Source organism: Phodopus roborovskii, unplaced genomic scaffold (assembly GCF_943737965.1).
Source record: "Phodopus roborovskii unplaced genomic scaffold, PHOROB, whole genome shotgun sequence".
Classification (NCBI taxonomy): domain Eukaryota; kingdom Metazoa; phylum Chordata; class Mammalia; order Rodentia; family Cricetidae; genus Phodopus; species Phodopus roborovskii.
In genome coordinates, this window is record NW_026126517.1 from 313,579 (window position 1) to 425,702 (window position 112,124).

The 112,124-nt window shown below is 46.8% G+C and overlaps 2 protein-coding genes across 3 annotated transcripts; one reads left to right on the top strand and one right to left on the bottom strand.

Moving 5' to 3' along the window:
* Positions 1–10,196: 10,196 nt before the first annotated feature.
* Positions 10,197–23,433, top strand: Pin1 (peptidylprolyl cis/trans isomerase, NIMA-interacting 1). The gene is made up of 4 exons (XM_051196969.1): positions 10,197–10,355; positions 13,989–14,207; positions 21,989–22,099; positions 22,893–23,433. Exons 1-4 carry the CDS (start codon positions 10,298–10,300, stop codon positions 23,000–23,002), a joined length of 498 nt encoding a protein of 165 aa, XP_051052926.1. The 5' UTR covers positions 10,197–10,297; the 3' UTR covers positions 23,003–23,433.
* A 3,449-nt stretch (positions 23,434–26,882) lies between these two features.
* On the bottom strand, positions 26,883–94,026 carry Olfm2 (olfactomedin 2). Of its 2 annotated transcripts, none has more exons than XM_051196889.1 (6): positions 75,520–75,745; positions 33,928–34,077; positions 31,771–31,917; positions 31,305–31,524; positions 30,866–30,972; positions 26,883–27,780 (listed from the first exon to the last, which is right to left on the bottom strand). In XM_051196889.1, the coding sequence occupies exons 1-6, from the start codon at positions 75,652–75,654 to the stop codon at positions 27,103–27,105; spliced, it is 1,437 nt and encodes a 478-aa protein (XP_051052846.1). In that variant the 5' UTR covers positions 75,655–75,745; the 3' UTR covers positions 26,883–27,102. The 2 variants fall into 2 exon arrangements, with proteins under 2 accessions (XP_051052846.1, XP_051052847.1); XM_051196890.1 differs by lacking the exon at positions 75,520–75,745 and adding an exon at positions 93,837–94,026 and having other exon boundaries at positions 26,884–27,780.
* Positions 94,027–112,124: the final 18,098 nt, after the last annotated feature.

Below are 112,124 nucleotides of genomic sequence, written 5' to 3' on the forward strand. Positions count from 1 at the left end.
GGAAGCACCTAAGGGCGGATGTTTCCGTTATATCACTTCCGCTTCCTGCTACTAGCCCTAAATCGGGTAAAGGCTCAGCGTTCGAGCTATAAGTTGTGTCGTCGATAAATTCGAGGGAATTAGAGGTGAGGGAGCTACACTGAGAGGCCCGAAGTCACGGGAAGCAGCTGAGACTCGGGAATCCAGAGATTTGAGGGAAGCGAAGCCGGGTTCCGGGGCTGGGTCTGTGGGAGTTAAGGGGCGGAGACGCGACTGTCTGGGGTCCCCGCCATTGACACCCTGGACTGGGGCTGCCTGGGATTTGTGTTCGGGTAGTGTGAACAAAGAACTCAACTCGGGAAAGAACTTTGGGCGCCGGAGCGACCCCCAAAGTTCTAACTCTGCTGCCTTCCATCCTCTCCCTCCACTCAGTGTAGCTCCAGCCACAATGATTGAGGTTGTTTGCAACGACCGTCTAGGAAAGAAAGTCCGCGTCAAGTGCAAGTATCCACCGAGGGGTGACTGGCAGTGGTCTCTGGGGCAGTTGGTGGTGTTGGGCAAATTGTAGTTAAATGACGTAGCTGGGGAGACCTAAAGTCGTCTTCCTCGTTCTACCTCTTCCATTTACCTTAACTCCTTCGTGCGCCAGCACCGATGACACCATCGGGGACTTGAAGAAACTGATAGCGGCCCAAACTGGCACCCGTTGGAATAAGATCGTCCTTAAAAAATGGTAAGTGTGGGCTGGTCTGGATTAGGCTAGAAGGTTTCAGTTGGAGGAGCGCCTCAGGCAACCCCAATGAGGGCTCAGCTTGCTTTAAAAAGTCCACCCCCACCCCGCCAAATAAGCTTCTCTCTGAAAGATATCTGTCCCATAGGTACACGATTTTTAAGGACCACGTGTCGCTGGGAGATTGTATCCTTTTTCTGACTTTTGTGAAAGGATTCATATACTTGAGTTCTGGCTCTATACTGAAACCTGTAGGGATGTTTAACTTGGAATGTGGCCTATAGGGACACCTGAGAAAATGGGAAGTATGGAATTATTTTGTTGGTGAGGAGGGTGGCGGAATAGTTTAAATTGGTTTAGAAGGATTTTGATGTTCAGGTTCAAAATATTTATGATAGCGCCACATGGATGCTGGACAGAAAGTGAAGGTGTAGTATAACTCAGATGTGACTAGTTGACAAACCAGTATGATTTTTTTTTTTTTTAAATGGGGCAGGGAGTCTGGGTCTTCTGCCTGAAATTATGTCTGTGTACCACATGCATGCCTGTTGCTGACTTAGGCCAGAAGGAAGCCTCAGATTCCCGGAACTGCCCTGTGAGTGCTGGGATTGAACCCAGTTCCTCTGCAAGAGCAGCAATGAGTGCCCTTCAACTGCTGAACTATCTCTTCAGTCTGATTATGAACATTTAAGAAAATGTGTTCATCATTGCCTTGTGTGATGGACTGTGGGTGTGGGCCACTTGAGAATCTGATTCTAAACCAGGCTTTGATGGCAAACAACTTTGCCTTCTCAGTGGTCTTGAGGGCCACGACCACTGTATAGCTTGAGTTCTTAGATCAAAATGCACATTCCAAAATTGCTTCCTTTTCCAGGATTTGGTATTGACCCACAAGGATCCAACTGTGAGTAGGTAAATGGTAGAGTCAGCCCTCAGTGAAAATTCCTTAATAGCTGTCTTCAGATGAAATCCATGATGGGATGAACCTGGAGCTTTATTACCAATAGACCGTGATTCCTTCTCCTTGACTACCCTGCCTTCCTCTCCCATCCTCATTTGACACTGATATAGATGCACATTTTTAACAGTTCACATGAATAAAGACTTTGATGCTGCTTTGTTCTCATACTTATTTGGAAGTTGTATCTGGAGGGGAGAGCTGGTGTCTGGTGGGTACAGTTTGGTATACTGCACCTTGAGGAAGAGCTCAAGATTGACTGGAGGTTGGGCCTGGTACTGCATACCTAACATTTCAGCACTTGGGAGATGGAGGCCAAAGGATCATATGTGAAGTCATGAGGGAGGAGTAGCCTAGTAGAATGGAACCCAGAGCTGTGCTGTGCTTTGGGTCTGATGGGCAGAGATCCTGTGAGTATTGCCGTTCTCATAAACCATTAACCTGCGCAGGGAGAATAGATGTACTAGGTGTAACAGGGTCTGGCTTCACAAGACTGGATAGGACACCTGCCCCACAGCTGAATGGCTCTGGGCAAGTTTCTTAACCTCCTAAGTCTGTACAATGGTTTCAATATCTCCAACAAACTAGGATAAAACATAGTCTCCATTGTGAGGTATTGAAAGGTGGGTCCTTTATTACATGTGATAATTAACCTTCATTGTCAATAGCATTTTGAATCACCCAGGATGCATACCTTTGAACATAATTCAGGAGCTTTTTCCAAAGAAGTTTAACTAAGAGATGATGAATCCTGAATCCATGAATAGTACCATTCTGGTCAGGACTGAACAAAAAGAATGAGTTGAGCCTGGTGGTGGTGGCATTTGCCTTTAATCCTAGCTCTGGGGAGGCAGAAGCAGGCTGACCTCTGTGAGTTCAAGGCCAGCCTGACCTTCAGAGTGAATTCCAGAACAGGCTTCAAAGCTTCAGAGAAACCCTGTCTTAGGGGGAAAAAATGAGTTGAGCACCAACATTAATCAGTCTGCTTCCTATCCATTCAGCTACTCAGTTTCTTGCCAACATTCCTTCCTGCCACAAAGGACTCTCCCTATTAAATTATAAGGCAAAACAAATGCTTTCCTTAATCTGCCTTAAAATTTTTTATTTATTTTGTATGTGGACAGGGGTGCTATGAGTTCAGAGAAAAAGTTTGTCAGTTCTCTCCTGTTATGTGGGTTCCAGAGATAAAACTCAGGTCATCAGGTTTGGGGCAGGCAACTAATACAAGAAATGATGAGAACTCTGCTTATTGATGCCTGGGTTATCAAAGAGTGCAAAGAGTGGGCCTGTTAGTTGGCAGTTGGCTTTTTTTTTTTTTTTTTCACCCTGTCTCTCTGATTCTGTAGAATCCCCACTAGCAAAGAACTGAACAGATTTGTTCTGTAAACAGTAGATTGACAAACAGTAGAACTGAGCTAAATAAAAGTCTGTCGAGAGTCCTGTAAGCAAGTTAACCCCAAACTTAATGTGCAGCAATGATCTGGAACCCATGCCTCCACCTCCCAAGTGCTGAGATTAAAGGGCAAGCACCACCATGCCCAATTTAGTATGGTCTCATCTTTGTTTTTTTTTTTAAATATTTATTATATATACTGTGTTTTTCCAGCATGCTAGAAGAGGGCTTAAGGTCTCATTATAGATAGTTGTGGTTTCTGGGAATTGAACTCAGGACCTCTGGAAGAGCAGTCAGTGCTCTTAACCTCTGAGGCATCTGCCCAGCCCCTCTTATTTTTGCTTTAAAGAAATTGCCAGAAAATGCTGCCTATACATGTGTTATCTTCATCTACTCTTTACAGTGTGGTGAAAATTTGGAAAGTAAAGCTGTTTCCTGCAGTTTTGCTAAATACCAGAAACTCAGTAATTTGTGAAGAATGTTTTTGGGTTTTGCTTTGTTTTTACTTTTCAAGACAGGGTTTCCCTGTAGCTTTTGGAGTCTTCCCTGGAATGTCTTGTTCTGTAGACCAGGCTGGCCTCTAACTCACAGAGATCCACCTGTCTCTGCCTCCCATGTGCTAGGATTAAAGGTGTGCACCAGTACTTCCCAGTGGTTTGGGTTTTTTTTTAGTTCTGAAATAGGTAAAATGCATGTCCTACAAGCATGAGGACCCGAGTCTGATCTCCAGAATCCATGTAAAAAATGTGTGTACACCTTTTTAATCCATACAGGTGAACACTTTTAATCTTAGCATTGAACAGCTAGAGACAGGAAGATCTCTGGGGCTTGCTAGCTAGCCAGTCTAGCTTATTTGGTGCACTTTAGGCCAATGACTGTAGATTGTGTTCCTAAAATGACACTCAAGATTGTCCTCTACCCTCCACCCTCCACAGTTAGGCTCACACAGAAACACAGACACACATACTTGTAAAAACAAAGCTACTTGGGTGGCCAAGGTAGGACCAATCTAAGCAAGAGTTGGTATCTGAAAAAGTGGAAAGCAACCAGGTATGTATTTAGTTGATAAATTGCTTTTATTGGATATTTTGTTAACAGAAGGAAGAAAAGTAACAATGGGCTACATAGTGAGATCCTATTTTCTAAAAAAAAAAAAAAAAAAAAAAAAATCACTGTATTAGGGTTTTGTAGAGAAACGACTAATACAATGAAGCTATGTATATAAACAGGGTTTGTTAGAGTGGCTTATGGTTATGGTCTAACTATTCCATGAGTGGTCATCTCTAAGTGGAAAGTTCAAGAATCCAGTATTTGTTCATTCAGTCCATGAGACTGGATTTCTCAGCTGGTCTTCATTCAGTGTACGCCAGAATTCTGAAGAAGTAGGCTCTAATGGCAGTGAAGGAATGGACTTGGCCAGTGAGAGTGTGAGTAAGCAGGCAAAGAGTAAGATACAGCCCAGATAAAAGGTGGATTTTCCCACCTCAAAATATTTAGATTTAGGATGGTCTTCCACCTCAAATGATTCAATTAAGGAAGAAAATCCCTCACAGGTGTACTGACTTAACAACTGAGAATAGCCATTACACCCACATATATAAATAAGGACATACTTGCATATATACTATTTGGATCTAAATTTTTATTCTTACATATGTGTGTGTGTGTATGGTGGGGGGTAGGCAGACATCCAAATACCATGGCGTGAATGTGAAGTCAAGGGACAACTTGTAGGAGTCAGTTCTCCCCTTCTACTTTGTAGGTCCTAGGGTTGGAATTCAAGTCATCAGGCTTGGCAGCAACACCCTTACCCAATGAGCTATCTTATTGGCCTTGTATTTGGGATAGATGGATAGATAAATAGATGGATGGATGGATAGATAGATAGATATTTTCTTGTTTTTGTTTTTCTTTTCAGTACTGAGATCAAACCCAGAGCCTTGCACAGTCTAAGTTGGTTGTACCACTGAGCTGGCATGGTTATAGTTTATCTTGATGTGTATATTTGAGTTTATGTGTGTACCTGTGCTATGGCATGCCTATGGAGGTCAGAGGAAAATATTGGCTGTCAGTTCTAACCTTCTTTCTTGTTTTAGACCTGGTGTCTTTGTTTCTCACTGCTTGTACTTGGACTAGCTGATTTGGGAATTACATTAATCAAGTCCTCTAAAGGAACAGAATTGATAGAAAAGACAAATATATGCATATGTATGAGATTTTTTTTTTTTTTTTAGAGTGCTTACAGCTTTGATCTGAGTAATCCAACAATGGCCATCTCCTGAGGGAAAGGTCAAGGATCTAGAAGCTGTTCAGTTCACTGGATGTCTCAGCAGTCCCAGTTTGGTGCTAGAGTCCCAGGGAAGTCCTAGAAAGCTGCCAGTTGCCAGTCTGTGTTGGAAGTGGGCACTAAAACCAGCAAAGTATTGCTTCAAGAATAGGACAGATGGACTTGCTAGTGAAAGTGAGGACAAGTAATTTAAAAGCAACAGCTTCCTTTTTCCATGTTCTTTTATATGGGCTGCCACCAGAAGGTATAGCCCAGATTAAGTGTGGGTTTCTGCCCTCAAATGACCTGGATTTAGGGTGAGTCTCCTACCTCAAATAATCCAACTGCCTTAGGGTTTCTATTGCTGTGAAGAGACACCTTGACTATGACAGCTCTCATAAAGGAAAACATTTACTTGGGGTGGCTCACTTACAGTTTCAGAGGCTTAGCCCATTATCATTATGGCAGAAGCAAGGCAGCATGCATGCAGACATAGTGCTGGAGAAGGAACTGGAAATTCTTACATCTTGACCTTTAGGCAACAGGAAGTGGTTTGATATACTGGGTGTGACTTGAGCATATATGAGACCTCAAAGCCTGCCTCCATGGTGATACATTTCCTCCAACAACGCCACAACCTCCCAATAGTACCATGCCTTATGACCTTATGGAGGCCAATTACATTCAAACTACCACGCCATCCAAGAAAACCCCTCACAGGTGTGCCCACTGCTTTCTTTTTAGTTGATTCCAGATGTAGTTGAGTTGACAATCAAGATTAGCTATCACAGGAGCTTTGAGGACTTCTGCTGTCACTGTCTCCTCCTGGATCTAGAAATATGGTTACTGTAGCTTGCTTGTTACTACTGCTTCCAGCTTTATGTGAGTTCTTCAGATTTAGACTCAGAACTTCACAGTTGTGTATCAAACACTTTACCCATGGAGCCATCTCACTAACCTGCATAGTGTTTTGTTTTGTTTTAAGAAAAGACCAGTAGGATAGCTGGACTGGCAAAGGTATTTCTACTTTAGCCTGGTGAACTAAGTCCAGCCTTGGAATTCATGGAAAGGTGGAGAGAAAGAACCAACTACGTAGAGCTTGTAACTGGGTAAAGGTTTCTCCATTTCATCTCAATTGAAGCCATCTTTAGTTTCTACCTTCAGCCCTGAAAAGTTCCATGGAAAAGCACCCAGCCCTGATCTAGAAATTCAGGGTTGTAATGCCCCAGCAAACTGCATGCTTTTGGCTCTTGTTAAACTGCTTGCTTGCTTCCTCTGCATCTGCCAACCAGGATGTAGTTTTTCTATGTTCTTTGTCTTTAAAACTTCCTTGTAATGTGCATTCAGAGCTGTTCTGTGAAAAGGGTTTCTCTCCAGGCAGTCTCAAGCCATCTTAATACAGACTCTCCATTTGAACTTTGGTCATGCTGCGATCTCTGGGTTTTTAACTCCATAACAGAGCTACCCCCTGGCCATACATGCACCAGGCCATACACTCACGTTAGTAATAAACATTATTTGGTTTGAGGTGAGGTTTTTGTTGTTTGTTTTTTCATGAGACAGGTTATTGGTATCTTGGTATGTAGCTCTGGCCAATTTGGAATTTGTAAATAGATCTGGCTGGCATTAAACCCAGATATCTACTTGCCCCTACCTCCAGAGTTCTGAGAATAAAGGCATGCACACCACATCCTACATATACCAAACAGTTTTATTGGAACTTTATGTAAGTGCATTGAGTAGATCTGGCTGGGAAGAATGTAGTGAGTCCTCTTATCTGGCCTATATACTTCTGCACTGGCTTGAAATAAGGAAGTAACATTATTAAATTTGTCATGTAATTATGTAATTCCTTCATTACTGGAATTTGAACTCACTCTGGACTATTCTTTTTTTATTTTACTTATTTGTTTTGAGACTGTGGCTGTCTGTGCTTACTATATTGACCAAACTAGCTTCAAACTCATAGTCTTTTGTGTCAAACCATAAGGCTTGTTAGCAAATCCTGTTACCCATTCTTTGGCCCATGCTTTCATACTGTAATTCCTATGTATCTTGTGCTTTGCTTTTTTTTCACCCAGCAAGTTTTTTTTTTTTTTTTCTGGTTAACTCCTACCTGTCCTGAGGACTTTATTTTATTTTGGTTTTTTGAGACAGGTTTTCTCTGTGCAGTTTTGGCTGTCCTAAAACACTCTGTAGACCACACTGACCTCCAACTCACAGTGATCTGCCTGGCTCTATCTCCCCAGGGCTGGGATTAAAGGTGTGTGTCACCAACACCTGGCTTCCTGAGGACTTTATATAGGGATAAGTCATTTGATCGGCAAGATGTATTATCAGTTATCTACATTTTGCAGCGGGAGAGACTGAATCATTGAGGCTAAACAGTTCACAGCCAGTGGTAGAGCCAAGCTTTGAACCCAAGCACCACATTTTACTTTTAACCCCCTTTCATGAGTTCACATCACTAAGCATCATCCTTTTGAGGTCACATAGGGTCCACACTATTGATGAACTGGAATTGAATCTTCCCCCATTGGTGTCTTTGAAAATCACTAAGTATCCAGGGCCAGCAAAATGAGTAAAAGCACTTGCTACCAAGCCTGACAACTTTAGTTTGACCTGTGGAACCCCATGGTGGAAGGAGAGAAGAAATTGCCATAAATTGCCCTCTAACTACATAGTTATCATGGCATCCTCTCTTATGAAATATAATAGTTTTTTAAAAAAGATTTCTTTATTTTTCCAGGCATTGGTAGCACTCTGGAGGTAGAGGCAAGCAGATCTCCGTGAGTTTGAGGCCAGCCAGGTCTACAGAGGGAGTTGCAGGGCAGGCTCCAAAGCAATACAAAGAAACTCTGCCTCAGAAAAAACAAAACAAAAGATTTGTTTACTTTATTATATATACAGTTGAAAGATTTTAGTTTGCAGAGCAAGGATGTGGGAAAGGGGCAAGAGAATAATTCTTGCAAGTGGAATATAGAAAATCATAAAGAATGGACGTTGACATGGGAGGAAAAGACAGAAATTATGAGAACAAGAAAGGTTACTGTGGTGATGGGGGCTAATGGTTATATGCTAGACTGATCTTGTTAAATAGGGCTAGTTAGTAAATCATCAAACGTTTGTGGAATAACTGAAGGCTCTAGATGTACAGCCAAGAGAAAGCCAGAGTATGAAAAAAAGTTTCTCACAGGTCTTGGCCCACAACAAGGAAATAGGCCCCCAACCCTGGAACAAATGGTTCCAGATGAACAGCCCTGTCTGGATCATTCCTGGCCAATGGACAGTCTGGGGACTTTCCAAGTCATTCTTTCCAAGTCATCCCTTGAATAAGAACAGGTCATACCTGGGAGATCTCTCAAACATGCGATCATAATTTTTAATCAATTACTTTGTGTCCCATGCATGTATGCTGATTGTGGTCTTCTCTATAAAAAGAACCTGGACCCTTTGGGGGACGTGCAGCTTTCCCCGAGATTGCTGTCACCCGAGTGCACTTGTTCAATAAACACCTCTTGCTTGTTGCATCTCCTGGTTTTGGTGTTTGTGTCGCCCATCAGGCCCATCAGGACCCCAGAATTAGGGTCCAACACTGTATTCTGTATGCATCCCTGCAGGCCAAAAGAGGACAGCAGATCTCATAAAGATGGTTGTGAGCCACCATGTGGTTGCTGGGAATTGAACTTCATGAGCGCATGCTCTTAACCATTGAGTCATCTCCCCAGACCCAGTGTAATAGTTTTTTAAAGTAATTTCTTGGTTTTTAGAGACAGAGTTTCTATGTGTAACTCTGGCTGTCCTGGAATTCCCTCTGTAGACTGGGCTGACTTCAAGTTCAGAGATCCTATCGCCTCTGCCTCCCAAGTGCTAGGATTAAAGGTGTGTGCTGCTATCACTGGCATAAAGTAATATTTTTAATATGTTATGCTTTGCCTGCATGTATACATGAATGTGCACCATGTGCACATCTGGGGAATTGAAAAGGTCCATGGAAGAGCAGTCCATGCTTTTAATCACTGAGCTATCTCTTTAACTCTCCACAGACATTTTTTCCTTCTCTTTTTTTTTGGGGGGGGGGTTATTACTTTTGTTTTGTTTTGTTTGAGATAGGCTCTCTCTGTGTGGCCCTTGCTGTCCTGGAACTCATTTCATAGACCAGGCTGGCCTCGAACTCAGAAATCGTCTTGCCTCTGTCTCCTGAGTGCTGGGAATGCACCACCATGTCAGTTTCCTCTATAGACTGTCAATTGACTTACACCTGTCGTCGGAGCCGATCACCCTCACCTCCCTTTCTTCATCCTAGTGACCCAGCCCAGGAAGCTAGGAAGGAGTCACGTGGAGAAGGAATAAATTGAAGTAGGTTCTAAAGACGACTTGGAGTGAGTAGACCAGTTGAAATGGTTAGCCTTGAAAAAAACAAAAAGGACTGGCTTCGCTTTGGAGGAAACAGGTGGGAAGAGGGAGAACTAAAAAGCCAAATTTAGGCTTTGGGCACTTGGCTTCTTGTCACCAAGGCAACTGCATTGCTATGGCAACAGCAAGATACAGTGAAAGTACCAAATGCCTCCTCACGAGCGAGCTGCGTCCGCGTGGAGGCTGGCCAACCACCGAGAACGGCTCAATAAGGCGGGATTGGTTGCTGCAGGACCCAATCACTAAGCTCTACTCTGGGGCTAGACCCACCAAGAAGGTTGCAGAGACCTTTTGACTCTTAAAGGAATCCTGAGCGTTCAATGGACGTCGCTTCCAGATGAGCCAATCAGCAGTGGTGTCGGGACGAGGGGCGGAGAGTGTTGTAGGGGGGCGGTCCAGGAAACCGCGAGTGAGTCCAATAAAATGCTAGAGCCCTAGCGGTGCCGAGGGGCCGTCCAACGGGCGTCTCTACTGGACGAGCCAATCGACATTGGCGCAGGGTTGGCGCGGGGTCAGAGCTGCGGAGGCGGAGCGGGCTCTGCGGCAGGAGGGAAGATGGCGGACGAGGAGAAGCTGCCGCCGGGCTGGGAGAAGCGCATGAGTCGCAGCTCAGGTACGTCTTGGGGGTCGGTCTGGGGCCCGGCCGGGGCCTCGCGAGATTGCAGAAGTTGGGCTCGAGCTCACGGGGACAGGCGGGCCGCATCGCCGCCCTGCCTTAGGCGTGAAGGTCTGGGCTCCGCGGCTTAACGGGCCCGGAGAGCCAGAAACTGAGGCAAGAGATGGTGCACGCCCGTTCCGTCGCTCATCACTAGGCCCGGATGTCCTTAGGAGACTAGGCTGCACCTCGCGGCTCCTTTGGGAGGAAGAGACCCCGACCCGGTGCCTCTAGAGGGTGTGGGCCGCCCTGATTTGAGTTCTCGGACAGCATCTGTAACACGTGCCCGCTCCTCTGCAGCACGGGATCCTGCGACAGTGATGACTTAAAGGAGCTCAGGTTCCTTCACAAGTCTGTACGTCCGTGTGGTTTCTTTCTCCCCTATCCCTTACCCTCCCTAGATTCCTCCATCTCTGCCCCCTCCTTCCTCTCTCCCTTTTTCCTTGGCTCATTCTCCTCCTCTCCCCACTCTCTGTTGTGCCTATCTTTCAAGGAGAAATTGCTCTCATTTTGCTAGCGAGGAAACTGAGGCCAGGACACAGAGGATACTCACCAAATGATGCAGTGAGTTCCTGTCCCCAGAGTCCCCTTGCCAGTGTCAGTGGCAACGCCCAGAGGAGCAGATAGGCATTTCGGGTAGAGCCAGGGTCCTGCTGCCTATAGAACTCACTTATAATTCTTACTGAGCATCAGGGTGCTGTACACTGTATTAGCTCTCTCTGAATTAACGCGGCTAGGTTTAATGTGTCTTTCACCCTTTTGTGGGGGAGGAGGGGGGTGGAAGGGTGTTAGACTGGATCTCATATGGACAGGTTGCTCGATTCTCCTGCTTTAGCCCCAAATGCTGGGATTAAGCCGGGCATTGGTGGCTCACTTTAATCCCAGCACTGGTTGAGGCAGAGGCAGATCTCTGAGCTTCAGGCCAGTCTGGTTTACAGTGCTAGATCCAGGGCAGGCTCCAAAGTAATACAGAGAAACCCTGACTCGAAAAACAAACAAAACAAAACAAAAATGCTGGGATTACAAGCATGCACCATCTTACCCAATTTACTTATTGAGACAGAATCTTTATTAATAATAGTAGTAGTGGTATATTTATTGTGTATGCCTGTGGAGATCAGACAATAACTTGCAGGAGTTTTTTTCTTTCCACCATGAGAGTACTTGAAATCAAACTCACATCTTCACACTTGGCTGCAAGCACATTTACCCACAGAGCTATTTTTTTTTTCTTTTTAAAATGTGTGTGTGTGTGTGAGAGAGAGAGAGAGAGAGAGAGAGAGAGAGAGAGAGAGAGAGAGAGAGAGAGAGTGCGCAAGAGAGCGAGAGAGAATGCACTCGAGCAGACTAGTCTTGAACTTGCTGCCAATCCTAGGATAGATAACGTTGAACCTCTGGTTGTCCTCCCTCACCTCTCGGAGTGCTGGATAGATTATCATCACACACTAAGATAAAAGTCTTGCTGTTTAACCCAAGCTGGCTTCCAACTCATGGTCTTTCTGTTTCATCTTCTCAAGCACTGAGGCTGCACTCATGTGCCACTGCACCTAGTTCTGATGTCCTTATTCTCTTATCCCAGTTATTCAGATGAGAAAGCTGAGGTTCAGGGAGATGGCCTATCACTAAAGTTTTAGTTGGATTTAGCCCGTGAGTCCTTGCTCCTATCCAGGCTGCTTCATTCCTGGCCTAAGCATAAACATACTTGTAGGTGGATGTGGTAGCACATAGATATATTTCCAGCACCTAAGAGGCAGAAGCAGGAGATTCTCCAGTTCATAGTTAACCTGGGCTACATAAGCTTTTTTTAAAATGTGGTTGGGTATTATGCTTGCATTGTGTCACCATGTGTATGTAGTGCCCACAGAGAAGCCTAAAGATGGTGCTAGATGTCCTGAGACTGGAATTACAGATAGTTGTGAGCCTCCATGTGGGTGCTGAAAATTGAACCCCTGTTCCCAAGAAGAGCAGTTTGTGCTCTTAATCTCTGAACCATCTCTCTAGTCCTCATAGTGAGACTCTTAAAAAGCAAAATAAACAAAAAATCCTGTCCCTCTACTTAGCAGTGGACCAATTCTTGCCATTTATTCTGTGGGACTATGATAGCCTTCTTTCGTGAATATCCAGCCCTTTTTTTTTTTTTTTCCTGGTCTTTTAAGACAGGGTTTCTCTGTGTAACCCTGGCTGTCCTGGAACTGTAGACCAGGCTGTCTTAGAACTTACTTTATAGACCAGGCTGGTCTTGAACTCACAGATATCTACCTGCCTCTGCCTCCTGAGTGTTAGGATTAAAGGCTAGGATTTAGCCAGGCAATAAAAATGTGTAGCCCAGGCTAGCCTGGAATTTGTGATCTTCCTGCTTCTACCTCCTTCAGCAAATCTTACCTGTGTATACCACCACAGCCAGGTCTCCTTTGCTCTTTGGAGACCCAGACAGGCTTCAAACAGCAGACACCCATCCTCTTGCCTCATCCTAGTGCTAGACTGTGTCCCATCAAGCCAGGCTTTTCCCTCAAGTTTTTCATTGACTGTCTCCTTTATGCTTCTCACTGTCTCTTAGATGGCACCAGGCCCTCCAATAATACTGCTTCCTTGCTGTTCAATTTAGGCCACCAGGGTAGAGATTAAGAATAAAGCTTTGGGCCCGGCAGTGGTAGCACATACTTTTAATCCTAGCATTCAGGAGGCAGAGGCAGGGGGATCTCCATAAGTTTGAGGCCAGCCTAGACTACAGAGTGAGTCTCAGGACAGCTAGAGAGAGCTACACAGAGAAACCCAGTCTTAAAACACCCCCATAGATCTTTGAGGTATCTTGTACACAAGATATAATTGCTGCTGCTGTGAGCAGAGATGGAGGGGGTGATGCCTGGGTTTTGTTTGCAATGGAGTGAGGGATAGAAACAGTCATATTTACCTTTTTGGTGAATGTATGATACTGAACTTGAACCTAGAACTTCACAAATGCCTGGCAAGCACTGTATCGTTAAGCTAGGTGCCCAGCCCCATAGTATTTGTTTTTGTTTTTGTTTGGGTTTTGTAGACAGGGTTTCTTTTTGTGGCTTTGGAGCCTGTCCTGGAACTCTATGTAGGCCAGGCTGGTCTTGAACTCAGAGATCTACCTGCCTTTGCCTACTGAGTGCTAGAATTAAAAGCATGTGCTACCACTACCTGGCTGTTGTTTGTATATTTTTAAAATTGGATTCCTTGTAGCCAACATTGCTCTCAAACTCTATAGCTGAGAGTGTTCTTGAACTTTTGATCTTATTTATTTTGGAGGTTGGCTTGTTTACATGTCAGAGGACACCTGGGGGTGGGTGGGTTCTCCTTCCACTAGGCAGTTCCTAAAGTTCAAACTGAAGTTATCAGACTCTGGCATGTTCCTTTCCCTGCTGAGACATTCTGCAGACCTGGAAGCTGTTTTTTTCTGATTTGCTGGCTTAGTGTCTGTCTGTATCCACCTAAAGCATGAGCACAATCCTGTCTGAGACAGGTCCTGGTGGGGACAGCAGCCTCCCAAGCCAGTCCTCACGCTGGCTTTCAGGGTGGAGTCCTCTTTAACCCAGCCTTACCTAAATAGGTGCTGCTCTCCCCCAGGCCGGGTATACTACTTCAACCACATCACCAATGCCAGCCAGTGGGAACGGCCCAGTGGCGGCGGCAGTGTTGGAGGTAGTAGCAAGAATGGCCAGGGCGAGCCTTCCAGGGTGCGCTGCTCGCATCTACTGGTGAAGCACAGCCAGTCTCGGAGGCCCTCATCCTGGCGGCAGGAAAAGATCACTAGGAGCAAGGAAGAGGCATTGGAGCTGATCAATGGTGAGTGGTGGAGATGGGGGATTGTTGGGGTCCTCTGTGGGTGGGGGAGGCTATCTCAGTTCCTTTTCCTGTTTTGTGACAAAATACCCTGATAAGGACCAGCAGCAGGGTTCAGCCAGCAAAGCACTTTCTGCTAACCCTGGAGACTGGAATTCCATTCCCGGTGATGTGTGGTAGAAGGAGAGAGCCTGTTCTGGGAGTTGTCCTCTCACCTGCCAGCCCACCATGACACATGTGCTGCTGTGCTGTCCATCCCACCTTCCCGGTGAATAAATGTAAACTTTTTTAAAAATGATGATCAGCTTAAGGGAGAAAAGTTTGTTTGGGCTCACATCACAGTTCCAGGTTACAGTTCACCACAGGGAAGTCACAGTGGCAAGAATGAGTGGCATCACAACATTGTCGGGAACAAAGAATACTGTCTGTACTAGCGCTCAACTTGCCTTCTCTATTTTTTAGGCTGGGATCCCCTACCCAGGGGGATAGTCCTGCCAGCAAGTAAGATGGGTCACCTCATATCAGCTAGCATAACCACCATAGTTCCCACAGGGTTATTCCAGATTCTGCCACATTGACAATAAGCACTACCCACCATGGGGGCCTTTTAGAAGACCCACCAGGTCCTCCACCAAGTCTGCTTAACTTAACTTCTAGAGAAGTGCTAGTATTGAACTGAGGGTGTAGTTCAGTTGTTAGCATGCTCACCCAGTTTGCAGGGAGCCCTAGCTTCAGTCTCTAGTACCCTGTGCACCTGATACCTATAATCTCAGCATAGAGATAGTCAGAAGGATCAGAAATTCAATCTTGGTGCTGGAAACATGGCTCAGTGGGCAAAGAGCTTGAATTCAGTTCCTGGGACCTACATAGTTGAAGGAAAGAATCAACTTCCTGAAGTTGTCCCTCTGACTTTAGTGAAAACACTGTCACATGAACACAAATAAATGCAGTTTTTTTTTTAAAAGGATTTATTTATGTCAACGGTGCCTGCATGGATGTCTGCACACTAGAAGAGGGCACCAGATCTCGTTATAGATGGCTGTGAGCCACCATGTGGTTGCTGGGAATTGAACTCAGGACCTTTAGAAGAGCAATAAGTGCTCTTAACCTCTGAACCAGCTCTCCAGCCCTTGCAAAATTTTTAAGTTCTAGGTCCTACATATTGAGTTCAAGGCCAGCCTAGGCTACTTGAAGACCTTGAAAAGAAGTGCCTACACTTGGGATGAGCTGGGCCCATGTAGGTCCCTCTCTTCTACTTGCCAACTGGAGTGACCAGTTGCCTGCCTTGGTCTGGAGGGTGCCATCAGTTTCCTTCTGCCCTCAGGAAACAACTGCCTGTTTTGGAAGCGGCACTTCTGCATCCCCGCTTCTGCTCCTTCTGGTTCCTCTATAGCTGCTGGGCAACTGCCAAAAGAAACCTGAGGCCCAGCTGGTGTCATCAGCATGTCCTTGTCTGAGGCAGCCTGGCTGTGTGTGAACAGGCCCTGAGAATTTGGGGAGGTCCAGAATAAGGGCATGCAGCACCCTTCCCAGACTTCAAGGATTAGCTGTCTCCTCTGGCAGAGTGGTGCCCATCCCGCCTGATGGCCTGTGGCTGGGTTTCTGGGCCCTTCCTGCTGGGTCTTGGGTCTTCTGGGATAGCATATCCAATGATGTTACTACCTCTTTCCTGACCTGTCTCTTCCCCTATGGCCACCTGTGATCTGGGAGAGCTTTTGATTCTACAGAATGGACAAGGGAATTGTCTAACACTTTTAGGTGAGGAAACACCCTTTTGGTTAATTCTGTCCCTTAGTTTCTGTAACACAGTGCCACAAGCTCAGTAGCTTAGGTGACAGAAGTTTGTTTTGTCACGGTTCTAGAAAAGTCTGTGCCCCATGCTTTTCCTCTGAATTCACTCTCACCAGCCACCACAGACCTTTGCCTTTCTTACTTTCCCCATCAGGTTCCTGCTGAGATTGCTTTTCTTGTCTTGCTTCTGTGTGTCCTTTGGTGCTCCTTGGCTATCTTTAAGCTTGCCCTGCCTGCCCCCTTTAATCATAGAGCTTATGCAGACCAAACTGACCTTAAACTCCCTGCATAACCAGAGGTAACAGTAAACTAACCTGTTGTAGGTTTGTGCTGCCATCCCTAGTTTGGAGATTGAACTTAGGCCCTGGTGCAGGAAGGTGAGCACTCTGCCAGCTGAACTAAAACCTTAGCCTGGCTGTGTCCCTTTTTATGAACAAGTACTTATCATTTCAGGGTTTACCCTTGTAGACTCCTTATCTCCAAGGAAAATCATACCAGGAACCAGGACTTCTTCATAGCGAACATTAGGACTTTATCATAAAGCCTTTAACAGAGCAATGAACATTTATATCTGGACTTGTACATTAGCCTTGACTATGGCAGTTAGTCATTCATGCCTCAGAATAACCCTCTGAAATAAGAGATCCCATTAACTCATTCTTTTTTTTTTTTTTTTTTTTTTTTTTTCTTTTACTCTCACTAATTTGTATGCATGCAGGCATGCTGCTGCAGGCAAGTTGAGGTTAGAGGAAACCCTGTAGGAGAAGTCGGTTCTCCTGTTCTACTGTGGAGGTCCTGAGGATAGAACTTAGTCAGGGATGGCATAAGCACTTTTACCCACTGGACCATCTCCCTGGCTCTCCAATGCCCCAATTAATAGGCCAGTCATTTTATGAGACTCCCAGAAGCAGAATCACCCCTCCCCTGGGCTACTGGATATTCATAATGCTGGGGAACCACAGAACAGGATTGGATCCCAGCGGCTGAAGTTAGAGCTGGGCCTGACTCACTCCTGGACCTTAGGGACTGCTGAACCCACACATGTCTGCATGTGGACATTAACCTTAACAGGTTAAGGGGGCTCCCTGAACACCTTTGTCTTAGTCATTGTTCTGTTGCTGTGGAGAGACACCATGACCAAGGCAATTCTTACAAAAGAAAGCTTTTAATTGGGGGCTTACTTACCATTTCAGAGGTTAGTCCATTATCATCATAATGGCATTGGCAAAGTAGCTGAGAAAGAACATCCTGATTGGCAGGCAGGCAGGCAGAGAGGCAGAGGCAGGCAGGCAGGTGCAAGAGAGACACTGGACCTGGTGTAGGCTTTTGAAACCCCAAAGCCCATCCCTTGTGATACATTTTCTCCAATAAGGCCACACCTCCTAAGCCTTCTAATCCTTTCACACAGTTCCACTCCTTGGTGACTGAGCATTCAAGTCTATGAGCCTATGGGACTGTTCCTATTCAAACCACCACAACTCCAAAAAGCAAATAGAGGGCCCTCTTCCAGTGCAGGAGCTCTGGAGATGCTGCTCCAAGAGGCAGGATTCTCCTCAGAGTCCTGGCTGTGGTGCTATTGTCCAAATTGGGTTGGTACCCTCTGAGGAGTTGTTTGCTCCTCAGGCTGGAATTTGTCCTGGAGAAAGTCTAGGAAGTCTGTCCTCAGCCTTGAGTACAGAGGTCCAGGTGACAAGAAGCAAGAGATGGCAGTGTCTCTGTCTGAAGAATAGTGATGGGTCCCTGATGAGAGATGTCATTCTGTATATGTTTCTCATACTGGTTAATAATAAAGCACTGTTGGCCAATAGGAAAGGAAGATAGGAGGGACTAGGAGACAAGGAGGAAATAGGAAGTAGTAAGGAGGAGTCAAGATGGAGAGTCTGAAGAAAGCAGTATGCCGCCGGCTCCCCGGTAAGAGAAATACGTAGATCAGCAGAAATGGGTTAATAATTTAGGCAGAGCTAGCCGATAAGAAACAAGTACCTGGCCAACAGTATAATATCAAATACAGAGTCTCTGTGTATTATTTGGGGCTGGCGTGGCATCAGGACAAGACCAGGCGGCGGCGGGCAGAAAAACCGTACTCGTTACAAATGGCGCCCAACGTATCAACAGGAAGTAGTTTGGAAAGAACGACGCCCAAATTCCCAAATATTGTTTATAAATGTTTGTTTTCATTTAAATGGACTTGGTTATAAATGGGTAATGATCACAGCCAATTATTTTTAAAGGTAAAAAGGGAATTATGGTATTGATATGATTACTTTTGGAATGGATTTTCATTTATTGATACAATTTAATGTCAATTTTGTGAGATGTGTATTTCTCCTCTTGTTTAGGTATTGTGTTTATATAGAAATATAATGTAGTACAGATTATAGATAATTACCTATGATAGTCAAAGCTCAGAGTTAAGTTAGTTAGGTTTTTCAAGATACACAGAGATGTATTTGAGATAGATAGGAATTCTTCAAACCTTTCAAAGACCTACAGAATATGGCATTTAAAGTGGTTTAGGGTTTTTGTGACAGTGAGACATAATTGCTCTTGGCAATACCACCTGCACCAGAAAGGAAGATGGACATCGAAGAAATGCATTATGAAGTTTGCTTCCAATATGGCAAGACTAGCCATTTGGACAAGATACTGCTCTTGTCTGGACTGTTTGACTTTGTGATGTATAAACTGGACATGCAGGACCCACAGGAAAGTGACTCCTGATTCAAGATGGACATTGCTACAGAGATCCTGCTTCATGGAAGAGTCTTCGAGACAGTATGCAGGACACGGAGAAAAGTGACTGACAAACTGCCAAAAAAGAAGACAGTTTAAAGTTTTCTGCTTTACTGGAGAGTCTGTCAGACACACTATGGCCTATGGGCTGAAGATGGAAGATTACAGAAGAACTTCGGGTGACTGAAAAGGCAAGTTGTCTCTGTCATTTCTAGAGTTTATATACTATCCTTCTGTGGTCTTTGATGGAGTTGAAGACAAATAGTTATGGTTATAGTTTTCCTTAGTTAGGTTTAAAGATAAGATACATATAGGACTTTAAATTCACAAATATAGGATAGATGATAGAATAGTTTCCTTTAATCTTGCTAAATGTTAATGGACTAAATATTGTTAATTGTGATTCTTATTGGATAACTGTTGTGTTATATATTTTGCTATGTTAAGGTTAAACCCCTTCTTTTTATTTAAACAGAAAAGAGGAGATGATGAGAGATGTCATTCTGTATATGTTTCTCATACTGGTTAATAATAAAGCACTGTTGGCCAATAGGAAAGGAAGATAGGAGGGACTAGGAGACAAGGAGGAAATAGGAAGTAGTAAGGAGGAGTCAAGATGGAGAGTCTGAAGAAAGCAGTATGCCGCCGGCTCCCCGGTAAGAGAAATACGTAGATCAGCAGAAATGGGTTAATAATTTAGGCAGAGCTAGCCGATAAGAAACAAGTACCTGGCCAACAGTATAATATCAAATACAGAGTCTCTGTGTATTATTTGGGGCTGGCGTGGCAGCAGGACAAGACCAGGCGGCGGCGGGCAGAAAAACCGTACTCGTTACAGGTCCCCATCTCCTTCCTCATGGCTAGTCTTTGCTTTACTTATTCATGTATTCCTTGGCCTCTAGAAACCTGTCTTGTGCACAGGTCTAGGTACAGTGGTGGGGAACAGTGGTAAACAAGGGCACCTGGCTAGATTCCCTTTCTTTTTTGAGACAGTATCTTATGTATACAGACTGCCTCAGTGACCTGTGTGCCAGGGTTATAGACATGTACCACCCAGCCCAGTTCTTTCATTATTAAATGGCATTAGCTTCACAGTGTATAAGAAACAATGGAGAGATATCTCAGCTGTTAAGAGCACTGACTGGTCCAGAAGACCCAGGTTTAATTCCCAGCACCCACATAGCAACTATCTATAACTCCAAAGATATGCCACTCTCATACAGACATACATGGAGACAAAACACCAATGTACGTAAAATAAAAATAAATTTTAACAAAGAAAAAAAGAAACCCTGGCTATCCGATCTACAGATCCCTGTGGCTATGGCTATGTCTAGGTGGACATGGACTGGAAGTGGGCAGGGTTCTTGGTAGATCCTTTGCTCTCCACAGAAGAACATGGGGAGTCCAGTGCTGTGAAGGTGGGGCTGAGAACACAGCCAGACATCCAGGGAGAGGAGAGGCAGGAGTTTACCAGGTCAGGGTATTGATATGATTCATTCTGCATAAGGGGACTCAATCCCAGGAGTGGTTTCCAGACATAAGTGTCAAGCCACATGGCCTTGTGTGGCTGTCACAAACTGTAGGCAGTGCTTTGTGTTAACAGCTAGTTCCGACCAAGTCAGAAAGGATAGGTAGAACAGGAGGGAGTTGGGGAGCTCTGATAGACAGGTGTACCCTGGTAGTGCATAGACCAAACACCAAGGAAGCTTGCCCTGCAATGCATTCATAAAGGGGTGGCTACTGGGCTCTCAGTCATACTGCCTGCCCTGTGTGCCAAGCATTGGTACCCTACAGGAGCCTGAGGCCCAGAGCCCTTTGGATGTGGCTAGGTTTCTGGACCTCAAAGCATTGGTTGTAGCAGCTAGTAATGCCTCTCATCAAACAGGCAACAGTGGGGACCTTCAGTGATGTGCACACTGGGCAGCTCACAGGTGTTCAGAAGCCTTTTGAAGATCAGACAGGAAGTGTCAGGCCACCCTCACATCTGCAAAGAATTTGTTGTGGAGCCTAATATAGCAATGCATACCTGTGACCCCACCACTCCAGAAGTTGAGGCAGGAAGGTTGAGGGTCCAAGGATAGCCCAGACTGCACAGGAGGCTCTATTTCAGAAATAAAAGGACAGGGTCCCCTGGGGAGTCTCTGCCAGCCTAGCTGGGAGAGATATGAAGGCTGCTCCGGTCAGGGTAGCTGCCCTGGGAGTCTGTATGATGGCTGTAGGTTGGGCAGGAATAGTGTCTTTTGTGTCACTGGCCTTTTTGCTCATCTCAGGCACTCCTCTCAGGTGCCTAGCAACTCCCAATCTAGCATGTCTTTGTGTGCATAACACAGTTTCACATGCATCCACATGCTTGCACAACCTGCTCCTGAGACATAAGTCATACAAACATGGTGCTGTGTCTCACTTCCCTGAGACTAAGTCCTTTATATTTTGTTTGGGTTGATTTGGTGATTGGCAAGTGTGTTTGAAGATTAGAGGATAACTTACAGGAGTTGGTTCTCTCCTTACACTGTTGTGGGTTCTGGGGATGGAACTCAGTCAGACTTTGTGACATATGACTTTATTGTTATTTTGAGGGTTCCTCCCAGCAGCCCTTACCTCCTGTCCCTGCAGGAGAACTTCAGCCCAGTGGAGATGCTTTAATGCCTCCTGGGCTCTGCCACTACACTTTGGCACCTGTTGTGTGGCTTGCCTGTGGGACAGTTGTACAGGTGCTCACACACATCCCTTACAGCCTCACCTCAGGGTCTCTTCAAAATGTCCTAGTGAGAGCTCTGCTGTGCCTCCCATGTTTCACAGGTGGGGACTCCTGATGCCCACAGCTGAAGATGTCACTAGCTCATGTGCAGAGCTTGGCTGCATGCTAGTCACTTTTGGTCTCCAGAGCCTTTTAGACTGCCCCAGGACTAGGGGTGGGCAGTCATCTGCTATGAGGTTCCAGCTGTTTGTGTCCAGGGCTGAAAAGAGGCCACTGAGTGTGTGTGGGGTCCTTATATTCTTGGGCATCTAGCTGCTGCTAAGGTCATAGTAGGACCATAGGTACATGGGGATGGCTGATAGGTTTGCACCCTGGGGGCATGCGTGTGGGAGGACTATCTTCATGGGTGCACATGATAAGGGCACAGGTGTGATTGCTTGGGCATGCGGGGGTGGGGCCATAGGGAACATGGTGTACAGGCCAGGCCTGGCCCGGCTCCTGGGAGTAGCTTGCTCTCCCTGTGTCTCTGACAAAGGGTTCTCCCCTTGTGTCCCTGCAGGCTATATCCAGAAGATTAAGTCAGGAGAAGAAGACTTTGAATCTCTGGCCTCACAGTTCAGTGATTGCAGCTCTGCCAAAGCCAGGGGAGACCTGGGTGCCTTCAGCAGAGGTAGGCAAGAGTGGGCACCACCCAGCCCTTCCCTATAATGTTGAGGGTGGTTGGGCCCATGAAGAGGGAGAAGCCCTACACTGTGCCTTCCTGATCCACCAGGTGGCAGCATAACCCTCAGGCTTCCTTTCCTGTGTGGTTTCTTGTTTGTTTTGTTTTTTGTTGTTGTTGTTGTTGTTTGTGCTGCAGAAGGGATGTAAAACCTCTCTGGTATCTTCCTTCCAGGGTCATTGTGCCCCCACAGGCCCATCAAGGTGACTCTACTCTGTCATTGGCATCTAGCTATAGGACAGGATCCCTGAGAATCATATTCTTCTCTTTGGCAGGTGGGGGAAATGGCAAGGTCAGGTCCAGTTGTTGACCCAGAGCTTAGAATTGTCTGTCTAGGGCAGAGGAAATCAGGATCCCTTCCTCTTCCCCTCTTTCCTTCATCTCCTTATCGTGGGCTGGGAGTTCTAGGTGTAGGTACCTGCCTGGGAGACGGAGCCTAGCAAGGCCCTCTGCTGTCAGCCCAAGCTACCTGCAGGACAGATGGTGTTGAGCTGGGAACCAGGAGAGGTCATCATGCTGTGTCTAAATGCACAGCACAGCACTGCCTGCCACCCCTCATGCTGTCCTTGGGCTTCCCAGAGCCTCCTTAATGGGCCTGTGGCCCTCACCTGGGCCACAGCTCAGCACTGTAGGGTGGCATGGCCATAAAACCTGTGATGAATACGCTTGAGACTAGGTGCAGGCAGGAGCCCCATCTCTGCAACCTATGCCTGACCCCCACTACCTCTGCTGTTTCACACAGGTCAGATGCAAAAACCATTTGAGGATGCATCGTTTGCTCTACGGACAGGGGAGATGAGTGGGCCAGTGTTCACGGATTCGGGCATCCATATCATCCTGCGCACAGAATGAGGGCAAGCAACTGGCCAGCCTACTCAGGCTGCCAAGGAGTTCATGGATGCCTCTTCCTGCTACTGTCACACAGTATTTATTATTCCTAAAATGGCTGGGAAGGGAGCTCTGAGATAAGGACTCTGAGCTTCCTTTTCCCTGTTTGCCCCCAGTTGGGGCTGTCCTAGCCAGGTTCCTTCTGAAGGAATTTACTTCAGAAGGGCAGTGGGGGTATGGAGGCCCCCAGGCTTAGGGGGTCAGAGGTGACCTGACCCCTCACCTCCCAGGTCCCAGAGGCAGCAGGCAGGAGGGCCTTGTTTCTTATTAGTTTTATGCTCCATTCCTCTGTTCAGTTGCAAAAAGCAGATGTTCCACACCTAGCAATGCAGCAACTCAGCCTCAGGGTGTGATACAGCACCCCATGCGCCTTTCATTAAACCTGGAACCACTGATTGGTGGTACTGTATCTCATTACCTTTCTGAGGGGTGTGGGGTTCCTGTCTCAGGGAAGGAAATGTCACTCACTGTGCCCAAAGCCCAAGTGTCCAAACTGTTCTCCAGCCCTAAAAAGCTGCCTTTTCAAGGATGTGGGGTGCTGGCAAGAAATTTTCCCACTAGCTAGACTCCCAGGGCAGCTGGCCTTACCAGTCCAGACCCAGTTATGCCAAGCCTCTTAGAGACTATTCAAGGATACACAGGATACCCATCCCCACCCCCAATACCCTGCATCCAGGGTTGGTAGGTCTGGAGAGATCCTGGGGGAACCTGGCTCATCACCTGCCTTGACACATCCATCCCCTGCACACACAGAGACCACTTATTGGTGAGAACATATTACATCCAGCATCTGCCACCACTTCGGGATGGTTATTTCTGGGTTCAGCCATCAGACCTAGCCTCTTCCAGATGCTATTTCCATGGCAACAGAGGCCCCTTCCACTGGAGGGGTGGGGGGCTTTGTCAGCTCCTAGAAGAACAGGGATCATGGTAGAGGGATCTGGGGAATGGATGTTGCTTTAAGTAGCTGGTGGGAGAAGGAAGGGGCTCTCCTACCTTGGGTAGGGGGTCAGTATCTAGAGACCATGTCTCCTAAGACACCCCTGAGCCTAGTTTGGCCTAAGGGCTTAGAATTCAATCAGGTTTTTGTCTAACCCACAAGTGATGGGGGTGGCTGCAACCAGTAAGGCTTGGGGACCAGAGCATTATTAAGCCTGGACCCCAAGGGAACCCTCCCTCCACACAGGCCTGAGTCTCATGAACAATCACCTGAGCCTGTTCCCATCTGGCTGCTTTCTACAGCAATCACTCTTTACCAGCTGCCTGCTGGAGCATTTGTCATTTAAGAAGCTTTAATGAGTTTCTTCCCAGCTCAGGCAGGCAGAGGCTGAGCTGAGTTGGCTATACCTCCAACAGAATGTCCCCCAGTGGCCAGTGGGTACTCAAGGCAAGCAGTCACAGCTTTGGGTGGGCGAGGGTGGCAGTGGAACTCTGTAAGGAGAGGACCCCTGTCCTGGCTTGCAAGAACTCTGGATCTCCCTAGGGCTACTGCCACATCTGAACCACTGCCTGCGAGAAGCAGGTATTAATTACCACAGTGGTAATTTGTGCATCCCTGTGTATGGCCATGTGACTTGGTATCTGTGTTCTGTATGATCTGGACCCTCTATGTGGGTTTAACCCTTTGGACCTCAGCCAACCCCTTCCATTTTTCTCTACAGTGGTGAAAACCCAAGACTGAACATTGGTGTTAGATAAATGTGCCCCAGGAGCCCACTCAGTGTCCCGAACATGTATTATTAACTTCCTGTGGTTTCCCTCACCTGCTCCAAGTTCCCATCCCAGGCCTGCTACTGGGAACTGGCTATAGGCCAGACATGGGAGTCTGTTATTGCTGCAGTAGGGAATGGCAGCTTCCTAGCTGTAGCCAAATGCTCATCTATGATTTAGGGAAAGTTGGTTAATTCAACACCACATACATAAAGATTAATGAATCTGGCAGTGAGGGTAGGACTGCTTGTTCATCCATTGTAGTTTGTGTGTATGTGTGTGTACATGTATGTGCATTTCAAGTGTGTGTATGCAGTAAGTGTGCATGTATGTAAGAATGATGCAATGGGTAGATGTTCTGCAAGATGCTCTGGCCCAAATAAACACTCCATGCCCACTCATGACAGACCTGTTCACATCAGACCTGTCCATGCGGGGATATGTCTGTCTATAGACACAAGTGTACTCTGCAAAAGGTAGAACTTACAGATGCAGCCTCATTCTCCATATCTGAGACCATGACCACCTTGAACACAAGTCACAGGCGGGAGACATACAAACTCCTTTTTCTTGTTTGGGATTTTGAGGCAAGGTCTCAACTGGGATGACAAGTGGGTGCCACCTATCAAGCCTTTGATGTTTTTAGTAGCATAAAGTCTTGTCCCAGGACTTTATTCTTTTTTTCCTCCTAGTGTCATGCTTGTTCACTTACATGGGAATTAATTGCTCTTCATGAGAATGCCTTTAGAAATTGGTTTTAAATGAATGCATTAGGCAGCCCCATTCATTATTCATTGGTTTCCTTCCCAATATGGTATCCAAGTCCAAGTTCCCGGAGATGATTTAATCACAGAGGCCATTAATTAGGGACAGCAGCCTCCTGGTGGCCTCAGCAGGGTGGGGTCAGAACCAGGGCTGTTTCTGCTCTGGGTTCAGTGGGCTGACATGGGTGGGGAGGCAGCATGTATCACTACCCCTATTCCAGATGAAAGCCCTTCATGTCACTCACTGCTCTACCAATTCATCCCTTATTTTTAACTAACACCTGGCCTCAGCTTCAACTCTAGCTCAGTGATTCTCAACCTTCCTAACGCTTCTACCCTTTAATACAGTTCCGTCGTGTTGTGGTTACCCCCAACCATAAATTATTTTCATTGCTACTTCACAACTAATTTTGCTCCTGTTATGAATCAAATAATTTTGGAGATAGAGGTTTGGCTAGGGGTTGAGTCTCAGGTTGAGATCCACAGCTCTGGCCTCATCCCACAGGCAGATCTGACTGACATAAAGTCAGCCGTGGCAAAGTTGGCAAAGTATTTGCCTAGCATGAATGAAGTCCTGGGCTTCATCCTCAGCACCTTTTAAGCCAGGCATTGTGGTGGAGGTAGAAGCAGAAGAGTCAAAGCTCAAGGTCATTTTTAGCTTCAAGAAGCAGGGGCCATGCAGCGCAGGCCCCTGCTTCCTAATTAAGCTTCCTCCCTGCCCCCCCAGGATTGTTAGCACCAGGTATCTCTGCCTAGCCCTGTCCTGTCACCATCCCTCTACCTGTTTTAGTTAGTTTGAATCTTGCTGTTAGCTAGCATGGCTTGTGTAGAAACAAATTCTGCAATTACAAAGCAGAGAAGAAATTGGAGGGCCTTAACCCCTCTCAGAAGCAGCCAAATTATTAAGAAGTCATTAGACCACCAGACAGCTCAACAATGTGCCATTGTGAGCCTGCAACCAGGGAATATTCACTTAAGGCCAGTTTTCATCGCCATAATAGAATCCTCTGTTCTGATCCCATTTGCTTTTAAAGGAATTGCTTTTGATTGAAACACCTTTAGTTGGGTGGGCTCCTCCAGGGCTAGCCAGTCTGGAGAAGGGATGTCCCAGGATTCCACCTCAGATCATGCTAAGCACAGAGAATAAAGCGACTCAGAGTTGCCTTTTGTAACCATCACTGGGTACAAAACAACCCAAGCATCAAATGTCAAAGGTCCGGTTTATTCTGGCAACCCAGAAAGAATAAATAATAAATTAGAAAGAAAAAAATCCATGCACTCAGATCCACAGGGAGGGAGGGAGGGAGGGATAAGGAATGTGTGGGAATCTGGGCAGGGAGAAAAGAGGGCAGGGAAAGGAGAGAGGTTCGATCAATAAGGAAGAGAAGCATCCATGAAAAGGCAGACTCAGAAGTGAAGTATCAAAAGCAGAGATCAATGAAGTGGAGGAAACACATGGATAGAGATACAGAAAACTGGGCTGGGAAGGCCGGGAGAGAAGGAATCTAGGAAGGGAAGGGCATGACCAAGAGAAGGCTGAGGGAGTCACAGGCAGTGTGGGAAGGCTCCCCACAGCCTTTGCAGGGGCACCTAGGGGTCCCCAGCAGTGCTGATGACATGGAAAAGTGTGACGTTGTAGAGCACCTGGTGCCCGTTGTTCCAGGTATACAGGGCCCGCTCCCTGGGGTTGTAATCCAGCATGGAGATGTGTGAGTACTGGTTGTGGAAGGGCACATCCGTGTACTCATAGCTGGACGTGTTGGTGAAGTAGGCAAAGTAGACCTTGGCTCCGGCCAGGTGAGAGTTGGTCACATATAGGACGCCGCAGATCATGAAGGCCTCCCCGGCACTGCGCTTGGGGTACCCGGTGTCCCAGGACCTCACGACCTCCAGGGTGTGAGGGTCCAGCCGGCTGACCACGATGTTGCCTGCATTCTGGTTGGTGGTGTACACAGCCCACAGCCCGCTCTCGTCTACCATGAAGTCCATGTCCGAGAAGCCACCCCAGGAATAGGGGAAGGTGTTGTTGTAGCCAGCCCCCGGGAGGCTCCTCTGCACCAACACAGAGCGTGACCGGAAGTGGTACTTGACCACCACATTGCTCTGGTACTTGTTGTAGAACAAAGAGCCATTGTATACCACATGGCCTGTACCTGCCCACGGCTGCGGAAGCAGGTGCTGGATGAAGTTCTGGCCTTTGATGAAGTCTCCCAGAGTACGGAACTCCAACACCCGGCGGCCTTTGTAATAGCCATCCATGTACCAGACCTACAACAGCAGCAGCCAGTCAGTAGAGTCAGTAGATTAACCTGTGACCCTCAGGGACTGGCCAATCAGGAAAGATCAATCTTGGTCATCAGTGATCAGCCATCATGTCACTACTCAGTCACAGTCCTTCCTAAGACCTTTGTGACTGGTTATAGTTTGGTGATTGTGTGCTTTCGTGGGCCTGGGAAGATAGTTCAGAGGGGAAAGTACTTGTTACTCAAGCATGAGGATATGAGTTCGGATCCCCAGCACCCACTTAAGAGCTGGGCATAGTGGTGCACATAGCTATAACCTTAGTGCTGGGGGAGTCAGAGACAGATTTTTGGAGCTCATTGGCCAGCCAGAATAGCCATATTGATGAACTGCAAGTTCTGTTATAAACCTAATGGGGGTGGGGGTGGAAGATGAGCATGAAGATTGAGTTGGAACCCAGAACCCATGTAAAACGCTGGGCAGGGACACATGTGCCTGTAACACCAGTGCCTTTGAGGGCAGAGACAAGAGGATCACTTGGGCTTGCTGATTGCCAACCTAGCTCCAGATTCAGTGAGATAGTCTGTGTCTAGGGACTAAGACTGAGAGTATAGAACAGGGCACCTGATGTCCTCCTCTGGCCTCTGTGAGTACACACACCTGCACACAAATGTGTGCATATCACACACATGCTAAAAAGAAAAGAAACAAAGTGGAGAGCAGTAGAGAAAAGCATCTCTTATGGACTTGGCCTCCACATGCATTGGCACACACCTGCCTGTGCACACACCTTTATGAACAGAACAACAAAAAGACCCTAAATTGGTGTTCCAAAGGATCAGGGAGCATTATGTCCCCAAGAGACTCATGGGGGTCACACACTCACTGGACACTGGGATGAGAGTGCTCACCAAATAATATTATTGGGTGATAAGGGATCACTTTGAGGTTTTGTTTTTAAGATAGGATCTTACAGAGATGAGGGGAAACTTGTAACAAACAATATGAGCATTACAAAGTAAAGGAAATAAAGCCATGAGACAGGAAAAAAAAAAAGATAGGATCTTACTACATAGCCCAGGATGGCCTGGAACTCATTATGTATGTAGATCATGCTAGTCTTGAGCTCACAGAGATCCACCTGCCTCTGCTTTCCAAGTGCTGGGATTAAAAGAGTGTGCTACCACACCTGGTCCACATTCATTGTCGGTGGCTAAATCCCATAAGCACAAGGTTGCCTGGCATGTCATTGAATATGCCAGCAGCACCATTATCAGCTAAAAAGCACTTGTAAATGCCCTCATTATCAAGCTAAGGTCCATTGTTGAAGGACTACATTGAGGATAAGAAAATTAGAGGAATATTAAGGCATCTTCGCAACTGACCCTGGCTAAGAATGGACTAGATAAGTGCAAATCTGATTTCGAACTGACCAATTGGTTGGGCCATCATCACCGTGACACTTGGTGATCACCCTTGTGAAGGTTAGCTATTTAAGGTTTATTTATGTATGTGTTTTATGTAAGAGTGCTTTATCTACATGTGCATCTGCATGCCAGAAGAGGGCATCAGATCTCATTAGAGATGGTTGTGAGGCACCATGTTGTTTCTGGGAATTAAATTCAGGAAGAGCGGCTAGTGCTCTTAACCACTGACCATCTCTCTAGCTTGTGATAGTTAGCTTTAATGTCAGCTTGAAACAACTGAGAATTACCTAGGAAGTGAGTGTCAATGAGGGATTGTCAACATTGAGTTGGCCTGTGGGCATGTCAGTAGGGCATTGTCTTGATTGTTCATTAATGTGGGAAGATACAGCTCATTGTGGGCAACATCATTCTGTATGAGAATGAAGACGTTGAATGAACACAAACAAACAAGAATGCATGCATGCATATCTCTCTGGATTCTGACTGTGGTTGTGATGTGACTAGCTGTTTTAAATTCCTGCCTTGACTTCTCTACAATGATGGTCTTTAACCTGGAGCTGTAAGCTGAACTAAGCCCCTTTCTTTCCTGTTTTGCTTTTTGTATTTTATCAACTACAGAAATGAAGCAGGCAGAGGCCTGAGGAGGACATCAGGTGCCCTGCTGTGTCACTCTTCTTTACCTTATTTCTCTGAGATAGGATCTCTAATTGAACCAGTGCTGGTCCAGTTATGCCCCAGTGAGCCTCCTATCTCTGTCCCCCAGAGCACTAGTGTACATGCCACTCGTGGCTTTTTAATGTGGGTACTGGGGGGGGGGTTGAACTCAGGTCTTCAATTTGTGCAGCAAACATTCTTGTCCACTATGCTATCTTCCTCCCTGACCCCATGCCATCTTTAATCTGTGCAAGTACGCTGATGTCTGATACCTCGACAAGAATGCCTAACCGTGCAGTTCTCAGAACACGTTCCCTGCTGTTAAGGGACACTCATGCGTCCCTTATTCTCTTGTCAGTAGATGTAGACTGACAAGGACAGAAGAATGTCAGTCATGTGGTCACTAAGTAGTCAAGGGAAGGTCCAATGACCCAAGGACCCAGGATGATGGGCTCGAGTGTCCCTGGTGTGTGAGTAAGCTGGGGAGATGGTTCAGAGGGTAAAGGTGCATGCTACCAAGCCTGACAACCTGAGTTCAATCCCTAAGACCCACATAGTGCAAGGAAAGAACTGACTCAGGAAAGTTGTCCTCCAGCCTCTATACATGCTGTGTCACACTTGCACATATACACACTAAATAAATAATAATTTAATAAAAAATAAAATGGTGGCATACACCCTTGAGCCCAGAACTCAAGAGGCAGAGACAGACAGATCTGTGTGTGTGAGTTCAGCCTGGTCTACAGAGGCTTTGTCTCAAAAGAAAACAAAAGTCAACACTTAAGTGTACTTATTTACTTGTTGTTCTTGCAGAGGACCTCAGTTAAATTCTCTGCACTCATATCAGGTGGCCCACAAACACATATAACTCCAGCTCTAGGGACACTCAATGCAATGTTCTGGCCTTCTGTATAACTAGTCACACATGCTACTACCCCTCCCCCATAGACACTAAACAAAAATAAAACCTAAATAAGAGTCACAAGTGTGGTGCAGTTGCTGGCTCTGGCCCCTGAGGATGGATCACTCACCCGGCTGTCTGTACTGGGGGCCATTGTGTCAGTCATCCAGGAGCCGAATCGGGACCCCATGGCCCGAATGGTAATGGGGTTACTGACCCCTGTCAGCTTCCCACAGCCTGGGAGATGGGAACAGTGGGAGTGAGAATGGGATGCAGCAGGAGATCAAGTGAAGCAGGACACTGCTTGCATGGGAAGTGATGGGGTCAAGGGTTGGGGAGGAGACATCCAGGGTGTGATCCCATGATGTCAACATGGGCATAAAGACCTGGAAATCAAGATCCAAAAACCACTTCCAGCTTTGGGGCCTGCTGTTGCCTTAGGTTGAGGAGCCCAAACAGGGAGGTTTAGCAGTTAGATGCCAAACAACGCCTAGCTTTGGAGCACACAGGCAGCATTAGGATTGGGTGTGGAGATAAGGGGCCAAGCTTCAGGAATAAGGCATGCATACCCAGCTTTTGCGCGCAGGCATGGAGTCGTGCCTCCAAGGCCATCACACGCTGTTGCAGGTCTTCATACCCATAGGCACCCATTTCCTCCTGGATGGCAGCCAGGTTGCCAGAAAGGTTCCTCACTTCCTCGCGCAGGCGCACAATGGTCCGTGTGTCTGCCTTGTACTGCTCCAGCACCGAGCTCAGCGGCAGCAGTTCTGCCATCCTGTCCTTCAGTTCCTGCTTACCAGGAGAGAATGGCCGCCGATCCCAACCCCTAACCCTTGGCCCATACCTTCACCCTCATCTCAGATGCAGTGCTCGGTCCTTGCCAAAGGATCCCTTCCTGACCCCAGAGCCTAGGCATCTTCTCATTTCTTCTCAGACATGACCCCATCCTTGGAACTCAGGTCCTCTTGCTTTCACACCTCCCCACGCCTCTCCAACCATTCTCTTGACCTCTGAGCTGAGCTCAGAAGAACCCACCTGGAAGCTCTTGGCTGAGACTGACCCGTCAGCCGCCCTGAGTCTCGCATCCAAGCTCCGCATAAGTGTCTCCATGCTGCGGACATACTGCAGATCGCGGTATGTCCTTAACTCAAGGACCTCCATGGACTGAGACACATTCTGGACCTAGAATGAGAACCATTTAGTAGACAAATTCCTCTTCCTAGCCACTCACAGAAACAGAGGCAAGCAGGACCAACAAAGATGCCTGCCAGCCCCCCTGTCCCCTGATCTCACTAGTAACCTTCCAATATCAGTTTCCATCCAATCCCATCCCTTCACACCTTCACCTCCTCCCTGTCTCTTGGCTTTCACCCTCCTGGCCTGCAGTAAGTTCTCCACACAGCAAGGCAGAAGGTATTTTCCAAAATGAAGATCAGAAGGATGAGAGGTTCAAGGTCATCCTTGTATACATAGTGAGTTCAAGAGCAGCCTAGGCCAGTGGTTCTCAACCTTCCTAATGCTGTGACCCTTTAATACAGTTCCTCATGCTGTGGTGACCACAACCATAAAATTATTTTGTTGCTGCATCATAACTATAATTTTGCTACTGTTATGATTCATAATGTAAATATATGTGTTTTCTGATGGTCTTAGGAGATCCCTGTGAAAGGGTCATTCAACATCCCCCAAAGGCATTGAGACCCACACATTGATAACTACTGGCCTAAGATATACAAGATATACAAAAACCCAGTTTTTTTCAGCCACTATGAACAGTCAAAGGCATGACATGAAAGTCTACAACTTTGGGGAAAAGCAGTTCCTGTAAAGGGGTGGGCAGATCAGGATTCTGGGAGTTAGTGGTGGGGGTTGCAGGTACCCAGGTGCTCCTCTCTGCCAATTCTCAGCTTCCTCCTCTGTTCAATGAGGGAGGTGGTTTCAGGCATCACGGCTGACAAATGGGCAGTGACAGGGACTTAAGTCAGCATCTGTCCTAGGGACAGATGAAGTGGAGGCAGCCAGGGTGAAAGAGAATCGTGTGTGTGTGTGTGTGTGTGTGTGTGTACAAATCTGTATATCCAAGTGAATATATGTGTGTGTGCATACATATCTGTGTGTATGTGTATATATGTATTTGTGTGTGCACATGTATCTGTGTAAGTGTCTATGCATGCATATTTGTGTGTGTGTGTATGCGTACATATCTACATAAGTGTGTCTGGAGACCAGATACTGATGTTGTTTTCCACAATCACCCTCCACCTTATTTTTTGAGACTTAGTCCCCAAACCTGGAGCTCATACTTCAGCCAGGCTGGTTCAGGTTCCCAGTTGTGCCTTTCTCTCTACCTTCCTAGCACTGGGTACAGACATATACTGCCAGAACTAGCTTTTGTGTAGCTGCTAGGTATGCAAACTCAGGTCCATGTTACCCATGTGACCCACTGAACCATATCCCTAGCCTCTTCTCCTTAAAGAATTTTAAAATTACATTTGTTGTTAGATGTGTGTCAGTCAGTGTACACCTTGTGGGAGTTCATTCTCTCTTCTAACCAAGTGGGACCTAGGGATTGAATTCAGGTCATCAGGCTTGGAGGCAACTCCCCACCCCTCCCCACTTCCCACTCAACAGGATCTTCCTATATAGCCAGGCTAAACTCAAATTTGTAGCAGTTGTGGTAATACTTGTGGTATTATAGGTGTGCAATGCCACCCTCAGCTGCAGAATCATTGCATGAGCCTTAACAACACAGGTTAGACCCTTGCCTGAAAAGGGTACCAAGTATCTTCTTAGCAGGGTCAGCTAAGGCTGCATGGAGCACTGGCTGCCAGGTCTAAGTGCACAAGAAGGAACTTGGATGCTGCCCCTTATACTCCCTACCTCCCTAGCACTCCAAGAATTAGAACTTAGGAAGCAGAAGCAATCACATCTCTGAGCAGAAGGCCAATCTGGTCTACAGAGTAAGCACCAGGATAGCCAGAGCTATATAGAGAAACTCTGTCTCAAAAAAATAAATGAATACAAATATGTAATAAATAAGGAAGAAAAACAAGCAAATGAAAAATCTGCATAGACAGGATGGCAGTCATTGGCCACTTTTAAACATTCTACGTGGCTGGATCTTCTGTGGCTCAGCCTAGATCTCAGCTTTCCCTTGACCCACCTCCACCTTGGCTCCTGCCACATCCCTACCTTCTCCATGAGCTGCCGAAGCTCTCTGCTCCGGCCATCTCGGGCACAGGTGCTCTGTGCAGGGATCACAGCTGTGCAGATGCATTTACCATCGGGTGCCTGGGCTGAGGTGTAGAGCTGCCAGCCCTCTTCCGGGCTCTGGAAGAGAGTCTGCAGAGGAAAGAAAAGGTGTAGCCTGAGAATAAGAACCCAAAGAGGGGCTCCCCTCCATCTGGCTGGGAAGGACAGAAGCTCTTTGCTGGGGAAATGGCCTCACATGTATGAGGACCTGAGTTTAGATTTGAAGAGCCCATGAAAAAAGCCAGGGACAGAAACTGGCCGATCCCTGGAAGCTTACTGACCATGCTGGCCAACTAGACAGGTCAGTGAGGCCCTGTCTCACACAGAAGGTGGAAAGGACCTGAGAAACATTAACAGCTGAGGTCTTCCTCTGATCTACAACACACACACACACACACACACATACACACAATCAAAGAGAGGTTTGGGAGATGGCTCAAGGGGTAAATACAACTAGGAGGACCTGAGTTTGCATCCCCCACAACCCACATAAACCAGACACAGCAGAACATGTCTGTAACCCTAACACTACTATATCAAGGCAGGAGGTGCAGACAGGGGTAATCCCTGGAAGCTCTTGGACCTTCTACCTTGCTGTATACAGGGATGAACAAGACACTACCTCAAACAAGGTGAAAAGAAGTATAACAGCACCTCTCCCCTCAACACTCCTGATGTCCTCACCCCCCATGTCCTCATGAGTCATGCCTTCCTGTGCAAGAACTCTTGCTTTGTTTTGTTTTATATGTACAGGTGTTTTGCTTGCATGTATATGTCTTCAATCTCCTGGAGTTGTGAACTGTCATGTAGGTGCTGAGAATCAAACCAGGGCCCTTTAGAAGAACAACAGCCAAGTTAATCCCTGAGCTAAATATCAAGCCCACTGTGGGAGAACTCTATAAACTTTTGTTGTTTTGTTTTGATTTGACTTTGGTTTTTCAAGACAGGGTTTCTCTGTGTAATAGCCTGGAATTTGCTTTGTACAATCAACTGGCCTCAAACTCAGAGAAATCCAACTGCCTCAGCCTCTCCTGCCAGGATTAAAGGTGTGCACCACCATGCACAGCTACCTGTGAGAGAACTCTTGATTTTGTTTTGTTTTGTTTGCTCTGAGAGAGGATTTCATGCAACCCAGGCTGGCCTCAAACACATATGTAGCCAAGGATGACCTGGGTCTGAAACTTCCCTTCTGGAGTTCTGAGATGACAGGTGCCACTGTGGCTGGTGCCCATGGGAAAACTCGTGGCTACTCTAGGATATCTCACAAAGCTGGGAGGGCTGAGCTGCTCATCAACTCTGGGTCCATGAGCTCATTTTTCTGCACCCCACAAGTGCCTCCAGTAAACAAAGCTATTCCACACCAGATTAGTTTCAATGGTGCCTACACACTGCATCCTGTAAAGCTTCCTGTGGTGGCCTGTGCTTTGCCTCCATGCCTGTCTGTGCCTGGAGAGATCAGAAGAGGGCACAGGATCCCATAGAACTGCTGTAGCTGCAAGATGCCATATGGGTACTGGGAATTGAACCCAGGACCTCTGGAAGAGCAGCCGTTGCTCTTAACTGCTGAGCCATCTCTCCAGCCTCTTTTTACTGAGACAGAGTCTCACTAAGTTGCCCAGGCTGGTCCTCTTGTACTCTCCCTATACCCAGGTACTGGTATTACAGGCTTAGTCTACTAGGCTCAGCCAGGAGCCCCACCTAACCCAGGAAAAAAATGGACACAAAAGACTTCCCCTGTTCCCAGAGGAAAGCACCATTGCTTAGTCTCCTTTTGGAACAAACATAATTCTTTCAAAACTGGACAATTAACAGGAGCACGAATGTCTCTGCCATCCTCCTACTGGCTCAGGTCCCCAAGCAATTATGCTAGAACTCCCCCCAAAGATTCTCGTTTATGCAAAACAAAGCAGCCCACCCACATAATTAGCATCTTCAGTCTGTCACTCCAGCATGACCTTGGAAACAAACAAGATTTTACCCAACATATGAAATACTGAATTGTAAAAGAGAAGCATCACAAAGAAGACTTCTGTGGCTTTCCTGAAATAATTGTCTGTGTGGCATGCACCTTGATGGAGTGTTCTCTGCAGCCATGTAATTAAATGCCTGGGGTTGGGCTGCCAGGTCTCAGCACACTAAAATTCTGAGTTTTGCCCTGCAGGTCAAATGTTCAATCGAGTTTACTTCTATAGAAGGTGAGGGAATGTCCTAGAAGGATTGATGTTGAAGAGTCCAAATGCCATTTCTTCAAGGCTGGAGTCTCTACCTTTGTACCTAATTCCTGGAGAGTTCCATTTACAGGAAAGGGCAGACAGATCCTAAATCCCTTGTGCAACCCCAGTGGCTTTTGATTTTACCCTATTCAGTTAATTCCATCTAAGGCATCTCCTGAGCCACCCTATACTCTCAACAAAAGACAAGTTTTTCTGTTGTTTTGATTTTCTTGGTTTTGTTTGTTTGTTTGTGTTTGTTTTGAGTCAGGGTTTTTCTGTTTAACAGTTCTGGCTGTCCTGGGAAACTCACTCTGTAGACCAGACTCACAGAGATCTTCCTGCCTCTGGGATTAAAAGTGTGCACCACCATGCCTGTCAACTTTTGTGGGGGAGGTTTTTATTTTAATTATGTGTATATGTATGTATATGCACACACACACGTGCAGTACCCATAGGGGCCAAAAGAGGACGTTGGAACTGCTGGAGCTTGAGTTAAACACACTTGTTAGCCACCTGTCATGGGTGCTAAGAATTGAACGCCGGTCCTTTGCAAGAGAGAGTCATCTCTCCCGCCTCCCAGGCACTTTTTTTTTTTTTTTTTTTTTTTTTTTTTGCTGAGTTCTGGTTCCCATCTTAATATCCCCGATAATGGGCTCTAAGAGGATAAGCTATGCCCTCAAGTAGCTATTCTTCAAATCACATTTTGTGAGTTGGACCTTTCCAGTACTTTCATTGTTTGTGAACTGGACTTTCATGGAAGTTGCTGCCCCAATTAAGCACAAGGCTCCATAACAGTTTCAGGGTTAAGCCTGAGACATGCAGGGCAACAGTAAAGCTTCTGTCTAGAGTCACCCAATGAGGGGCTGGGCCATGGCTCAGCGGTAGAACCCCTACCTAGAATCCCCCAGTGAGGAGCTGGGGACATAGTTCAGCACTAGCCTTAGTAGCCATGGCAGCCTTGAGTTTTATCCCCAACTCTGCTAAAATGAAGAAAAGAAAAAGGCTTCCTGATACAGAGGGATTGTGACTGAGTCCCCTGGGGGGGCAGCTACTCCTGAACACTGGCTATGGGAGGATTAGCCAACTGGAAGAGAGCAAGCAGCTGCCTCTTAATAAAATGAGGATGGAATCGAATTTGAGACTGGATAATTGAATCAGCAAGCTAAGGTGGCTTGGGGCTTATATATTTATTTGGTCTTTTCCTCCTTCCAGAAAAGCATCTAAGTGGTTTACAAGGATATGTAAAACACCACATGGATCCAATTAAATTTGAGAGTGGGATCAGACATACTGGGAGGGCGGGCTGCCAACCCATAGCCAAGGTGGTCAGATGCCTGTTCTTGCACTTTATCCAGTCAATTTAAGACTGCAAATCCAGCCCACACAAATCATAATGATCATATGGCCAAGTACCGGGCTGCTATAAGGATCTTTTTTTAAAAAAGGTTTTTTTGGTTGGTTTTTTTTTTTTTTTTTGGTTTTGTGAGACATGGTTTCTCTGTATATCTGACAGGATTTCTCTGTGTAGCTTTGGAGCCTGTCCTGGAACTAGCTCTGTAGACCAGGCTGGCCTTGAACTCACAGAGATCCATCTACCTGCCTCTGTCTCCCTAGTGCTGGTATTAAAGGCGTGCACTAACACACCCAGCCCTCCACTTTGATGTTTTTCAGAAAGTGCCCCTCATTGATTTGGAGTTCATCAGTTCAGCTAAGCTGAAGTTCAGGGAGCTTCAGGGTTCTCCTGTTTCTGCCTTGCCAGCACTAGGATTACAATCATGTACCACAACAGGCCTTTTTAAATGTGTATGTTCTGGGGGTGGGACTCCAGGTTCTCCCAATCCAAGTTCAACATCTTTTCCAAACTTCTTTCCTATTTTTAAAAGCTGCATGGGTCGGGGGCAGCTATTGAGGTAGTTTAGTGTCTCAGAGCACTAACTGCTTTTCCAGGGAATCCAGATTGGGTTCCCAGCACCCTCATGGCTGCTACTCACAATTGTCTGTTACTCCAGTTCCAGGGGATCCAACACCTCCTTATGCTCTACATACATGAGGTACACAGTCACACACGTAGGCAAAACACCCACATACAAAAAAGAGTTTTTCATTTAATTCATTTTATTTGTATTTATTTATTCTCTCTCCATCTCCGCCCCCCCGTGTGTGTGTGTGTGTGTGTGTGTGTGTGTGTGTGTGTGTGTGTGTGTGTGTGTAGGTCAGAAGACAACTTGCATGTGTTGGTTCTCGCCATTATATGGGTCCCTGAACTCCATATGGTGTAGTCAGGGTTAGCAGTAAGAGCCTTTGCCTACTGAGCCCTCTCACTACCACCATAGCCATAGCCACCCCCACCTTAGAAAAATGGACATGAATCCTTTTGTAAGGAGATGTGGATGGAACCCAGGACATGCTCATGCTAGCAGGTGACTCACCACCAACCCACACACCAGCCCATCATTCTTTTTAGGACTTATAACCCTTTCACCTTCACACCTTGTTTTGTTTTGTTTGAGACAGGATCCCATGCAGCCCAGGTTGGCCTCCAACTCTGTGGCTGAGGATGACTGTGAACCTAGTGCTAGGATTACAGCACATTTAGTTTTATGCCACTCTGAGGATGGAACCCAGGGCTCCCTACATGATGGACAAGCATCCAACCAACCGAGACCCAGTCCTGCCTCTAAAGCTTGTTTAAAATCATTTTTAAAATAATTTGACAAAATAGTCAGAGAGAAATAAGCAGAAAAGAGACTCAGAAAAACGAATCTGTTAAAATCCGACTCTGACAGCATATGGTTGGGTAAGAATTTGGCTTAGAGTTCCTCATTAGAAAACTCAAAAAGAGAAAACTGGTCACTTCTGCTGTCCCCAGTGTCCTGAAAGCAAAGTACACCAGATGCTCCTGAGAAGCAGCAACTATTTTTGGTGCTGAGAACAGGCAGGGATTTCTCCCACGGCCTCCCAAAAAGGACTCTGTGATGTCACCCACATCTTTCCGTGAAAAATACAAAATCTTTACGGTTAAAATCTCCCCCCCACACACACACACTCTGTCTGACCTTCAATTTTCCTTCCTTCCTTCCTTTCTCACCTCTTCTTTATTTCCTTTCTCTCTTCTCTCCTTCCCTCCCTCCCTCTCCTTTCTTTCTCTTCTCTCCTTCCCCCTCTCTTCAGACAAATTCTCAGTCTGTGGCCCAGGCTGGCTCAAATTCACAGTCTTTTGCCTCCCCCTTCAGAGTGCTGGGACTCCAGGTGTACACCACCACACCTGGCCCATGGATGTCTTTTAGCCCTGTTCCATCAGAGTAGAACCTATTTCACAAGGTCCTGCCAGGAATCATGTACTCGATTGTCAATCTGAGTGCTGTGTAACCCAGGCAAGTTGTTTAACTGATCTGTGCATGTTAACTGCCCCTACCTCACAAGAATTCCTGGGTTGATGGCCAATAGCTTATGCATTTAGAATTAGAACAGTTCTAGGCAGGCAGAGTTACAGAAGTTGGCTACTATCACCATTACACTGCACAATTTTCTTGATCATTTGGAGGATGGGGTCCAGTCAGGCATGCTATCACTGAGCTTTACCCCAGGTCTGAGCTATTATTAAAATTGCCATCTTCATAATACCCAAAGGTCAATTAAGTAACTTTTTGTGTATGTGTTCAAGAGTGTATGTCCAAGCTCATATATGTGCGTGTGTGTGTGTGTGTGTGTGTGTGTGTGTGTGTGTGTGTGTGTGTGTAGGCTGTAGGCTAGAGGACAGCCTTACTTATGATTCCTCGGGAGTCATTTACTTTTTGGGGGAGGGAGGTTGAGGCACAGTTTCTCTGTATTGGTTTGGAGCTTGTCTTAGAACTAGCTATGTAGACCACAGAGATTCACCTGCCTCTGCCTCCTGAGTGCTGGGATTAAAGGTGTGTGCCACCACTGCCTGGTTCATTCACTTCTTTATAAATATTTTTATCACTTTGTGTGTCAGCATGTGGAGGTCATAAGACCACTTTGTGTAGTCCTCTCCTTACATCTTTATGTGGAATCTGGGAATGAAACATGGGTCACCAGGCTTGCACAGTAAGCACCTTTACCCACTGAACCATCTTGCCAGCCTCACCTTATTATCTACACAGAGTCTCTTCATGGCCCGAAGCTCTCAATTCCACCAGATTGGCTGCCAACGATGCCCAAGGCCCCTCCTTTCTCTACTTCCCCAGTACTGGGATTATAAGCATGCACACCAGGCTCATGTTATTTAAAAAATAGAGTCCTCAGCTGGATGTGGTGGTGCACGCCTTTCATCCCAGCTCTCAGGAAACAGAGGCAGGGGGATCTCAGTGAGTTCAAGCCAGAGCTGTTAGAAAGAAAGAAAGAAAGAAAGAAAGAAAGAAAGAAAGGAAGGAAGGAAGGAAGGAAGGAAGGAAGAAAGAAAGAAAGAAAGAAAGAAAGAAAGAAAGAAAGAAAGGAAGAAGAGAAAAGAAAATGCAGGGCAAGAACTGTACCAACTCAACCATCTCCCAACTCTGTATTAGTGTTTTTCAAATTTAATTTAATATTTATTATTATTATTATTTTATGTGCATTTGTGGGAATGTGTGATCACAAACAAGCCATTTAAATGTGGAGGCCATATGACAGCCTTCCGGGGGAAGTGGGGTGGGGGTAGGTCCTTCTTCCAGTCTGTGGGTTCTGGAGCTCAAAGCCACGACTTCAGGTTTGCATGGCAGGTGCTTTAATTCATTGTGCCACCTTGACAGCCACCTAGATTTTTGTTGGTTTGTTTTTCAATCACTATACTGACATATCTGACTTCTTTGGAAGAAAAGAGATTTATCTACCCCACCACTCTCCAGGTCCAAGGACACAGTGCCGTCATCAAGGTGGCTCTAGAGACACATGGAGGATGGTGTCACAGCTCACAACAGAAGTGTAGAAATTCCTCACGATAAGCTAATCATCCACTTGGAAGTGGGTGTGCCTGTGGAGGGTTATTTTGATTACATTAATTGATATGGAAAGACTCATGGTAGTTGTGGGTGGGACCATTCCCAGGTGTGCTGGTTCATTTTTTATACAGTGACCTGGGGAAATGAAACCTTAATTGAGAAAATGCTTCCATCAGATTGACTGATGGTTGATGTGGGAGGACCCAGCACATTGTGGGCAGTGCCACCCCTGGTGTGTATAAGAAAGCAAGCTGAGCAAGCAAGGGGGACCCTCCATGGTATCAGCTGCAGCTCCTGCCTCCAGGTTCCTGCCTTGACTTCCCACCCTGAATCCCCATGCATCTGTCAAAGTGTTACCACAGCAATGCTGAAATCAAACTTGGGTGGGAGAGCTAACAAAAATGGAGACAGTGGGCTGAGCAACAGTGGCCATTACTCTCTTCTGTGACTGTGGAGGCTGCATGACCAGCTGCCGTTGGCTTGACCTCCCCTCCATGATGGACTGGCCCTGAACTGTGAGTCAGAATATGTGTTTGTTTAATTAAAAATCCTCTTTTAAATTTTATTTTATGTTTATGGCTGTTTTTGCCTGCATGTATGTCTAATGGGGGATGTCCTTCTGTATATATGTTTCTCTTATTGGTTGATGAATAAAACACTGCTGGCCGATGGCTAGAGATTCTTATTGGCTAGCTCTGTCTTAATTATTAACCCATTTCTATAAATCTATGTACTTTCACATGGCCTTACTTACCAGAGAACACCTGGTGCATCCTATCTTCCTGGTCTCTACATGGCATCCCTTGTGGCACCTCTTTGCCTGCCTTTCCCAGAATTCTCCTCATCTCCTAGTCCCACCTATCTTTCTGCCTCTATTGGCCAAACAGTGTCTTATTCATCATATACAGAAGGACATCCCCCATCATGTGTCTGTCTATCACACATATGCAGTTCCCACAGTGGCCAGAAGACAGTGTTGGGTTCCCTGGGACTGGAGTTATAGGCAGCTGTGAGATGCAATGTAGTTGCTGGGAACGAACCCAGGTCCTCTCTAAGTGTTCTTAGCCACTGAGTCATCTCTTCAGTCCCATTGCTTGGTTATTATTGTAGGGAGGGACATGTGTGCCACTGCATGCATGTGGAGGTCAGGGGGCAACTCTATGGAGTTGGTTTTCTTTCCACCTTCATGTGGGTTCCAGGGATCAAACTCAGGTCCCAGCCCTTGAGCCTCAAGCCTCTTTACCAGGTGAGCTATCTCACTGGCCCTGTGAACCAGAATAGATCCTCGGTCTCTTAAGATGATTTTTTCAGGGTATTTTTGTCACAGTAACAGGGAAAGATACTATGATCCATCCCCTGGCCAGAAGCAAAGGAAGCTGGGCCCACAGTCCTTCCCAGATATGTTAATAATCTATCAGGCCACACCTCTATTTTGTTTGTTTGAGACAGTTCCTCACTCTGTAGCCCTCACTGGCCTGGAACTTGCTATGTAGACCAGGCTGGCCTTGGACACACAGAGATCCACCTGCCTCTGCCTCCCAAGTGCTGGGATCAAAGGTGCATGCTACCACCCCCAGCTCGGCTCCACCTCTTAAAAGAACACACTGACAAGGACTGGGGGATATACCTCAGTTAATAGAGGCAGACTCTATCCTGGGGTGGGGGTGGAGAAGAGAGAGAGGTTCCGGCACCACAATGACTTGGAACCTGTGATGCCAAGCCCCAGTGATAACTGCATCTTCTGGTGCTCTTAGCATCTGCTAACAGATTTAATCCCCATCAAAAGACTGAGAAGTGCCATTTTTCTCTAGTGCAGAGAGAAGTCAAGACTCTAGGCCTCAGTGGTACAGCCTGTAAGTAGTGGAGCAGGATCCAGATGTGCCCTCCCTTCAAGCTACATGGTCACAGCGACCATGACCTTGCTGCCCCCTCCCATCCTTTTCCTCTAAACCTGGGTCCCCATGGCCATTCAGGCCTCAGGGTGTGACTGAGACAGAACTCTACCCAAGACAGGAAGCAGCATGGGGGCATGGGGATGGGGAGTTTTGTCTATCTTGCAGATGTTTGTTTATTGAATGGCTAAATTGGTGGGCTTGTAAGTTAGAGACCAAAAGTTTTCACACATTCACAGTGAACCCCTCCTCTTGCTCCTCTGTCCCTCTCTCCCAGGAGGGCTGTCTGAGATCAGGCTGACACAGGCTTCCAGCAGGTTCCAAGAGAGTCTTGGAAAAGGGGCTGTGATAAATGAACCAGGGACATGCCTGGCAGCTGCATCTGAACCATGTCAGCAGCCAGCCCTTTGGAGGGCTTGAGATAATAGCCAGCTGCCTTTGGCAGACCTGGAGGTGCTGAGCAAATCCCAACTGAGTGATAAGCTTGTCAGGCCTTTAAAAAGATAACAGCTCACCTGGCCAGGCTGAAGGGCAGGTGAGCTGCCCTTGGGGCCTCCTCAGTTTGAGCCACAGTGCCTCTGCCCAGGAGAGCAGGCAATATTGTTGAGAATGCCCTCCCCCTCACCCATTCACACATTCAGTCATTCACTCACTCATCTATTTATTCTCCATCCATCCATCCATCCATCCATCCATCCATCCATGAGCCATCTAACCATGATCCATCCATATATCCATCTATGGTCTATCCATCCATCCATCCATCCATCCATCTATCCATCCACCCATCCATTTACCTATCCATCATTCATTGATGCATTCATTTATCTATTATCTGTCCATCATTCATGGATTTATTAGTAATCTATATTTCTATTCCTTTGTCCACACATTCAAGCACCCATTCATCTATTGTATTCATCCTTCTGTCCATCTATTAATTTATCTATCCATTACTTCATCTACCCATTCATCTTTTAATATTGCTATTCACCCCCCATCTACCCATCCATCCATTTGTATATTCATTCGTTTATCCATCTACCAATATACTCATTTTATGTGTGTATGTGTATATAGTTTTATATATATATATACATATATATATATATGCTTGTATGTGTGTATGCATGTGTGGAGGCCCAACACAGAGGGTTTTCCTTTATAGATGTCTATCTTATTTTTTTTCTGAAGGTGTCTCTAGCTGAATTCACTGATTCACTAGAATTTCTGGCCAGAGAGCTCCAGGGAGTCTCCTGTCTTTGCCTTTCCAGGGCTGAGGTGACAGGTTCATGCTGCCATATGAAGTTTTTACATGGGTTCTGAGGTTCCAAACTCAAATCTGCTTATTTGCATAGCAAGTGCTTTACTGCCTAAGCCATCTCCCCAACCCCAGTTTTTGTTCATTTTAGAAAGGGTCTCATGTAGTTAGTTCAGGCTGCTCTTGAACTGCTTAACCTCCTGCCTCTATCTCCTGAGTGCTGGAATATCAGAAATGCCTACCATGCCTGTGAGGGAAATAACACAACATGAACAAAGATCTGCAAACAAACAGCAGAGTGGAAGTTCCCTAGCTCTTAGCTGAGCCATGTTAAGGCATGGGTATATATGTGTCTTCTAAAGGCTTGGTCTGGGCTGCGGTTCTCAGAAAAGGCTGATATGTAACAGGTTCCTCCAAGGTTAAAACTTTCCATCTTGAAGGGATTTTTGTTGTTGTTGTTGTGTTGTTTTGTTTTGTTTTTCAAGACAGGGTTTCTCTGTGCTGCTTTGGCTGTCCTGGAACTCACTCTGTAGACTAGAGTAGCCTTGAACTCAGAGATCCTCCTGCCTCTGTCTCCCGACTGCTGGGATTAAAGGTGTGCACCACCACTGCCTATCGAAGGGAAACTTCCTAAGACAGTGTGTAAAAGAAACGAGCAGCAAAAGGATGGCTCAGCGATTAAGAGCACTTGCTGCTATTGCAGAGGACCAGAGTTTGGTTGTAGTCCTGGGGATCCAACGCCCTCTTCAACAGGCAGCAACATACATTCAAGTTAAACATCCAACACACAAGAATAATAAAATGAATAAATCTAAGTTTTTGTTTTGTTTTTTGTTTGCTTAAGAGACTTGAAACAACAGGATATCTTAGGGCAGGATGTTTACAAGGAGGTGACACAACAGGATGTCATAGAGCTATGGATCACCACCTCTTTAGGGGTTGAATGACCCTTTCAAAGGGATCACATACCAGATATCCTGCATATCAGATAAAAAAGTAGCAAAATGACAGTTATGAAGTAGCAACCACAAGATTTCATGGTTGGGGGTCACCATGACTTGAGGAACTGTATTAGGGAGTCATAACATTAGGAAGGTTGAGGGTCACTGTTATAAGGGGTGGAGCTTCAAGGAAGCTCCTTAACACAGGAAGCCAACAACTCAAAATAGCTTCAGGGAGTTCTGGAAACTGACCAGATTCACTAGGCCCCATCCCTGCCCAAGATTACATAGGTCGTAAAGACTCTTGAGAGTCAACTCTCAGACAAGACACGCTGCAAAGAGGACAGACACTAAGACCCAGTGCCTGGGAAAGGACACTCTCCAACCCACTGAGCAGCCTGCAGACTGTGCAGTGTGCTCCAAGTTCCTGGCTTTGTGAGTTGTCATTCATACTGGGTGGGCTTTGTAAGTAACCCCTCACCCATATGCCTGTAAGTGATCCCACTAAAGCACATTGATTCTCCAAGCTGAACTTCTGTTTGTCATCAGTCCCCTATCTATAGATGTTTGTTCACCCCAGGAAATAATTAAAAAGGGGTAAATCTTGCCAGACATGATGGTTCACACCTGCAATCCCAGCACTTGGAGGCTGAGATGGAACATTCATAAGTTCAAGGCCAGTCTGGGGCAACATATGGAAACTGACTCTAAATACAACTGATAGGTAAATAACAGAAGTGAGCCTGCCTCCTGAATAGCCATGACTTTCTGTCATATCATGTGTACCTTCTGTAGTTATTCCCAACATTTTGTTGACATCCATCATGAGCCCCCCACCAGAGGATATTCATAGGGACACACAAGCTTGGTGTCTCAGCCTAGAAACATATCTTCTTTATACATGATCCAGTCCCTGGAATTTTGTTATAGTCAAAATAAATAGAGTAACCCAGCCCTCCTCCCCTGCTTAAATGTTCCCATAGTACTTAGGGTACATACACACACTCACACACATACACATGCATACACTCACATACACATAGTAACAGTGCTATGTGACAACCCTATGCAAGGAATCCTTTAGTAGTACACCCATGGCATCCATACCAATAATTAATAAGCAATAATAGACATTTATTTCACTCCACTGAGTGACACCTTGTGCTAAGTGGTTGTCGACTAATTTCTCATGAAGAACCCAGTAAGATTAAGCCATGATGAATATTCAAGATCCGCTCCTTCCTCTTTCTTGGTAGGCTGCCAAGCACATCACTTGGTCTGTGTCATCTGTAAAGTTGCAATAAAAATTGTCTATCTCACTGCACACATACACACAGTACACATACATACCACACACACATACACACACTCACACGTATAACACACATACATACACATACTCACACAATACATACAAATAAATGAAAATGAAAAAATGAGTGAACAGGGAAGATGCTGGGTGTCATTGAGTTACAGCCTCCACACACACTACAGACACAAGTAAACACACAGCTCCATCATTTCAATAGTGTGTGAACCTGGGGATTGTCTTGTACCATATTTGAGCCAATGTGAGTGTCACAGACATGCTTGGGGATGTCATCAATTACTATCCATGCAGAGCTAATCACAGAGCTGAGCATGTGGTCTACACAGCTCCAAGCTCTTATCACACACAAACCTCGCCAACTTCCAGAACACTAGTGGGTACCCTGTTGACTTCTTTTCTAATAAATATCTTCTTTGAAATAAGTTTAAATTTACAAGAAAATTCCACAAGACAGGCCAGGTAGCACCTGCCTGGTCCTCCCTCCTCCTGCATTGTTAATGCCTTATGTATCCCCAGCACATGGATCACAACTGAACCCCCAACACTAACTGAATTCAGACTTGTCCAGTTTCTCCAGTTTTTCCACCCAAGCCCATTTTTGGGTCCAGAATCCAATCCAAGATCCCACACTGCACTGAGTCACCTCATCGTCTTAACTCTTCTCTGCTCTGGGACAGGGCCTCCACTCTTCCCTGTGACCTTGACAGCTTTGAAAGACACTACTCAAAGATTCTGTAAAATGTCTCACTAGCTGTTTGGTTTTGGAAGCCCATGTTTGCTCAGTTCTTTACGTGGAACCTCATTCCTAGATCCTCCTGCTGGTTCTTATGTTCAGGAACTTCACTGGGCATAGCTAAGGGTAGATCTTCTGTCTAGAATCCCTCAGTGAGGGTCTGGGGGGCGTGGCTCAGTGGTGTGGAGCCTACACAAGTCCCTGGGTCCCAGTACCACCACCAAACCCCGAAAAAGTGAAATAAAAGGGGACCAACACCCATGTCCATATACCCATCTCACCTGTCTGCAGGTTCACCCAGATGCCTGTTGTCTGTCAGCAGTAGCTGCAGATAAATTACTGAATGAGCAAATCTAGGATCCACAGTCATTTAGCTCTCAGCCCACAGTTTGGCTTGTTCTGTAGGCCTCCCTGCCAGAGGCCAGATCTAGAGAAGTTCATAGAGACATAAAAATGCCTGTCTTCTCAGAAAGACTCCGTTTTGATCCTTTTGTGTTGACATCAAGGACTCGTTTCTTTAATACTTAGCGGCTTTTGAACCAAGGATGGGAGCAGCTAACTGCATTTGCATCAGATAGCTGGTTTTCCAGACAAGCTATCGATGCCTCTCTAGTAGCTCTTCCTTGTAACTTCTCCTAACCTGTTATTCACCATCTTTGCTTCTTCCTCCCTGGTTTTCCCTGAGCCTCTCAGTGGTGGGGCAGTGTGACTGAGGGTTCTGGAATTATCCAAGGACTCTGAGGACTTCCTTGCCACATGGCCCAGGGAAGCTAGTAAGAACTACCAAGGGCCCAGGTTGATGCAACCTATTTAAAATGACTGTTTCAATTTCTAAAAAAGATTTATGGTGTGTGTGTGTGTGTGTGTGTGTGTGTGTGTGTGTGTGTGTGTGTGTGTAGGTGCCTTTGGAGGCCAGGAGAGGGCTTTGGATCCTCTGGAGCTGGAGTTACAAGGGATTATCCTGTGCACCCAACTTGGCTGCTGGGAACAGAACTCAGGCTATCTGCAAGAGCAGTATGGGCCCTTAATCTGAGTCATCTTCTTTGTTTTTATAATGAGTATTCATTCATTCATTCATTCATTTGGTGGGGGGGCTGTCATGGTAAATGTTTAAAGGTCAGCAGACAACTTTGGGGAGGTGGTTTTGGCACTCTGACATGTGGGTTCCAGGGATTAAATTCTATCCAGTCCTCATACTTCCTGGCAAGTGACTACCCAGTGAGCCATCTTACATATCCAAATGAGCTGTTTCAAGTTGCATCATTGTGAATGTCTCCATGTTTGCAATGGGGACCAAAAGGCCAGCCTCTGGGTATGAAGAGCAGGTGTCCGTTGGTAGTTGCAACAGGAACCCCTCTTAAGCTTACAGCCTGCAGGTCAGGTTGCTTTCTCAACCCTGGGAGGTAGGGAGTGGAAGATAAATGGTTATTTCTCAGTCTGCAGGGTCCCTGCTGCTGGAAGCCCGACTCTGGTTTAATCTCTCACCTGAAGTTTGTCAGAAGTAAAAATGAGCCCAGATGAGCTTTTTAGACACTTCCCTCGACTTACAGGAATTCAATTTCTGGCCAGGGTATAAATCTGCAGCCCTTGGTGCCCACGGTGGGGGCTGGGCCCGAGCTGCAGCAGGGGCTGGAGTTCGGAAATCAATCCCGCTGTGCGGAGAGGTCGGTGTGGGAGAAATTTATCTTCCGTGGCTGGCGGATGTGTTTGTACAGATAGCCAGGGACACCCGGGCACAAAATGAAACGTTTGCTGCAAGGAGGCTCCCAGGCAGGCTGGAGACAGATGTACACCAGCTGGGGCGTGAAAGGGAGCTACCTACTGTCCAAGGAGGCCCAGGCCAGCTGCATGGGGGTCCTGGAGAGCAGCTGATTTGCCACCCCTTTCCTACCCACCCCTCTTTCCTTTCTTCTTTCCTTTCTTTCTTTCATATTTGGTGCTGTTCACCAAACATAGGGCTTGAGCATGCTAGACCAAAGCTCTGCCACTGAGTCCCAGACCCTCACTGACAGATTCTCTAGGGTTGTTACTTCCTTTGGGTGTCTAGACCATTCATCAATTGGTTGTACCTCTGGGCATACGTTCCAAGATTTCAAACAAATGTCTAAATGCAGTCAGTCTTCTCAGCTAACCCTGGATTCCAGTTTCCTGTGTTCAAACCATAGTTCTGCTGTGTGATGTTGGATTAGTGACTTAACCATTCTGTGCCTCAGTTGCCCAGCTGCAACTAGAGGCTAAGGACAGCACAGATCTCAGGGACTCTGAAGCAGCTGTTTGCTTATTTAAACACTTCACCTCTGACATGGCACGGCACGGTTCAAGACCCGGTCTCCATATAAGCAAGCAAAAGCTTCCCTATGCAGGGTGGCACACAAGGGATGTCATAACTGTTTTCAGAATAAAAATAAATGGATGAGCCTGGCATAGTGGTAATAGTGGTGCATGCCTTTAATCCTGGCACTCAGGAGGCAAAAACAGACAAGGTCTCTATGAGTTGGAGGCCAGCATGGCCTACATAGTGAGTTCCAGGCAGCCAGGGAAACACAGGGAGACCCTGTCTCAACATAAACAAACAAATAAGTATTGCTGGATGGGTGTGACCTAGAGTACAAAAAAAAAGGTTGGGTAACCTGAACTTAATTTTTTCCCCAATTACACTGTATGTATATATGTATGTATTTATGTATGTGCTCATTTTTGTGGAGGTCAGAGGACAATCTGGAATCAGTTCCAGGGAATCAAACATAGGTGGACTAGCTTGGTGGCAAGTGCCTTTACCTATTGAGCCATCCCACAGGCCCCTGAGTTGGCTCTGCAATACTAAAAGTGGGCAAGTTGTTTACCATTTCTGAGCCTAAGGTTCCTCATTTCCCAAACAAGGAAGCAGGTGACAGTACAGTTGATGGTTTGCGGATGCAAGGAGCTAATGTATTCTGAGCACTTGAAGCTCATGGGATGCCTGAGGCTGTTTTTCTCACAAAGGGGGTTAGGACAGCAGCTCCTGAGCTCCCCAAATTCACACACAAGCCAAGAAGAGACAAGCAAGGAAGTGACTGCAAAGAGTATGACAAGTGCCAGGTAAGGAGTGCACTGGGATGAGTGAGCAGGGCCAGCCAGGGCCAGCACCCTGGAAGAGCCGGTAGAATAGCTGGAGGTCTCCAGGTAGGAGGACTGAGCTCTTGGCAGAGGGAACAGCACCAAAGGTCTGGTGGGCACAGGACACCTGCTCATCCCAGGAGCGGTCACTAAGCACCTACTATACACTTGGTACTGTCCTAGGCTCCAGGAATGCAGCCATGAATGAGATCCCTGACTTCCTCAGGGTTCTGCTCTAGCAGAGCAATCCAAAAGTTATTTAATGATGAGCTGAAGATTGAACTAGGGGTGAAGATGGGGGTGAGGTATGGGAAGTGAGCTAGTATGTTCTCCATTTTTTCCTCCAAACCTAATTTCTCCTCTGCTCTATTCTCTGTGCAGGAGGCCTGTGTGCATCAATTTTATTACTGTAACAGAATGCCTGAGGCTGGTTAATTTATAAAGAAAAGACATTGTCTTAATTTTACAGTTGAAGAAGATGAAAGACAAAGACCAGTTGGGTAGTTGGATTAGCCACAAGGTCCCCAGTACCACCCTACTAGCCCTGAACTCATGTAGCCCAGGCTGGTTTTGAACTCATGGTCATCCTCCAGTCTCAGCTTCTCCCAGCACTGGGGTTAGACACACAACACTATACCCAGCACTTTATCAAGTATTTTTGAGCAGCTGTTGGTTGATTGGCTTTGGAGCCTGCATAAGTTTCCTTTCACAGCCCAATCTCCACCCACAGCCACACTGGGTGTTAAGACATGTGTGCTTCTGCAAGGGGGACACTGTCTACCCCATAACTTAATTGAGGCAAAGCAGCCAAAGAAACACAATTCCACACATTCTTTGTTCTTTCCCAGGTCTTCCAAAGCAATTCATGTCCAAGGCAGAAAGCTGTGGCCCAGCATTTGCCTAGCATGCATGAAGCCTTAGGATCTGTCCCCAGGACCCAAAGAGAACTACACAAAGACAGAATGCAGTTGCAAGAGAGTGGGCAGTGATGGCCACCTGGGTCACTCGAGCCCTTTGTTAGTAAGAATGGGCCATTTGAAGGGAAACTCGATCCTGGCAGAGCTAGGGAGCAGCAGCTCCCAGGCAGAGAAGCCCTCTGCCCCTCTGCTCCTTTGCGGATGACAGCCAGGGGGAACTTGTCATTGTTCTGCCAGGTGGCTGAGCCCAGAAGGGCCTTCAATCAGCAGGCGTTGTGGCCAACTGCACCTGTGTCCTGCACGCCCACTGATGGAGCTCTGGCAGGCACCTCCAGGCTCAGCGTTCTAGAGACCAGCTCTGCAAGTGGTAATTGCTTTATCACCCATGTTCCTGCCAGGCACACTGCATGCAAGGCTCAGGCACACAACCTCACCCAGTGTGTGTGGACAAAGGCATAGTGCCTCCTAGCCCTGTGACTTTGGGCAAGCGACTTCAACCTTACTGTGCCTCTATTTCCCTCTTTGTAGGGAAATAGAGCTTGTAGAGCTTTTGGCATGTCTTAGGTGACCAGTCTCCATTGCCAGGGGATGCTAAGGTGTGTCTTAGAAGGAAGATGCAGTGGCAGGAGCTTCTGTGTCCTCCCAGGCAGAGAAGGAATCACCAATGCTAGATGGCCCTCAGGAGGGATTTGAAAATGAGGAGATGGGTGAAGAGTAACTATGGAGGCAGTGAAGATTGGAGACTGTCAGGTGCCACCAGGTGCTGGAGTTGTGGCTTGGCAGTTAACAGCACTTATTGCTCTTGTGGAGGACCTGAGCTCAGTTCTCAGCTCCACATCCAAAGCCTCACACCTGCCTGTAACTGCAGCTCTAGGAATAAAGTGCCCTCTTCTGGCCTCTTAGGGCACTGAACTCACATAACATTCCCACAAACAGACACACACCTACATACACACACACACACACACACACACACACACACACACACACACACACACGTGTTGGCTCCCCAAGGTTGGGCAGGGAAAAGATGATATACTGGCTAGTTGCACCGAACTCACATAACATTCCCACAAACAGACACACACCTACACACACACACACACACACACACACACACACACACACACACACACATGTGTTGGCTCCCCAAGGTTGGGCAGGGAAAAGATGATATACTGGCTAGTTTTATGTCAACTTGACAAAAGCCAAAGTCATCTGAGAGGAGGGAACCTCAATTAGGAAAATGTCCCCATAAGATGTGGCTGCAGGCAAGCCTGTAATACATTTTCTTAATTAGTGATTGATGGGAGAGGGCTCCATCCCATGGTGGCTGGAGCCATCCCTGGGCTTATGGTCCTGGGTTCTAGAAGAAAGCAGGATGAGCAAGTCATGAGGAAAAAGCCAGTGAGCTCATCAGCTCACTGGCTGCAGTTCCTGCCCTGCTTGAGTTTCTGTCCTGAATTCCTGTGATGATGAACAGTGATGTGGAAGCATAAGAAACACTTCCTTCCCAAGTTACTTTGGTCATATTGTTTTGTCACAGCAATAGCAACCCTGACTAAGAGTCCAAAAATTGGAGCCACTGTTCGGGACACTTGGAAGTGGAAGACTGCACTAGAGAGAAAGGGAAGGGCACAACAGCCCTTCCAGGTTCCCCTTTCTCCAGCCTGCAAACTCCCTCTACAACTTTCCATTGCCAGAATCTAGCACAAAGTCAGGGAACAAGGACACTTGGGAAATGTAGTTTTCATGGATCTATCCTACAAAGAATCACAGAAAAGGGTCTGGCATGGACACCATATACACAACCTGTACCTAGAACTGACAGCCCAGATTTCTGCTCTCCACAGTTGTCCAAACTAAACTACCCTCCATAGGACATTCACCTGTGTTCACATCTCCAAAACAAGACTTGGAAAGAAGACAGATAAAGTTCTATATATAAATATATATATATATAAAGTTCTTTTGTTTATTGTTGTCTTTGTTTTTGAGACAGGGTCTTTCTATGTAGTCTTGGCTGTCCTGGAACTCACTATGTAGCCCAGGCTGGCCTCGAACTCCGAGATCTGCCTGCCTCTGCCTCCAGAGTGCTGAGATTAAATTGAACACCCCAAAGTTCAATTTTTTAAAATGTTTATTTTCTTTTTTTAATGGGTATATGTGTGTCTATGTGAATGTATGTCACATGAGTGCATGTGCCTATGAAGGCCAGAAGAGGACACCAGATACATTGGAACTAGAGTTACAGGCAGTTGTGGGTGCTGGAAACCAAACTTGTGTCATTAGATCAGCAAGCAGTCTTAGCTGCTGACCCATCTCTCCAAGCACCATCCTTCTTGCCCATAGTGAAGAATGAGGCTGAAAAACCACCACCTCCAAGAAGCTCTTCTTAATTGCTCCCTGAAAGCAGAACTTTGCAAAAAAACTTATTTTGATTTATTACAATTATTTGTTTGTTGTGTACATGCACATACACACTGTCTATGGTGTCATCACAAGTGACCCAACTTGCTTGTGGAGATCAGAGGGCAACTTTACAGAGCTGGCTCTCTCCTTCTACCTTCTTTGCTGCCCCAGACCTTCTTAGTCTCCTTCTTGCTGACCCTTGTCATGATTAAAACCATATCATCACACTTGGTGAGTGTGGTGGATGAACTGTACTCTAGCTTAGATGTGGCTCTCCCCACAAAAGTTTCTGGGTTCCCAGTATGGCAATATAAGAGGGGGGTTTCTTTAAGAGATGGGGCTAGGAACTGGTCACTTAGTAAGTGGTCACTGATAAGTCACTAGTAAGAGGTCACCACTCAGGAAATTATGGTAATTCTGGGGAGGGGGTTGTTGCAACAAGTGAGCTTAGATGCAGGGGTGCAGTGTAGAAGTAGAGGCCCTCTGCCTTAGAATTCTCCAGCAAGGGGCTCAGAGCAGGGCTCCATGGTGAGATATCTGTGTAGGTGAGTGTTCCCACCACAAAGTCCTCATCTGAGCCTGTCTCATACCAACCCCATGCCTTGAACTTCTTACATGCACATATAGCACATTTTTGCTTTATGAAGTCATTCAACTTCAGGTATTTCATTACAGTCATGGAAGAATAACATAGCTAGTCAGGAGGGAAGCAGTCAAGGACAAGAACATCCTGTCCCCATTACTTTCTCCGCATCTAAAACACCTCCTACCACCTGGTAGAAGATAAATAAATATCTGCACAGTATTTTCAGAGAGAGAGAGAGAAAGAGAGGAGAGGCAGTGCTGTCTGCTTCTATGCCAAAAGGCAGAGCTGGGGTTAGAACACAAGCTGGGGAACTATAGAGTGGTAGGTCTCCATTTGCTGTCCCCCTCTCATCCAGCCTGAAACCCTCCGAATTCACTGAATCCCTCCATGCCACCACCTCCAGGAATACCCTCTGGTTTCCAAGGACACATGAAGGTCACTTTGTGTGTTCACCACCGCATACATTGGCCAGCTGGTTGTGAGCTTCCAGGGACTCTCCTGTCTCTGCCCGACTTCTACATAAGAGCCCTGGGACTGCAGGTGTTTGCTATCACATCGGTCTTTATGTGGGCCCTGGGGATTTAAACTCAGGACCCCATAATTGCACAAACAATCTTACCCACTAAATCACCTCCCTTGCCTTTCCTTCCTGCTTTCTCTCATCCTTCATTCTTTCTCTCTACACTCTTTTATTGCTTCTCCTTTTTCCATCCCTCCTTCCCTCCCTTCCATCCTCCCTCACATGTTGGACAGCTGGCAAGACCACAGGAGCACAAAGAAACTGAAGGAACACCTGTTTTCTAAAGTATTCATGGGACCTTCCCTCCCCTTCCACCTCTCTGTCCTGCTCTGACATCTTGTCCTCTCTCCTCTCAGAGATGACAAGATGCCCCACCCCCATGCTCTTTGAGATAGGGTCTTACTATTTATATAGTTTGGGCTGCCCTTAAACTTTCAGCAATATGCCTACTTCAGCCTCCAGAATATTGGTATTAAAGATATGAATTGCCATGCCCGGTTTTGAATGGATTGTTAGCTCTAAGTTTGTGCAACTTAGAAACACACAAACTCCACAGTCAGCTGACTTGAGTTCAGATCCTGGCTCCTCCACTTTCTAGCTGTGTGACCTTGGGCAAGTGATTTAACCTCTCTGAGCCACACTTTTCCTACATGCAAAGCAAGAGTAGTGGCAATGCTTCCCATTAGGGGTGAAAGAACTGAACGAGCTCTCCACTTGTTCAAGACATATTTTCCTCAAGGCACCCTCTTGAAATTCCCAGGCAGATCAGGGAGGCAGAAGCCGAATCTCCTGCAGTGAGTTAATGAAGCCAAAAAGGGCCCTTAACTGTGTCATGAGATGTTCAGAGCCAAGTTGGCCTGATTTTCAACCCCAGGGAACTGAGAACAGGGACTAGGTCAGGCAACCATGATGGGGTTGCACAAATGCTTAGTGGCCCTGTGACCACCTAAATCCCATGCTGATGAGATATGCTTACGATACAGATACGTCCATATCCATGGTCTTGGCTCGGGGATCATCACACTCTAGAAAAGACTGGAACACACCCCCAACACCAGGGCAGCAGGTGATTGATGACCAGTATGAGTGCCTGCCAATGTTAGCAGCAGTTCTCAGACTTTCTACTGCTGTGACCTGTTAATACAGTTCTTCATGTTGTGGTGATCCCAACCACAAAATTATTTTTGTTGCCATTTCATAACTGTAATTTTACTATTTTATGAATCATTGTGAAATGTCTATGTTTTTCTGGTGGTTTTAGGCAACCCCTTTGAAAAGGTAGTTTCAACCGAAGAGTTGTAACTCACAGGTTGAGAACCATTGATCCAGAGGGTGGGCTCTGTGTTCCATCTGTATTCTAAAGTGCCTCACTCATCCATGTGTGTGTTTGTGTGTGTGTGTGTGTGAGAGAGAGAGAGAGAGAGAGAGAGAGAGCCTGTGCCTATGTACATGTATGTGTGCATGGAGGTCAAAGGCTGACATCAGATGTCTTCCTCAATTGCTTCTCCACCACCTTAGGATCTTTTCTGTTTCAGGCAAGGTCTCTTACTGAACCTGGAGCACACTGATTGAGCTAGGCTGGCTAGCCAGCCATGGGGATCCTCTTGTCTCTGCCTCCCCAGCACTGTCCTAGGAATGCACTGAGTGGGTTCTGGGAGAGTAAACTCACAGCCTCAGAATTTCATGGAAAGCACTATGCCAAGTGAGCCCTCTCCCCAACCATGGACTTTGTTTTATTTTTTATTTTGGAGACAGGATCTCATGCAGCCCAAGCTGACTTCCAACTCTACAAAGCTAAGACTGATCTTAAATGTCTGATCCTCTTTCCTCTGCCTCTCCTGGGATTACAGATATGTACCACCATGCCTGGTGTCTTGTTTTGTTTGTAGTGCTGGGGATGAAACTCAGGACCTTAAGCAAAGTAGGCCAGAGCTCTACCACTGAACCACACCCCAGTCCTTCACTAGGGGATTCTAGGCAGGGGCTCTATGACTGAGCCATGTACAGCTTCTACTGTACATATTTTAAAAATAACAAAGAGGTTATGAGGTAGTTGAGCCAAAGGCTGTTTACTTAACAGGCACAAGGTTCTAGTTTCCACCCCTAGTTATACACACATACACAATCCAGATATCCCCAGTAAGAGATAAGACTCTTAGCATGTCCCCTTTGCAGATGAGAAAACTGAGGCCCAGAGAAGGAATTCTGCATTTGGGTCATGGGTCAGGAAGGTGTTCGTGGGTTGGGGTATGGCCTTTCTACAGTGTGTGCCAGTGTGTGAGTGTGAGTGTGAGTGGCTGATTTTGCCCAAGTGTGAACAGGGGAGATAGCTTAGACAGATTCTGGTCCACTCTGAACAGTTCGGTGTTTTTACATGAGTGTGTTCAAGGGAGGCAGACTCTGGTGGGTGTGAATGCATGTCTCTTTATTCATCTGGATGTGAACATGTGTATGTTATGAACAGAAGAATGCTAAATTGTGTGTCTAAAGGTCAGGGAGAATGATCAGAGGATAAGAGCTTTTGCTATGCAAGCATGAGGACCCCAAAAACCCATGTAGAAATTGGGCATGGGTTCCTGTATGTGCAGTGCTATGGGAGACAGAAACCAGAGGACCTCGGGGTGTGCTGGCTGCCAGCCTACCTCCAGTTGGAGTGAAAGCCCTCATCTCAAGCAGTAAGACAGAGTGACAGTGTTCTTCTCTAGTCTCTTTGTGTACATGGATGTGTGGCTCATATATATATATATATATATATATATATATATATATATATATATATCACATACACATGCATACTCTGTGAAGCTCTGTGTTTGTGCACACATGTGTTCATGGAAGGGCAGCTCTGGGAGGCTCCACTAGACCTGGCACTGAACTTGAAGCCCCCATGGCTCTGTTATTTATAGATGGATCCAGCTTCATAAATTTCAAATGTTTTTTTTTTATCTCTCCCTCACTGCCAGGACCTTATAAATATTCATGAATTTCCTGCCTTGGAATATCTGAGTAGTTGGGAGGAGGGGGAGAAGCTGGCAGAGACAGAGTAAGGAGAGGGTCCCTGGTGGCACCAGGCAGGTGAGCCAGTGGGGAGGAAGAAGGTCCCTTTGGGTTTTGTCTTGTTTTGTTTTTTTTTTTTTTTTTCTGACCTCAAGGCTGTTCTCCCAAGCCACAGCTAGCAAGGAAGACAAAGCTGGCCACCAGGACAGAGATCTTCCAGTGTCTGGCTTTATCCCTCCCTGGTCATTGTGGAAAGCTACCACCCACTCTGGGGCAGAGAAGGTGTCCACATTTTCTCAAATCTAGCTGAAGCTTTGGGTGGGGCTCTTGTTACCCTAGGGTCCCTAGCTGCAGACAAACAAGGGTTCACACAGGGAGATATCTATGACTCCCAGCTTCATCCCAAGGATGGGAAGGAAGGGGGTCATCTACTGGGAACAGGGTCCAGAAACACGGCTCAAGATGGGAAAAGACACCTGTGGCCAAGCCTGACAATGAGAGTTCAATTCATAGAGTCCATGTGGTGGAAGCGGGGAACTTACTCTCCCAAGTTGTTCTCTGACATCCTGGGCCCTGGTATGTGTGTGTGCATGCGTGAAAACACACACACACACACACACACACACACAGAGAGAGAGAGAGAGAGAGAGAGAGAGAGAGACCATGTATGTGCAGAAACACAGAATAAATACATAAAGACTATGAAGAAATAAAGCATGAGTGTGGGTGGTGTATGTTGTGGGTGTGTGTGACATCACTACACATCTATAAGAGACTGTGAAAGACATTAAACTATTGACAAATATCCCAGTCTTGGGCCAGTAAGACGGCTCAGTGGATAAGGGTGCTTGTCACCAAGCCTGACAACCTATCATTTTTGGGTCCACACGAAGAAGGGAGAGAACTGACTCCCACAAGTTTATTCTCTGCCTCCCACATGCAACACCACAGTGTGTATGCCTGCAACATAAGAAGCATAACATTTTCAAAATAAATTCTAATCCTTTTCTTTTGGGTGCCTGATAGGATATACTTCCCCACAGTGGCCATGTGTGCATGCAGAAGTGAGTTGTAGAAGAAAACTTCAAAAGTTGGTGAGTTGTGGCTGAGATGATTCTAGTGGGTAAAGTGTCTGACATGCAAGCATGAGGACCTGAGTTCAAATCCCCAGGACCCACATAAAGCTGGACACAGTGGTGCATATATGTAATCCCAGAGCTTCTACAGTGAGATTGAAAGTAGAGACAGGATCATTCCAGTCAGACTGACATGTGTCATAAACAACAAAAGAGAGACCTCCTCAAACAAGACCTGGTGTCAAACACCTGTCATCCCAGCATTTAGATGGATGCAAGAGGACATGGAGCTCAAGGTCAGCCTAGATAGAGTTTAAAGATAGACTGGGTGATGTCTCAAACAAACAACAGCAGTTTAAAAATTCAGACACTCAACAGTTAACAAGTAGGTAGGGAAAACATGGGCTCCACTAATTTCCCCGAATAAACACATTTTCTGGTTCTATCTATGAGTTCTGTTCTGATCTAGCTTAGGATGTGGGTTAGCCTCATGTTTTAGCTCTCTTTCATTGTCAGTTTGATACAGCCTCCAGCCATCTGAGGGGGGTGGTCTCAATTGGCCTGTAGGAATGTCTATAGGCAACTATCTGATGTATGACTGGTGTAAGATGGGCCATCACTGTGGACAGTGATGTCCCTGGGAAGGTGGGCCTGGGCAGCAGCATCTCCCACAGGATCACAAGCTTGAACCCTTGGTCCCCAGGTAGTAGTGCTGTTTGGCACCTCAATGGAGGAAGTGGGTAACTGAGAACAGGTCTTGAGGTTTTATGTGTGTGTGTGTGTGTGTGTGTGTATGTGTGTGTGTGCGCGCGCGCGCGCGCTCGCGCGCGAGCACTGTAGAAGCCAGAGGTCAACCTCAGGTGTTGTTCTTCAGGAGCCATCTACCTTGATTTTGGGGGACAGCTGTCTTTCATAAAACAGGCTAGGCTGGCTGGTTAGTAAGCCCCAAGGACCCTTCTTGCTTCCCAAGCATGGGAACCAAAAGCACAAACTACCACACCTGACATTTTACATGGGTTGTGGAGACAGAACTCAGATCATCATGTATGAAGGTCTAGACTGAGTGAGCTATCTCCCCAACCCAGACTTCAAGATTTTATAATCAAAGTCTGCTCTCTCTCTTCAGGGATTCAGTGTGACTGGCCACCTCACTCTCCTATAGCCAAGCCATGCTGAGCTCTATCCCCTCAAACTTGGGATGACTAGTGGTAACTGCCAATGACACAATCTAGAATGTTCTGGAGAAAAGGCTCTGAGCATGTCTGCATGGGATTATTTTGTGTAGGGCTATTTCCAGGCTGGGATTCTAGAGTGTGAGTATGGAGAGAGTGAGATAAACGGCAGGCAGCACATATTCCTGCATGATTCTCTGCCTCTTGGCTTTCAGCCCCTGTTGCCATGACTTCTCTGTTATGGTGGACTGTATACAGAAATGTGAGTCAAAAAAAAAAAAAAAAAACAAGAAAACTTTCTTCATTAAGTTGCTTTTGTTAGAACATTTTATCACAGAACAGGAAAAGAAAATAATTTCCCCAAAACTGCTTCTTGTCAGGAATGTGGTTCCAGTAAGATGAAAAGTAATATATGCCCCCAGTGCACCTGAGTAAGGAGATGGATTTGGGGCACAGAGTCAAGATGGTTAAAAATGCAGGTACAGCTGTGCAAGCATGAGGAGCTGAGATCAAATCCCCAGCACTAGTATAAAAGTTACATGTAGAGGTGTGCACTTACAACCTCAGTGATGGCAAGGCAGAGACACGAGGATCCTGGGGCTCACTAGCTTGTCAGTCTAATAAAAAAATAAGCTCTTAGTTTAGTGAGAAACTCTGCCTAAAAAAAAGATGAATTTGGCCGTGGTGGCACACAACTTTTATCTCAGCACTCAAAAGGCAGAAACAGGTGCATTTAAGATCAGCCTGGTCTACATAGTGAGTTCCAGGCCAGCTACATAGCAAACCCTTGTCTAGATGGTAATAATGATGGTGGTGGCGGTGATGTTGATAATGTGATGATATGATGATGATGACATCATGACAATGTTGATGATGTAATGATGATATGGTTGATATATGATATGATAACATAACGATATGATATGATGGTGGTGGTGATGATGATATGATGATGTCATATAATGACATGATGATGTAATGATGATGATAACAGTGTGATGATGGTATTATATAATGATGATGTAAAGACTGGTAGATGAAGACACCTAACATGGACCTCTATAGAAATATGTATGCCCCCTCCCCATATCCTAGCACACACATATAAACTACAGGGCTATGAAGATCCATAGGGATTAGAAGCTCCAGAAATCCAGACCTATGGGCAGGTAACAAAAAAAAAAAAAAAAAAAAAAAAAAAAAAGGCATGAAGATAAGGAACCTAGAGAGGACAGTAAGGGAACAGGCAGTGAGGAGCTACATGGCCTCCAGAGATACCCCTCCAGCCACAGCCATGTCATGGCCAGGGTAATAACAAACTGACCAAATGAACTTGGGGACAAAGTGTTTATTTGGTTTATACTTCCAAATCACAGTCATTGAGAGAGGGTTTCCACACTCTCACACTGGGAAATGACACCTGTAGACACAGTGTCACCTGAACTCTTGGGTTGCTAACTGGCTCATTAGCAGTGCAGTCACTACTGGAATAGCCAAAGAATACACTCAAATGTCAGCACCCTTGACCACATGCCTCAGCAGGAGCTGATCAGTAGACCTGGATACACATCAAGAACTGTTCATGAAGAGGCTCAGCAGTTAAAAGCTCAATAGCAAGTATTAGGATTGGAATTTGGATCCCCAGAATGCACCTACTGCATGGGTTTGGCAGCCCACCTGTAATTCCAACCTTGGAAGTCAGAAACAGGGGATTCTCAAAGCAGGCTGGCTAATGAGATTAGCCATATCAGTGAGCTCTGGGTTTGATTAAGAGACCCCTATACAGTGGAATAGGGATAGAGGGTGATTCCTCATCAACTCAAGGCCTCCTCATGCACTTACTCCCATGTTCACCCCCACGCATGAAAATATACACATGTACACACAAGAAAAATGAAAATCAGGGTTTAAAAAACAATTGCGTATGGTCTCCAAACTACCCAGTTATTGTGCTAACAGCCACATCTGAGGTCTGGGCCCTGTTTGTTATAGTGCTGGCTCAGTGACATCTTTGGTCCTAACATCAAGGCTTGTGTCATCAGCTCTGTCTTAACTGAAGACATAATCATTTCTTTAATCTAATCCCAAGAGCCTTAATGCTGAGTTGGCTATTATTCTAAAGGCTTTATAGCTAGAAATTAAAACCAAGAAGGGATATTTACTCTCTGTTCTGGTAAGTCTTGTGTGTATAGTGCAAAGATACAGGAAGACATTGTGTTGAGAAATTACCTTTAGGGGGTTGGAGAGATGGCACAATGGCTAAGAGCACTGATTGCTTTACCAGAGGACCTTGTTTAATTTCCAGCACACACATGGAAACTCAAAACTGTCTGTAATTCCAGTTCCAGAGGACCTAACACTAATGACAAAACACCAGTGCACATAAAATAAAAGTAAATAAGTTAAATGTAAAAAAGAAGCTACCTAAAGCAGGCCAGCAGGATGGTTCAGTGGGTAAAGGCACTTTCCGTCATGCCTGATACCCTGAGTTCAATCTATATAGTAGGAGAGAGCCTGACTCCTGCAAGCTGTCCTCTGTACTCTACATGTGCACATGTGCATACACACACACACACACACACACACACACACACACACACAAGAACACATGCATGCATATAAATCACACACAAGAAAAAGGAAAAGCAACTGTAGCTTAACTCTCTTGGCCCACAATAAGGGCAGGGAAGGGCATGTGGTATGGTATTTATCCAGTGTGTTTAGTTGACCACCCCCCTACTAGATCTCATGGAAGCTGTAGATGGTGCCTTGTCTCTGCCTGCCCTGTTATGTTTTTGATAGGAAATACTTTACCTACAAGTACAGAAACTTGCAGCAAACTGGTGGTATACCTCAGTAGAGAGAGGATTGGCCTCGCACACCACAGGCCCTGGGTTCCACCCAGTATCACCTAAATGGGAAGATGGGGTACCCAGCCTACCATCCGGTTACTCTAGAGGCAGATGTTGAACTCAAGCTTCTCCTTGATTGCAGCTGCAGACAACCCCCCCCAGGGTTACATGGGACTCACCTCAGAACAACACAAGGAATCCATAGAGCATGGCCCACATCCTCAGGTGGGCTCCCAACACGCAGCTGCATCTCAGCACACTGACATGCCTGGCTCTACATAGACATTCCCCAAATGAGTGGCACACTTAACTTGTATTAGAGTCTCACACATACCATATGACATCATATTTCACTTCTGTATACTCCGGGAGTGAGTGGGTCAGGCACCCTCCCATGGCCACTTTGGTTTTCTATTTTCTGTTTCTGTTTCTATTTTTTACACAGAGCCTCACTGTGTAGCCTTGGCTGCCTTAGAACTCACTATGTAGACCAGGCTGGTCTGAACTTCACTGAGATCACTCTTGCCTCTGCCTCCTGGGTGCAGGATTAAAGGCTGGTGCCTCCATGTCTTTCTGGATGGACTGATGAGGTATCGAGGAGCAAGCTGTGATAAATCAGACATTCAGGCAGTCAGATCTGGACTCTCTGCCAAGCACTCACTGGCTGGTTCCTCTCAGGAGGCTGTGAGGACTGTGGGGTTGGGGATAGGGCAGGCCAAGTGGCTCACTTAATTAATTAGTCCTAATTGAGATATCTCTGAAAATATCCCTCTATTGAAGGTCAGTGGTTCATCAGTTTCCTGGGAAATCGCGGTGTCATGTGTCTGGAGTGCTAGAGTATGTCAGAAATAAGAGAGAGGCAGCCCTGCTTCTGGTAAGGACAGTGGTGTCCAGGGCCAGGCAGGGGCCAGGCTCAGAAATACGCAGAAATACAGGTAGAGAGAGAGGGGTGGCAGCAGGAAGGTGGGAACCATAGGGACAGAGGTGGAGACAGAGTCCTCTTTGAATCACAGAGAGACACAGGAGGGAAGTGCACAATAGGGAGGACCAGAAGTGGGGACAGATGGACTGGCGGGCTGAGCAGACAAATATCCCTCTGCCTTTTTCTGCCTTGCTCGCCTGGCCTCCTCATCTCCCGGGCACACGCCACCCCACCTGCTATCCGCCCTCCCGCACAGGCAGCAGTGACAATCAAGCCTGATTCCTCTTTGGCCCAGTCACCCTCCCCTCCTCTCTCTCTCCTCCCATCACTCCTTGAAATCATCTCTCTTGTTCAAAATGAGCCTCGGAGCCTGGAGCCAGACAGCTGTTCCATCCTGGAGCCAGTGCTGGGCAGCAGCAGGGACAGTGGGAGTCAAGGGTGATGGGCACAGGGTGGGGGAACTGGGGACTCAGCTTCACCATGCTAAGGTACAATTGCCATGGTCCTCGGGGATCCAGATACCCTGAACCCTCTCTAGTCTTGGCTCAGGTCTGGCATAATCTTTCCCAATACCACATCCGGTGGCTGCTTAGGAGGCCTAGAGGGTGTGAGTTCTAATCTAATCTCCACATCCTCCACTGCTATCAAGGCCCTATGGTCCCAGGGAGAGAAGACAGACAGACTGATGTCCACTAAACAGATATAGAGGTGCTAGGAAGGTAGAGACACGTGAATCCCTGGGGCTCACTGGCTGGTCAGGCTAGCCAAATCAACAAGTTCAAGGTAAAACAAAGATGGATCAGTGGATAGAGGCACTTGACACCAAGCTTAAAAGCCTGAGTTTGATCCCTGGTCCCTTATGGTAGAAAGTCTGGTACAAGTTATCCTCTGACTTTCACACATATATTGTAGTATCCATACCCTCAATAAATAAACAAATGTGTTTTTTGTTTCTGTTTGTTTTTTTTTAAAGATACAACCAACTAAAAATGTTATTTTTTTTAAGCAAACATGAATGTTGCTCTGGGGAATGATAGTGGAGGTTGATCTCAGGCCTAACACACACACACACACACACACACACACACACACGAAAAAGACAAATAATATCCAGAGGTAGGAATGAGAGACAGACATGAAGATAGGGCAGAGACACAAACAGGGTACAACAGATTTAGAGACACGGGAAAAGATGACAGATACACATAGATAGATACAAACCCAGAGAGATAATCACTCACAGGCAACAAACATTCACAAAGTGTTTACAATGGTGATGGATATACAATGAAGACAAGGAGAAAGATAATCAAGGAATCAGGCTGGGTAGCAAGTGCAGACAGTCCTACATACTATTTGGGAAGCTGAGGCCGGAGAATTGCTCAAGAGTCTAGGGTCAAGATAAGCAACACACAGACCCCTGGGGATAAAGGTAGGAAAAGAGGGAAAGAGAGACAAGGAAAGAACATGAGTTGTGTAGAAAGTTCAAAAGTGAACAAACAGACAGAAGTGGAGGGGAGCAGTCCCACCACCACAACAAGGTGGGAGGTGGACACAGGGATCCAGGGAGTTCCCAGCTCCCCAGAGTACGAAGAAGCGCAGGAAGCACAAAGCAGACTCTGCCTCATAACAAGGTGGAGGGGAATGTAGAGCTGGTGCAATGTGAAGAACACTGTCACTCTCTGTCTGTCTGTCTGTCTGTCTGTTTGTTTGTTTGTTTTTCTGAGACAGGGTCTCACTGTGTAGTCCTGGCTGGCCCAGAACTCACAGAGGGCCTGCCTCTGTCTCCCAGTACTGGGATTAAATGGTGTGACACCACACCTGGCTGCACTTACTCTTGCAGAGGACCAGGGTTTGGTTCTAATTACCCACACAGTAGCTCACAACCATCTGTAATTCAGTTAGATGCAAGTGCTAGGAAACAAACTTGGGTCCTCTTGGAAGAGCAGTAAGTACTCTTAACCACTGATCCAGCTGTCCAGCCCTGGCTTGCCCTCTCCCTCTCCCTCTCCTCCCTCTCCCTCTCCTTCTTCCAGAGGTCCTGAGTTCAATTCCTAACAACCACATGGTGGCTCACAACCATCTGTAATGAGATCTGGTGCCCTCTTCTGTCATCTAGACCTTCATGCCAGAACATTATATACATAATAAATAAAAGAATATTTCTAAAAAAAAATTAAAAATAAATAAAAAACTTATCCTTTAAAAAGAGGGTGATGGGCAAAGAGAATGGCCTCCTGAAATGTCCTGGAACCACATGTGCACTATCATGAAATGTGTAACCACCCCCCATTTCCCACCTCATACCACCTTTTTCTTTTTCTATTTTATTTTAGAAATGTCCACACAGGTCCCAAAGCCTGCAATTCTCTCAGTGCACACTAGGAAGCAGGTAGCCCCTCACTTCTAAACCTTCTTTCTTGGCTTCACTCAGATAATTTCTTCCATATTTTAAGTCTCAGTTTATGGGCTGTAGATATGGTCCAAGGTGCTGGATGCACAAGCCTGAGGACATGAGTTCAAATCCCCAGAATACACATAAACCTGGATATAGTAGTGTCTATTTGTTTTGCTCTCCCTCTCTCTCTCTCTCTCTCTCTCTCTCTCTCTCTCTCTGTGTGTGTGTGTGTGTGTGTTTTCCTGTGTGTTTTTTGTTTGTTTGTTTTGTTTTGTTGAGACAGGGTTTCTCTGTGTAACCCTGGCTGTCCTGAAACTCACTCTGTAGATCAGGCTGGCCTCCAATTCACAGAGAACTGCCTGCCTCTGCTTCCTGAGTGCTGGAGTTAAAAGTGTGCACCTCTACCACCCAGGGGCAGTGTCCATTTGTAATCTGGTGCTTTGATGCAATGGAAGGAAAAGATGGAATAATCAAACAGGCGTTGGTAGCACACGTCTTTAATCTCAGCACTCAGGAGGCAGAGGCAGGTGGATCTCTGTGAGTTTGAGACCAGCATGATCTACAGAGCAAGTTCCACAACAGACTCCAAAGCTACAGAGAAACCCTGTCTCAAAACAAAACAAGAAAGAGAGAAAGAAAAGAAAAGAAGGAAAAATGGAAAAATCCCCAGAAGCCTGTGGGGCTGCTGTTCTAGAATATTCAGTGGCAAACAATGAGATGCTCCCTCAAACAAAATGGAAGGCAAGGTCTAACACTTGAGACTGCCCTTTCACCTCCACAGTGTGTTGTATTGTGGCATGAGTGAACATGTACACTACACATGCACACACACGCACACACAAGCACATATGCGCGCACACACGCGCGCATACACACGCACACACATGCACACCTCCACAGTGTGTTGTATTGTGGCATGAGTGAACATGTACACTACACACGCACGCACATGCACACACACACACATGCACACACGCGTGCACACGCACACACACACACACACACTTGCTTGGGGGCTGAAGCTGGAACTCCACGGTGTAGCATTTGCCCAGCATGGAAGCCAGTGAGAACAAGAAAAACTTAATTTAACCAGGCAGTGGCACATGCCTTTAATCCCAGCACTCAGGAGGCAGAGGCAGGCAGATTTCTTGAGTTCAAGGCCAGCCTGGTCTACAGAGTGGTTCCAGGACAGCCAGGGCTGTTTCAGAGAACCCTGTCTCGAAAACAAACCAACCAACCAACCAAACAAACAAAACCGTTACTTAGGCATTGCCACCTCCAGAATAGCCCTGTCACACCAGGGATGGTGTCATTACTTCTTCTCTGCTACCACAACATTCCAGAAATAGCTGTCACCACGCATGCCTTGTCATGTCATGAGAAATGCAGATCTAATTGACAGTGAAAATTCTGGAGAATGTACAGGCCTGCCTTCCCCTCCCCCACCTTTCCTTCCTTTGCTCCTTCCTTCCCTCCTTCCTTCCTCTCTTGAGACAGGGTCTTGCTGTGTAGCCAGGCTGGGTTTAAACTTATTGCACTCCACCCTCAGCTTCTCAAGGGCTAGGATTACAGAGGTGCATCATCATATGCTCATCACGTGACATACATTTTTTTTAATTAATTTATTTATTTATTTTATTTTGACAGTATTGGGAATGGAACCCAGGGCCTCCAGCATCCTGTTCCTATGCTCTGCTTCAGAGCAAGACCTCAGTCCCTTACTGGGTGTGGTGTTTTGAATAACAAAGCCCCCAATAGGCTCATACGTTTGAATAATTGGTCCCTAGTTTCTGGAACTAGTTTGGGAAGGATTAGGAGGCCTTGTTCTCTCTGCCTGCAACTTGTGGATCAGATGTGAGCTATTGCTCTAGTGTCACACCTGCCTGCCTGTCACCATGCCTCTCATAATGACGACCATGGACTAACTCTCTGGAACTGTAATCAAGCCCCCAATTAAATGTTTTTTCTTATAGGTTGCCCTGGTTATGGTGTCTCTTCACAGAATAGTATATTGAGTAAGACACAGGAGACTCTAGTCAGGGGCTCTCCCCAGCTCCTCACTGAGGGAATTGAGGCAGGACTCCATCACTGAGCCATGCTCCTTGCTCTTACTCATCTCCTCTCTGGTATTCACAGCCCTTTCTGCAAAGCAGCTGAGACCCTCATACTCTCTCAAATCTCAGGTATCTGAGCAGAATCAACCAGCCCAGAACTAACCTATGCTTAAAGTAGATCAGCTCCACAATCTCCTTGTCTCTTCACTTCTTTGGTGTTTACATGGGCCCAGCTCCCATTATCCTCCACTTGCACAGTATAATTCCCTTTGTGTCCACAAAAGCCTGGGGAGGACACCACTAACACCAAGTAAAGTCTCATTCCTCCCCTGCTCAGAACCCTCCTCAGCCTCCCATTCGGTCACCCATGTAGTCTTCTATCAAGTAAGTGTTTACTGAACACTTACTATGTACTACTAGGCTTGTGTTGGGGCTACATAGTCAACAAAAATTCATTTAAATGCCAAGAGGATTCAGCAGCTAAAGGCAATTGCCACCAAACCTGAAAACTTGAGTTTAATCCTCAGGACCCACATGGTAGAAGGAGACATCCAACTCTATAGGCAAATTGAGGCACACACATATACTCATACACAATAAATACAAGGTTTAAGAGATGTGATGTAGTTTCTGTCACACCCCCACGCTCACTTCCTCTTACTCTTCCTGCCACCCACTTGGCTCCAGTCACATTGGCCTGCTCAGTGTATTTCCCACATTTTAAGCGTATTCCTGCCTCAGGACTGAGATTCTTGGTGGTCCTTCTCCCTTAACACTTTTTCTCTCAATATCCTGCCTCAATCCCTTCAGATTTCTGCACAAATATCATCTAATTGGAGAGGCTCCTCAAACCAAAAGTAATATTTGCATGTCATAGTGCTCCTGTAGAGGTCAAAGGACAACTTATAGGAAAAAGTTCCCTACTCCTACATGAGGTCCTGGGGGTTGGACTCAGGTCATCAGGCTTGGTGACAAACACCTTTACCATTGAGCCATCTCATTTGGGCATGTTCTATGTTTCTTTATATAACATCTCCAACCACCTACCATAGAGTTACCAGTGTATCTTTTACCATTCTGTTTACAGTATCTGGCACAGGAAAAATACAAAGTTGTATGTGAAGTGTGTGTGTGTGTGTGTGTGTGTGTGTGTGTGTGTGTGTGTGTTGTACTGGGGATGAAACCAGGGGTTTTGTACTTGTTAAACACATGCTCTACCATTGAGCCACATCCTCGACCCAAAAATTGAGTGAATAAGTGGAGAATTTCTCCCTCCACCCTCCATCCTCCTTCCTGAGACAGAAATACTCAAAACTACAGCACCAGGCTTCTCTTGCAGCAACACTCCTCTCTACTTTCCTCCTTCCTCATCCCTTCCTTATTTCCTTCCCTCCTTTTAAACAGGGTCTCGTGTAGCCCAGGCCAGCCTTAAACTTGCTATACAGTCAAGGATGATCTTGAATATCTGATCCTCCTGCCTCTACCTCTGGGTACTGGGATTTGTGCAGGTGAGGCAAGGTCCAAATGCAGCCCTTATTCCTAAGTACTCTCATTTTGGTTGAGAAGAGGGTTTTGCAATGAGGCAGCAGACAAACCTGGATTCCACTTTGCTTCTCCCAGTCATGAGACTTGCGACTCTCTTGAACCAAGGGACTGTGAGCAATAGCAATCTATGCCATATCAAGGCATAGCTTTGGGGGCTGTGCGGGTCTTGCTGTGCCCCCTCCTCTGAGTCCTGCTTCCATGGTGGTGTGACTGGAGAGCCTCCATCATTTTGGGTTCCAGGAGACCACCTGGGACAGAGCCCTCCCATCACAGTCAGCATAGAATAGGGACATCTCAGAAGCAAGAAATAAACCTGGACTGAGCTCAGAGGCTGAGCACTGAGGATGCTGGTTACCATGGCATTGCAGGACCTCTCTAGACTGGGTTTTGGGACTTCCTCCTCCTGTGAAACTGCCAAGAAAAACCATAGCTGCCAGATATCAGATATCTTCAGTACTCAAAGAGCCTTCTGCTGGCCCCTGTTCCGACCCACGCCCATTCTTCATAGGGGCAAAGGGTCCTCATCGAATGGAACTCTTTCATTGATATCCCCTTTTGTCCTTCAGCTCTTCACAAGAATGGGACCAGTGAAATGGCTTCATGAATAACTCTTGCCAGGCAAGTCTGACAATCTGAGTTCAATGCTTAGGAGCCACATGGTAAAGGAGAGAACTGACTCCTGCAAGCTGTCCTGTGACCTCACACCATTAACATAGACAACACAAACGATAAAAATAAAACACAATGAGGTGGGTTGTGCCTGAGAAATAACATCTGAGGGTGACTGCTGCCTTACATACACACACATACACAAATACACACATGCATGCCCACACACACTCACACATGCATGCATGTACATATGCACACACCCACATACTCACATGTATGCACACATGCACATTCTCATACACATGCATGCACACGTGAACACACAGGGATGGCAGGCTAGAGCAGAATATAAAAGATGCAGGTAGTTCACTCCAGATCCTCTGTGATGGCAGCCATTGACAACAAGGATGTCAGCTTTTAGCCTGAGTCCAGATTTATAGTCCCTAGGTGAGGAGCCATTCGGCTCAAGGCTCCCATCTCCCAGGGATGGTTCGTGGCTGGAAGCCAGTCAAAGGAAGGAGGGGAGGCAGCTTCCCTTCACTCCCTCACAGAGATGGTTTGTGAATACAAGGCTATGCTACATCTGTACATCATGGTGGGTGGGGGTGGTAGACTCGGACAATCCCATCCCACATCAGGGCTCATTGCCACACCACTGAGGCTGTTCATTAAGTCAGGCACAGCACCCAAACTTCTGAGTCATAGCTTAGGAATTCCCACTGTGTATGAATTTACCCTCCTAGCCTCCCCATTATTGAGCACCTACTGGGAGTCTTCAATTTGTTTGCCCCAACCCTTGGGGTCAATGAATGGAAAGATGACAGGATGGATAAACAGAAGAATGGATAGATGGGTGAATGAATGGAAGGAGGGAGGAAAGGAAGGATAGAAGGTATAATGGAGAAGGAGGAAGTAATGGTCATAAATATAGATGAAGGAATGAGGATCAGGCCTCTGTTATCCACACAGTTCTGTGAAGTAAGAACAATTGATTGCTCCGGGGCTGGAAAGAGTGGATAGAGGCACTTGCTGTCAAGTCAGCCTGACAACCTGAGTTCTCTCTCCATCATCCACATGGTGGAAGAAGAAAGCTGATTTTGTCCTCTGACCTCCACATGTGCCCTATAGCATAGATACTCATCCTACAAGCATACACAAACTAAAGGAGTGTAATTTTAGAAAGAATTCCTATTTACATGTTATAGGTGAAATTGACTTAAAAACTTGAAAATGTATTTAATCTTGGTATGGTTTTGTGTGTGAATGTGAGTGTGAGAATGTGTGTGAATGTATAAGTATGTTTGTGCAGGGGCATGCATGCCATGGTGCACATGTGGAGGTCAGAAAATAACCTCAAGTGTATGTCCTTATGCCTCATTTGTTTGAAACAGGGTCTCTTGTTTACCACTGCGCATGCCAGACTAGCTGACCCCTGAACCTCCAGTAATTTTCCAGTCTCCATCTCTCCATAGGAGTGCTTGTATTACACACATGCATGGCTGCATCCAACTTTATTGGGTTCTGGAGATTCAAACTCAGGTCCTCACATTTGTATATCAAATGTTGTACCTACTCATCCATCACCTCAGCCCCAGAAACATGAAAAAGCACTCATTCTAGACTCACTATGTACTTGGATGTAATAGATACCCACTTGAAGGTAGAGTCCAAGAATACTTCAGATGTGATTACAGATTCAGGTACATGGCAAATACTGTGAACCAGCTACATCAGGCCATAGGCTGCATCAATGAGCAAAACAGTGCTTCCTTATAAGTGCTGGTGGCTATCTTTGATGTTGAGGTTGAACACAAGGCTGAGCACCAGGCAAGCTCCCTAGCATTGAACTTCAATGCCCTCCTTCTATGGATCTTACTGTCTAATAGAGACTCTGAATTCTCCTTACCTAATAAGGAAATTGGTGTTTAGAAAGATTCAATGATTTTCCTCAAAGTCACATGGTTCGTTAAGTTGCAGGGCAAGAATTACAATTCACACATATCCAACTTAAAATCCTACCACTGACATAGTGTCTGTTCCAAAAGAGCCAGGGCAGGGATGTTTGTTTCAGTGTATACATGCTTGGAATAGAAGAGGCAATCAGTAGTTTCTTTAAATAAATTAAATTAAATGTCTAGGGAATGGGTTAATGGATGAATAGAGATATGGATGTTGGAAGTACAGATTTGTGGATAGTAGATTTACAGATGGTTTGATGGTGGATAATGGATGGAAAGAGGGATTGGTGAATGCATGGAGGGGTGTGTGTGAATATGAATTCATGCCAGGATAATGGATGGATGGATGGATGGATGGATGGATAGGCAGGTGCAATGATGAAGGGATAGATGAAAAGATGAAATATGGTGGATGAAAAGATGAGTGAATGAATGCATGGATGAAAGAAAGAAAGGGTAGATGGAAAGACAAATGGCAGTCTGGGTGGATGGAAGGAAAAAGGGCAGGCTGGTTAGCTGGATGAATAAATAGAAGGAAAGATGGATGGAAGGGTATGTGAATGGGTGAACAGAAAGATAGATGGAAGGATAGAAGGGTAGATGAGTGGCTGGATGGATGGATGGATGGATGGATGGATGGATGGGGATCTGAAGAGTCTGTGCTGCCCACAGTTCTGAGACAGGAGTTATCACTGACTTCTCAGTGGCAGTAGCTTGGGATGCTGCTGCCATTGGCCAGAGTTGGAGAACAAGTTGGAGTAATCTTGATTCTATACAGAGCTAAAAAAAAAAAAAAAAAAAAAAAAAAAAAACTTTTGATTTCTCTCTTCTTTCATTTTTATATGTGTATAGATGTTTTGCCTACATATATGTCTGTGCACCACATGTCTATTGACTTCAGAGGCCAGAAGCAGTCATCGGTAGCTCTGGAACTGGAATTACAGACAGTTGTGAGCCACCATTATGGTGGGAACTGAACTTGAGTCATCTGCAAGAGCAGCCAGTGCTCTTAACGCTAAGTTAAGCCTCCAACTCCCCCTTTTTTGAGAAACAGACACACTATGTTCAGGCTGACCTGAAACTTGTGGTTACTCTGCTGCTCACCCTCCCAATTGCTGGGATTACAGTATTTATGAGTCTCCCAGCTCCAAGACCCTTGTTGAGCACCCTCTTGTCACAGCCACCTTGGAGGCATCACTGTAACACCTTCATCAGCTCCTCTTGCAGAACATTTTGGTAAGTCATGGGAAGACTTCAGGACAGGCTGAGAAAGTGCTGGGTGAAGATGAGAGAACTGGGGGGGGGGGGCTTCAGCTTGGGGGAATTCTACACCAAGGTGCTGTTAGCTACAAGGGACCAGGTCTGTCTGGATTCACAGACACATTTTCCCACACCTGTAGAAACACAATACACAAAAAGAAACACACACACACCAGCCAAGCACCCTTAAATATACATACATACATATACAAGCATACAAAAATTTAATGTATGAATACACAAAATCATAACTCAAGGCTGGGTTAAGTCACTTGCCACCAAGTCTGGTGACATGAGTTTGATCCCTAGAACCCAGATAGTAGAAAGAGAAAAATGACTCCTGCAAGTCATTGTCTGATCTTCACACGTGTACTGTGACATGCATTCATACATACACACACACAATGTACTCACCATAAACAAAAATTATAACTCAAAGGCATTCTTATCCACCCTGCACATGTCCTTGTATACACACAGACACTTTCACACAGCACACAGGCACTCACACAGATTGCCACTCAGAAAGGTGAATTTGTCTTATTATTTCAATGACACTATCACTGTCCCCCCCTCTGATGACAACAGTCAGAGGGCTGTGTCACACCTGTGCATACAAACTCATGTCATATAACTCACGCATAGTCAGAGACATACAACTGCAGATACACTCACTCTCAGACACATATCCATCTGAAAGCAATCACACAGGGACACACCCACCCTTGGGAGAATACAGACACCAATAAAGACACCACATTGAAAAGGATGATGTTCCCTGGCCTGGGATGAGCTAGTGTTCTCACTCCCTCACATCCCCTGCAGCTTTTGGGAGCAAATACCTTTCTTAGGTGGTGAGGGAGGAGGATGCAAAAGGGGCTGGTGAGGTTGTAACAACATGAAGGGTAGAAGAGGGAGATGGATGGGTGAAATTGAGGGGAATCCCACCAACAGACTAAAGTTCAGAGGGGCTCCCATAGGGACAGGAAACAGAGCATGAGGGAAGTTTTCAATGGAAGAGCATCCTTCCAAGTCAACAACAGGACAGAGCCACAGGGATTAATAGAACTGAATGTGCCCCCCCCCAGGAAGCTTCCAGGAGAAGGAAGCAGGGGGATAAGACAGAAGGGAGGTTGATGAGTTCTATCCCAGCATGAGCCCTCCTCTTAAATCTCAGGGTGAGGAGTGAGGGAGATCAATTTTCAGTCCGGGAGACAGATCACAGGAAGGGTGATGCTAGTACCAGGTTCAGGGGACACAGCCAGGAGAGAGAGGGGGGGGAGGGAGGGAGGGAGACAGAGAGAGAGAGAGAGAGAGAGAGAGAGAGAGAGACTAAGTCAGAAAGACAGAAATAGAAGGAGGGGAGACTCAGGGAAGGAGAATGAGCGAGCACTACTCAGTGACACTTAAATAACCAAGCAGAGTCCCAGAGGCTGAAGGTGTATGGAGACACGGAGGTGTCCCTACCCACTCCAACATAGCAGAACACCCTCATGGCTCCCCCAAAACCGTCCAGCTCCACCCCATTATGCCGGGATCTGGTTCAATTCCGCAGCCCTGCCGCCTCCGCCTGGGGCTTGAGCCAGCTTGTACCCCTCAGAGAGGACGCTAGCCCAGCAAATGTAATCATAAAATCCAGAGCTATGTGGGTTGCGAGGCTCCCTTGTGCTTCGGGATCCAGCCGGGGACCCCCCCCCCAAGAGATCACGTCCCCCAGAAAAGAAATCCCTGCCGTAGAGGATTCTGTCACTTTGAGGCTGTGGTGGTCCCTTTCCCAGGAGCTGCCGCGGGGGCTACGGGCACCACGCCCCCCCTCCGGAGCGCCCCCCAGCCCAAGTGGCCACTCACGATTTTTTCCGAGGAGCCCGCGCGGGACACTGTACTGTTTAGTCCCACGAGTGAGGGCAGCGTCTGCGACATCCAGTTAGTGACCATGGCCATGGTGCTCAGCACCGCCCCGATCTTGAGCAGCGGCACCGACATCGCGCTCCTCGCCTCATGCCCCGCGCCAGCACCCCAAAAAGCAGGTGTTCTGTCCCTTTTGCTCGGCACTCAAGCTGTCGCTCACCCACCCCTCTGGTAATGGAGGACCGCGATGGCGGGATGACCAGGTCCAAGGGGGCGGTGCCCGGCGGAATGGGGATGGGGTGACACTGGGGACGCGGCTGCGGTTCTGCGCGCCTCGCAGGCTCAGCTTTATAAGGCGCCGGCTCGGCCACCCCCTCCCGCGCCACCGCCGGGCACTTCCAGCCGCCGTGACGTCACGGCTCCGGCCCGGGAGCCAGCGGGGTTGGGGGAGAATAAGGAGAGCACCCACCTGGCCCCCCACTACCCCACAGAGCCTCTGGCAGACCTTCCCCAACCTACAGAAGTGGGGACATCCCCTCCAGTGACATCCTCGCCCCTCCCCCGCCGCCGCGGCATCCCCAGCCCCGCCCCCCGCCACATCCCGCCCCCCCATCCTCGCTCTAGTCCCCTCTGTAACCTAGTGACGATCCCTAGGCTCCTCTGCAAGCAAAACCCCCTCTCCAAAACCCCTACGTTTCATCAGAAAGAACCCACTTCACACCCAAAGCTGACAGGAGGTGGAAGTCGGGTGTCTCCACCCACCTGCTCGGTCGGGTCCCGAGCCCGCGACGCCGCAGGTGCGGTGCTGAGCGGACTTCGGTGCTCTCCTGAGAGCCGGGACTCTTTTCTCCTGGCTCCCCTAGTCCCAGATCATTCTGAAGGGGATCCCCCTGTGGATTCGGGATCTGGAAAGCCCAGGGTGAAGGGTACAGACTCTGGAGTGTGGGTCACTTGGGCAGTAAAAGGGTTTCCCTGCGCACCTGAGGGCGGCATTGACATTCGGGACTGCCGCCGACCCAGACAGTTCTTTTCTCAGTCAAGTCCCAACGCAGGGTTTGACTCACAACTTGAACTTGGGGTGAAGGTGGGGAACTTATGCACTGGGTCTCCTCCAGCACCCAGAGACCTGCTGTGGGGTGGTCCTCTGGTGTGGGAGGTTGGGAAGCGCAGCGGATGGCGGGATGGGGCGAGGAGCGCCCGCGCGGTCGCCTTTCTTCGGTTTTGCACTCACGCCCCCTCCTGGCGTCCCCGCATCACCTCCCGCCGCCGCCGGCGCCCTCGGCCGGCGCTGCCGTCTGTAGGCGGCGATGACTCAGGCCTTTACCGCGCCGGCCGCTAGCGGAGCCGGAAGCGCCCAACCTCAGGGTGCTGTGGGGTCCTGAACTGTCTGGACCCCACAAAGAAGCAGGTCCTGTCCCTCCGTAGCCTCAAGCGAGGGCTACTCCGGTCTGTCTGTTTCCTCATCTGTAAAGTGGTTCTGAGGACCTGGTGAGTCAGATACATGTTAGAGGCTGGAGGTGGCCTGTGGCTCAACAACAGACCAAAGCCCGTGAGCACTGCATTGGAGACACACACAAGGACTCGTGGAAGGGCTAAGGATGTGGCTCAGTGGCAATGGCAGAGGGTTGCCTAACTTGTCTGAAGCCCTGGGCTCAATCCACCAAAAAGGGATGGGGGAGCGATGACTCTGAGTAAAAGTGCTTGCTACAAAGCCTGGCAACCTGAGTTGTATCTCTAAGATCCCCATGGTGGAAGGCAACCGACTGCCCCACTTGAAGATGGTGGCCACACAGTTACCCATTCCATCCCCTTTGCACATTAAATAAGTGTAAACAGAAATTTAAGTGGCATACGACATAAAGGAAGAAAATGAAGTACAAATAGGTATCAGAAGGAAGGGGGTGGGGTTTTGTGTGTAGATGCCAGAGGTATACATAGAATGTCTTCCTCAGTGTTATTAGTTATTTTTTAAATTTAGTCTTTTTATTTAATTAGTTTTGAGACAGTCTCACTGTGTAGCCCTGGCTGGCTTAGAACTCACAGGACTGCTACTGTCCCTCAAAAGCTGGGACTAAAGATATGAGCTACCACACCTGCAAGATCTCACACTGAACTTGAAGCTCCCTGATTCAGCTAAGCTGGCCAGTCTAGGAGCAGCAGAGCCCCTCCCGTTTCAGCTTCCCAGCAGCCCAGGGCAGTGATTTAGGTGCTGGGGATCTGAACTTGTTCTTGGGTGGCAAGTATTCTATTGACAGGGCATGTCCCCATCTCACAGAAACATCTTTAAATACGGTGACTAGGGAAGGAACAGTCAAGCCACACAAGAAAGCGAAGGAGGGAGCCATTTCAGTACCAGTAGATTTTCAAATGGTGTGAAACAGCCATGCAAAGGACCTGGGGCAGGCAGAGACACCTTGGGCAGGCATGAGCTTGTTAGTCAAGAAAGGGGAGGACCCTAAGATCATCAGGCTGCAGTAGGCACCCTGGCTTAGAGAATGGCATTCTCTCTCTCTCTCTCTCTCTCTCTCTCTCTCTCTCTGTCTCTCTCTCACCTTCTCATCTTGGGTGCCAGGAAACAGGCCTAGCTCACATAGTCAGGCTATAAAGACAGGAAGCACTCACAAAACACTCCTTTTCTTCCTCCTCCACATTTCCCAAACTCTTCTCACTAAGACCTCAATAGCCTTCCTGGGCTGGCAAGACTGCCCAGTGGATAAAGACACTTGCTACCAAGCCTGAAATCCTGAGTTTGATCAACAGGGCCCATATGGTGGAGGAAAAAGCAGACTCCCTCAAACTGTCACCTGACCTCCACATGCTTGCCATAGCTCATGTCCACACACAAAAAATAAATGTAATTTAATAACCACACGAATTTCCTTCTTGAAACACTTTATCATTTCCTCTTTCTGTCTCATGCTACCTACTACAATGGTCTCCATTAAAATCGTCAAAGGGTGCTAGAGAGTTGGCTCAACAGAGCACTGGCTGCTCTTCCAGGGGAACTAGGTTCAGTTTCAGCATCACATGCAAACTCTCAATGCTCTCGACAGTCTATAACTCCAGTACCATGGGATCCAAAGCCCTTTTCTGGACTCCCAGGGTTCCTGCACATATGTGGTCAACTTCTGTAATCAGGCACACACATAAGAATGAAAGCGTTAAGAAAAAGTATCTGAGTGGCTGAGGAGATGACTCAGTCAATCAGGTGTTTGCCATGGGAAACATGGCAAACATCTGAGTTCAGATTCCCAGAACCCATGTAAAAACCTGCCTTGGTGGCCCATGTCTGTAATCTCTGCCCTGGGGATGGGATATAGAGACAGGAAGACCCTGGGGAGCTCACTCTGTAGGTAGCCCAGCTGGATCAGTGAGTTTCTGGTTTAGAGAGAGACTCTGTCTCAAAAACTAGTAATGAAATAGATTGAGGAAGACACCCAAAACCAACCCGAGCCTCCACATACATGTGTACCCATGCACATTCATGTGCACATGCACACACACACACACTGAGCTGTCTCTTGGTGGAGTGCATTCCTACATGCATAAACCCTGGGTTCTGGGTTCTGTGCCCATCACTGCATAAACAGGTATGGAACATACCTATAATCCCAGAACTGTATAAAGCAGGTATGGAACATACCTGTAATCCCATCCCAATACTACATAAAGCAGATGAGGAACATAGCTAAAATCCCAGCACTTGGGAGATAGAGACAAGAGGATCAAAAGTTCAAGACCAGGGCTGGAGAAATTGCTCAGAGGTTAAGAGCACTGGCTGCTCTTCCAGAGGACCTGAGTTCAATTCCAGCACCCACATGACAGCTCACAACTATCTGTAACTCTAGTTCCAAGGGATCTGACATCTTCACACCAATGCACATAAAATAAATAAATTAATTTTTTAAAAAGGAAAAGAGAGAGAGAGAGAGAGAGTTAAAGACCAGTCTCAGCTATGTTGTGCAGCTCCATAGTGAATTGGAGATCCTGACTAAAAAGGAAGTATTAAGCAATGGAGGATCCCATACCTGATACCCTAACTCTACTACCAGGACTATAAAGTGTCACTTGTTACTGTTTGAGCTACAGATTAGTAACTTCTGAAGAAGCTAAACAGGAATGTATCAAAAAACCCAAGGATCCATCTACCCCAGAGTAGCCAAAGTATGAGTTCACACAAAGACACACGTGACATTCGTAGCCCTGGGTTTTCCAATCATAAATAAACCAGCTGTCCATTACCTGGTGAGTGCACAATCAGGCCAGGACACTCATCTAGCAGACTCTCAGCCCACAGAGAAGTAGTTATCAATGCCTTGAACAACAAAAGCATTTTTCTAAAAAGAAACAGAAAGAAAACTGGAGAGAAAGATTCCCAGAGTTTATGATCCCATTTATATAAAACTTCCAGAAAAAGGCAAATCAGTAGAGGCAGGGAAGGTAGACCAGGAAGCCCTGGAATGGACAGGGCAGTGGAAAAGAGGGGAAGTGAGGAGTCATGGGCAGGTGGTTGAGCCATCCCACTGGATGTGGGCTGTCCCACAGGTGGACAAGCCACGGTAGGGTATGTAACCCATGTCTGCATGAAACAGCTTTTTATTTGTATTTTATTTTTTGGACAGAGCCTCATAACCCAGGCTGGCCTTGAAATCACTGTATAGTCAAGAAATGTTGAGCTGGAACTCCTAATTTCCTGCCTCCACCTGTTGAATTGGGGATACCAGGCCTGCACACCACCCTGATTTATTCAGTGCTGGGGATGGAACCCAGGGCTTTGTACATGCTAAGCAAGCACCCTACGGACTAAGTTACATCCCAGCCTGATTTAACAGGGTTTCACTGTAAAGTTTTGCTCCTCCTAGAGCTCATTACAAAGCCCTCACTGGCTTTGAACTTGGAACAAACCTTCTGCATGAATGAAGCCTCATACCTACCATAAAACTTAACAAGTACTCCTGCCTTACACAGTATGATGGCTGTCCTTGGTTGTCAACTTGACTACACCTGGAATTAACTAAAATCCAAGAGGCTGGGTACACCTGTGACAATTTTTTTTTTCTTAATTCACTTTAAATTCAGAACTTTTGAGGTAGTAAGATTCACCTTTAATCTGGGCCACACCTACCTGCTGTTAGACTAACTGGCCTGTAAGCTACTGGTAAATTTCTAATATTTCTAAATAAATAAATGAATATGATATATGTATATACCATATTCATTCTATCAGTTCTGTTCCTCTAGTTCTCTAACACACACATACCACACACACACACACACACACACACACACCTCAGAACTCTGGCTTCACCCCACACCCCAGGCTCAGCCCTAACAGACCCACAGAAACTAGAGCTTATGGCCCAAGCCTTTCTCCTCCCTCCACAGTTCTTTAATTCACAACACCAAAGCCAGCTCTTATATGTATGCATGTTCACATCTGTACATTCGTGGTATAGGTGCACATATACAGGTGTATACTTGCTCAAGTAAGTAGAGCAGGTATCATTCTCTATGGGTGCCAAACTTATGGGTTTTTTTTTAATTTTTGTTTTGTTTTGGTTTTTTTCAAGAGGGTTTTTCTGCACAGCCCTGGCTGTCCTGGACCTCACTCTGTGGACCAGGCTGGCTTCGAACTCAAAGAACTGCCTGCCTCTGCCTCCCAAGGGCTGGGCTCCACTTGTGATTTGACAGGGTTCCTCACTGAATGTAGAGCTCATCAATTTGGCTGTGCCAGCTGCCAGAGGCCCCATGGATCCTCCTACCTCTGCATCCCCTAGGATGCACACAGTAGCCCCTAGCTTTTTATGTGTGTTCTCAGAATCCAAACTCAAGTCCTCATGCTTGCATGACAAGCACTTTACCTACTGACCTATCTCCTCATTTCACCCCCTTTTGGAGTCAGGGTCTCACCATGGTAAGGCCAGAATTCTCTTTGTAGAGCAGGCTGCCCTTGAATTCACAGAGATCTGATTGCCTCTGCCTCCTGAGTGCTGGAACTAAAGGCACACGCTACTACACACAGCAATAGTTCCCATTTTAAACAAGTTAGCAGGGATGGAGTTTGGTGGTAGGGTGCTTTCCCAGCATGCACAAGGCTCTCTTCAATACCCAAAACAGCAAAATAAATAAACAAGGAAAAAAAAAAGTAGAAACACAGAGGTTTCTGAGAAACTTTCCCCAAATCACCCAAATCAGCTTCAGTGTCTATATGGGGCTGATTCATTTGGACTGTTCATAGTGGGGAAGAGTGGAAGTAGACCAATACACAAAAATCAGTCCTCTGGGATTTGAAGAGATAGGTCAGTTGGGTAAAGTGTTTGCTGCACAAGGACCTGAGCTGGATCCCCAGAACCCACATAAAAAAAAAAAAATGATGATCTTACTCAGTGCTGAATTCCACCAACCTGCCAGGCAAGAGATTAGCCACTGGTGTGATAGTGGAATGATGGTTATGGAAGCAGCCAACCTTATCTGTTGTATCTGGGCCTACTCCACAGAAGGGAACTCCTGCTGGTTGTATAAACCTGGTCAGAGCCACATGGCATGACAGGTCATAGCCCCTACAGTGCAACCTACCACTGTTGTTTTGCTGAATGGACAAGTTGTCAAACTGCCTTCTAGGTATTTCCCTTCTACCCATAGGTCATTGCTGCTCTCATCCTTATCCAGAGAAGCATCTCTCTGCAGTGTGCAGCAGATAATGCAGACTCAAAATGTGCAAAATGTTTACATAGTGGCTGTTAAGTGCTCAGCACTAAAGGGGACATCTATACCAAACCACCCCATGCAGCCCCCACATCAAAGGTTCAGGGATCATCACAGGACAGTAAGCATAATGACTGTAGAAGCCAGAGAATGGGGAGATATTCTGTGATATGCTGGCCTCTGGATATGACATGGCCATCACATTCATGAACTTACTATAGATATGGTTACCTACACAAGACCCAAACAAGATCAACAGGAAGCACTGACTGGTGTCTACAGACTTAAAAAAGAAAATAAGAAAGAACATAAAATGGAAAGGAAATGTGTTGGGGGTATCCAAGGGAGAAGTGGGACGGGAGTTGGGAGTGGGCATGAACAAGATATGTTGCATACATATATGAAACTGACAGAGAATTGATGGGAGATGTCATTCTGTAAATATGTTTCTCTTATTGGTTAATGAATAAAGCACTGTTGGCCAATAGGGAAGCAAAATAGGTGGGACTAGGCAAGGTAGAGGATTCTGGGAAACGTAGGAGAGAATTGCAATATGATCTCAGGAGGAGAGGAAATATGAGTCTGGTGTTCTCGGTAAGATAAGACCATGTAGAAATACATATATTAATAATTATGGGTTAATAATTAAGACAGAGGTAGCCAATAAGAAGCCCTAGACATTGGCCAACAGCATTATAATTAATACAGTGTCTCTGTGTGTTATTTGGGGCTGACACAGCTGTGGGACCAGGCTGGTGGGAAAGTGCAGGTAACAAAATGGCACCCAATGTGGATACTAAAAACTTACAATTAAAACTTGACAAAAGGTTAAAAGATCATTTTTAAAGGAGAAAAAGCTAAGCAATTCTGATGCATGCCTATATCCCAGGCAGGAGCATTCCTGCAGCTCACTAACCAGCCAGGTTAGTCTATTTGGTGAACTCTGGTCAGTGAGAGACTGTCTCTAAAAAATAAAGTTGTTCATTCCTAAGGGATGACACTCAAGGTTGACTTCTGTTGGGGTGTTCTGTGTTGCATGTGTTAGTTGAAGAAAGAGGTCACTCTGAGATGAAATTTTAAGGCCTATGTAGCAGCAGGAAGTCTAGCCTCTGGTGAACCCTGACACTGTACAAAGGCATATTTGTTGATTGTTACACAAAGTTGTTTGGGGGTAAAGTATTTCCTCATACCAAGATCCTATCAAATCTATATGTCTCTCTAAAGGGAAGCATCACATGCCCTCATGACTTCAGTCCTCTATTGTGTATCATTTGCAATACACAATAACCCAAGGAGCCTCATGTGTGCCAGAGGCATCTTGTGACCAAAGTTAAGCAAAGCCCATTCAGAAAAACAATTCTACAAATCACAGAAAACAATCATTGTTTTCCATAAAGATTCTTTACTGTTTTCCACAATGATTCTTCAATGTCAAACTACCTCTAGGAAACAACTATTCACTCTAATGTTTACCCAAGATGTAGTGAAAACTGTTCATTCCAATGTCTACCCCAGACACAGTCACTCTGCTAAATTCCTACGACTTCTGGCCTTTACAATAATGTGCACATACATCCCACACATGTGCATCCACACTAATACACACACAATCAACCAATTCTGGATGGGTTATCCATCTAACAGTAAAGTTTTTAGAGAAAGCACAGAAGAGTTATCTTCATTTCCATGGGTAGAGTATGATGATCAATTCTGATTGTAAACTTGGTACATTCTAGTTCTCCTAGGAAGTAAATCTCAGTGAAGGACTGTCTCAGTCAGGCTGGCCATTGATATGTCTGTGGGAAGACCCAGCCCACTGGAGTGGAGGCACCATTCACTGAACTGCCTAAGAGTGAAGGAAGCCAGCTGAGCATGAGATGAGAGTCCTCACTCTGTCCCTGACTGTAGGTTTAATGTGATCAGCTCCTAAAACTCTGTCACATTGCCTTCCCTGGTGCTGCTGTGATGGGCCATAATCTGAAATTGTGAGTGGAAACAAACGCTTCCTCCCCTAAGTACTTTTGTCACAATAGTTCAATAGACAGCAGACACTGGAAAAGCCAAAATGTTCTCAGACAAACAATGGCACAGGTCTGTAACTGGGAGTCTAAGGCAGGAAGATCAAGAGTGAGAACCTTTTTACATAAAAAGCAAAAAGGGGGCTGGGGATTGGAGTCTCTGGCTAGAGAGCACTTATAGCACAAAGCTCTGGTTCATTCCCCAGCACCACACAAACCCGGGGTGGTAGTTTACACCTGCCATCCCAGCACCCAAAGCTGGAGTGTGACTGGTAGAAGGGGTAATCTACATTTCTGCCAGAAACTTTATTTATTTGATGTGTGCCACAATGGGGATGTGGGGGTCAGAGGTCACCTTATAGCAGCCGGGTCTCTGCCTTCCTGTCTATTGTGGAACTCATTTTGTAGACCAGGCTGGCCTTCAGCTCACAAAGATAGCCTGCCTCTATCTCTTGAGCACTGAGATTGTGCACCACTATGCCTGACCTTACCAGAAATTTCTTCAGCATTGGAAAACTTCACCAGGATTTCCTATATAACCTAACAGCCCCACTTCTGGTCATGTATAGTAGTTTGTCTCCATTGATATGAGTCTCTTATTCATTTAGTTATTTGGTTATTTAATTTTTTAAAAGTCTCTTCCTTTTTTAAAAATGATTTTACTTATTTATTTACTATTTATATAGTATTCTGTCTGAATATTTACCTATAGGCCACAAAAGGGCATTGGACATCATTATAAATGGTTGTGAGCCACCATGTGGTTGCTCGGAATTGAACTCAGGACCTTTGGAAGAGCAGCCAGTGCTCTTGACCTTTTTAAAAACATTGTTTCATGTGGACCGGGATAGCCTCAAACTTGCTACACAGCCAAATATGACTTTGAACACTTTATCTTCCTGTTTCTGCCTCCCCAATGCTGATATCACAGGAGTGCTACATCCTATGGTTTCTGTGGTGCTAGTGATAAAACACAGGGCTTTGTGTGTGCTAGACCAGCACTCTACCAACTGAGCAATCTCCACAACCCAAGCTGAGCTCTGATTGTTTTGATTTTGAGAGACAGGGTCTTGTTATGGCCTTGAACTCACAATGATCATTATGTTAATTTATCTGTGTGTGTGTATGTGTGTGTGTGTGTGTTTTATTTTATGTATGGGTGTTTGGCCTGAATATATGTCTGTTCACCTCACGAGTGCCTGGTGTCTGTGGAGGTCAGAAAAGGGCATCAATTTCTCTGGAACTGTAGTTACAGGTGATTTTTAGCTGCCACGTGGGTGCTGGGAACCAAACCTGGGTTCTACGAAGAACAGTGCCCTTAACCTCTGAGTTGTCTCTCCAGCCCCTGTAACTGCTTACTAACAACTCAATACATTCTGAAATCCTTAACTTAGAATTCAAGGTCTTTCTAGCCATATCTCTCCTCTCATAGGTACCATCCATCTCAACCTGAGTTCCCATCCCAGAACCCGTATCCTTCAGCTTATGTCAACTTGAGAAATGATCCTCTGTATACAATGCTTGTGTACTGTATACAATGTGCTGTATACAGGCACTGAGCATGTTCCCAGCCCTCCATGGGGGGATTCTACAGCTAAGCCATGCCCTAAGCCCCTTTTTATTATATCTTCAAACAAAAGTTTGCTAAGTTGCCCGTGTCTTTGACTTCCTCCAGAGGACTAAGAGGATAGGTGTGCGCTGTCACGCCCAGCTTGCATCTGTCTCTTTGACTTGTGGACTGCCAGACACTGCACAGCAAGCTGTGTGTCATGTCTCTGTGTCTTCAGTGACTTACTCCAGAATGACCAGAAAAACAAGGAAAAGAGAGTGTCCATCTCTTGGTGCATTTATTGTGTTTTTCTTGAGACTAACTAGAACTCTCTGGGCTTTGGGGATGAGTGAAAGACCCCCACTATGCTTATTGCCTGTTTAAATTGCTCTTGCTAATTTGCCAAGGTCAAGTTATGAGAAAAGTACAGGAGGGAACCAGGTGCTGCTCTCATCCAACGCCAACCAGATATCTGTGGTCTGCAGCTTGGACCAAAGCAAGGTCAGCAGGACAGTGTCCAGTATGCTGAGATAGTCATAACTGAATTCTTTGTATTCTTTGTACCCAACCCGAATAACCAACTGTCCTTGGTTAACTACAACTGCTACATTTAGATGACACAATGAAATCCCTGTAACCATGCTTCTGCTTCTGTAAGCCTGCTTCTTGCCACCCCAACCCTATATAAACTGCCTGAGTTTTAACCTCAGCACGCTCAGTCCCCCCAAAAGACTGAAGCGTCCACAGGTACCTGTGTAAACAATAAACAACCTCTTGCACTTGCATCCAGTGGTCTGGTCTCGTCTCTTGGGGGCAAGGGCCTTCCCCCTGACAGGCTCCAAACTCTTGGGGTCTCTGGGGGGTCTTTCATGAGGAGTCGTATGGCTTCAACTGACTTTAATTTTGGATTTCTTTATTTTGGTGCAATAATATTTTATAAGTAGTACAGATCATTGTAAAGGGGTTGGCAAGATGGCTTAGCAGATAAAGATGATTATTGCCAAAACTGATGACCTGAGTTCTATCCCCAATAGGGACCACATGATAGACGAAGAGAACCGACTCCTACAAACTGTCCTCTGACTTCCATGATCAGACAGACACATGCCCACATGAAAATAAACAAATAAATGCCATTTTAAAAAAGTAAACAAAATAGAAGCTAGAAAAAAATGGCTCAGTGGGCAAAGTACTTGCCACACAAGCATGAGGACTTGGGTTCAGATCCCCAGAGCCCATGAAAATGTCAGGTGGGCACAGACTGCTTGTAATCTCATAGGGTAGAAGTGTCATCTTCACAGCTAGCTGGCCTGCTAGACTGACACAATCGGCATGCTCCAGGTTTATAGAGAAATCATGATGCAATATAAAATAGAGAGTGACCTAGGAAGACCACAGATGCCAACCTCTGGCCATCATGTACATATGCAACCACACACATGCAAACATGTACACACATGAACATGAGGTGAGGGGTGAAGGGCCAGGCAGTGGAGACACCTGGGCTTGCTGGTGTTGAGGTGAATATGCTTTCCAAACACACCCATAGAGTGTGTCCACACCACTCTGCTGTCCCTGCTTCCTCTTAGATTGGCCTGAGGCATGGATGGATGATGTGCAGCAGGACTGGCTGCCACCCTAGGGGCTGGTGTGTACTCTGGGCTCTCTAAATGTAGGCGCACAGTGTGTCACCCCTTGGTTCACTGGCCAGCCAGCCCCTACTTGGTAAACTCCAGGCCATTGAAAGAGGCTCTCTCAAAAACAAAACAAAACAAAACAGTGGGGCCAGTGAGAAGGTTCAGAGACTAAAGTGGCTTACAGCCAAACCGAAAGATCTGAGTTCAACCTTGGAACCAAAATGGTGAGGGAATTGACTCCCAGAAATCATCTTTTGACCTCCACATGCTCTGATTTCCACATGGGTACAGGCCAAGAACTCTCCCTTCCCAAAATAAATAATGTGATTAAATTTAAAACCAAAAACAATAGGAATGCATCTGAAGAGCCCCAGTTGAGATATGCCTGCTCTTTGTACACACACACACACACACACACACACACACACACACACACACACACACACACAAATAAAACCTCACATCCTGCACAAACCTTGCTTCACCACTAGGTGTCACCTCAGCTCCTTAGTTTGGGGCCCAGCCCCAGGAGGCTCTTCCTGCAGTCTGTCCAGACTTCCCACCTCCAGGCCTCTAGAATGTTAACACCTGGGAAAAATGAGCAAGTTCAGCATGCCCGCTCTAAATAGCAGCATCCTTCAGTGGATTTCAGCCTCAGCTTGATATCTATGACCTAGCACCACCCTTGGCATAGGGGTCCCTACTTATCCAAGGGTTTGCTTTCTGAAGTTCCAGGATGTGAAATTCCTCAACTATGTGAAACATTTGTACATTGTTTTGTTGTGACAGGGTCTCATTTTGTAAGACTGGCCCCAAATTCGTGTAAACCTCCTGCCTGTGCCTTCTGAGAGTTGAGATTATGGGTATACACCATCACACCTATTTCATATAATGTTAGAATGGAATCTAGGGCTTTGGATATTGAGCTACACCCCAGCCTGATTTTGGTTTTTTAGGCTGGGGATAGAAATTTCATATAGCCAAAGCTGCCCTTAAACATTTATGCTATATAGTAGCATACCTGATACCCTGCCTCCATCTCCCAAGTGCTAGTATTATAAGCACTGGACACCATACCCAGTTATATGTGATGCTGAGGAACTTGGAGCTTCATATAAAATAGGCAAACATCTTGTCAACCAGCTACACACCTCCAGGCCTCAAGCTTTCAATTGTACATTCTTCTTAGCAGGTGAGAAAATGTCTTCTGGGGCATGAACCATCCCTTTGTGCAGTGTTTCCACTCTCTGTATGTTACCCTCCCTTTAGTTACTCAGTAGCTCCCTCCGTTTTCAGATTGGTTGCTGTGGCACTGCAGTGTTTATGTGTGTTCAAGTAGCTCTTGTTTCATTTCATAATGGTTTCAAATAAATGATTTTAGATGAATGGTCAGGGAAGTCTTTTGGGGGTAGGGGGTTCAAGACAGGGTTTCTGTCCTAGAACTTACTTTATAGACCAGGCTGGCCTCAAACTCACAGAGATTCTCCTTCCTCTGTCTCCCAAGTGCTGGGATTAAAGGCATGTGCTACCACCACCCAGCTCAGGGCATCCTTCTTGGAGGAAGTGATTAATTAAGCTGAAAGGAGAGGGCATTGAAATTGTTCCTGGGGGACAGTATCCAGCCATATGGAAGGGATTGGAAAGTGCAAATGCCCTGGGGCATATGGTTAAATTAAACTAGTTATTCCCACCCTGTGGGGACCCCAGAAAAACACTGGCCCTAAGCGCAGATAACACTAAGATAAAGCTAAGGTGGGTGTTGGGTGCATACCTGTCACCCCAGCACTTGAGAGCTGGAGGAGGATCAGGTGTGGAAGGTCATCTTGGTTAAATGGTGAGTTCTATCCCGGCTTACATGTAACTTTGTCTCAACAAAAAACTAAACTATTTTAAAGTAAAACAAAGCTAGGCTTCCAGGGAGGATTTCTCAGGTGTCAGGAAGAAGATAACTCTGGAAGGGGAGATGGCAGGTTTAGGGCTGTCAGGGTCCCTGGCAGCTCTAAGCCACTCAAGTATCATGGGCCAGAGAGTTGGCTCAGTGGGTGAAGTGTTGGTGGTACAAGTATGGGAACCAGATTTCAAATTCCCAGTGCCATATAAATGACAAGCAGAGCTGGACAGGCCTGTAACTCTGACTGGGAAGGAAGAGACAGAAAAGGATCACTGCATCTCAGAGGTCACCAGCAAAGCATGAGCTCTAGGGCCACTAAAAGACTGTCTCAAAAACTAAGGTGGAAGGGTGTATGTCAGGGATCCACAGAAAAGGGCTTGGCTGTGATGGCACAGGCCCTTAGTCCTAGCACTTGGGAGAAAGAGGCAGGTGGATCTCTGTGAGTTCAAGGCCAGCCTGGTCTATAGAGCAAGGTCTTGGACAGCCAGGGCTACACAGTGAAACCCTGTCTCATTTAAAAAAAAAAAAATTGGGATTAGAAAGATGGTTCAGTGGTTCCAAAGGACCTGAGTTCAATTCCCAGAACCACATGGCAGCTCACAACTGTCTATTACTCCAGTCTCAAAGGATCTGACACCCTCACACAGATACACATACAGGCAAAACACCAATGCACAAAAAATTAGTAGATAAATCACTTAAAAAGAAAGAAAAGAGAAAGTCACTCAGCCCTGAGTCTGATCAAGGTGAAAGGACAGAACAGACATGAATTCCACCCCCTGCTCTCCCCCCTCTCCCCCACCCCATTCCTATACCCCACATCCACCCCCTCCATCCAGCCACAGTAACAGGCCCATGCCCACAACATAACATAACTAAAACAAAATAAAATCTAAAAAATATTTTAAAATAAGGTAAAGAACAATTGGCACAATTGACAAAGACACTCAGATTGACTTCTGGCCTATACACACAAACACACACACACACACACACACACTCACACACAACACCTAGAATCACAGCCAAGTAGCCAGTTTTGGACAGGCAGGAAAATGCCTCTGACAGGTGCCAGTTCCTCCTGGACAGACAAATTCCCAACCACACACAGTCACAGCTTTCTGTGGTTCTGCCTCCCTGACCTCACCCAACCCAAATTCCTCTTTCCTCACTGGATGGGCTCACACCAGGCGCTCACCACTTCCTGATCCTCAGGGCCCTGCCTATGCTGGCTGTTCCTCCTGCCTCAGATGCTCTTCACCTTTCTCACTAACCCTACACATGTACCACTAACCCCACTTCTTGGAGCCGCCTCCCTGCCCATCCCCACCCCCACTCTCATTTGTTTAAGACATACTTTCATGTGCTGGGCATGGGGAGACACACCTTTAATCCCAGCAGAGGCAGATGAATCTCTGTGAGTTCGAGGCCAGCCTGGTCTACAGAGTGAGCTCCAGGACAGCCAGGGCTAACAGAGAAACCCTGTCAGAGGTACTATTATGTTTTAATTCATGTTTATGTACCTGTGTGCATTTCTGGAGTCAGACTGTGTTGGATCTCCTTGGCTGGACTTAACTGGGGCTGTGAGCTGTTCCATGTGGATGCTGGAAATCGGGCTCCAGGCCTCTGCAAGAGCAGCACTTGGTTATTTTCTATTGTCAGCTCAGGAGCTCAGGAGAAGGGACCCTAGTTGAGTGACTGGACAGATCAACTTGGTCTGTGGCATGTCTCTGACAGGAAGGCCTAGCCCAGTGTGGACAGCACCATCCCCAGGCAGGTAGACCTGGCTATATTCAAAAGCTGGCTGAAGGCAAGTCAGGGAGTGAGCCAGGAAAAAGCACTCCTCCACAGCCCCTGTTTGAGTGCCACCTGACTCTCCTCAGTGGTGGACTGCCACCTGAAAGTGCAAGCCAAAGAAACCCTGTCCTCCTCCAAGTTGCTTTCCATTGGAGTGCAATATCACAGCACAAAAAGCAAAATAAACACAAAGCACTCCTGATGGCTGAACCATCTCTCCAGATCCTCCGTAATCTCCTTTATGGTGTGTGTGTGTGTGTGTGTGTGTGTGTGTGTGTGTGTGTGTGTGTGTGTGGCAGGTCAGGTTGGCCTTGAACTCACATGTAATGGAGAACGACCTTGAATTCTGATTTCCCACTCCCAGGGTTACAGGTGTGGGCAGCCACGCCTAGCTTCCTACATGTGATTTCCTATGTTTACATAGGATTATATGTGGATGCAGCTCTTGGCACTGTTTTATACATTTTTGTGGTTTCATCTGTCTACTACTCCTGAAGGTCAGCTCCGGGAGGGCAGGGCTTCACTGTTTAATCAAATCTGGGGATTGAATGGCTAAGGAAATGATTTTTAAGAACGGGCTACGTTGGGACTGGGAAGGAGTGTCTGGGACTAGACAGAAATAAGGAAAGGGCAGCCTCCCTCAGAACCCCACCTCTCCATCTTCTCTTCCCCTGCTGCTCCTCCCTTCCTCTCCCCTAGTGGAGCTGGGCCACGTAAATCACTGTTTTTTAGCAATCACGTGGTGCCTCTCGTGGCTACCTGGGGCACTGCAGCCAGTAACTGGATACCCCTTCAGGCGGCACTCAGATTTCCCCACTTCAGCCCTAGCGTTCTCTGACGTGTGGCCCCGCCCTCGCTCTCTGAGTAGCCCCACCCCCAATCAGCCCCGCCTCGAGCCCCTCCAGCCTAGGGGTCTCTCAGCAAACTGGTCAGGGGACTGGAAACCTAAGGGTGACTCAGTCACCCTCAGAAACTAAAGCTTTCCTTCATGGTTGATTTTTTTCCAGCCATTTTTCTAGTGTATGTGGGTTTTTCTTTTTGTCTTTTCACACGTGGTGTATCTAGTTTCTTTTGAGCTCAAATCCTGAGTGCCTACACTGTGTAAACTGCAGCACCTTCCCCACCCTGCGTGTTTGTGCTGCGATGGGCCGAGAGCAGGGAACCTCTCAACCTCTTCTGGTGGAAATCCTACGTGAACCCTAACTTCCATCTCTGCCAGTGCCCCGCAGTGGGGCGTACCTACAGGGAAGGTGGTCAGACCCTTGTTATTCTGAGTTCCTACCTGGAAACCCCACCTAGTCACGTCTCCGCAGTTAGTGCAGACCGGTGGAGGGGATTATTATTTAGCAAAAGATAAGTGTGTAGGTTCAGGAAAGACTTGCCTCAGTTCATACTATTTGTGCTACTCCTAGGCTGTCTGGACTCAAGCAAGTGACTTTCCTGTACCTCAGTTTCCCTGTCTCTTAAATGAGGGTCACCCTGCCAGTGTACCATTCACAAAGAGGGCACTCAGGATTAAGCCCCATAGCTCCTGCTCTTTGAGAGACAACCCTGAACACCAGACTTTCTCCAACATTTGCTATTATGTTACTGTTTTATTGATACCAGCTTCCTCTGCCCCCCATGAGATGTTGGGGGTATTCCCACCCCCAAGATGGAGGAAGAGTAAGATTTCTCAATCGTAGAGAAGAAAGATTGGACCCTCGACATTTTGTAAGGCTCTCCAAGCTTGCCCAAAAGATGGGGGGAGGGGCACAGGGAGCCACCTGCTCCTGCCAGACCAGGAATGGGGAATGCATAGAGCCAACACACATGGGGCCTGGCTGTCACGTTTGCACACACAGCCTGTCACCCTGAACACCCCGTTTAAGAGTGATGTATTCAACCAAAGGCACAGAGTGCCCTCACATGGCCACACACCTGACTGTCACTCTAGTTTTGGACAGCCCAGGCATCTGAGCACAGCCATGAGAACAACTGTCACACCCCATTATTGACACACATGAGGAGCTGAATACAAGGAGATTCACAGGTCCTCCCTCATGCCGGGTCACAGACCCACAACTCCTATCTATCATCACACCTTCGGGTCACCCCGCCCCCACTGTCACTCCCACATACTCCCACACATACATTTACCCTCTCCCAGTCACACCCCAATTCACTCACATTTGGTGGACACACACACAAACTCCCCTGTGTCACACCCAGCCACAACACAAAGACACACGTTTCCCCAGCACCTGGGAGCTGCAAGTACCTGGAGCACATCCCTGTCAGTCATTCACACGTGAGTCCCGCCCCCTTCCTCACTATAGGGGTGCAGGTAATGGATGGGGGAATCTTTAGATGCTAAACCACCCTAGCTATAATGAGTAAGTGACAGGCGATACCCCAAAGCCCCCCTGAAGTTTCCCTCCCTAATCTCACAGCCAGATGGTGGGATGTGAGCTGAGATTCATCGAGGGGGTTGGAACCCCAAAACTAGGGTCTCCCCAGTCTCCCAACCTTGAGGTTGCATTGGGAGTCCCCAGGGTTTCCCCAAATGAGGGTGAATGTTCCAACCCCTCCTTTGCTGCGAGCTTCCCCATAAGCCCCTCGCCATCCCCTTTTGGAAGGGGAAGGTGGTGGGACCCCAAAGCTCTTGTTCGCGGGACCCCTCCGAGACCGCGTCCCCTCTAGGGCTCCCCGGCGCCCGCACCTGCCCGCGGGGCCCCTACCTGTCCTGCGAGGCCTGGGCAGAGCAGCCACAGCAGCAGCGACAACCGCGGGACCGTGAGCGACCACATGACGCGCCCCCCGCCCGACAGGCGCCTGGGTAATGGGGACCCGCCGCCAGGCGCGACCCCGCCCGCCCGCCCGGGCGAACCGAGCGCCTCCACCCCGCCTCGCCCGCGGCCGGGATTCCACCCCACCCCCGCCCCGCGCCCAGCCTTTGTCGCGGGCTCCGCCCCCAGCCCCGCCCCCATCCCGGCTCCGGGCGACAGCCCCGCAGAGTGGGGCCCCTGCCAGCAGGTGGGGAGCTGACACGGGTGAGCCAGGGGAGCCAGGGAGTAGACCCGGCAGCCCCCAAACCCCCCACTCACCATCCCCTTAAACCTAGATGTAAAAGGTCAGGAGATGGGGGAGGGGCTGTCACATTCTTGTCAATTTCATCCTGCTAGGATTTTTCCCAAAGGTAAGGCTGGAGGAGGGATAGGAGGACTAAGGGGGAGGCTTAGTAAGAAAAGAGATTCAATGATCAACATGGAAACTGAGGCATAGATTGGGAAATTAGAAGTTAGGGAAGGGTGAACGTCAGGAAGGAAGGTGAGGCAGAGGTGGTCACTGGGAACCGTGGGTTGCAAAGTCAAAGAGCAAAGCTGGTGGCGTGGTGCACACCTGTTACCTAATACTAGGGAGGCAGAAGCAAGAGGATTGGAAGTTTGAGGCAGGCCAGCCTGGGCTGTATGGTGATTCTCCATCCAGCCAAGGCTGCGGAATAAGACCCTACTTCAAAACACACACAGAGAGAGAGAGGGGGGAGAGAGAGAGAGAGAGAGTCCAGTCATGGTGGCACACACCTGTTATCCTACCATTTGGGAGTTGGGATCTGGAGTCAGAGGTCATCTGGGCATGGTGGCACACACCTTTAATGCCAGCACTCAGGAAGCTGAGAAATCTCTGAGTTCAATACCTCAAGTTCTGCCTAGCTAGTTCCAAGCAGTAGTTCTCAACCTTCCTAATGCTGTGATTCTTTGACAGTTTCTCATGTTGGAATGACCCCAACCATAAAATTATTTTTGTTGCATTTTGTAATTGTAATGTTATGCTATACTACTCTTCTGAATCGTAATGTAAACATCTGTGTTTTCTTATTGTCTTAGGCCACCCCTGTGAAAGGGTTATTGGACCCCAAAGGGGTCACACCTCCAGGTTCACAGTGTAAAGGGAGTCCCTGATAAAAAAATAAATAAATAAAAAATAAGAGTTTGAGGGCATTCTCAGCTACACAGCAAATTTGAGGCCAGCTTGGGCTACTTGAGACCCTCTCTCAACAACAAAACCAGGAAGAGGGGCCATTGCGATGGCTCAGTGGGTGAAGGTGCTTACCACCTACCCTGAAAACCTGAGCTCTACCCCCAAGACCCACCTGGAATCTGTCCTTTGACCTTCACACACATATGCACATACACAAAAACATAAGAAAAAATAAAAAAATAGGACATGGGAGTAGGGGAACGTACGGAAGAGACAGTGATATAAGCCAATGGGGTGACAGTCAACAAGGGGCATTCCATATCCCCTCTCTCAGGCCACCCATTTCCCACAGGCCCTCATGGTGGATGCTCTCCCTCCCCAAACACTCCCACTTCTGTCCTGTTTTAATGGTGAATGAGGCTGGGTTCTCAAGAGAATCAAAATATTAGCAAGGCCTCCTACCTCATTTGCATATGAATAGCATCCCTGTCCCGCCTTCTTCTGGGAGACTCTGCAGTCTTTGTCTGCTTCTCAGTTCTAGCCAGGAGTGTCCCCAATCTCCTTCCCTTTCTGAAGCCTCTCAATGGCATCTATCTATCTTTCTTTCCTTTTGTGGTGGTGTGGGGGTGTTGAGATAGGAAGAGGGATGTAGTTAGATTACAGGGAAACTGGCCATAAAAGGTGGAGGGAGGTGGGAGGCCTGGGAGATGTGTGTGACCAAGCACTAGGGACAGAGACAGGCAGATGAGCAGAGCTGAGGGCTCACTGGCCAGCCAGCCTCAATGAAAACCAGAATATTGGGTCCCGTGAGACCTTGTCTCAGACAATCAGTCAGAAAGAGACAGAGGAAGGTACAAGTGTCCTTCCTGCTGTGGTGTCTGCATGCATGCCTGTGCACACCCACCCACATCTTACACTAGAAGGTGGAAAATGATTGAAGAACACACACCTGAGGTTGATCCCTGGTCCCTATACACACATGTGCATACAGGAACACATAAATCACACATGCACCACATATGAAGATACCAAAATATGCTAGGTGAAGAAGGCAGATTCTAGTGGGTTGCAGTAAGCACTCTGGTGACAGTTCTGCACAGACAAAGAGGGAGATCTAGGAGGCCAGCTGTCCAGATGTCAATACCTCACCAGGTGACCTTAGCCAAACAGGTTTCCTGTTAAGACACCTTTTGCCCTGGAAAGGAGAGATGGCTTGGTGGGTAGAAGCATATAAACAAAAGGCCCTGAGTTCAAATTCTAAGTACCTACCTAAAAACTGGGCCTGGCTTCATGTGCCTGTAACCCTAGAGCTGGGGAACAGGGACAACTGAATGCTGGGAGCTTACTGGCCAGCTACCCCAGTGGAGATGGTAAGCCTTGGGGTCACTAAGCCACCCTGTCTCAAGGCAGTACGCTGGCAAGTGATAAAGATCTGCTGTCCTTCCCTGACCCCCTTATGCACACCCCACCATCACCACACACAGAGAGATACCTGTTTCTTCACCCAAGCTGTTTGTCTGACACATAGGTAGATAGTTGGTTCCCAATCCCCAGAGCCCTTGCAGAATCTTAGCCTCAGAGGGCATCTCCATCAATCCTGTAGCCCTTGTCCCCAAAAGGGGAACAGTCCTCTGAGGGCTCTTTAGGCTGGGAGGGCATTTGCTGTATTGTAAATGGGATGGCTGTGGTCTGGGAGGGGATACCTTTGTTCAGTTTGGATTTCAGGACCATGACCCCTACCAGGTGTACTAAGTCAGTAGGATAAAGTACCAAAAGCAACTCAAGGGAGAAAAAACGGATGTGATAGTTTATTTCAGTTCACTAAACCTGGAGCTCATTGACCCCAATAGACTAGGCTGGCCAGTATCCTGCAGGGACCCTTCTGTCTGCTTTCCCAGTACTGGCACTATAGACTCATACCATTTGTTCTAGTTTGTCTCTGTTGCTATGCTAAAAACACTGACTAGAAACAACTTGGGTGGAGAAAGATTTATTGACTTACAGGTTACCGCCTATCGCTGAAAGAAGCCAAGGCAGGAACTCAAAAGGCCATGGAGAAGTGCTGCTCACTGGCTTGCTTTCTGTGACTTTCTTGACCTGATTTCTCACACATCCCAGGACCACCTGCCTGTGGATGGCATTGCTCACAGCAAGCTGGGTCCTCCCATGTCAGTCAACAACTAGGAAAACACCCCAGAGAAATGATGAAGGCAATCCCTTAAGTGAAATTCTCTCTTACCAGGTTTGCTAGGTTTGTGTCAAGTGGGCAAAAACTAATCAGCACATCATTGCACCTGCTTTTGTTTAGAGAAACAGGGTCTCAGTATGGAGCCCTGGCTGGCCCAGAAATTGATCTCTATGTAGAGCAGGATGGCCTCAAGTTCATAGAGATCCATCTGCCTCTGCCCACCCTGGGATTAAAGGCATGGCTGTGTGTATGTGTGTGTGTGTGTGTGTGTGTGTGTGTGTGTGTGTGTGTGTGTCTGTCTGTCTGTCTGTCTGTCTATGAGTGTCTCTATGTGTGTGTCTGTGAGTGTATCTGTGTGTCTGTTCCCATGAAAGCCAGGCAAGTGGGTGTCAGAGCCCTTGGAGCTGGAGTTATGGTTAGCTGTGAACTGCTGGGCTGCTGGGAATGGAACCTGCCTTCTAAAAGAACAGTGTTCTTAACCACTGAGCATCTTTCTGACCCTGTACCTGGATTTTTTAATGTGGGTGCTGAGGATCCAAACTCAGGTCCTGAGGCTTGATTAGCAAACATTTTACCCACAATGCCATCTTCCAGCCTCCCTTGCTTGCAATTAGATCATACTCCATCACAGTGCACATCAGGCAGAGGGTGTGGTGGAGACTCCTGGAAGGCTAGAGATCAGGTCAAGCAGATACCAGTTTCAAAGTCCAGCCCCCACCAAGCAGTTCTACTAAGTAGTTCTCAGCTTTCCTAAAAGCACTACCAGGTAAGGACCAAGTGCTCAAACCTACCAGACTATTGGGGGCCATACCAGCCTATCCAGACCATAATAAGTGTGCTCTCTGAACAGTGTCAGGGAGACTTAATCTTTGGTCCTTAAGTCCTCAGTTCCTCTACTTACCTGTCCCTCCAGCTTCTTCCTGAGGCAAATCCTGTAAACTACATTTCCCAGGGACCCCTTGCACCCTGTAAACTACATCTCCCAGGTTCCCTTGCTCGTAGCCAGGGCCAGATACTAGGAGGTAGAAGAACAGAGGACAGGAAAAAAAGACAAAACCAGAGTGTGTCTACCTCTCTGTTTTTACCTCTCCCTGTTTCTCCCCGACTCCCTGTCTGTCCCTTTTTTCTTCTTCCCTTTCCTTCTCCCTTTCTTCCTTCCCTCCTGCAGATGTGTCTAAATGTGGTTGTTGTTACCTCTGTGGTTTCAGCCCCTTTAGGAAGTCCCCACTGTGGCTCAACTCCTGCCACTTGGAACTTTGAAGACTAATTCTTCCCTGGTTCCTGTCTTTAGGAGGCTTGACCCTTCAGAGCCCTCTTGGTCTCTCAAATCACTCTTCAAACCTGCCTCACATCCCTATGACTAATTCCTCAACTGGAAACACCTGTAGCGCACTATAGGGACTATAGATCTATTTTATTTATTTTACTTTTTAAAAAATGTAGCCTAGGTTGGCCTCTAACTCCATATGTAGCCAAAGAATGCACTGAGCTCCTAATCCTCCTGTGCCCACCACTTGAGTGGTGGGATGACAGGTATGTGTCCTTGTACCCAGTTCAGAGCTGGGGATGGCACCCAGAGCTTTGTGCATCCTAGGCTAGTGTCCTACCAGCTGAGATGTGCCTAGCCCTGGACTTTTGTTGATCATGGGACCAAAGCAGATATATTCAATGTCATGGCAGCAACCACATTTGTGATCAGTGATGATGTCAGAGTCTCCACCACACTGTGGCTAGTGTCCTGCTTAACAGGTAACCTGTGCCATCACAAGTACACTATGGGGCCAGCACTATGCTCCTTGCTGTCCTTCTTGGTTGTGTCAAGGTTCTCATAGTCAAATTTTGTTTTATTTTGCTTGAGACACAGTCTTAATGTGTAGCTCAGGCTGGCCTGGAACTCAAAGATGGCCTTGCCTTAGCTTTCTGAGCTCTGGGATTGAGACAGGAAAGGGAGGGAAATCTTGTTGAAGCCTCTGTCTGCAAAGAATCAAGAATTCTAGCACAGTTACAAAATCTGCAATTGTCTAAGAATCTCACCAGAAAACCCATTTACAAGGAAGGACAGACAGGTCCCAAACCTTCTGTACAACCCCAGTGACTTCTGGTTTTATCCTATCCAATTATAATTCCATCCAAGGCATCTCCTGAGCCATACCTGGTATATGAGAGAGAAAAGGGAGAGGGTGTCTTAGTGACCTTTTGAGATGAGATAAAATGTCTATATGGCTAATGCCAAGACAGTTCATTATGACCTGTCGAGGAGTCTGCATGCTCACTTCGGTGAGTCTTTCTCTGTGACTCTCCTTTGAAAAGCCCATATTCAAACTTCCAGGCACAACTTTCTTTCCCTTTTGCCTCTTAACCTCTTAAACCTTGTGCAACAGACTTTATTAAAATACACTGCGGATTACTGGAGAGATGATTCAGAGGTTAAGAATATGGTCTGCTCTTTCAGAGGACCCAGGTTCAATTCTCTAGTTCCCACATGGCAGCTCACAACCACCTGTAACTCCAGTTCTAAGAATAAGATAACCTTGTCTGGCCTTCTGGGGCACCAGGCACACACACAATCATAAAAAAAATAATTTTTTCCAAAAAATATATTGAGCCGGGAAGTGGTGGAACATGCCTTTGATTCCAGAACTCAGAAGGCAGAGGCAGGTAGATCTCTGAGTTCAAGGCCAGCCTGGTCTAGCGAGTTCCAGAACAGTCAGGAATAGATAGAGAAACCCTGTCTCAAAAGCAAACAAAAATTATGAGTATGGATGCTTTGCCTGCATGGATGTCAGCATACCATATATGTGTCTGGTTCTCTAGAAGGACAGAAGAGTAGAATGTGATCCCCTGGGACTGGGGATCCCCCAGGTGCATGCTGGGAGTTAAATTCTATGAGGACAGCCATGCTGTTAACCACTGAGTCATCTCCCCAGCCTTCCAAAATAAATATATATATAAAAGGAAAGCTGGGCAGAAGTGCACACAACTCCCAGTGCAATGCTTCCACCTCCCCTGAGAGGAGGCAGCAGCTCATTGGTGAGCCAGCAAGACAATTTCCACCTCTAGTACCATCCTCACTCCACTTTATGTTGCTATAATACAAACCCCCAGACTGTCCTTCACTAGTCATCAGAGAGATGCAAATCAAAACTGTGCAGGCATCCTGTCTCACCCAGTCAGAATGGCAGCCATTAAAGAAAGAAATAAGAAACTAGCTTTGTGGCCTTTAAGTCTAGCACTTGCAAGGTGGAGGCAAGTGGATCTCTGAGTTCAAGGCCAGCCTGGTCTACTGAGTGAGTTCTAGGACCACCAGGGCTGTCACACAGAAAAACCCTGCCTTGAAAAGTAAGTAAGTAAGTAAGTAAATAAATAAATAAATGAGCCAGGTGGTGGTGGCACAGGTTTTTAATCCCAGCACTTGGGAGGCAGAGGCTGGCAGATCTCAGAATCTGAGGTCAGCTTGGTCTACAGAATGAGTTCTGACTGTTTCACAGAGAAACCCTGTGTCAAAAAAAGAAAAAAGAAAGAAAGAAAAAGAAAAAAAAGGAAAAGAAATAAGAGGCATTGAGCATTGAGGACTTGCTGCCAACCCTGACAATCTACATTTGACCCCCAGAACACACGTGTGGAAAGGCGAGAACCAACTCTGCAAGTTGTCCTCTGATTTTTGCCCTGACAAGTGCGTGTGTGTGTGTGAGCGTGCGTGTGTGTGCGCACGCGCGTGCGTGCGTGTGCGTGCGTGTGTGTGTGTGTGTGTGTGTGTGCGCGCGCGCACACACAGCTCAACCATAGCCTAGTGGGAAGTAAGCAGGTTCCCATTCATCTCTTCTGTAGTCAGTGTTTTTTACTGAGCCACCTCTTGCACCCCCACTGGTTGTATCACTTTCCACTCAGCCCCACCTTTTAAAGGTTCCACTACCTTTCAACCAAGCTTCCGACATTTAAACTTCAGTGAGGGACTTAGGGAAAGCTACACCAAACCTAGTTCCTGGTGTGGTTCTTGCTTCCCAGAGCTAAACCATGAAGATGTGTGTTTTGGGGCCGGTGAGACGCTTTACCTGATAAACAGCCTGCTTCTTAAACATGGGGACAGAAAACCTGGGTATGGTGGAGTCAGGCAGATTCCCTAGCCGACTTGAGCCTCTAATCTTGGCGCTTGGTTGGATTTTGAGCACAGCTGAACCAGTGAATATCAAGTTCAGTGCCTCAAAAACAAAACCAAACACTCAGTATCAGCTTCTCCCCACATGGACATACGTATGTGCATGGACATGTACACATACCTACACTAACAAGTATTCACAACACAGAACATATCACACACACCACACAATACAACACACAGAACAGACAACACTACACTACACAAAGCACAGCACAGACAGAACACAACACTCAAATAGCATACATAATACAACACATTGCACACATCATACAAAACACACCACACACAGAACACAACTCAACACACCATACACAAAAAATTCAGCATACACATAAAGTCACACATGCACACATTTTTTTTAAACTGCAGCTTCTTTGTTGTTTGGTTTTGAGACAGGGTATCCTATAGCCAGGCTAGCCTGGAACTTGCTGTGTAACCAAATATGACCTTGAACTCCAGATCTTGCTGCCTCTGCCTCCCAGAAAATATTCAAGATACTTCGAGCTGACAAGAGCCATTGTGCAGCCCTGATACCTCAAGCCTGTAATTAACTCTCTGCCCCTCCCACACCAAAGACCCTTAAATCTGAACCATCTTCTGACTCAAGCTCCAGATAAGCATGGCACTGAGCTAAATTCTCTCACACCTGTCTTCCTTGAATTCTCTCCCTCCCTCCTTCCCTCCCTCTCCCTCTCTTTTCCCTCTCTCTTTCCTGCTGTGCCAAGGCTCAAACTCTAACCCTAACCCTCAAACATGCTAGGCCAACAGTACCTGAGCTGTATCCCAGCCCTTACTCCCTTATATTCTTTTTGTTTGTTTCTTTTGTTTTTTGAGACACGGTTTCTCTATGTAGCTTTGGGTCCTGTCCAGGCAGTGGTGGCACATGCCTTTAATTCCAGTACTTGGAAGGCAGAGGCAGGCAGATCTCTGAGTTCCAGGACAGCCTGGTCTACAGAACAAGTTCCAGGACAGCTAAGGCTACACAGAGAAACTCTGTCTAGAAAAACAAAAACAAAACAAACAGCAACAAACGGGTTGGGAGATGGCTCAGTCAGTAAACTGCGTATCTGATACGGATCTGATAATCCTCAACACTCAAGTAAAAGCTGTGTGTGTGCTGACACTCCTGTACTGCCAGCACTGGGGGTGGGGTGGGGGACACCCTGGCTCTCAGTTTCCAGACAGCATAGCTGAACCTGTGAGCTCCAGGTTCATTGAGGGACCCTGTCTAAAAAAAAAAAAAAAAAAAAAAAAAAAAAAAAAAACAGTAAGAGGAGGTCCTGTTGGGAACAAGGAGTTCAGCAAAAGAGGGAGAGAGTAAAGGGAATACAAGTAATAAAATATATAAATGAAGCTGTTGAAAGGTAAATACAAAATAAATGAGGCAATAAAGCAACTGTGTCCATGTATGTGATCACACACATTTACAGCCAAGTCTCATACATGTGCACACATAAACACACATAAAAAGTTCAAGAGCAAACAACCGTAAGAGGGCCTTGGAGATGGATCCATGGATAAAAAGGCTTACTGTACATACACACACGCACCATACATATGCCAAAACATATCACATACATGCAAGATGGCTCAGTGAATTAACAGACTTGCCTCCAAACCTTGCCTCCAAACCTAACCACCTGGATTTGATCCCTAGGACCTTCATGGTAGAAGAAAGAACCAGAGCCTCTGGTTGTTGTTCTCTGACCTCCACACCCATGCTGTGGGCATGAATGAGCCACCAACCACAAAATAAATAAAGTTTAGGGTCTGGCACAATGTGGTATGTGGTATGATTTGATCCCAGCACTGGGAGGCAAAGGCAGGTGGAGCTCTTGAGTTCAAGGCCAGCCTGGTCTGCACAGACAGATCCAGCATAGTCTCAAAACAAAACAAAAAACAAAAGAAATAAGAAAGAAAAAGAATATGTAAACCTAAGATCCATGGTTAACATGTGCATACTTGCACAGACAGCACAGGCAGATAACACAGACCATACCACAGAAGCACAGTTTGTGCAGTCATTCCCCAGTCTCCATCACTGGCAGGGAGTCCACACATTACACACACACACACACACACACACACACACACACACACACACACACTGACACACAAGCAGCTGTCCCAGAGGCGTGGGAATGAGCCTGGGAGAAGGGGCAGCCAGGATGACTCAGGAGGCCTCAGTGGGGGCAGAGGGAAGGAGGGTGGGCAGGAGGCCAGAACATGTGCTTCCCATCACAGGCCTGGGAATTGAGGGCTGAGCTGGCAGGACTAGGAGACCCAGTAAGGCATCCTGGATGTGCCAAGACAGGAAACAGAGCCCTCATCTGCGGTCACATGGAACTTGGAACTAGGCTTAGAAGCAGAGCAGCAGAGCAGCCCCTACCCCTGAGAAGTCACATTTCTGCCTCCTCAGCAAATGGTTCCATATTCATTTCCATTTCTGTACTAATCCCAAAATCAGTTTTATCAGAGACTAAAATGAGGTTCAGAGAGGCTACATTGCATGCCAAGGTCACATAGCTATAAAGGGCTAGAGTTAGGATTCTAGCTCAGGTGACTGTGCAACCTGGGCTCCATTCCCAAGGTGGGATGCCATGTTGGCCAGAAGGCATGGCAGAGCTTATTCCAGACTCTGCCTGCACTGGTTTGTGGTTACAAGAAAAGGCTGTTCTCAGGTGGGTGTGGTGCTCTATGCCTGTCATCCCAGCACAAGCAGAAGCAGGAGGGTCTGGACATCTAGCCCAGGCTACACAGCCAGACCCTTCCTCAACTACAGCAACAGCACAGGGTCTGTGCCTGTAGCTCAGTGGCTAGAGCACTTCCCTAGTATACACAAAACCCTGGGCTCCTTTCTCAGAACCATAAGAACCAGTGTGGTGAGGCCTGCCATCTTCACACCTAGGAGGTGTGACTTGGGACTTGGGGAGTTAACAGGTATCCTTTTATTTGGGGATTGGTATTTAGACCAACTTTCACAGATAGCTCAAGCTAGCCTCCAATTTGTAGTTGCACTCATGGGTGGGTTACATGAGATTCTGTCAAAAACTCAACAAAAGAAGGGAAGGAAAGACAAAACAAAACTAAAGGAATAGGAGAAGGAAGAAAGGAAGACAAACAGGGGAGGCTGGGGTAATGGCTCTGTTGTCAAGAGCATTTTTGGTGCTAGCAGATCTGAGTTCAAAGCTCCAGTAATACTTGAAAACAAGCCAGGTGTGATCCTGTGCACTTGTAACCCCAGCACCATGGGGGATGGAGACAGAAGGGTCACTGGGGCTTGCTGTGTTAGCTTCAAGTTCAGTGAGACCCTGAACTTGGTAGAGGTAGGGGTGAAGAGAAAGAGAAGGGCTCTTGACATCCTCCTCCCTCTAGTCTTCCTGTGTGAACATACACACACATACCACACACACACACACACACACACACACACGTGACTCACAAACCACATAAAATTGCAGAAAACAAGCAGGAAAGGTAGGGGGTAAGAAGAGAGGAAGGAAGGATAGAAATAAACCACATTTTTTAAAAAAAAAAAAAAAGCACAGGTCTGGGCTGCAGCAATGACAAGCATGAGTTGAATATGTCCTAGTTGTGTATGTGTCAAGGTGTGTGACTTGGTCTGATGAAACTCTGTGTGCCCAGGTGCACAATCCTTCACTGAGCATATTTACAAGTGGCTCCCTATGCAGCCCATGCAGCCCCTTGCTGGCCCCTACATCCTCAGCTGGGAACAGTGACTATCAGTACTTGCTGTGGAAATGGAGTGATTAATTACAGCTATTGAATATGCAAATCAGTTGGCTTTCCCAGTAGCCACCTGAGTACTGGCCATGATGCAGGGTAAACTCTAAGTTGAGCTCAGACTAGAATTCCCTCCTTACACCTTTGTCAATTAACCTGAAATTTACAGGGTCGAGTTTCTCATTCATTAACAAGCTCCTGGCTAATTAAAGCATTCCCATTAAGCTATATATGAATTATCCCTTCTCTCCAAAAGGCAAGCCTGGGGGTATGGGGAGTGGAACTGCAAACCAAGGAAGATCTGTTCTCAGACCCTGGACCATGGGAGTAGAGATCTAGATAAATGGACAAAGAGCTTGTCTAGCATGCACAAGATTCAGTTCTGTCTCCAGCACTGTATAAAACTAGTCATGGTGGCTTCTGACTGTGTCCCAGTCCTTGGGAAGTAGAAGCAGGAAGATCAGGGGTTCAAAGACATCCTTAGCCACGTAGTGAGTTTGAGACCAGCCTGGGCTATATAGGAAAAGAGAATGTGTACATGGGGCAAAACAACTTCTCATCTTTGACTCACTTTCCTTCCCTAATCTTCTGTGGACTATGAAAATTAAAAAGAGAATATGGACTAGGACTGTAACCCACTGGATGGAGAGCTTGCCTAGCATGCACAACCTGGGCAGTCTATCCCCAGCACTGCATGAAACCACAGGAAGGTGGGGGTAGAACCTCAAAACCAAGGAAGATCCTAAAATCATGGTCGCATATAGCAGTGATCCCAGCACTTGGGAGGTAGAGGAAGGAGAATCAGGAGTTCAAGATCATCCTCAGCAAGTATGAGGTTAGCCTGGGCTATGTGTGATTCTGTCTGAGGATAGAATATGCTGGTGTGGAGGTGCATGACTTTAATCCCAGCATCTGGAGACAGAGGCAGGCGGACCTCTGTGAGTTAGAGGCCAGCTTGGTCTACAGAGAGAGTTCCAAGACAAGCTCCAAAACTACACAGAGAAACCCTGTCTTGAAAAAACTAAAATAAAATAAAAACCCAAACTATGTGTGATGTGTTTAGCCCAGCTAAGGTATTTGGTTTTGTTTCTTGTTTGTGTGCTGGCAGGTTTAAATGTGTGTGTAGCATGTGTATTCATACGTGTGAAGGCCAAAGAACTGACAAGTAGGCTGGCTGGCCATCCAGTCCCAGGGATCCATCTGTTTCTCCCTCCTCAGCTCTGAGGTTACAAGCACAAGCCAGTCTGTCTGTTTTTCACCTGACTTCTGGAAATCCAGTGGAGTTCCTCATGCTTGTAATCCAAGCTCTGTACTGACTAAGTGAGGGCTTGAATTGCTTACTGTTTTGTTGAGATAGGACTCATGGAGCCAAGGCTAGCCCCAAACTGAATTATGTCATTGAGGATTATGTTGAGTCCTGATCTCCCTGCCTTCACCACCCAGGTGCTGGGATAACAAGCAAGTGCCAAGACATCTGGTTCATCCCATGCTGGGAGTGGGATGTGCTCAGCGAGTCCTTTGCCAGCTGAGTCCTGGCTCCAGAAAATTTCCTTATCACTATTCCCTAAGCAATGACTATTCACATACAACATTTACACAGTCTCGGGTATTGTAAGGCATAATCTATTCATCTACATTTATTTATTTATGATGCTGGGAATAGAACCCAGAGTCTTGCAAATGCTAGGTAAGTACTCTATAAAAGAGCCACACCCCCAACCCCTAATTGTGGGGTGGGAAATTCAAGGTAGAGGCTCTGTCCATGAGTCTATGCCTAACCCTTAAAAAATTGTTCTTTTCTAGGATTGGAGAGATGTCTCAGCAGTTAGGAGCACTGACTTAATCTTCCAAAGGACCAAGGTTAGATTCCCAATACCAACATTGTAGCTTACAACCATTTTTAGCTCCAGTCCCAGGGAATCAGTCTTCTTCTGGCCTGCTGTAGGCACTGCATGAACATGGTACACAGACACGCAAGCAGACTAAACACCCCCACACACCCCTACACACCCCACACCCCCCCACACACACACAACACACACATACCACACACACACACACTACACACAACACACACATACCACACAACACACACATACCACACACACACTACACACACCATACACACCACACACACACACCACACACATACCACACACACACACTACACACACACAACACACACATACCACACACACACTACACACACACACCACACACACACCATACACACCACACACACACCACACACACCACACACACACACACACACCACACACATACCACACACACACACACTACACACACACAACACACACATACCACACACACACTACACACACACACCACACACACACCATACACACCACACACACACCACACACACACACACCACACACACACACCACAAATTCTTTTTTGAGACAGTCTTTCTGTGTATCTCTGCTAGCCTGGAACTCACTGTATGGACTAAACCAGCTTCAAACTCTGAGATCTTACTGCTTCTGCCTCCTGAATGTTGGAATTCAAGGTCTGAGCTACCACCACCCAGCTGCCTACAAAATTTTTAATTACACTTATTCATTTGTGGTATGGTTGTGTATGTGTAAGTGAGGAGGGCAAAGGACAACTAGCAGGAGTTGCTTCTCTCCTTCCACCAAGTCTTTTCTAGAGGCTAAACCAAGCTGTTGAACTTAGCAGCAAGAGTTTACTCAGTCACCCCAGCCCTTCAACCATGTATAAAAAAAATGTCCATTTACTCAGTCACCACCCCCCCCTTTAACCATGGATATAAAATGTCAAGCAGATGTAGATATTTGGAAACAGAGAATAGTGAGGCTTCCTAGGGATGGAGAAGAATAAGCAGTTACTTATGGGTATGGGATGTTTTCCTGGGGTGATGTGAACATCCTAAAATTGTGGCAATGGTAGAACAGTTTGAATTTACTAAGAACCACTTAGTTGTATATCTTAAACAAGTGAATTTACATGTTATGTAGATCAGAACTCTACAAAGCTATTTGAAAAAAAAAACTGAGGTCAACATCTAACCCTCAAGCCCCCCCCCCCAAACTCACCTTCACCTCAGTAGGCGCTATACTGAGTCCCAAGCTGCCCATGGAGGCTGAGGTCCCTGCAGCCCCCACAGAGGCTCATCCCACCCAGGACATCAGTCTCATAATCACTGAGATAGGTCTTGCTATGTGACCCAGACTGATGTCAAAATCATAATCCTCCTGCCTTGGTCTCTGTAACAGGCCCCCAGGCCTCAGCACAACTGATGCAATGTTAGAGGTGCCATTCTGACCTTAAAACCCAGCATGTACACCTGCTAAATAGGAGCAAAGACAATCCATTAGGGACCTGGGCTGTAGTCCCAGGAATCAGGAAAGTCCCTAAATGTACTAACATTGCTTTCTGGCTTCCATAGTTTTGCTTCTTGCTAACTGTTCTTGCTAACTCAAGTGTGTCAATCAGGGTGTGGATTTGTGTGTAGGGGGGAAAAAAAGGACTGTGAAAATCTGGGCTGCATGATTTGAGCAAGTTACCAGTGCAGCTGCCTCCAATGCTGTGTGGCCACACTTGACTGTGAATTACACTTGTGGTGTGTGTGTATGTGTGTGTGTGTGTGTGTGTGTGTGTGTGTGTGTGTGTGTGTGTGTGTGTATGGGAATGTGCATGTGTGGAGGACAAAGGATAACTCCATGGAGTCAGTACTCTCCATCTACCTTTACAATGGTCTCAGGAATCAAGTTCAGGTTCAAAGCTTGCACTATGTTAAGTGCCTTTGCCAATTGACCCATCTCTCCAATCCCCCAATTCTATTCTTTCCCAATCATCACTCCACCTATAACTCAAACAACCCCCTCCTCAATCCACAGCTACAGGCCCATTCAGTGTAGAGGAAGTCAATCTCCAACTCCAATCATTTCTCATTTGTACTTTTTGTTTTTTTGTGTTTTAAAAACAGGGTTTTTATCTGTGTGGCTCTGGCTGACCTGGAACTCGCTCTGTAGACCAGGCTGGACTCAAACTCAGAGATCCACCTGCCTTTCCTCCAGAGTTATGGGTTTAAAGTCATAAGCCACCACCACATGACACACTTTTTTCCTTGAACCTTGCCCATGCCAGGCAAGCTCTCTACCATTGAGCTGTAGCCTTGCCTTCAGTTCAGGTGAATTCACCCAGCCGGGTTTCCAGCTCCAACTCACAGCAAATTTCACCTCCTAATTCAATACTTTCCACTCTAGACTCTCCATGGACTGCCACCCAAACCTTACACCATTCATTTCACCTCCTACTATCACCATGTCTAATGGGAACCTCGGGATCCATTCTCTCAGGCGCCAGAGACTTGAAGACCCACAAACTTTCAACATGTGGAACTGAGACTGTTGCAGAGTGCTGGCTCTGCATTCATGAGGCCATGGGTTCCATCCCAGCAAGATGTTAACCAGCTGTGGCAGTACATGCCTGTGATCCCAGCACTGTGGGGAGGGAGTGAAGACAGGGAGACCTTGGCTGTATAATGATTTCAAGGCAGTCTGGGCTACATGACTGTCTTTCAAGAAGAAGAAGAAGAAGAAGAAGGAGGAGGAGGAGGAGGAGGAGGAGGAGGAGAAGAAGAAGAAGAAGAAAAATAGATGATATGTTCAACTTCTATAGATGGTCTCTGGATGTTTGAATCTTTTTTTGCTTTGCTTTTGGTTCTTTGAGAGGGTGTCTCTATGTAGCTCTCCTGGAACTTGCTATGTAGATCAGGCAGACCTTAAATTCACAGATATCCTTCTGGCTCTGCCTCTGCCACCCAAGGATAGGAATTAAATTAATGCACCACCATGCCTGGTCTTGTTTAAATTTTAAATTCTTATTTGTATATTTATTTATTGGGGGAAGAGCATATATGCCTAGGAGGTCAGAGGGCAACTTGCAGGAGTTGGTTTTCTCTTTGTATCATGTAAGTTCTGGGATTGAACTGGGTTACCAGCACGGGTAGCAAGCACCTATAGCTGCTGAACCATCTTGTCAGCCCCATGGTTTGAGTCTTAAATATCCCCCAAAGCAAACCAGGCATGGTGGCACACACCTTTAATCCCAGCACTCAGAAGGCAGAGGCAGGTGGATCTCTATGAGTTCCAAGACAGCCTGGTCTACAGAGCGAATTCCAGGAGCAAGGGCTGTTCTACAACACACACACACAGTTCCCCTAAAGCCTCATATGTTGACAGTTTCGTCTCCAGTTGATGATGACATCAGAAAAAGGTTCAGGTGGGGCCTAGTGAAGGAAGTCCTTGAATGGGTCTCAAAAACTTGGTATTTTCCTTCCTTCCTTGCTCTGATTCCTGATTGCTGCGAGGTGAAGAGCTCTGCTCCACCATGTGCCACTCACAATGTACTCCCCACCTTGTGCCCCCAAGATATACTCCTCCATTTTCCCTCCATGTACCCCACCATGTACCCCATGTTCCCCACCATGTTCCCCTCCATGTTCCTCATGTTCCCCACCATGTTCCCCATGTTCCCCTCCATGTTCCCCACCATGTACCCCATGTTCCCCACCATGTTCCCCTCCATGTTCCCCATGTTCCCCTCCATGTTCCTCCATGTTCCCCTCCATGTTCCCCATGTTCCCCTCCATGTTCCCCTCCATGTTCCCCACCATGTTCCCCACCATGTTCCCCATGTTCCCCTCCATGTTCCCCTCCATGTTCCCCTCCATGTTCCCCATGTTCCCCTCCATGTTCCCCATGTTCCCCTCCATGTTCCCCTCCATGTTCCCCATGTTCCCCTCCATGTTCCCCATGTTCCCCTCCATGTTCCCCTCCATGTTCCCCATGTTCCCCTCCATGTTCCCCATGTTCCCCTCCATGTTCCCCACCATGTTCCCCACCATGTTCCCCACCATGTTCCCCTCCATGTTCCTCCATGTTCCCCTCCATGTTCCCCATGTTCCCCTCCATGTTCCCCTCCATGTTCCCCACCATGTTCCCCTCCATGTTCCTCCATGTTCCCCATGTTCCCCACCATGTTCCCCATGTTCCCCTCCATGTTCCCCATGTACCCCATGTTCCCCACCATGTTCCCCTCCATGTTCCTCCATGTTCCCCTCCATGTTCCTCCATGTTCCCCATGTTCCCCTCCATGTTCCCCACCATGTTCCCCACCATGTTCCCCTCCATGTTCCTCCATGTTCCCCATGTTCCCCACCATGTTCCCCACCATGTACCCCATGTTCCCCACCATGTTCCCCACCATGTACCCCATGTTCCCCACCATGTTCCCCATGTTCCCCTCCATGTTCCTCCATGTTCCCCTCCATGTTCCCCATGTTCCCCTCCATGTTCCCCTCCATGTTCCCCATGTACCCCATGTTCCCCACCATGTTCCCCTCCATGTTCCTCCATGTTCCCCTCCATGTTCCTCCATGTTCCCCATGTTCCCCTCCATGTTCCCCACCATGTTCCCCACCATGTTCCCCTCCATGTTCCTCCATGTTCCCCTCCATGTTCCCCATGTTCCCCACCATGTTCCCCATGTTCCCCTCCATGTTCCCCATGTACCTCATGTTCCCCACCATGTTCCCCTCCATGTTCCTCCATGTTCCCCTCCATGTTCCTCCATGTTCCCCTCCATGTTCCCCATGTTCCCCTCCATGTTCCCCATGTTCCCCATGTTCCCCTCCATGTTCCCCTCCATGTTCCCCTCCATGTTCCTCCATGTTCCCCATGTTCCCCTCCATGTTCCCCACCATGTTCCCCTCCATGTTCCCCTCCATGTTCCCCACCATGTTCCCCTCCATGTTCCCCATGTTCCCCACCACGTTCCCCTCCATGTTCCCCATGTTCCCCACCATGTTCCCCACCATGTTCCCCACCATGTTCCCCACCATGTTCCCCTCCATGTTCCCCACCATGTTCCCCTCCATGTTCCCCTCCATGTTCCCCTCCATGTTCCCCA

What these genes read in the sequence shown, in the direction of transcription:
- Olfm2 (XM_051196889.1), bottom strand. Translation starts at nt 75,654, where the DNA reads ATGTCGGTGCCGCTGCTCAAGATCGGGGCGGTGCTGAGCACCATGGCC. An exon ending in CGGGCTCCTCGGAAAAAATC is followed by an intron (nt 34,078 to 75,519) that starts GTGAGTGGCCAC and finishes TTTCCTCTGCAG; the next exon opens with ACTCTCTTCCAGAGCCCGGA. An exon ending in TGCCTGCGCGCAAAAGCTGG is followed by an intron (nt 30,973 to 31,304) that starts GTATGCATGCCT and finishes CCCATCTCCCAG; the next exon opens with GCTGTGGGAAGCTGACAGGG.
- Pin1 (XM_051196969.1), top strand. Translation starts at nt 10,298, where the DNA reads ATGGCGGACGAGGAGAAGCTGCCGCCGGGCTGGGAGAAGCGCATGAGT. An exon ending in GCGCATGAGTCGCAGCTCAG is followed by an intron (nt 10,356 to 13,988) that starts GTACGTCTTGGG and finishes GCTCTCCCCCAG; the next exon opens with GCCGGGTATACTACTTCAAC. An exon ending in GGCATTGGAGCTGATCAATG is followed by an intron (nt 14,208 to 21,988) that starts GTGAGTGGTGGA and finishes GTGTCCCTGCAG; the next exon opens with GCTATATCCAGAAGATTAAG.